Source organism: Cryptomeria japonica, chromosome 5 (assembly GCF_030272615.1).
Source record: "Cryptomeria japonica chromosome 5, Sugi_1.0, whole genome shotgun sequence".
NCBI classification, from domain to species: Eukaryota; Viridiplantae; Streptophyta; class Pinopsida; order Cupressales; family Cupressaceae; genus Cryptomeria; species Cryptomeria japonica.
In genome coordinates, this window is record NC_081409.1 from 910,938,285 (window position 1) to 911,082,463 (window position 144,179).

Genomic DNA, 144,179 nt, shown 5'->3' on the forward strand with positions numbered 1-144,179 from the left:
TGTTGTTACTACTCTCAGGGAGTGGTGGTATGTGTTGGTCAATATTTCATACATCACCCTTTGTCTTTGATGTCAAAGGGGGAGAGAGAGTTGTGAAATTTGGAGAGAAAGTTGTGAGATTTGGAGAGAGAGTTGTGAGATTTATGCAAGTATTGATCAAATGTTATTTCAGGTGTTGCTATCAATGATAAAGGGGGAGATTATTAGAAGTATGAGCTTGTATTGTTGTTGTTGATGTCAAACTTAGATATCAAGATGGATTTTGGTCCAAATATGCTCTTGGTTGTTGCAGCTATGGTTTGTGTTGCAAATTGAGTTTGGCATTTTTGGTGTTGATTGTGGCATTTCAGTTCAAATGGTTATTTTTGTTCTCTGGTAGTAAGTGTGTCTATCATATTGGTCTGGAAAGTCTTCGGTGACCTCTGGATATGTTGCAAATTGTGTTGTCATTTAGTGGATGTGATTTTATGGCTCGTATAATATTCTCGACATACTTTTGTGATGGTTTCTTTGCTTCGCAAGAGAGATTTGTTGTTTCATGTTTGTGACATTCAGTTGTGTTATGTTTCAATGTGTCTGATTGAGTTAGCTTGGTTGGATCATATTCCTTTGGTTTGAATATGCATTGGAGGATGTTTTAAGAAGCTATTATGGGTCTCACCATGGCATGTGGAGATCCGTGTGAGGTATTTTGTATTGAAAGATGCTCTTTGGCCAACTGATTGCTATTTCTACATGTTTCGTTTAGTGGCGTCTTTGGAGAATGTACTAGCATGTCCAGATCATTGGACTCATCTTAGAAGGATATATTGTGATGTGTTTTGGTCCACTCTTTCTCCTAGAATGAACCGCTTTGAGTATTTTTGGTTCTTGTCACTTGTTTTATGTAATAATGCTTATTCTATTTTTGGCTAACCCTCAATTAGGTTTTAAATGAGCTATCTCATATTTAAGGAGTACAAATTTATGAGTTGAATGTGTGTTGTATGGATTGTGTGTGAATTGATGAGAAGAGTATGCGAATGATGTGCAAGTAAAATTGAAAGTGCAAAAGTCAAAGCTTTGAAGGCAATATATTCAATGAGACAGTGTGTTGTGACAATGACGGTTATCAAAGGTGTTTGCCAAGATATTGGTCACTTGATCCAATTGTTCAAGGACAATTTCATGTTCAAGAGATCCTTCTCTATTTCAATTCTACTCTTTCCTTTGTTGTTAATTGATAGTGAGTCCTTCGGCAACAACTTGTATCTTGCCTTGAAGCAATGAGCCTCGGTTGTGCAAGTCCTTGTATCTTGCCCTAAGGTAGTGTGCCTTAGCCCTACAATCATGTGTTGTTTCTCTTTAGCAGTGAGCCTAAAACTTTGTAATCATTCGCATTCATATTGTGAGTTAGATTGTCACCATGGTTTTTTGTTTGTTTGGGTTTTCCATGTAAATCTAGTGTTCATGTGTTGTTGATTTATTTGTTACTGCTATGTTGGTGATGTTTATAAGTATTTTGTTTTAAAGTTCTGGACTAATTCACCCCTCACCCCCCTCTCTCAGTCTTGCCGTATGTTCAACAATATAACCCCTACAAATACAAGAGTATAATATATCCACTTAGAGTAGTATATAACCCCTACAAATACACGTGTATAATATATAATACAATATTACAGTAAACACCCCATTAATGAAAATCCCCAACCTATGTCTCAAGAATATTTAGTATTATAACCCCTACATATACAAGTGTATAATATATCCATCCCAAGCACCCAATATATAGAACAATTCCAAATCCAAAAATTGCAGTTGATTTCCAATACCATAGGCCAAAACTATACGCAAAATTTGAGCACATAAGTGCATAGTCCAAGTTCCTACTCATGAATGTATCTCCCATATAGAATGTAACTCCAAGTCAAGAAATCTACCCACCAAAGTTAGGCACTCAATTTTAAACTAACCAAACATCTTTGAAGATATTCTTAAGCATCATAAATCGGTTAGAGTCTTGCTTGACTAATGGCAAGCTACTTCCCAAAATAATGGCAGACTACTTCTGTCAATGGCGAACTACCTCAACCAAATAGTGTCAAGACTTTTAACAGTGTCAATAACGTTTTAGAATGACAAGAATTTAACAAAGCATCTAACTGCTCGACTATATCATGGACAAAAAATAACTTATGCATCGATAATCAGCAAATCAATAAGAAAGCACTCGAATGATTATCTTATTTTTGCAATATGTAGGAAGATGATTACATTCATTTTATCGCAATCTTTATTCAGATCAATTTGGCTCGATCCTTGTTTGTCTCTTCTGACTTCCTTTCATTCTGCCCAATTCCTCCCTGAATCGATGTCTCTTCTTGCTAAAGTCATTGTCTCCACTTAATCTGGGTTGTGTCTATTTTAACCGATGAAAAAATAACCCCATATAACCCCACACCAATCTGTTCTTCCAGACCCTCAACTCAAATAATCCGTCCTCCTTTCTCCCCGTTCCAAACCATTTTGTTCCACCGTTTCCCGAACACTTGTAACTGATAATTGCACAAACCGGTTCTAGCAAAGGGAAAAATGATTGGAGGTGAGAGATCCTAGATCCTCCTCCATCAAACACGGCCAAGGAGATTCCCCCAAATTTAGAAAACATGTCAAATGAGGAAAAGAGAAGATGTCAACTCCAAACAAGCAGCCAAATTTTAACGAAGAACACAAAACCTAATTAGGGAAAACAAAAAAGAGGGATCGATGCTCTTGCATCAACGACTAAGTCTACTTCATAAGTCCCTCCTACATATTATTATGCATCATAAAATTCTTTTACACATCTTATAAATCCATAGATGTCCTTATACATTGTGCATGGCATAGATACCCTTACACATCGTAATGCAATAGGCAAGTGGGTAATATGTCATTTCCAAGGATGCTTGAGATTTGTCCCAAATAGGGCACCCTTTTTCATGTGGCCTCATGTGTACAACATATTACGATATTAAATAAATAAAATGTCTACCCAAATTTGCATTTTGTATAATGCCTAATCCTCACATGAAAGAAAACCAAAGTAAGACCATAGTTTAGATCACATGAATTAACACAGAAGGACAATCACCTATTTCAAAACCTATAAGCGGGAACAAATTCATATGACATCAACTGTGAGCAAAAATACAACCAAAGGATATTGCATAAGATGAGGGCACCTAAAACTAGAAGTTAATATATAGTTTAAACAATGCATGGACTATGCCAATAAGTTGAACATGTCTATTGAGGATCAAAAGCATTTAAACAAAAAATTTAAGATAATGTACATTTTTTTCTTGTTATTAATGATTGCATGCTTTCACAATCGTAGCATGACATTTGAATTTTAAGTTTGTTTCTTGTTATTAATGATTTCATGTTTTCACAATCGTAACATTACATATGAATTTTAACTAGATAATTTTCTCTAATTTTTTTAATTTATGGTTTCAAATGTATCTAATAAAAAAAAATCTAGAATATTTTGCAATCTTTATTATGTATTAAAATGAACACTTGTGCTGGTTGTTTTCAATTAAAATCACTATATCTTCAATAAAATAGAGTGCTTTGTTTTGCCAATAATGGCATAATGTGATGGTCAAATAGTATGGTGTGCTTCTTGCTACCAAGGTTCAAACCCCTATAGAAGTGTTGATGTTGAGGGTTTATGTTGAGGATGAGATCCCTGTATGTGACCTCACTAGTTCATAGCTTTGGTCAAAAGCATTTAGCCTTATGTGTGTGTCTAGAGAGAGAGAGGCAGTGTGTGTGTGTGTTGCTATGCATTAGAAACTCTTCAAGCTATTTTTTTCTCATGATTTCTTTTTACTTACATATCTGAGATATTTATTTTTAAAAAAATTCAGGCATTTAAAATTTTAATGCAAAATTCTCAAATTGTATCCCTAAACACAATTTCACATACTTGATTTTAAGAATAATTCTCATTACTATAATAACAAAGAAAGTATACCACTTCATGAAAAGGACCACAAATAAACTATATATAATTGAATTGTTCTAATCATTTACTAACTAGAAGAAGTCAGATGACCATCCTCTTTTTGAATTTCCAGTGTTCTTTGTTACCGTTGAAATTGGATTGCATCACCTTTCAAAACCTTCCACTCTACCGCAAAGCATTAAAAAAAACGAATTATGATGGGAACAAATCATTTGTTGGTAAACATCCGGTATCTGAAAACATAGCATGTTCCTTTGGTACAGCAGAATTTTTGAGATGACTCAACATTAGACAATATGCTTTAAATAATCAATAGTTCTCATAATTCCATTTGTATACAAGTCTCATTGCAAAACAAAGAAATTGAGCAAACTTCAGATTTGAAATGTACGAGTGAAAGGTGCTAACAGAATCAACCGTGTGATGTTCGCAGATTATTTAACATTATTTAACACACATCAATTATAATGCCTTATATTACAGCACACAGGTCGTAAGAAAATAAGTGTATTTGTGGCTTTGAGTATGGTAATCATATATGTATGCATTAATTGCACAACATTAAACGACTTTTGTCATGAAATATATTGCTGAACAAATAATCTCATACAATGTAAGACATTTTCTGCCAAAAGTTCTAAAGCACTTTTAGCTGTGCATGTATACTATTTGTAAAAGGTCACACTGCATTCTCTTTCTACCTTCTAATCTGCTTCGTTGCATTGCATTTAGGCATATTGCATCCATCACTGAATAATTAGACTAGATTAGGATAGCTTTTTGTGGCGTGTTACCTTCATTGCAGGCAAGATCGCCCTTATATAGATGGCTTTATTTTCATTGCGTGTTATTGACCCTCGTAAGCAAAGCATCCTAGCTTTCATTATCTTGCCTCTTTTGTTTAACCACTACAGACTTGCTAAGTGTTTGACCTATTAGTCTTGGACTGCACGTCTGATAATCAACTTGTAGGTCTCTCCTTGATCTCTCTCCATAAGATGGTCAGCAGACTCTATTCCCAGCCATACAGGTGTAAAAGCTCTGCTGAATATCCTGCAATTATAGCCTATCATAACAAAATATAGATTTTGAGGGAAGACAAACAGTTACTATCAAATCTCATTTTGAATTTTAAGGATTGCATAGATTGAGGAAATGTACAAACAAGTTTCAGTTGAGAAAAAAAATCAGCAAAATAAAAAGGTAAAAATAAAATCTACAAAAACAATAAATCATGAAGGAAAATCTTGCCAATATCCAATCTGCACAAAGCTATAAGCCATAAATGTCCAGCTCTAATGTCTCAGCAAAAAGTGTTTCTTTTGGTCATGTTTTTAGCAATCCTAACGTAACTTGTAAGTTCCTGCTTGTCATGAAACAAAGTCGAATTCATGGGTATAAAGTAACAAAAGATTCATATCATCATGGCATAATAAAATGCATCCCAATACATGCTAAGAACCCAATATACACGAGCTCTTAGGTACCTACGTGTATAGTAACAAAATACTAACCTTAGATCCATGTTAGAGAGAAAAATCTGTATTAAAAGAAAGAAATTTTATAGACATACCTTCCAATGATTTCCAAAACTGACTATAAAAACAACTTGAGAATTGTCTGTGACAAAATCAATAATATCAGAAAATGCTTGAATATAGATTATAAATTGTGCTTACATGGTTAAATTATTCTCTTCTACATCGTTCAAGGAATTTTCAGTTGCTCCTTTCTTGATGCAATTTACAAAATTGGGAGGAAACAGTTGACTATCCAGCTCATTACAATCTTCAACGGTACATTGAAAACTTGGTTGATTCGGACAAAAATTGACATCCCCATTCTCTTGGTTGGAATTGTCATTCTCCAATAAAGGTAAGATGCAACTAGGAATATGGTTTTCAAGTTCAGTATATGATTGTGAAATACTATCGGAAAATGGCTGAATTAAACATCTCTTCTCATTGGGCATGTTCTGTGCAGGCAGAAACCGAGAAGACTTGTCCAATGTAGAATGACCGACCTTTGGCACCTCCCGCATATGCCTATTTATATTTTCATAACTTTCATTTGAAACATCCGAAAATATGGATGGTAAACTCCATAAATCTGTGACGCAGGAAATCTGATCTCCATTACAATGAAAACTACAATTGGTTTCTGTAGACAATGCTCTTGAAACCGGAGATGGAATATGTACCGGCCTGTGACTTGGAGCAGATATGGGTGAGCAACCTGACGACTGAATTCCAGTTGCTTTGGTATCTGAAGGACTGGATCCAACTGCTGCAGAATAGCTTATGACAGATTCTGTAACAGGTCCAAGCAATGATATGGCATCTTGTTGATATAAGGAATCTTTATAGGTGATACTTCCAACTGTAACCAGCCTAACTGGAGAAACTTGAGAATCTGGTGAAATAACCCCACATGACACTAAATCGCTACATTTTGATGTAGCTGCTGCTAAAGTAGGTGAAGTGTGCTCAAATGAGCCAAAAGAGATGCTGGTAGAAGGTGAAGATGACAGCGGGACCTGCATTGCAAAAGAGTTGCTGCTTATTTCAATTGGCTTCTCCTCTTTGAACTTACTTTCCAATGCTGAATTATGAGACATGCAAGAAGATGTTGAAGGTCTTGTACACAGATTCTCCCATGATTTTGAGTGGGTTGTCACTTGCGATATCATTTGCAGCTCAACTCCCACCTAAACAAATAGCATTTTCTCAATTAAATTTTGTTTTTTGCATGCAAACATGCATCCACAACAATGAGTAAAGAAAACAAGCAGATGCTGATTTGCACAACTGCCACACACGGAAGTTATTAAGGCACCTGCTTGTATTTATAATGGTAACAAGAGGTCCTGAAAGCAAGGAAGGAAAAAATACATAATATAAGTGAGCTGTGCATGATTCACATCTCACTTAATTGGTTAAAAGCCATGAATAGCAACAGGAATCCACATATGAAAAGAATTAAGTCTCCCATCTACCTTCAATCTGTCAATTTCAGATACTAATTTGACTATTTAATTTCCAGGTTGCTAACATTGTGGATATAAAAACGAAAAACTAAAGGCAGATGCAACAAAGTGTAAAAATTTTGGAGATGCAAACTACATTCCAGTATAGATAATGCAAACAAAGAGAAATATGGAATAAAATCATTAAACAACTTACATGTGACTCCAAAGGAGTTATTCTATCCATGCAACCATTTACATGCTTCACTGCCTTGAAATCTCCACATTCCTTGCTCCCAGTAAGAAATGTTTTGTTATTACAAGTGACCTCAGGCCTAAGATGAGTTCCTTTGTTCCATATATTTGAACAGGCTGTCCTGTTCCAAACAGAATTGTTAACCTGCCCACGGTTTAGACTAATTGATCCAGCCGAGCCATTTTCATTAGATGAAGCATCTAGAGAACTATTTATTTTACCTGGCTTCACACCAGATTTTTCACCACATACCCTTGTTACAGGACTTGAATATGAAGCTGACCTTCCATGAGAGATAATATAATATTTCGCAGGAGCAGAATATTGGGAGGTGTCAACCTGTGCTGTACCATTTATTGCTCCTTTCCTGGCCTGCCCATTTGTTTTGAACCCTTTTTGCAAAGTTAAATGAAGAGTTTTGGAGTTCTTCACATTCTTCATGGGCTCTGCAACTGACCATGATGTGCTTTCTAATATCTTTTTTCCCGTTTCCTCATTTTCCTCTAATTTGATCTTCTCCTTTATGCTTTCTTTTTTATTTTTTAACACTTCCCCATCCTCTACAAGATTACCCTTAGCAGACACCTTTGTCTTCCTATTCTTCACTGCCTGTGGCCTCCTACCTATTTCCTTCTCTCTGTCTATTTCCTGCTCCCTCACTGTGACTGCTTCCCTTTCAAACTCTTTCTCAACCTCCAATTTCTGATTCCTTAACTTGCTTCTTTCCTCAACTAATCTAGCAACCTCTTCTCTCTGCTTTCTCTCTTCTTCCTCAACCATTTCCTTCACTAATCTAGCTTGTCTCTTCTCCTCTGCCTTCCTCTTGGCTTTTTCCACCTTCTTCACATGAAAGTCGCACCTATCTTCACTTGTCTGTTTATCTGCCTTTGATCCAGAATTTAAGATTTCATGTTCTCTTAAAAAGTTCTTCTTCTGCATAATCTTCCAAAACCAGCCAACAATGAACATAGAGAATTCTACAGATTTTACTATAAACATAGCTAAGTCAGAACAAGACTCTCCTGATGGACACTTTCCACCCTGAAGTATCCCTCGAAATGTGCCCATGCTACTTCCACAATAATTCTCCATATTTCCTGAACCTGAAATACCAGGATCCAGCTTAGTTATTTCCAATATAGGCCTCCGTGAAATGTGGCCACAGTATCCACACATGAATCTTCCACTCCCAGGATTTTGATCTCTATATGCTGTTAAGCAATTTCTGCACTTGCGTATTGCTTCTCTGCGCCACTTGGCTGCCATTTGTGATTCTACTCTTCCTCTCTCTTTCATTAGAGAATTCCGGTGTGCTCTCCAGGCACAAAGCCACGGAAATATAACTTCATACCATCCAATGCTAATCAAAAGCACCAAAATGCAAGCCAAACGAGAGGATGTTATTTCAAACCTAAGACTTGGGGGCAGAAATTGTGAAAATGCCCACAATGAGATAAGAGGGATAACCAACCATGTCAGCATGATGACAATGCGCCGTGACAGCCTTGATGTAACACACAATATACACATTATCGTCCCTTGTATCCCTTGGCCTGTCCCAACTCCACTATGCCTTGCAAACAAGTATTCAAAGTCTTGCTTGTATCCAAAATTAGATGATAGAAAAACCTTCAGTACTGTTCTTGTTTTTTAACCCAAACTTAACTTCTAAGTACTTAATTTTTCAACTTCATATTTTATACCATACTTTCCACTACCTTATTCCAGGAATTGCAGAGAATTTTGTCATAATCTCACTTTTTTATATAGTCTTTATTGTGATACTTCCAACAATAGCAACTTGGCATTTTGTTGTGCATTTGAAACAATATATCTTTGGCCAATCCTAAAGCTGGTGCAAGAAAGTATCGTCGAATTGAAATGAACACATTTTACAAAGAAATGCTGACGCCAAGCTGAAACAAAAATCTCAACAGACTTCTTGCATAGAATCAAAAATAAAGAATCCTTCAATCTGGCTTCTCCCGCATATTAAGCTTCCATGCTTTTTAAGCTGGCAGAATGCAATCGCAGAATACTACACTCCTTTACCAACCATTATCATCTGTACTGCATATGTGCAAAGAGAATAACTGTCATTGTTAGTATCAAACTCCATGAATAGACTTGAGAAGTAAATTTGAATGCAAATTTAACAACTCAAAAGCTAAATAACAAACCATGAACATTGCAAAAAGCTGTGGCAGTATCAGAAGACGTGGCTGAATTTCTGGTTACACACTTGATTGAAAAATTGAGGAACTACAAGAGACTAAATATACCAAATAACTAGAAATAAGCCAATGATAACTAATTTATTTGTCAATTATGATTTCAAAAATTTGTGAGTCACACAGAGAAGAACAATATTGTCCTTTGTTTGTGATCGTATAAATACAATTATAATACCTGATTTTGGCATAGATAAAACTTTAAATTTATATACTTTAAATTAGATTATTAATGTGTATTAGAATTTTTCTCAAGCTTTAATATAAATTTGTGTTTAAGGAATTATATATAGATGTATACTAGATACCAAACTTACATTTCAGATGGTCCGTCCCATCACTGATCAGAGAAACATAGCATCTTCCAATCCATATCAAAGCTTGCAGAACCTGCTACAGCTTATGAAATTGTCTATATATAAGGCATATCACTTGTCTTGGATATTTTTCACCTAATTAAGGTTAAGATAACAGAAATTAATAATAATAATAATAATAAAAAAGAGAAAAAAAACAGCCATCAGACCACATATAGCCATCGTATGAGAAAGAGAAGTACAAACTCAATTTGTCCACATGATTTGCAACTCCATCAATGTCATGGGAAAAACATAGAATTTCCAGGATTAACAGAGAGATACATAATCTAAGGCTCTCATCAGAATGATTCAGAAACTGAAACTTTCCAGTATAGTTAAACTTTGATGGTATTTAATATATGGAGCAAAGACCAACTGAAAAAACAAAAATGGGTATGGCAGGCCCACCAACTGTGAAGGGGCTGAGGGCCCACTGTGATAGGGCCAAGAGCTGACTGAAGTCTTGCCAAAAGAAAAACAGTGACAGGAAGGAGAAAAACAGCAAAACGCGGGAGATAAACCCTGCATTACAGTAACAGCAAATAGGGTATATAATTGTTTGGGCAAAACCTGTATTTTTAATCTGGAATGCTCACAGCGTTTTGTTAGTTGGAAATATTTATTTTCCAACAAGTCCTAAATTCTGTCAAAAAAAACTGAAAATAATCTGTAAAACTGAGGTCAAATGGCTTATCATACCAAAGACTCAAAATCTATTATCACTGAAGCACAAAAAATAACTGGTCAGAATTTTAATGTTTGGGTTCATAAAATAGTAAAGTACCATTGCTGAGCATTGAGAATATGACAAGATAATCCTTAAAACAAAACAAAAAGACACTTAAAATTTTAATGATTTCAATAAACATCACAAGGGAACACTTTAGTTGTTAAAAGTTAAAACTATATTTCTGATGACTTGATCCTTGAAATCTGGAATGCCAGTTCCACTAGCAACATTGAGAAAGCTTGAATAACAAATAGCAAACCTCAAAAAAGGAAAGAATCCTATATCTAAAAAATCTATTGTTTTCCACAAAATTAAGGGAGGTTGGGTCCCTATTCGAGCACCTTCTTGTTGTGTTGCAATCACGCACGCCCCATTCCAAATGGGGACCTGTTGATGTGTCTTTTGTACACGACCAAACACAGAATAAAATACCCAGAGGTATCCTATCCTCTCTTGAATAAAGTTCCCCGAATGCTGAAGATTTCGCAGAAGGATCAATCGGAGAAACTCCAAGGTTCTGTTATGTAGGTTCTCTACTCGTGGATAAGCACCAGTGGACGTTGTGTTTGCTGTTTTACAAGGGGCCTTACGTACTTTCTGGGAAAGCTTGTTCTTGCAACTACTTTTCAATGAGGAAAGTGAATTCTCCTAATACTAACTAATGTTTCGAAAAATGGCAAAAGATAAGGGCTTTGAGGAGGCGATACTAAACTAATCCTAGGAATGACTAAAAGAGGACTGATCTTAGTAAAACTCTACCAATTTCAGTATTGCCAAAAGATTACAACTCTACTGGAATTGGTGCGATCTTCTAAGGGAATTCAATGATTTTCGAATCATCAATGGGATAGATACTATCACTAAGATACATATCAATATCTCCAATAATGATTGAACTCTTAAACAATCTTAATATCTCCAGTTGACCACACAAGGCGTGCTTACAATCAGTAAGGAGCTAGTGGTTTGGACTATGAGTTTTACCAAAGATCAAACACAACATTTGTCCTTCAATCTAATTCTAAAACTTAAGTACTATCTCTACTAAGAGTGATTCAAGAAGATAAACAACCATGAAGATAGCCACAAGGATTGCAATAAAACACCATAACTTCAATATTTCATTGATCTCATAGCAAAATAAAACAACAATTGTTCAACTTTCTCTCTTCACTACTTCTTTCTCTGTTGCTAACAATCTTAATCTTATTTCTCTTTTCTCTAACTCTCTATCTCTCTAAAATGAATTGAGTGAGGGCTTATATAGCACTCTCAAATACAATGAATGGCCTGGATCTAAAGAAGATCAAAGGCTGAGATTTTGACACCTAAACCCTAGTTAGGATTTGTTACAAAAAGAACCCCATTAAGATAAACATTATCAATTCATAGCCAATAGAAATTGGCACATATAACGAGGAAACGTAGCCCAATGGGGATAGAGTTGCCACATCATCTTACAACAACTTCTCATCTAGAATTTTGTTCCCTTTTCTATGTTCTTTTCTGGCATATTCAATGAATCTGGACGTAATCCCCTCAATCTCAGCAATGGGAATCTCATGCAAGTTCTTCATTCATTCTTCCAAGTGAAGGACTTGATCAAAAGCTGCAAGAAGAGTCATCTCCCATCCAGACTCAAGCTCTTTTGTTTTCTCGATCAGGAACATTGTAGCATACATCTGATCTCGCTGCTTTTTTGTGACCATATTCTCCTCTTTGCAAAAAATAATTTTGATCCTGTCTTCCAATTCTTGGACATCTACATCTGCCTCGATCTCTATCCTTCTCTCAAGAATTGTACACATTACATCTAACACCTTGTCTTGAATAGGGTGGATAGTGCATTCAACTCGGTTGCATCTGGTAATGATGTCTTCGAAAAGAACTTCCTTCATCTGGAGCAAAGTTGACCATTGCAGAAGGTTATGGGTTCCTCCATCCATTATCTTCTCTTGTGCTAAAATCTGCCTTGGCGTCCTTATCACATGCAAGACCGGGATGACAATGTCTCTAGTGTGAGTGAATGCATCCACAGGTTATCAAGAGATTATGAATGATCTGGTATTGATGTCTTCGAAAAGAACTTCCTTCATCTGAAGCAAAGTTGACCATTGCAGAAGGTTATGGGTTCCTCCATCCATTATCTTCTCTTGTGCTAAAATCTGCCTTGGCGTCCTTATCACTTGCAAGACCGGGATGACAATGTCTCTAGTGTGAGTGAATGCATCCACAGGTTATCAATAGATTATGAATGATCTCAAGGACTTGGATAGCCCTGTGGACTGTCTTCATCATTCTCGTTACAAATTCAATGGCTACCTTGTAAGATTCATCAATCCATGAACTCATGAGTTGGGCTAAGTTCTTCATCCTTTCTGCCTCATTTATTGATTCAGGAGGAAGTACATGCAAAGGTGATATTGCTAGATCCTGTCGCCTTAATGGTTGATTAAGGTGGCTAAAATAATTCCTCCAAGCACTAACCTCCCTTTCTAGCTTCTTATTCTTTTCCATTTCTTCCTTGAGTTTATCATTAAGTGCTCTCACTGAATCAGTCACTTCTTCCATGGCCTGCTCGGAGGTAAGTGGACCAAGATCAAATGTCTCTATATCATATTCCTCTGCCATAATCTCATCCTCATATTTGTCCACTACTGGTGTGGCTACCTGTATCTTCCTAGTTCCTGCATCATCTCTAATTACCTTTGACATCTTTGTAGCCTTTTTCTTTTCGATTTCTTCTTGGGAATTTCCTATGAGACTTTCCAAATCAAATATTTGTTCTTCCTCTTCAACTACAACTACCCTTGCCAGTCTTTCTTTTAGCCAATCTGGAATGGAAGACTTTCTTTCCCTTACCTGTATTTCCTTAGGCAAAGGTCTATCGTCTCTAAAAGGAGATGTTGCTTCATCATCATTCTTTTCTTCTTGTTGTTCATTAGCACCAACCTGGAGAGATTGACTTGATGAGTGCTGAGGTGTTCGTCCTTTGCCTTGTTTATCATTCTGCACCATGGATTCCATAGACTCATCAATTTCATACACTATCTCTCTTTGATCCTCTCCTTGACTTATCTCCTTCTCATGTCTAGAAGACGTACTCGTTGGACGATTAGGATTCACCTTTTGTTTCTTCTTGGAGGGTTCTCTCTTCTCAGGTCCTTCTTTTCTCTTCGATCATTTGGAATGAGAAGTATTCTCACTCACACTTGCTTCTCCTTCTTTTGTTCTTGTCTCTAGGGTGAATGTCATGGCTATATTCTGCTCCTTCAATTTTTGATGTTGTACGTCCACCCATCTACGAGTGCAATTCAAAACAGGGTCCATCAATGCTCTTAGGTCTGCAACTTCTTGCTCATTCCAACCTATCTTCACTTCTTTATCTTCCTTCTCATAGGACGATTGGAGATATCTACCACTGTCCTGGGCTTGATCGGCTCCTCTATAAACTTTACATTTCCTGATAAGATCCAAGGGTAATCTAGAATGCATCTTTCTTTTCACCTCTACATCATCCTAGACATTCATCCAGAAGTCCTCCACTTGAAACTCATGTTTGTACTTCTTCCCAACTGTCTCTTCCATATGACCATGAGGATCGAAATTCTCTCTTGAGGCAAAGGATGTGAATGAATACAAAGATAATTCCTTTTTTGCATCTTCTGCGGCTTGAGAATTAGGACACACTTCAATTGAGTTTCCCAATAAAATAGGTACGGGGATACCATTTCCATGCTTATGTCTTGATGCTTTAGCATAAGCTGCCAACTGTCTAGTCACTTCAAGTAATATTATTCTGTCTGTAGGATACCTTGGCAACATATAGGGAGGTGAAGGACATCCATGGACCCTGATGTAGGTAAATTTTGGAAATTGAATGATCCATGCACCATGCTTCTTCATGAGCTCCTGTGCCTCGGTAGACAATCAGTGGTGAATCCCTCCTTGCAATGTCCTAGTGATATACATTGTGAAGGTGTCATTGACTAGCTTGTAGTCATTCCTTGGCAGATGATGCAATTGAACATAAGAATCACATGCTCTTATCTCTCCCGTCCCTCTCCCAACAACTCCTCTATGTGGTAACCCTGCATACTCAAAACTTCTTACTAAGGAATATATAACATATGAACTCATGTGGAATGACTTAGTAGGGACTAGCCTCCTCAACTGCACATCTAGGTTGTTGCTAATAATTCTAGCCCAATTGAGCATTCCTTTTCCTTGGACGATCACTTGAATAAAGAAGAACATCCACTTGTCAAAGAAGAAGGCCTGAGAGGCACCTATAACCCGATTGAGCATGGTTATCAAGTCCCTGAATTCCTCTTGGAAATCAATTCTATGTGGCGTATTCGGTATCTTGTTCAAGCGAGGCCTACTCTCGAGTAACCAATTCTTATTGATGAAGTTTAGACAGGTATCAGGATCATCTTCATAGATAGACCTAGCTCCTTCCAAGCTCTTATAGATCATATCTCTCGGCTCCGGGAGATGAAAAGCTTCACTTATAGCTTCTTCTGAAAGATAGGCTAGGACAATTCCATCCTCGGCTATGATCGTCCTTGAATGTGAATCATAGTGCTTGGCACATTCGATCATTAGCTCATGACATCTAACTACAGGAGGGAAGTCTGCAGCCTTGATATTATGCCACTCTCAATTATCTTCTTGGCTATGGGTGATGGTTTGCCGATGTAGGGCGCTTCTCAGAACTTCCTCACATTGAAGTTCCCCAAGTTGGTATCTCCAATATTGCTCCATTTGGACACGATCCTGGTCTCCAAATCATCGTTCTTTTGATCTCCTTTTATGAGAGCCTTTCGGGTAGCGGATCCACTCGCCTTGGGGGTCGCTATTTGCTACCTACAAAAAGAGGCTTAAGTTAGATTTAAGTGTAGAATCTTAGTTAGGTGACTTGAGATTCCTTAAAAGATGAAACCCTTTTAGAAAAGGTAATTTTTCAAACTAGGCATCACCTAGAAATTAAACTGGATATAGAAGACCTAGCCTTAAGCAAATTTAAAATAGAAACTTGAATTAGATCTTCAATACCTTGTCTAAAAAATCAGATTAAACACCTTACCTTCAATTTTCACTTATTAATTTGAAAAGATGGATAAAAAAATGAAGATTTCTGCTGAATGAAAGGTCTTTGATCTGCACTTCAAGTTCCCCCTTGATGATTTAGCCTTCACTTAGCCTTTAATCAGCCCTCATAAATCAGAAATTCGCCTATACCTGCTACAATTCGCTTCTCCAATTCTGCTCCTTAAATTCGCTTAGGAAGAATGAATGAATGAATGATTAAAGATTTCAAAATACATCTTCCTTTATAGGGCGCTTTCACCCTTTTCCCAAGAGGCCGACTTCTTAAATGCATAAATAAAATAAAATAAAAACACCTCCAAGCTGGCCGACTTAGCAATAAAGCTAAAAAGATATAATTGGGCACCAAGGAATAGATTTTTTATTTTAAGACTTAAAAAATCAATTTACCCATTTGATAAGTGTCTAATTTAGGCGGATTTGCATTACTTACCCAAATGAGGTTTGATTAGCAATTAATGAGAGGGAAATTGTGTCTTGAATATGGTTTATTTGCGAATTTCTCGAGAGGGTATAGGTAAGCCTAGAAGATGTTAGAGTTTCTTCAAAATATGATGAAGGCACACTTAGTCTTCATAATAAATATTATGTTCATGATGTGAGAAAGGCTTAAACCACCCCCAAGGAGGCTTGCTTGAACATCTCACCTAGCAAAACACTTCTCTTCAAGGAAATGTTCACTCTGGACCCTTTGGAAGGGTCAAGAGCGATTTTGCCATTTTAGTCCATTTACTTCATCTTTCCATACCTTCACAATCTTGATTTTTCACTATTCCATGCTCTTGTCATCATGACCTTGCAACTTGCCTTTGCCTAGCTCAAACAAGTTGAAAAATAGGCATTTCAAAGGATTTCACCCTGGACCATTTGGAAGGGTCAGGAGCGAAATTCATCCCTTAGCTCGAAATTCTCACTTCTTGCACCAACAACCTACTCAAATGCATGCTTGTGGCAATCCTCAAGTCCAATCCACCTTGACCACTGTCCTGGCCTAACACAAACTTGAAGGAAAAATGATATTTTGTGAATTTCACTCTGGACCCTTTGGAAGGGTCAGGAATGAAATTCAAGTTTTAGACTTGATTCTTCATCTCCCTCACTTCAATTCATCTTGCAAGGCAAAATAACATCATTCCACCTTCAACCACACCCTAGGAATCAAAGTTTTGGCTTCACTCAAGGAGAAAATAGGTGGTTTGAAAAATTTCGCTCTGGACCCTTTGGAAGGGTCAAGAGCGAAATTCCTGACTTGCTTGTTTTCCTTCTCCTAGGTCTATCCCTTTCACATTCCATACCTAGACTATCATCTTTGGATTCATCTCTCAACATGACTACACTTGCTTGGCCTCAAAATGACTAGAAAGGAGAATTTCGCTAAAAAACCATGGCCAGGGATAGGACCTATTTAGGATTTCGCCCTGGACCCTTTGGAAGGGTCAGGAGCGAAATCCTTATCCTAGCCTAAAATCTACATTTCTGGTGGCCAAAATCCATTCAAGGGCAATCCTAGGGGCTTCTCTCACCTTGGTCTAGGCTTGGCTTGGCACAAATTTTGGAAGATAGGATAGGTTTTAGGATTTTCGCTCTAGACCCTTTGGAAGGGTCAGGAGTGAAATTCTTGTTTTTGAGCTTATTCCTTCATTCTTTAAACCTCAATCCACATCAAAAGGCAAGGACACACCTTCTCACTTCCATCCATGCCATAAAAACCAAGGATTTGACCTTCTCCAAGGGAAAAATAGGTGTTTGCAAGAATTTCGCTCTAGACCCTTTGGAAGGGTCGGGAGCGAAATTTGCATTTTAGGACAAATTCTATCATGCCTCTCACTTCAACTCACCTCAAAGGTCAAGGAAACACTGCTTCATTCTTCCCTAAGCCATAAAAACCAAAAGTTTGACTTGATTTGCAAGGAAAATAGGTGATCTTAGGAATTTCACTCTGGACCCTTTGGAAGGGTCAGGAGCAAAATCCTAGTTTTTGCTCAATTCCTCCAAATTTGTTGATTCCTAGCAACTCAAAGACATGCCTAAGGATATCCCCAATCTCAATTCATCCTGACCCACACTTGTCTTGGCATAAAATTGGGAAAAAAGAGTGGTTTTGTGGAATTTCGCTCTGGACCCTTTGGAAGGGTCAGGAGCGAAATCCACATTCTAGGCTTGACTCTTCATCTTTTCAACTCCAATCTTCTTTGCAAGGCAAAAATACATCACTCTTAGCCCAAGGAACAAGGTTTGTGGCCTAAGCCTGGAAGCAAATGAGGTTAATAAAGAATTTCGCTTTGGACCCTTTGGAAGGGTCAGGAGCGAAATTCATCTTTTAGGCAAAATCTTGATCTTTCAATGCGTCCAACCTCCTTTCAAGGTAAGAACATACCAATCCACCCTCTAACATGCCTTAGAAACCAACGCCTATCCAAAACAAGGAAGGAAATGAGAGTTATTTGGAAGGGTTAGGAGTGAAATCCTCTTTCCAAGTTGATTTTGCACTTTATTCATCCAATCCTTCCTCAAACTTGATCAAAACCATCTCTCCTCACCATAATCAAGTGAATCTACCATCAAATTAGCTCAAGACAAGGTCATTTTCATCATTTTAGGCAAGATAGGGGGTCAAACTGAGGATTTCGCTCTGAACCCTTTGGAAGGGTCAGGAGCGAAATTCTCCTTCTACGTTGATTTCCACCACTTCATCACCTCAAACCTCCTCTCAAAGACAAATATGCATCAAAGCCTTCCCTTCATGCCTTAGAAGTCAACAAACTTGGTCATATCAAAGAGCAAAGTGGAGGAAAAGTGGATTTCGCTCTGGACCCTTATGTCTTAAGTCAAAATCTTCGTCTTTTAATGCTTTCAATCACTTTTCAAGGCACAAACATATCAAAACCTTCACAACATGTCTTGGAAACTAAGACCTTGGTCTAATCCAGGAAGGAAAGGGTGTCTTCTAAGAATTTTGCTCTAGACCCTTTGGAAAGGTCAGGAGCGAAATTCATAATTTAGGTTGATTTCACACTCCATTGCCTCAATTCATCTTCAAACTTGATCAAATTCACCTTTCCTTATCACCATCAAGTCTATTTGCCATCTCCTTGGCTCCAAGATCTTCATTTTTGATAGCCAAGGCTAAAATTGAGGGTCAAGAAGAATTTCGCTCTGGATCCTTTGGAAGTTGGAAGGGTCAAGAGCGAAATTCAAGTTTTAGGCTAGTCTTTCACCTCTTTTCTCCTTTTTATGTCTTGGACACACTTTGTTAGGCTTCCTTCCATCATGATCATGCCAATTTACTCTTTAGGTTGACATATAGCTCAAGGTTTTGTAGAAAGTAGGGTTTTGCATGAATTTCGCTTTGGACCCTTTGGAAGGGTCAGAAGCGAAATTCTTCCTCGAGCTCAAGTCATGGCCTCATTTTCACTTTTATTTACATGTGTTTTTACCTTCATTCAAGCCTAGGAAAGGGTTAGCTCAGAGCCCGAGTCAAGGTGGAGTGTCTTGTGGAGAAATTCGCTCTTGACCCTTTGGAAGGATCAGGAGCGAAATTCCTCTTCTAGGCTTAATTCACCTTGAAAATGTCTTGACTTCGCCTTAGACTCAACCCTTTGATGCATTTCCTTCCATATCCTTGCCAATTCGCTCAACAATTCCTAAAATCGCCTCCTAAATCTTCCCTTTGCCACTGGCTCTGCCTAATTGACTCCGACTTGACGGAAGACAAGACTTTGACATGAAAACCAACAACCCTGACCTACCCTAACTTGAGACTTTTATCTCTTTTGGACAATTTATCCATCTTCAATCTCCTGAAAGGTAAGATCCTTCTAAGATAACCCTAGGGTTCAAGGTAGACAACAAACGACTTCCCCAAGTCCAGGTTACATTTAGCTTTGAAAGAAACCCTGGATGAGCTCTTTGAGAGAAACTCTAATCTACCCAACCCAGGCAACCACTAACTCACTCAAAACACCTAGCAAGCAGAGAAAAACCTAGCTAAGGGAAAGCAAAACCCAAGAAAAAGAGGGGGTCCCCATCCTAATGGGGCGATGTGTGAAATGGTCACAACAGGACCCCCTCCTTTTCGCTTCTTAGTTTAGTAGTTATGATTAGTTTTGTGTAGCTTGGCAGTGAATTTTGTCTCCTTGCTCTAAAAGGGAAAGTGATGTATTGTCAATACAAATGCATAGGTTAATCCATGAGTTAAAGTGCAAAATTCAATCCTTGGATGGGTGAGTCGAGTCAAGAATTTCAAGTCTAGGATAAGGACTGAGTGTGCAATCCACCATCTGGCTTAGGTAAATTCCTTGAGATTAGAAATGTGCAATTGTTCCAAAGAATGAAAATAGAATTTGTCCAAATTCAAGACTAAGGATAATCTCCGATTGGAAATCTAGGTCCGAGATCCTTAGGTAGGTGACCTTTAAAATGTGAGGAAATGTAATTCAAGATAAGGAAATTCACAAGATTCAAAAGTTGTCAAATGCAAGGAAAGTTGTCAGGAAAAGTGAAAAGAGGAAAAATTTCCAAAGAATGTGATATCTCCAACTTACTTAGACTACAGATGCTACACTTTTCCATGACAATCAAAGTAAACTACAGATGCTACACTTTTCCATGACAATCAAAGTATCTTGGAGTTGGTGAAGAATATAGTTTATCATGCTCGCACCAAGCATATTGAGGTTCACCATCATTACATTCAACATGTGGCCAATATTGATGAAATGTATCTCTCCTACTGCACATCTCATTAGCAATCTTCTAATCTAATGACTAAACTAATGAGCACATGATTATTCTAGGGGGATGAATCAATAAAATGCAACTTTCTAATTTTAAACTTTATCAATCATAATAACATCATTAACTCAACATTAATAATCATGCACATGAGAAGAACACAATAACACACGATATTTACATGGAAACCCTTACAAGAGAAAACCATGGCAAAACATTGCTTTATTAATCTTCTTTTTACAAATTTTGTAGGGACCAAACTACTAGAGGCATCAACCCCTCATTCAATTTGTGAACTCCAACCCACTGGAAGCACCAACTCCCACTTTTGGACTTGTAGGTACCAACCCCTCATTCAATTTGTGAGCACCAACCCACTAGAAGCACCAACTCCCACTTCTGAAATTGTAGGCACCAACATACCGATCTCTTAGAATGGAAGGATCCAATCTTCAAAGTACAATATGATAGATGTATGCAAGCTTCCTCTTCAAATTTTCTCCACGAATCTGCTCATACCCATGTTGAAGTCTTCACAATACTCTTTCACAAATCATGCATAAGTTTGTTCCAATGTCTTCATAAAATGAGATCAAAAGAATCTCATAAATCTGCCCTTCATGCACACAAATAATTCTTCATATGCTGCTCATTAATCTGCTGTAGCATATCCTCAAATTATGCCCTTAAATCTGCTGTAGCATGTCCTCAAATTTTGCCCTTAAATCTGCTCTTATAATCTTTCAAAAATCTGTCGCATACTCTCATAGATCTGCTCATATAACTTCAATAAATGTGCTTATAAACTCTCATAAGTCTGCTTCTATAATATTGCACATAAATCCTTCATAAATTCTGCATATAAACTTCTTAAAAATCTGCTCTTCAGATATTTGGATCTGCCGGTGTATAGATGATCACACATTGTTCAATCCACACTTTCTATCTCACACAATGCTCTCTATATATCTTTCCAAGAGTGGCAATTTCATTAAAAGACATCTCCTTTCACCTTTAAAACATAATTCTCCATTCCACGTGCTAATTGCATCTCTCCCTTTAATAAATTTGATTATGTTTGAATGATATATCTTTATTCTGCACAAACTCAATTTATCTTCACAAGTCATACCCACATCTTGTATCTCTATGTCTTCATGAAAAGATGCAACTCTTAGGAAAGCGACAGCTCTTTGAATGGGTGTGTTTTGATAACAAACTTCTAAATACTAATCACTCCTTTGAACACTTTATTTATCTTCAAATATGTATATATATAACACACTTCACATATTTCTTATGCCAATATATATCTTCATATCCTATGAAGAGATGTGATCCTTCTTAAAGGAGATGACCACTTTAATAGTCATGACTTCTCCTTAAAATTCTGCTATAAATGCTTCAAAAATCTGTCATAAATGCTTCACAAATCTGCATGTCTTTCTTCTTGATCTGCAATATTCTTTCATCTAGATCTGCAATATTCTTCATATTTCCTTCATAATTTGCTCTTATTCCTCTTCAAGGGTCTGTTCTTCAAATCTAAATGATGTTCTTTTCTTGCTACTCACTCATTTTCTTCTCCACATTTCACCATCACTTTTTATATCTGCGTACCCTTATGCCTCTTCATGAAAAGAGACATCTCTTTGAATAGAGGTGACCTTTTGAAAAGACATCACCTTTTGTTAACAATTCTTTATGTCGGTTGCTTTTTAAAATGCTTTTATTTATCTTCAAATCACTCTGATCTTATATCCTCTTAAATTCATATTATCTTCATTACAAAAGCACACACTTTATTTGCCATTCATCTTCTATTTATATCATTGCATGGTCTTATGAAGAGAGGCATCCCATTCATGTAGAAAGGCATCTTCAAAGGAAACATCCTTTGTTGAGTAATCACAATAAACTTACCAACAATGTTCAATACATCTTTGACATCAATGACAACCTTCTAACAATCTCGTCCATACATCAATGATAATATGCTTAGAGAACAAAACCCTTCTTGACATGACTTTGACATCAATGACAACATTTCTAACATAAACCTCACTACAGCAATCTGCTAATCTGATGACAACCAGGGTGTCTCGAAATTGGTTAAGAATCCAGTTTATCATGCTCACACTAAGCATATAGAGGTTCATCGTCAAGACATTCAACATGTAGTTTATAAAAGATATTCAAGACATTTAACTCTCCTACTGCACAATCTCAAAAGCAGTCTGCTAATCTAATTACTAAACCTCTTGACTTTGTTTGTTCGTCAAATTTCAAGATGAATTTGGGGTTTTATCAAGTTTAAAGAATCCAAGTTATGATGTTCATAACAAAAAAATTGAGTCACCATGACTACATTCAACAAGTGGTTTATATTGGAGACATTTATCTCTGCTACTATACATCTTAGGTGCGGCTGCTGATCTGGAAGATCTGGAAGATGCTGATGACCTGGAGTTCCTAATATGCCATGGAGATTGATCTAAATATCCGTTATTACTGAATGCAGACTTCATACAGTCTTCTTTTACCAATTGATACTGTTTTTTACTGAATAGCACTGATTTTTACCTACACGCCGGTCCTCATATCCTCTGTCCTCATACATATCACCATGAACAATCTGAGCAAATTATGCTGGGTTGCTGGTCATAATGCCAATCATTCTTCTATTCTATTTGTGATATAGCCCTGATGAGCACACCACAAAGAGAAATATAATAGCTTTTAAGAAACGGAACTAGACTAATGGAACCTTAAAGTACACCACTTACAATGGGACCATACAAATTTAGAAAATAACCTACAAAACAGAAAAAGTGACTGACTAAAGCTAAAAGAGGTTAAATCCAAGGCAGGTGAACTGTAAACATAGAGTCCAAGCACAAAAATATGTAGCCGTGCAGGGGGGTGTCCCCACATGGGAAGCAAGTAAAAATAAGTCAATATGACCAAAGCAATAATTTGACACAATCACAGGTATCAAATACTTGAAGCAAATGCAGAACCCCCAACATCATCATTCCCCACCACCACAGGACTTGTGCAAGTTCTGATAATATGCATAAAAGAATGTCCTAGGCTTAAGAGGATCCACTGGCAAATTCTAGGAGGAAGCATGACACTTCCCACGAGGCTTATCCTAACATCTGAGGCCAACATATCTGCGTAGGTTGAGAGAAAACAGAGAGGCACCTAGCCCCATACCACTTACTACAGACGAGAAGAGCAAGAAGGCCTACGATGATGAGTAGAAATGGATCAACAATGCCTCTTAATTAAGTTAAGAGGACAAGGCTGGTAGAAGAAATCTGCAAAGCTAAGTACCATCTCACTAATCTGTCACCAGCTGTCTGCGGACTGAACAAATCCAAGGGACACTTAATACTGTTGTGACCACTTCACACATCACCCCATCAAGATGGGGATCCCCCCGTTTTTTCAAGTCCTAGCCTCTTAGTCTAGTCTCTCCCCTTTTCACAGGTGAATTGAGTAAGTTTATAGGGTCCAGATGTCATGTGAGTCAATCAGGAGCTCAGCTGAAGAGTCTAAAGAAGTTGCTAGTTAGTGACACTCCAAGAGTTCAAGATAAAACTCCAATTGCTTCTCATAGGAAGAAAAATTCACTTTAAATATCCTTGGCCGAATTTGTTTCCAAGAGGCCCCATCTTGCAAGTTTGACGGGAGAAAATGAATCAAGGTGATGTGCAAATAGGCAATATTCGATTTCAATTCACCTCATTCTCCAAGCCCCCAAAACCTTAACTTCATATTCGAGCCTAAGTGAGCGAACTTCAGGTTTGGCTAGAGGGGAGCAAACTTCAAGAATTAGGCCACATGAGCGAACTTCATGTTGAGAGGTAGATGAGCGAATTTCCCTTGAGTGCCTTGTTAGAATATATGTGTAAATATAAGTTTGAGCGTTTGAATGAGATAGTCCAAGGATTGAAATCATATACAACGAAATGATTGACAAGCTCATTTGTAATCTACTTCATCTCCAAGTCTTCAACAGGTTTTAACTTTGTGACTTGAGGCACAAGAGCGAACTTCATGACTTGAGGCACAAGAGCGAACTTCATGACTTGAGGGAGATGAGCGAGCTTCATGAGTTGAGGCACAAGAGCCAACTTCATGTTTCAACCTACAGGAGCGAACTTCATGAATGAGCACACATGAGCGAACTTCACCTTCAAGCCTACATGAGCGAAATTGGAAGTAGAGGAGGGAAGGAGTTTTGATAGCATTCAACTTGAACTGATTCAATTTGAAATAAACTTCACAAGCTCAATGATATGAGCGAACTTCATGAGTTAGACAAGTGGAGCGAACTTCATGAGTTGGACAAGTGGAGCGAACTTCAAGAGTTAGAGAAGAGGAGCGAACTTCATGTTTGGGCATACATGAGCGAACTTCATGAGTTAGACAAGTGGAGCGAACTTCATGAGTTAAGAGGAGAGGAGCGAACTTCAAGGATCAAGCCATATGAGCGAACTTCAAGAATTAATACACATGAGTGAAGTTCATGATCTCAAGAGGAGCGAACTTCATCACTTGAGACACAGGAGCAAACTTCATGAGTTAGACAAGTGGAGCGAACTTCATGAGTTGGACTAGTGGAGCGAACTTCATGAGTTAGAGAAGAGGAGCGAACTTCATGTTTTGGCATACATGAGCGAATTTCATGTTAAACTTCATGAACTCCACTAAATGAGCGAACTTCATGTTTCAAGGGAGATGAGCGAATTTTCTTAATACACTAACCAAACATCAACAAGTTTCAAAATTCTAATTCAAAAGGATAAGTCGGCCTGCTTAAGATGAAATTTATTGTTTAATTTAATTAGAACAAGTGGGCCTTGCACCTAAAAGGCATGTCCTTTACCCTAAAACGCCTATATAAGAAAGGTCAAAACAATCATTTCAACATCAATTCAAAACATTATTCCTCTCCAACACCAAATTTCATCAGCACATAAGCGAATTTCAGTCAGCATAAAGACAAAATTCAATCATTGAAGATTCAGATCTGATGTTTTAGGGGGACGAATTCATCATAGAACATCAGAATTAAGCAAAAGAGGAGCGAATTTGTCAAAAGGGAAGCGAATTTCACTATTGAGCAGTCCAAATTCATCTAGAAGAGTAAATCAGTCTTATTTAGCAATCGATTTCATATTTAGATGCAAGGTTCATTTCATATTTGAGTAAATAGGCTTCGTTACATCAACATTTCACCACTACTCTAACTTACGTATCTCTCATAGGTGAAAGATGGCGGCTCCTAAACCAAACAAAACCATTTCCCATTAGGCACTCATCAAGGAAGACTCAAAGAGTGGTGCATTCGAAAGCACGATCACTTCGCATTGGAGCAAAATTGGAGATACCAATCTCAAGAAGTTTGACACCAAGAAGTTCCGGCACCCATCATACACAAGTGAACCTACTGCTACAGCCAAAAAGATGATTGAAAGTGGGATCATAAATGCAGCTGCCTTTCCTCCTGCGGTGCAATGCTATGAGCTGATTGTGGAATGTGCTCAACATTATGGGTCTACCTCAAGAAGAATTGTGACGAAGGATGGAACAATGCTCGCATATCTCTCAGAGACAGCAATCAACGAAACATTTCATCTACCCGAGCCTAAAGACATGGCCTACATAAGCATGGAAGGAGCTAAGTCCGCCTATGATGATGATCCAGATGCTTGTGCGAAGATCATTGACAAGTTTTGGTTGAAGAAGAGTAGAGGTGGTAGAAGCATATGGCTCGATAGACTACATAGGATAGACTTCAATGATGAATTCAGAGACTTCATCACCTTACTCCATCGATTGGTTGGTGCACCTGAGGCTTCATATTTTGAGGACTGGATGTTCTACTTCATTGAGACTATTACTCATGGCAAGAATGCAATCAATTGGGTGAGGCTCATCAGCAACAACATTGATCTACAGTTAAGGAGGCTGATGCATACCAGAACATTCTATATGAGCTCCTACATCATATACTCCATTGCAAGAAATTATGAGTATCCAGGACTTATGTACATGGGCGTAGTTGGAAGGAGACCTGGAGAGATTAAGGTATATGATTGTTATCCACAGCTTAAGCATCCACCAAAACAACACTATAGGAGAGTGAATGATGCATTTGTTGGCAATTGATAGTCATCTGATTGGTTTCATATGTTGTCATTGATGGCAACATGTTCCGGCTTCATTCTTTGGTTTGGTACTTCACCGACACCGGTAGGTATCTTCACCGGTAGGAAGGATTCTATGAATACCGGCATTGGAGGCCGACATGATTTACATACAAGGTACCGATATTGGAGGCCGACATCATTGGGAGATCCGGCAATCGGCAATTCATTTTGTTATTTATGTATATATGTAATGAGCTGACATGTATAATCATTTTGTAATATCTATGTAAGCCGACATGAGTCATGAAGGACTATAAGGGTATATAGGTCAGTTATTAGATCACTTTGATGTATGATGTAGAGTATGATGTTTGTAATGCGAAGATCATGTATATGAGGTCTGTAGATGATTTTGGATGCACTCACAGAGCGAAGGTTATTCGGGTAAGGGTTTAGGGTTTCAGAACCGGAACAGTCAAAGCTTGAACCGGAACTCAATCAAACATAGCAGATGCATTAAATGAGTTCAGTTTTACATTTTCTTATTCAAAGTGATTGTAGTCAGTGAGACTCCTTTGTGTTGAGCAATGTGCTCTAGGCGGTAAGCCTTCCTGCATGTGTAGGCCCCCATATTATGTAATATCTTTTCATATGGCCAGTGTATTGATATTGTGGGTCACAAATCCCACCATGGTTTTTCCTCTTTGAGGTTTTCCACATATAAACTCCCTATGTTATGGTATTCTTTTGTGTGATCGGTTCATTGATTGCTTTACTTCTTTCAATTATATATGTACCGGTATACCGGTTTGTGAATGCATGTTATAATAAGGTTAAAATTGAATATTCCGGCAGAACACTGATTCACCCCCCCCCCCCCTCTCAGTGTTCTTGGATTCCAACAACATTCACTATGCATATCACGAGGACACTTCGAGGTGGATTGCAGCGAAGACTCTCTCTAGAAGCACAAGCATTGGTAGAACAACATGGTACATGGTTCATCCAATTTCCGAAATTCACATATATCAAAGTTCAAGGATGTCCTTCTCCTCCTTACACGTTGCCGCGCTACCCAACAAATAGAGTGGTGTTACTCGAGGTGGTGAGACAATTGATAGCATATGTCAAGGCATATAGGCATAAGCATGGAACCGGTGATTCTTTTCCTATCACACTTGGAAATTCCATTGAAGTATGCCCATCCATTCAAGCAGCAGAAGATGCCGAGAGAGAGTTGGCATTCCATTCACTCAAGTTATTCACGCCTAGAGATTGTTTCGACCCATATGATAATATAAAAGCAGTTTTGGGAAAGAAATATGGACACCAGTGGCAGTTAGAAGACTATTGGGTGAACGTTCAAAATGATGTGGAAGTGAAGAGTATTCCAGGCTATCTCTCGATTTCATCAAGAAATGCAAGTTGTTTCATGTTGTCGATCAAGTTCAAGATAGAGGCAAATATCTCCAAGCAGGCTAAGCCAAAGAAGACAAACAGATTAAAATCAAGTGGGTCGACATAAAAGTTGATGAGTTGAAAGAATTGATGAAACCAGTTTTAGAAAACACCCGCATATGGATAGACATACAGCACTAGAAGTTGAAAGAACAGAATATAGCACTAACATTCCACTCAGAAGAAAGAGCAGATGATGAAAATGAGGTAAGCGCAAGTGGGAGTGCACCTCAACCATCTAACTCAAGAGGATCTAAGAGAAAGGAGGATCGTGGAGAAAAGGAGCCCTCAAGAAAGAAGCATAAACCAAATACAAGTCAGCCTTCTTCCAGACATGAAGAAGAACCAAACTTGGATGAAAGACACAATGAACAAAGGATAGAAAAAGAGTTAAGTCAAGGAGCTAATGAATCAACAGAATCTACAGTTCACAACGATAAAGGCAAGGAGAAATCATCTCAAGGACAAGAAGATCTCACCCATCTCATTCAAGAGATCGAAGGAGGCGAAGAAGAGGATAATGATGAGACTACCTCACCACATAGAGATCAGCAAATGTATGAAGAAGCACAAATTCAAGAAGGAAGATCTTCTATTCCGGAATGGCTAAAAGAAAGACTAGCTCAAGAAGTGATAGTAGTTGAGGAAGAGCAAACATATGATATAGCGAGTCTTCTAAGCCAAACTCGAGAAGTTACGAAAAATGTCCAAGGTGATTAGAGATGCTTCGGGATCAAGGAAGTTGCAAATAGCTACTCCAAGGGTTGAGAAGTATGAAGGTGAGATCACAGCAGATAAGTATGATATGGAGACTATTGATTTGGGTCCACTCACTTCCGAGCAAGCTATAAGTGATGCAACTAATTCATTGAAGGCAGTTAATGACATGTTGAGAGCTGAAATAGAAAAGAATAGAAGATTAGAAAAAGAGATAAGTGCGTGGAGGAACTATGTCCAGCAATTTCAGCAGCCATTAAGACATCAGAGTCCAGCAGCCACACCACCACCTTTGCTTCCTCCAAAATAAGTTGATCATAAGGAGAAGATGAGGAATTCGGCAGAATTGATGGATACATGGATAGAGGATGCGTACACCAAAGTTAGCAAGTTCATGAAGGGCACAATGAAGACACTAGATACAGTCATAAAGGTTCTTGGGAGAACTCATGTCCTCATAGAAGCCTTTGAAGCATTTGCTCATGCTAGAGATGTCATTATTCCAGTGCTTCAAGTAATAAGGAAAACATCCCGAGAAGTTTTGTCAAGAGAGAAGATAACAAGAGAGGGATCTACACCTAGCTTTCTACGATGGAATAGTCTACTTCGAACAAAGAGAGTCATTTTTTAGGAGATTGGAAATGGATGCAGTCAAGTTCAAGATGATATGCATCGAATTCATGATAAGATAGTGGAAGTAGCACAGATTGTTTTAGAGAGAAAGATTGATCCAAGAACGATCATAGAAGCTAGAGAGTTGGAGGAAAGGATAAGAGTCATCTTCCATGGGACTGATGGAATGATCACCAAGGAACAGTTGAATGATATGCTTGAGTTCGTGGTTTTAGCAAGCAAAACTCAAGAAATCGAACCTGAATGGGATAATGCCATCGTCAAAGCTTTCGAAGAAGTCATGCACATGGAGGAACAGTTGAAGTCTCTGCCTAAGATCCCGATGACAGAGATAGATGGTATAGTGACCAAATTCTTTGAATATGCCAGAAAGGAACATGAGAAAGGAAACAAGATTCTAGAAGACAGTTTGTTATGATCCTACTTGGCAATTCATTTTCTCATTGGAGGATGCTTCCTCGATTTCCATGTCAGCACATGCTATTTTCTCATTGGTTGTTTCCATGATGATGTCTATCTAGATAGGGTTTCATTTGAATCAAACCCTATTTAGAGTTTAGGTGGCAAAATCTTGGCCCTTGATCTCCATTTGATCCCGGCCCTTCATTGTATTTGAGAGTATTATATGAACTCCACTCATTTCATTTGTAAAGGTTAATAGTGCTAGAATAGTGAATAGAGAAATAGAGATTTTGATTAGAAGTCAAGAGTGATAAGAGGACGTGAAGAATTGTTGTTGTTTGGCCATTGGATTAATAAAACATTGAAGTTATGGTGTTTCTATTCAATCTTTGAAGCTTATTGCATTGTTCTTTATCCTCTAAAGTCGATCTTGGATATTAGTTTAAGTATTTAGATTGAATGATGGAATGTTGCATTTGATGTATTGTGAAACTCATAATCCATACCACTAGCCTCTTGCTGATTGTAAGTGAGCCTTGTGTGTGTTGGTGTTGGAAATAAGCCACACCCAGACTGACGATGGACTGGTCCAAGAGGGGCCAGTAGCTCAGTGGTAGAGCACTCCAGCAGCGTATGGAAGGTCCTAGGTTCGAGTCCTAGCTGGTTCTTGTCTCAATAGTGTGGTCAACTGGAATCATTGATAGTGCTTAAGTTCAATTGTTGCTCAATCATTGATATGCATTCAAGTAATGGTGTCTATGCTTAGCAATGATTTGAAAACCCTTAAAGGTCCTTAGAAGATTGCACTAGTTCTAGTGGAGTTGTTCTTGTATGGCTATGCTAGACTAGTAGAGTTTCACCAATGTTGTCTTCATCCATTCTTTCCTAGGATAGCTTAGAAACTCTCTAAACCCTTATCTTTTGCCATTTTTTGACAAACATTCAATAGTGTTAGGAAGAACTTCATCGCATATCATTCACAAAGTACTTCATGAAATCTTTCGTAACCAAAAATGCTCCTTTGTGATACCAGCAATCACATCAACCAACAGAGCTTATCCACACATCGTGACCTGACATACCAGAACCTTGGAGTTGTTTCAAGTGATGCTTAAGCCAATCTTCAGCACTTTGTTCAAGAGAGGATAAGATACTTATGGGTATTTTATTTTGTGTTTGCATGTGCGTAAAAAACACATCAACAAATACCCTTGGCATCCAATATAAGCTTGAAAAAAAGAGGTAAAGAGCCCGATAACCCTGATGATGCCTTATAATATCCTGTCATATGCTTGAAAGTGACAATCTCCTTAAGGAAAATGGTCAAACAAGTATGGTCAAGATGACGGGATGAGGATAAGGAACCTCCCAAGCACCTATTTAAACAGCAATCAGAGTTGCAGGGGTGTGAGTGATTTAATTCAGTTCCAGTTTTGAGCTAGTGCAGTGTACTTCTTTCCAGATCTAATGAAAAGATGGTTGCAGGTTTTAGAGTTCAACATGCAGACTGTTTACTTTTCAGTGTAAAATGTTTGTAGATTCTTGTATTCAGAATCAACAGTTTCAAAAGATGTTATTTGGCCAGTTTTTATAGTTAAAATTTTGTAAGAACACAATTTGCTTAACATCATCTGAAATTTTATCAAAGAGGCCACAGTAGCCTACTGGAACTCAAATGTACATTCAAATTTTCAATTATAGAACAGTACTAGGTACAAAAGATACCATGAAATTTTCAAAGATCATGGCTAAAGCTAAAAGGGTTCACCTGCCTTGGATTTACTCCTTTTTATTAATTGTTCATGTCATTTTGGAATCTTTTTTTGGGGAGGGTATCAAGTGATATGGGAAATAGCATATAGGAACTAAAATCTCGCAAAAATTTAAAAGAGAAAAGAAGTCCTGAAATAGTCAGATACATTGTTCTGCTAGAATTTATGATATGGACCACATTCAAGGGGTAAGAGAGAAAAATTAAAGGAAAATGCAAGAAGAGAAAAAGATTGAGAAGGGAAAAAACGAATAGAATGTGTTATGGCACCCTCCTCTAGTTGGTCTTATTAAATTAAACTTTGATGGAGCTCCAAACGGTAATCCCAGGAGAAGATGTGGAAGTATACTGAGAGATTATAAAGGCCTCTTCCTGTATGGTGACTCTTTGTTCTTTGGCTCTAAGACCAATAATGAGGTTCTGGAAGGCACTAATTGAAGGTCTGGGGATAGTGATGTCTTTAAATTACAAGTGGGTGATCATTGAAGAAGACTCCCTCGCAGTTATTAATGCTATGAAAAAAGAGTTTAATCCTGATTGGACGCTCAATCACTTTGTGGAAGAAGCCACCTAAAAATCTAAGTTTCCTAAGTTAAGCTACAATCATCTGTAAGAGGCATAAATGTGGCAGCAGACTTTCAGCTAACAACGGTACAAAGCAAGAACTGATAACAGCAGAGTATAGTTCTCAGGCCTCAACACGGCTTGATTTGCAAAATTGTACTCATATCCATCCTCCTTAATTCAGTTTCCTTTTAGGAGGGACATTCCTACCCAATTTCTATTCATTTGGTAGAGTGGATCTTGAAAGATTATCATTTATGGCCATTCAAGTGTTGTTTTTATTGGAGTCTTTGGTGGCTTTGGCACGCACGATGTTATAGGTTGGTGTTATCACAAAAGCTTGCACCCTTGCTGAGCTATCAACTCAGCAAACTTGTGAAACATGGAAACGACCCCGAAGTGTGGGACCTTGCGCAAGGGGTTGAATCTCTGGAGAAGGCCGGCTTCCTTCTCAATCCAGGTGCAGGTGTTGACCAACTCAACACTTCAAAACTTACTTCTAAGCCTATCTTAACAACTTGCAGAGGTAAAGGGAAGAGAGAATTTCTTAAAATAAAAGGAGGTGATGCACCAAGAAGAGATTGTTCCTCTTTGTTGTGACTTATTCACACATCGCCCCATTGCAAATGGGGACCCCTACTTTTTGCTTTCTAGGGTTAGTTTTCTTGGTCTTTTAGGTTCTTGGCTATTAATCTTTGCATTGGAGAGTTGTCAGTGAGCTCATTAGGATAGGATGGTCTTCTTAGGCTCAAGTGAGTCAGTAGGTGGTCCAGGTTAGGGTCTCTGTTGAAAGTTTCCTCTTAGTTAGGCCTAGGTCTTGCTTCTAGGGTTGAGTCTTGATTGAGTTTTAGGAAGTCTTTGTATCATGCTAGGAATCTTGCCTTTTGGGGCCTGTGTCATTGAGTTAAGGAAGTGAATGGAGGTATGTGAGTAGGTGTTCTCAAGGATTCTTCCCTTTGGGGGTTTGAGATTGGTCCAAATGATGAATGATGAAGTTCTTTTACTTCTAGGCATTGATTGATGTGAAACTGACCTATTTATCCTTAGAAAAGGCCTAATGACCAAACTTAGACTTGAAAACTTGAGAGTTGAAAAAGAATTTTGACCAAGAATGCAAAATTCGCTCTTGACCATTCCAAAGGGACAAGAGCGAAATCTTCCTTAGCTCCCTTTTGACTCCTATTTTGGACAAAACCTTCACTTTAAGGCGTGGATTGGGAGGAAATCAGCTTGTATTAACCTTTTGGATGCCTTTGGACAAACTTAGACTTGAAAATTTGGAGAAAAGGTCATGAATTTGAGCACTATTGCAAATTTTGCTCCTGACCCTTCCAAAGGGTCCAGAGCGAATTTTCTTAAAAACCTCTCTTGCTCCCAATTTAGACCTCAAAGCTTGCTCCTACGCCTTGACTGATTGAGGAATGACCTATCTATGCCTTGTGAGCAAGTTGGAATGAGGAAAAGTGAAGAATTTGTGCAAAAAAGCAAATTTCGCTCCTGACCCTTCGAAAGGGTTCAGAGCGAAATTTCTCTTTAGGTCCTGTCCTTCCAAAGGTACCTGGGGGAAATTGTCAGGATGTGCTTTTGATCCAGAATTTTGAACTAGGCACCTCCTTAAGGTGATTTGTTAGCATGCCCTAAGGTGAGAACAATGTGATTGAGGGTGAAGTTTGAGTGTTTGGATGATATATAAGACTAATTCCTCAAATTCGCTCTTGACCCTTGCAAAGGGTCCAGAGCGAATTTCCTTGTATCTCCCTTCTTGGTCCTAATTTGCATCACAAACCTTGCTCCCATGGTGTCTTTGAAGAAGATAAATACACTTGGAACATGAAGAAATGGTGAATTTGGGCAAAAACACCAAATTCACTCCTGACCCTTCCAAAGGGACATGAGCGAATTTTCTTAAAATACCTATTTGCTCCTTGTTTGGGTTGAACTCTTTGTTCTTATGGTGTGATTAAGGGAAGATTGATGACCTTAAGTGATTTAGGACCTAGAAGAATGCCCTTGGATCTTGAAAGAGTTAGGAATTTGAGCATAATTGCAAATTTCGCTCCTGACCCTTCCAAAGGGTCTAGAGCGAAATTTATCTAAGCTCCTAACCCTTCCAAAGGGTCCAAAGCGAAATCCTCCAAAAGACCTAATTCTTCACCAAAGTCATAGAATGGTTGTCATTCTCAACAAAAGTAAGGGCAAATTTGCAAGATCATGGAGAGAAAAGGATCAAAGATCAAGTTTAAAGACAAAGCTAAGTGAAAAAGGATGTGAATTGAGCCAAAAAGAGCAAATTCGCTCCTGACCCTTCCAAAGGGTCCAGAGCGAATTTCTTAAAGAAGCATTGTACCTTGCTCATACCTTTGAACTAATCCATTCCCAAGCATTTTTGAAGACAAAACACTTGTTTTTGATGAGGAAAGGTTGAAAATGAAGTCACTGATGGAAAATTTGAACCTAAAACATCAATTTCACTCCTGACCCTTCCAAAGGGTCCAGAGTGAATTCCTTCTAAGCTCTTGACCCTTCCAAAGGGTCCAAAGCGAATTTCTTTAGGAAGTCTTGTACCTTGCCTAAGCCTTTGAACTAACCCATTCCTAAGCATTTTCGAGAGCAAAAGACTTGTTTTTGATAAGAAAAGGATGAGAAATGGAGTTTTATGAAGGAAAATCAAGCAAAATTTCAATTTCGCTCCTGACCCTTCCAGAGGGTCCAGAGGGTCCAGAGCGAAATTCCTCGGAGGTCTAATGTTTTGCCTAGGCCCTTGAGCGAAACCTATTCCTAAGCAATTTTGGAGGCAAATGATTTGATCTTGGTATGGTAAGGTTGAAAATGAAGTCTATGTGAGGTAAATTGAACAACTATGTCAATTTTTGCTCTTGACCCTTCCAAAGGGTCCAAAGCAAATTTCATTATAGGTCCTGCCCCTGGAGAGGGTCCAGAGCAAATTTCATTATAGGGCTTGTCCTTCCAGAGGGTCTAAAGCGAAATTGATCTTAATGCCTTCTTGTTAATGGTTTGAAGTGAGAAATGCTATGTTAGAATGAATATATTATGTATACTTAATCATCTTTTGTTTGTTTTGCAGATCAACATGAAGTTAGAGGAAGATCACACGAGGACAAGAAGGACTTCTTTAAGCTTCATTCACATTAAAGACGCCTCAAATGCATGGAGGAAGACTCAAAGTGCTTCCAAGTTGGAGGACTTCAAGTGTTCAAAGAGTTGCACGTAATAGACCAAGCTATCCTCAAGGACCTCATTCTACCACATGGAGAAACCACAGGATGTCAAAAGAAGGATCTTACAAACACTTCAAGGCGAAGTGAGCTACTAGAGAAGGTGACTTGACCATGACTTCCTATCACCATAATGCAAAATCAAGGAGGCTTCATCAAACACATGAGAGTCAAGGAGGTACATCATTCATCGAGTACATCAAGGACGAAGGAGGATCAATCAAGGTCAGTGAAAGGGTACATTGAAGAAGCAGATAGTTTCAGAAGAGTTAATCAAAGTTAGCTTCTCATCATCATCACATTGAATATCAAGAAATACAAATTTCCTTGACCAAGCACAAACGCAAGACAAGGTGGCATCCCAGTCACTATTCCTCCAGTCAGATAGGTCCACATCAGCATGTCCAGATTCAATGTACCTGACTCACCAGTGATGACACAAACTTTGAGGCACCTACCCCGGTTTCCTATTGGTCCACATTCATGAAATGTAATTTTCTCATTGGCTAAAGGAGTTTGTTGTAACAAACCCTAACTAGGGTTTTCTATCTTGTAATCCCAGCCATTCATTCTAAATCAATCAGAGCCATTGAAATGTAAAGAGCTCTCTATATAAAGCTTTGGCTCTTCATTTGTAAAGGTTAATAGTTGATGAATAGTTAGTTCATAGAGGTTAGAATAGCTAATGATCAATAGTGAATAGAATAGAAGTTAGAGTAAGTTAGGAAGAGAAAGCAAGAAATTGTTGCCTTGATTGTAAATGAACTCCATTTTCATTGAAGTTATGGTGAAGTGTGTTGTTTCTTTGCAATATGCATTGTTTCTTGTTGAATCTTCATTTTAGATGGTAAATGATTAGATTGAATGAAGGAAGTTACTGAATGCACTCACGTGGAATCCGCCTAGTCCAAACCACTAGCCTCTTACTGATTGTAAGTGCGCCTTGTGTGGTCAACTAGCATTGAATGAGCTTAATCTCGAATTGTTATGCGTCTATTGTTTATGCATTAACTTGATTAGTGATCAGTGTCTGATGGTGTAACGATTTGAACATATTCGAAACATCCCTTAGAAGATTGCACTGTGTTGGTGTCGGATTGTTCAGCCTGATGGTGAGACCCAACCCAGTAGGACTCCACCTAGTCGTTCATCTATCTTCTCACATTCTAGGTCTTAGATTAGACTCTCTAAACCCTGCACCTTTTTCTATTTCTTTATCTCCCAGTGAGTAGTTTGGACTCAAGTTCCAGCAGATTAAACGCTCAGGCATTCGAACGTAAGTCCCCTTGTGAATCCAGCAAAATCACATCACACCAACAGAGTTTATCCACACATAGAGACCCTACATTCTAGAACCTTGGAGTTGCCTCAATTGATCCTTAGGCGAAATCTTCAGCATTCGGGGAAACTTTGTTCAAGAGAGGATAAGATACCTTAGTATTTTATTTTGTGTTCGCATGTGCATAAAAAACACATCAACACTCTCCCTACCCAAAATGACACAAAGAATCAACTAAAACACCCAAAAGATGCACAAACTTCAATTGTATAAGTGACCCCAATGCATGTATGGAGGTTAGAATTCGCTAAATGTCAAGAGGGGAAGGTTTCCCACAAGTCACACTCAGAAATAAGTTAACACAACATATATGAGAGAAGAGCCACAAAACATACACCTATGATGAAGGTAAGGAAAAATGCACAGCATACATAAGTTTGAAGGAAGGCAAGAATGGTGATTTCAATTAATTATAAGGCCAATGGCCAAACTTACAGTTGCATACATGCAAGATAAATACAAGAGAAGTGGGAGAGCATAGAATAGCTCAAGCCAGCAAGAGAGAACCCTTTACAATGAGGCTTAACAACCTTTATATAGAAAATTGGTTACAAAAGTGATCATGACCCCTGTGTGTGCAGGGAAATGTCAGCTTGGGAGTGCAAGGAAGTGCATGCACTTGACTTCTGTACATGCAAGCAACCTAGCCATACCCTGAAAATGCAATCCAAAGAAGGGTGGATTGATTAACCTTCCAAAGTCAAAGCATGCAAACATGACATAAGTCACCACAACAAGCATGGCCCTGTACCTCTCTTGATGGAAATCTTGCCAAAAACATTAAATGCACCCATGTGGCTCCACAAAAGAAGGTGCACAAGTCACAAAAGTTGTCGGAGCATTTAAAGCTTTAAGTGTTGATCACGCCATCCGGAAGTGTTGCCAGCCGGAAAGAAGTCTGAGGACTTCGGAAACTCAGGTTCCCATAGTGAGGAAGACAAGGAAAGAACTTCGGAACCTCGAGGTTCCGGGAAGGAGAAAAGTGAGCAGCAGGGAACTTCGAGACCTCAGGGTTCCGGAGTTCCGAGGAACTGAAAAAAAAGGCTAAGGAAGGAACTTTGGAACCTTGGGGTTCCGAAGTTCCAGGAAAGAAGAAGGGAAGCAAAGGAAGAGAACTTTGGAACCTTGGGGTTCCGGAGTTCCGAGGAACTGAGAAGGAGGCAAGGAAAAGGCGAGACTTAGCAAAGGAGCTTCGGAACCTCGGGGTTCCGAAGTTCCGGAGAAGGGAAGAAGAAGAGAAAGGAACTTCGGAACCTCGGGGTTCCCGAGTTCCGGGGAACAGAAGAGGAGGGGAAAGGAAAGAAGGAACTTCGGAACCTCGGGGTTCCAGAGTTCCGGGGGAGGGAAGAAAAAGAAGAGGGAACTTCGAAACCTCAGGGTTCCAGAGTTCCGGAGAAGAAAAACAAGAGAAGGCAAAGAGAAGGAACTTCGGAACCTCGGAGTTTAGAAATTCCAGGGAAGGAAGAAAAGGCAGCAAAGAGAACTTTGGAACCTCGAGGTTCCGAAGTTCCAGAGAAGAAAAGAAGAGAAGGCAAAGAGAAGGAACTTCCTCCAGGCAAGACAACACTTCTCACCTCATAATTCTTTTGCTTTTCTCCTTGATCAACTAGGGCAGCGCTAGTCGATGGATCGCATCTCTGATCGGTTCTTACTGATGGACCAAGGGTGTCATAAAATGACAACAGTTAGCATGAGACATTATAGAGACTCTGGAATCCATAAATGTGGTATTTATTGAGAGCCATTTCAATTTATGTTGGATAGTTGCAACTGGGCTTACTGTTTGGCATTCTTGTGTGCATGTTTTGCAGGAGGTGGCCACCTGTGGTTTGGAAGGATGACAAGCAAACATAGTGCAAACAAGCTTAAGGGTGTTAAAAATGGTGGTAGTCTGTCAGCTTTTTGTTTCAAAATAATCTTTCACTATGAGAATGTGGTAGCATTAGGGTTTGTGTGGAGAGTGATTGGTTAAAACGGTTTGGAGTTTGGTAATAGGCCAAAATCAGCTCTAAGAGATGACTTTATGACGAATGTGGCCTACTAATCCCTGATATTCCTACCAGATTAGTTCAATGACATGGAGGTAGCAAGGATAGGTGAGGAGCCAAGAGGCACCAAACAGAAAGAGTAAGTAAGACTAGTGTTTGGAGAATCAATAAACTAGGTTAAGGCAATCAATAAACTAGTTTAATCCCAAAATGTAGCAACCATAACAATTAGAAGAGCTCTGACATGGAGTGAGAGTATTGCAGACTTTATACCATGATCCACTCACTCATAGTAATGGCAGCACAGAGCTCAAGGGCAACTTCTCTCTCCTAGTCTTCTATAGGAGTTATTGCACTGTACGGGCACTGTAAACACCTATGTTTCAGGCTGTGTTTCCCACCTTTCTTTAGGACTTACAAAAATGGCATTACCATGGGAAATATCCCAGGTGCCATGACGTGGGTTGAAAAATATGTTGAAAATTTGAGCATGTATCTAATTAAGTTGCTGGTTTTTGTCCTACAATTAAGTTGTAATTGCAGATTATGGCTTTAGAGCCTTTTGTATTTCCCTTAGTACTATTTGATAGTGCCTTTGTACTTTGGTAGTATAGATCTAGCTATAGCATTATGTGCTTTTGGAAATCTATGGATATATTGTAAGCCCTTGGTTTTATTTTTAAGGGCAGGGCAGGGCCCCTATAGAAGCCCCAGCTATTATAACCAAAGAATCAAGACTCACCCAAACTCACACAGACACAATGAGTCACAATTGGGTCACCCTCGGCACGTCCTAGGGACCCGAACTCGGACTTTGTTAAGTCTAGGCAAGACTTGCCAAGTCCGAGTGAGTTCGGTCACTCAGAATCAGCAATCAGAATCAGAGACAAAAGTCAAAAAAAAACATTAAAAAAATAGTTTTAGGGCCAGCAGATAAAGTGTTCCTTGCAGAAGTCGCCTTGTCAAGTTGGTGCAGGCTACATAATACAAGTCAGCATTCTGAGCTACAGTGTCATGAATTCCAAGTAGCTGCTGATATCTTCAGGCAGGAGATGAAGAATTCCGAGATTCTTGAAAATCCTCCGACGACAGGATATGAGATAGTCCCAACACAAAGATATGACCAGGCCTTGATTATAGAGGATTTTAGATTCTACCTAAGTTTGAAGACTACACGACACCACAAGGAACTTAAAAATTCCCGCCAGCATCAGCAAATGGCCTTGTGGAGGCGCCAGTGTATCAGGATCCATCAAAAGTTTCGCCTAACGAACCTCTAGTGAACGACGGATACATATTCCCTCCGCTGAATAATAGTGTTTTAGTAGAAGTTGTTGGCGAGGTTCAGGTATTTCAGCAATCTAATGGAAATGCTGCCCCAAAGGTGTATCGGAGAAATTATCACAACCAAGAACCACTGACTTCGTCTATCCCTCCCAATAATTTCTCAACTCCTCCAAATCCCAATGCCAGCAATGTTCCTAGTCTTCCAAGGGATTCGTCGAAGTACAGGCAAGCAGCTGCTCCTCAAAGTGAAAGAGTCCAACCATGCACTCAACCAGAGGAAAGGAGACAGCAAGACAATCCTCCCAGAGAGGAATTGAAAAGGTTAAGCTCCTATGTGTTAGAGGAGTTCAAGAAAATTAAGGTAAGCTTGCCTCTATTTGAATTAATGAAGATCCCCGAGATCAAGGATACCTTGTTGGAGAGCCTAAGTGATGCTCCAGTTATGAGAAGTGCCCCTCAGGGCACAACAAATGTTCAAAGGAATGCTTCCAACACTTCTGGCCCAGCATCAAACACAAATGTTGTTCAAGATGTGCCGCAAGTCTCTTTCAATGCTTTCTCGCACCGCAGCAACCCCCGAGCTTTATCGGAATGGTGCAGAATTTGCTTATTGCTCCACAAGAACAAAATGTTGCAACGATTGAACCGGCTCCACAAAGTGCTCCTGCAATAAAGAAAGAAGAAACAATTCAGAAAGTTAGTGAGCCTGTGGAGCCAGCTTTTACCAAAGTCGTCCAAGCGTTGGCTACGAGCCAAGATTTGCAGCAACGGGCAAGAAGTCAAGAGGTTAGTAATCATAGTGATCAGAGAGAAAGCCCACAATCTACGACCAGGGAAGGGATGAACCTGCTCCTTTCTTGATTTCTATTAGGATTTTCGGCAAGCTCTTACACAATTGCCTGATAGACTCTGGTGCTTCGAGCAATGTAATGTCGTTGGCCGTATGCCAGAAGTTGAGTTTAATGCCTCACCAAACAAATAAAAAGGTCACCCAGTTAGATAAAACAAAAGTGCCAGTTGTCGGGGAACTCAATAACATTCACATGCAATTGGTTGTTGACCCAAGGGTACAGAGTTGTATTGACATTTCAGTTGTAGAAATTCCAAATGGGTGCCGCATGTTGTTAAGCAGAGATTGGTCAAGGACGCTGAATGGATATATATCCACTGACTTTTGTCACATGTGGCTGTTGTGGAAGGGTGTTCCTAATCAAATCAGGATCGACAACACACCCAAATTACACCTGACGATCACCGAGTATGGAGAAGACAATGAGATCTTGTTCTTGGAGATTGATCTGGGTACTTATAGGCCCGAGGTTGAAGAAGTTTTGATGCTGCATGGCTCAACAAAGGTTGAGCAAAAGGAAGAGATGCTTAACTCCACCGAAATTCTTATTGAAGACGACCCTGAGGAACAGTCAGGTGGAGGCAAGGATATGTTTGATAGTTTTAGAGATTTCGTCTTGAAGAGTGTGGAACAAGAGACTCAGTTGGGTAGAGGCGTTGGCGTTCATGATCTGCTGCTGCCCAATTGGTGCAGAATTCATAACACTTTCCACTCAGAGTTTACCTGTGAAATGTGCAAGCTTGCTATTGAGCAAGTAATGAAGATGGTTCCACAAAGCCCAGCAGTGACAAGTATTGCAGAGACTAGTAATGTTGGAGATTGTTCCAAGGTAGCATCGGAACTTGAAAGTGAAAATTTCTCAAGAAGAAGAAAAGAAGGAGGTTGTTCAGCCACCCAAAACTCAAAATACTAAACAAGTGTGCACTTAAAGGTTTGATGGGTCCAAATCCAAGAACGGGAATGGTGTTCAAATTGAATTGATCAGGCCTACTGGAGAAGCTTAACTGGCTGCATATAGATTGCAGTTTCCCTGCACAAACAATGTTACCAAATGTGAATCAGTAGTCCATGGATTGTTCCTTGTGATCCAGAAAAGTGCGAAGACTCTACATGTGCTCGGAGATTCACAAATTGTTGTGCGGCAAATAAGAAAACTATATGCTTGTCATGATAAAAGGTTGTGTCACTACTACAACAGAGTGTGGGATCTCATCGAGAGTTTTGATGCATTCAATATCAAGACGATACACAGAGGCGACAATGAGACCACGAATGCATTAGCTCAAGCAGCCAATTCATTAGAGCCCCTCACCATAAAAGGCTTGAAGAAATTTACAATGGAATTGACTTCAGCTCCCTTCATGCCAAACAATATTACAAATTTTCAGGTATTCGAGGATGATAAGCATATTCTGGATTTCCTCACAAATTCAAATGTGTTTGTGGCACAAATAATTGATGAAGAGGAACTCGAAGAAGCTGAGTTTGATGTTGATGGGATAATGAACCTAAAGACAAATACTATCCCCCGAGGAATGATTGAATTAGAAAGAATCTTTGATCCTAATAGACTGAGTAGGAATCAGACTACGGAAGGGAGTGAATGTGAAGCAGTGAACCTGGGGAAGGATGGACAAGTGAAGAATGTGTTTATAGAGAAAGTATGTACCCCAGAAGAGAGGGAAGGAATATTGAAGAACTTGAAGGAATTCTCTGATGTTATTGCAAGGGGATACGAGGATTTGAAGACCTATGATACCTCTCTCTTCACACACACAATTCCACTTAAACTAGGAAGCAAGCCCTTTTGGCAAAGGCAGAGGCCTGTGAATCCATTGTTGGAGCCGCTGATTTATCAAGAAGTGAAGAAATTACTCTCAGCAAGGATAATATTTCCCAATTATGCACTCAATGTGGGTCGCCAACTTGGTTCCGGTTACAAAGAAGAATGGATAAATAAGGTTGTGTGTTGATTTCCGAAACTTAAACAGAGCTTCTGAAAAAGATAATTATCCTCTGCCCTCTCTAGACGAAGTGTTGCAAATAGTTAATGGTTCTCAAATGATGTCATTCCTGGATGGGTATTCTAGATATAACCAAGTTTTGGTGGAGGAAGAAGACAGATTGAAGACAGCCTTTACCACCAAGTGGGGCACTTTTGCGTACAGGAGAATGCCATTCAGGCTCATTAATGCAGAAGACACCTTCCAGAGGGCGATGGACATTGCATTTCGTGACTTAGTAGGAAAATGCATAATAATCTATATGGATGATCTCACGGTATTTCCCAAAAGGAGGGAATATCTATTGATGATCTGAAGAAGATCTTCCAACGCTATAGAAGGTACGGGATATCTTTGAATCCCAAGAAATGCATGTTCAGTGTAACTGGGGGGAAGCTTATAGGCCACATTATTTCTGAAAAGGGAATCTCCATTGATCCTGAACACATCGAGACTATTTCAAAGATTGGCCTGCCTGCTAGTCAGAGAATTGAAGTTGTTCTTTGGCAAGATTAACTTCGTCAGGAAATTTATTACTAGATTTGCCGAGATCGTGAAGCCACTAAACAATATGTTAAAGAAGGGAGCTAAGATAGAGTGGGCAGTTCCAACAAAGCGAGCATTTGAGGAAATAAAGCAAACAATTGTGAATGCCCCGATCCTTGTTAGCCCCGATTATACCAAACCCTTCTATTTATACTCCTTTGCTTCAGAGCATACTTGCGCAGCAGTTCTCACTCAAAGAACGGAAGAAAAAGATGAACATCCAATTGCTTTCATGAATGCGTCGTTGAAGGATGCGGAGTTGAGGTACCCGAACATTGAGAAATAGGCTTATGCATTGGTCAAGAGTATTAAGAAATTCAGACGCTATCTCTTGAAAAGCAAGGTGTTCGCTACTGTTCCGGATGCGATTGTGAAGACTTTATTGATGCAAAATGAATTGGGTGAGAGAACAGGCAAGTGGGTCGCCACGATCCAGGAATATGACATTGAAATACAGCCGATGAAAATAGTCTGAGGCCAAGCATTAGCACAAACAATTGCCACAAGAGGACTTGAGTTGGTGCAACAGACATGTCCTTGAGGAAGTATCTCCCGGAGAGTGGTATGATGATGTCGTTTACTACATGTTGAACCATAGATGCCCTTCACACTTGAACCCTATCCAGAAGAGAGCGTTAAGAATGAAAAGCCAAAGATACATGTTATAGGGAGTTGTGCTATACAGAAAGAATCATGAGGGCATCTATCTGAGATGTGTGGGGAAGGAAGAAGCCAAACAAATCATGGAGCATTTCCATAGCAAATTTGGAACGAGTCACGTAGGTGGTTTGGCTACAGCACATCAGATTGCAAGAGCAGGTTATTATTGGCCCACGCTATTTAAAGATGCATATGAACATGTAAAGACATGTCACACATATCAGGTAGCCGCCATTCGAGAGAAGAATACTGCTATGCCACTTCAGCCAATTATTGAAGTGAGGTCATTTGCTCAATGGGGATTGGACTTTATTGGAGCAATTAATCCCCCTTCTTCAGTTCAACACAAGTACATCCTTACTGCCACTGATTATTGCACCTGATGGTCAGAAGAGCGAGCACTAAAACTATGCACGATAGATGTAGTGATCAAATTTCTTGAAGAGAGCATTATCACAAGGTTTGGATGTCCACACGTTCTGGTGTGTGACAATGGCCCTGCATTCTCATCTCTGAAATTCTCTAATTGGGCCTTTGAATACAGAATTACGCTAAAATTCTCTTCCAATTATTACCCCAAGGATAATGGACTAGCTAAGTCAACAAATAAGAATTTGTTGAGCACGATCAAGAAGCAGTTGGACAAGAATCCCAAGGACTGGCATACACAGCTGAGGTTTGCTTCGTGGGCAGACAGGACGAGAACAAAGGAACTCCTTGGGAACATCTCCCTATCATTTGGTTTATGGGTAGGATCCAGTGTTTCCCGTTCAATTGAGGATTCCAACTCTGCAATTTTTACAAGAATATTTGGATGGCGAAGATACAGTTCAAACACGTCTTTCACAGTTGCTACACCTTGAGGAGAAGAGAGATCAAGCTTTGGATAACTTCGCGAAGCATCAAGGAGTTGTCAAACGATGGTTTGACAAACAGGCCAAAGTCAAGTGTTTCAAGATTTCTGACTTGGTTTTGTATTGGGATAAGGCTCACGAAAGAAGAGGTGATCATGACAAGTTCGACAGATTGTGGATGGGTCCTTATCAAATTTCCCAAATCCTTAGAGATAATGCATTCAAATTGAAGCCTCTAACAGGGGAGGATCTTCCATTGCCCGTCAATGGGCAATTCCTCAAGCATTATTTCTAGTCATACGTCTCCCTTTGAGGCCTGCTTTGTACTATATTAGATTAGGTTTCGTCTCCCTTTGGGGTTTGGGTTTTGTTTGTTTGTTGGTTCCCCCCTGTGGGTTTTGGTTTTCCTTTTGGGTTTGTTTTGCTTTGTTTGTTGTGGGTTTTGTTTCAGTTTTGGTTTGCAGCCTTTGGTGATGGTTTGTCTCGAGCTTGTCCGCTTGTGTGGTTTTGCTTAGGTCTAGGGTTTTGAGTGGCCTAAATCATTCGAAGTCTCTGTTTGTGGGTGGGGTGGTGATGTTGTTTCACCTATGTTTTCCACGGCATCTGAACATTTGCTTTGAGTCATTTAGACCTTTTAGAAGAGGTTATGGTTGGTGAAAACTTTACATCTTGCTTCAGCGCCACTGGAATCTCCAAACCCATAGTAAGCTTCACTGCTTACAAGCTAGAGGAATTGACGGAAATGAAATGAAATATCAAAAGGAAAAGAAAAAAAATGAAGAATGAAAAGAATTATCAAAAAATTGGCTTTGGGAGTACGCGGATAACTCCATCGGGGCTATGGATGCTCGGCCGACAGTGGAGCAATGTTCGTGGAGTTCCAAAGACAACCTCATCGGAGCTATGGACGCTTGACTGGCCACGAGGCAATGTCCCGGATGCTTTTGAAATATAGATACTATTAGCCTGCCATAACTGATTTTAAGAGTTTTGGATGATCTCCTGAGATGGAATCGATGTACATACACCCGAGCAATCAAAGATGAAATGTTTTACTCTGGGTTCAAATCCTAAAGTGTTTTTCAACACTTCACCCGTGGAGTCGCCAGATGTTGTGAGCTAATCACACATCACCCCATCCCAAATGGGGACCCCCTACTTTTTAAAACCTCTCGGTCTTTTGATTTGGTTTTTGGGATCTTTTGGTGGCAGTCTCGTCAGTCTCTTTGCTTTGCGAGTGTTTGGGGGTCATTTGGTCAAGTCTACTTTTCATTTGAGCGAATTTGGTGAAGTCTAGGGCTCGTTTTGTCAATTTTAGGGTTTCTGCCTTTAGTCCTAGATTTTAGGGGTTTTTGTTAAGGTTTTGGAAAAACTGAGCATAGAACTGGAATCAGGACCGTTCGAGGAACCTCCTAGTAAAATTTGAACGAAAGCGAAGCAACTTTCTATTTTTAGAAAGTTCCTATTTTTTAGGGATTTTATTGAGTCTCGGAATGTCTTCATTTTGCCAAAAATCAAACTTACTATTTTTATTAAGTCATTCATGTGTCTTGTTTTGGGATCTAACGTTGACATTTTAATAAGTTTCTATTTTTGGAAAGTTTGGTTTTGATAGGACCATTTAGGCAGGCAATGAAGATTGAACATTCACGACTATTTCTAAAACTGGGAAGGTTTGAAAAGCAGACAGAATAAGCAAAATTTGGCTAAGTGTTGGTGTCCAGTCTTGAAATGGAAAGCTCGGAAATTCATCTAAGTTCAAGAAATCACTTCAGATCCACAAATGGCAACTTGATCCAGAAGAAGCTAGAATCGACTAAGTCTGGATGAAAAGGGGTCAAATTTCAAGGCAAGGCGAAATTGGCGCCCTAGGAGTCAGATGGGTGCCAAAGTGGATGCATCATGGAATTCATTCCGTAATCAAGAATTCTTCCCCAAGATAAAAATCCACCCTAGGAGTTGAAAGGGCGCCCAAGGAGAGGTGTTATGGAAAGTGCTAAAGAACTTCAAATTCCTCCTTCATTGCAAAATTCCGCCCTAGTCTTGGCAGGGGCGCCAAATTCACATGGTCTTGGAAAGAGTGCTCAAGGAAGAAATTCCTTCTACATGCCAAAAAAGCGCCCTAAGGTGATGAAGGGCGCCAAACTTAGTGCACCTTGGAATTCATAGAAAATAGTGAATTCCTCCCTCATAAAGAAATTGTGCCCATGCCAAGTGAATGGTGCCAAACAAGGATGTCCATGGAAAGCATTAATAAAAGTAGAAAACCCTTGCCTTAAGGAAAATTGCACTTAGCAATGAAGGAGGGTACTAGAATGAAGTATTCAAGGAAAGTTTGAAAAAGAGTAAGTTCCACGCCTTGTGAAGAATTCCGCCCTAGTCAAGGATGGGGCGCCAAATTGGCCCAAGCATGGAAAATCCAAGAAGGTTCAAAACTCCATCACCAAGTGAGATTTGCGCCTAGGCAGGATGGAAGAGCGCTAGGGAAGAGGAGTCATGGAGAAGCCAAATAAAGATGAATTCCTCCTTCATGAAGAAATAGAGCCTAAAGATGATGAAGGGCACTAAAGTGGGCGTTGCATGGAAAATAAACTCCTCCAATTGAAAAATATGCCCTGGCCAAGGAAAAGATGATGAAATGGCTAAGTCAAAGAAAATCAAAGGATGAAACGATGAATTCCACCATGAACAGTGAATTCCATGCCTAAGTTGTAAAACTAGAAATTTGTCTAAGGCATGAAAATCCAAGGGTCAAGGAGGAATGAAAAGCGAAAATCCCCTTGGGGAATTTTTTGAAATTTCCATTTTTAGACACCAAATCATATCAAAATCCGAAAATTTTTACAGATTTGGGATCGTGAGATATTTCTCTCTCTATTGGACCTGGGTCGTAAATTTTAGGGAGATCCCTATAAATAGAAGATGGTGGAAAAGCATGGAGAATTCCCTCGGGAGCAGGAAAAGTCAAGCTAAGACGATGAATTAGGTCAATCTTGAGGAATAATCCAATTTCCCTCTAAAATTTGAAAGAATGGAAAGTTGGTGAGTTGGCATGGAATATTCTAAGTATGATGCATGACTTAGTGCATTAAGAGAAATTTCCAAATTTGAACTCAACAACAAGGAAGATTCCATGTGCATGGCGAGATAAATGGGAAAGTATGACGCATAATAAATTCAATTGCCAAATTAATGCCTCCCAGCTTAGCAGCACGATTTGAGAAATTCTATATAAGCATGGAGATACATTTTATTTCTCACGTGCGAGTTTCAAGCAAAAAGAGTTGGAGAAGAAGTAAAAGTCACACTTAGTGAATTTTTCATCATTTTCAAGAGGCTTTTTCAAGATGGCGGAATCAAGCAAGGCAGCTACAATCACTAGGCAAGCGTAGATAAAAGCAAAGATGAAGGGCTTTCTTCCGGTTTCCCACATAAATTACAAGTGAAAGGAGATCAGCGAAACAAATTTGGGCACATTCAACCTGGCTGCCTTCAGGATCAGAATGTTTGGAACGGCAGGACATAATCCATCCCCAACAGCTGTCAAGTTTGTCAAAAGCGGAATTGTTGCAACAGCTGGTTTTCCTCCCGCTATTTAGTGTCCAGATTTGATTCTGAAATGTGCAAAGCATTACAATCCGGAGCGGAAGACAATTTCAACATCAGATGGCAGGCTGTTGGCGACATTGACTCTGGAAGCAATCACCGAGGCTTTCGGAATTCTTTCACACTATTCCATGACATACAGGACCATTAGCAGAGCTCAAGCAATGTATGATGCAGGTCTTGCCAGGTGCACAGATATAATCAACAAACAATGGTTACTAAAGCCTAGGCCACATATCTCCAAAATGCCAAAGACTCTCACTATCTTTGAATTTAAACAAGAATATGTGGACCTCATAAAGATGTTGAGCAGGGTAATGGGACGTTCACATACTGTGAATTTTGAAACATGGATGTTCTTCTACATCGGTGAGATCATGAATGCAAGTGGGTTAGTAGATTGGGCTAGATTGATCAGCCATTACTTGCAGGAACAGTTGAGGGACTTAGAAGAAAGGAAGTCCAAATCCTTCTTCATGAGCTCCTATGTAATTTATATGCTTGCAGGAAGGGGAGGATTTGATGGTCTGCCAACAAATGGAATCATGGGTTGCGGACCAGCACAGCTGAAAGTGCATGAGTGTTATCCTCAACTGCATCTTCACAATGTTGGTTCTTACAAGCTAGCGAACGACACCTTCACTATGTGCCTAACAAGACTTATGCAGAAAGAATTAAACACAAGGGTGTCGCCACAAGCTAGGGCCCTAGTTCAGAAGTATGAAGCCACGTTCTTACAATTTCCGAAATTCACCTATATCAGGACGCAGGGATTCTCATTCCAATCATACAAATTGCCAAGGTATCCATCCGACAAATTGGTACTGATTGAACTCATGAGGCAGTTAATAGCCTATAATCAATTACAGAAGAAGAAGAAGCAGTCTATTGAATTCCCAGTTGTCCTAGGTGATATCGTGGAAGTGTGCCCAGGTTTGGAAGCAGCTGAGAAAGCAGCTGAGGAATCAGCATTCTATTGCCTGGCATATTATACATCCAAAGCTCAGTATGATCCTTATCGCCAAATCAAAAAGGTTGCTGGAGTGAAATTCATACATAAATTTCACTTAGAAGATTATTGGGCAAGTGCCAAGGATGATCTTGAAGTCCGGAAGAAAATGTATTCCAGACTACCCCTTGACACCATCTGAATAAGTGAAATTTACCAAGTGTCGAATCAAGTGAAAGAGGATTCGAACTTGACGCAACCTGAATTTGAGAAAGTGAAAGATCAACCCATTTAGCTGCCAAACTGGTCGGAGCCTAAAATTGATGATTTGAATATCCTGGCTATGTGTTGAAATTCACTAAACACTGGGTTGATCGGCAGATAAGGAAGTTGAAGGAAGGAAATGTTCACTTGACCTATCAATTGATGGGAAGTCTAGATTCCCATAATGAAACAACTGAAGGATCTTCGCAAGCCTAGGCAGAAGGAAAAGTCTGGCTTCATAAAGGGAAAAGTGCTCCGAAGAGGTCAAGGACAACAAGGAAGAAGGATGTTCAGCAGATGTCCGGTAGGAAGTTCATCATGAAGCCCAGCAAGAAATCCATCAAGAGGTTCATCAAGAAGTTCAGCAAGAGAGGCAACAGGAAGAACCTTTGCAAAAGAGAGCAAGGGTAGAAAGGGTATAGTCACCAACAAGTTCTTCCAGTGTGCGGGAGGTAGAGATGTTCGCACAGGAAAATCCAGCAAATCCACCTCCAAGCAATACTCCAGCGCCAGATATACTCAGCATCAGTGCTTCACACAGACCCAATCAACCAAGAGGTCAAGGACAGGAAAGTCCTCCACACCAAGAAGAAACTCATCAAGGTAGTTTCGTAGAAGCCATCCTTGGTGAAATGGAGGAAGATCAGGAGCAAGAGCAGATCGAAATCGATAGTCACTCCATTCCCGCTCCTGATTGGCTGATGGATAGACTACAAAGGGAGCCCGAAAAAGAAATTAATCCAGCCCGAGAATTAGAAGAGTTGTTGAAAAGGATGGATCAGCCAACAGAAAAGAAGGTTCCCCGAAAATTTTCCAAGGTCGTGAGGGATGAATCTGGATCCCGGACCTTGCACATAGCTGAACCTGTAGTAGATAAGGACAGGAATGAAATTAGCCCGAAAGATTATGTCATCAGACAGGTTGATCTTGGTCATGCTTCCACGGGACAAGTAATTGGAGACTTTAAAGGATCTTCCTTAGCCATGAAGGAAAAGATGTTGAAAACGAAGGCAAAATGTAAAAGGCTAAGGGAAGAAAATAGAGCCTTATGCGAGTACATTAGAAGTCTTAAACGGCCGCTCAGGGAAGCAAGTCCCTCATTCCTTCTTCCCTCTTCCCTCCCTAAGGAAGTTGTTGATGACACAAAGGTAATCAGAGCAATGGCACAGAATTCCAAGGAATGGGTAGAGGATGTCTACACTGCAGCAGGAAAACTTATTGAAGACTTGGCTCAGCTTCATTCTAGGTTCGTGGCCCTTCTAAACAAATTGGAGGTAGCGAAAGGATTGTGGGAAGATGTTCACATATATCAGGACTTACCATTCCGTGGCTCAGGGCTCTAATGAAAATTCCGAAGCAAACACTAATCGATGGGAAAGTAATTCAGGAGAACAAGGTTTATGACTTTCCCCGGTGGTTCTGTGATGTTTGGTCAAGAAAGAACACCTTTGACAAATTCAACATGGAGTCTTTAACTTTGAAAGACTCAATCAGAAGGGTGCAGGAAGAAGTCATCAATGCAATTGAAGCACTATTTGCAAAGAAGCTCAACGAGGATGGAGTGACAATGAACTCCATGAAATCCCAGTTGCACGAGTTCTTCGTAGGTTCATTCACTAAGGAACATTTTGCAAATGTTTCTTCATTTTCCAATACGATTAAGAAGACACGGAAAATCATGATGGAGTGAGAAAACTTCTTTTCCAGAAGCGAGGAGGAAATTACCTTGATGGAGTTTGACATTGAAAGTGTGCCAAGTGTCTCCATCGAAGAGCTAGAAGTCATCATTAGTAAATTCATTACGTATGCAATTAATGAGCGAGATAATGGTCGTCCATTCCTGGAGGAGAATCTTTTGATTGAGTAGTGGCGGCACATTTACTATTGAAATATTTTGACTTAGTGGCGACCTGGTCAATCAATGTTGAATGCATGAGGAATCTTTTTGCATGCAACCGTTATCTTAATGATTTTATGACATATTCTTTTTGCATGCAGCCATCACATGAAGACTAATGGGCATTTATTTCTTCCATGGGAATATTTGTTATATTTTGGGCAACTTTAATGCAATGGGGTGCATTTAATGCACGAATGGATGCCATTTTTGGGCTTATTTGAATTAATTGTATATGGGCTTAATGGATATTAAATGCTGATTCCCACCTTGTTGCATCTTGAGTGGAGAATCTTTTAGGGAAAACCCTGATTAGGATGTAGCCAAGGCCAAAAGCCTATATAAAGGAGTGACCCCCCTCATTTGTAACAGAGGAGAGATTATTGTCTAAGATTGTTGCTAAGAGTTTTTGAAGCAAACACTTAATACATTGTTCCATTGTTGGCGTGTTCTTGTGTTGTTTTGAAGCTTGCATGGTCTCACTCTCTTCGTATAGATTAGATTTGCTTTCATGTTGTTAGATGAACTAGATTTGATAGGGTTGCTTGTTGTGAAGTCTGTGCTCCTACTTTTGGTGTGCAACTGATTGTTGCATATTGTGCAAAGTTAGCCTGAGCCTCTGTTATATGTGTATGTTTAACTTCGATTATCAGTGGAAATTGTTCAATTTGATGGTTTCTATTGATGATTTGGAAATCCTTAACACACCCTTTGAAGATTGCACCACCTTCGTGTAGTTGTGCTCTGTTGGCGAAGCGAAGCGTGGTTGGATTTTGCATAAGTAATCCCGTCCCCTTGTTCGTAGGATTAGATTAGTCTTAGCCTAGTTTTTTAATCTCTTCACCCATTTACTTTCTGCATATTTCAAACCCAAAATTCAAAAAAAAAAAAAGAGCATTCATTGCAAATCATTCACGTAGAAATCCTTGAATCTGTAAGTTGGTTTAAATCTTTTGTGAGCATACGTAAGGCCCCTTGGGTTAACAGCAAACCCATCAACTAATTGAGTCACGTTCATGCACAAAAGGAACCTTGGAGTTAGCCGTTTGAACTTTCTTGCAATCTTAGCATACAGTATAACTTTGATTAAGAGAGAATAGAGTGGCCGTTGGTAAACTTTATTCTGAGTTCGGCGTAGTCCTAAAAAACACGTCAACAGGATGGAGGCAGCAAATATGAGTACGCCAATTCTCTAGTCACCAAGCACCTGTATTTTAAATTGTACCTAAACACAAGGTGACCTAGACGTTGAGAGGAAGAACAGGTGTCAACTGCACCGACCTTCAGAGGAGCTACTCCTATAGGTCCTATTGTCACATGAAATTGCACCCTGCTAGAGCTAGTCTAGCATTTGAATGACACAATGGGACTGATCTCAAGGTGTGGGATCACCAGAGAAGGCCAGCTTCATCTCTAACCTGGAGACAGCAGTACGACAAATAAACCTATAGCTACTCTTATTCTGCTGATTGCCAAGGAAAAGGGTAAGAAGGAATGCATGAAAGGGAAAGGATAGTTATGCACCTGGATTGAAATGTTTCTTCCTACCTAGAATTGCACCAATATCAACGAAAAAACACCAAATAACTTCGCACAGCTCTCTATTGTACCAGTTCTCAGAGGTAAGTATGTATATTAGGGCCTGAAGGACACTAAAAGGGGCAGAAATAACCCACAACGAACACCTGCACCAAATTAACACAACATACAGACCTTTAAAAGATGAAAAACATTTATACATGCACAGAGGTAACAAGATTTGCACAAAATGCAAGCACAGAGAGGAGGTAAAAATGGTAAATTTTATTAATACTGAGGCATACGCCTGCTACAGTAGCAGAGTTGCAAAAATGCATGTCTCTGTAGAGAACAAAAAGGAAGAACCACCCTTACAAAATGAGCACAAACTACCTTTTATTCTAGAAGAAGCACCCAAAACGTGGTAGACAAGACAGAAACCCTAGCCACTACCAATACCAATGAAATGCAAACATGTGTACATTCCAATCAATTTTTGGTGACCAAGGAAGCGTGTGAATGTCATGCCCCTGCCATGACCTACCTTACAGTAAAACAAATAAGTAATCGATCAAGATGATATATCTATCCCTCCAAAAAATTGTCTTATTAAATAAGACCTCACAATTATCTCTTTCCTCCAGCAATGGTGATGATGGCACTAACCAGTTCATTTTCTACAGCAGACCGTGAATAATGACAAGATCATCCCTCCTCTCCTAATGAGAGTGTTCCTCCAAGCAACAATAAACATTCGATTAAGTATAAAGAATATTGCTAGATGCAATTTGAATTGATGATTAAGAAGCGGCTCAATAAGATTAAGCCAAGCAATCCAAGCCAGTAATTAGTTATGAAGAGCCACAGTCAAATCAGGAGGAGATGCCTTCACTTACAAACAATTGTAAACACATGAAGGGTCAGGAGACTCAGGACTTCTCACCATCGATAGGAAGGTATAAGTATCCATTCCAAAGCATCGAAGAAGAGAGAATAAGCATTCAAACAAGCAAGAGATTTGCAGTCTCACTATTAATAAATTAGACAGCAGTTTACATACTGGTCAAATATTTCGGTATGAAGTATAATGCATGGCATTCTGATTTGATTGAATTGTTATTTGTCTTCCATTTGATAGGAAGTAGGAATCTGACATAGTTACATATTGCTACTGTTATATATATTTATATATGCTGTTATTCTTGCTGCTATGTTGTCTATGCATAATAGAAAAGATATATAATAATTCCTTTAAAACTTTCATCCAATCAGCCGTCCAATTATGGAGAAGAGAAAATGCATATGAGGAATGCAAGTAGCTAGGAAGCCATTCAGCTAGAGACTCCCCAAGTGGGGCTGGGAGGCTGAATGATGGGTGTCATTCCATGCTCCTAGGGTTGACGGAACGGCTCGAAGCGCCTTGTATGATCTCCCAAGGGTGCTCCATAATGATAATGGGTTGTTGGGTAAAGCCTTAAAGGAATCCCCATGCATATAATGTAATTATGTAATTAATGTTATGAAATTATATGTCAATAATCTTTCATGGATAACTAACTTATCTGCAGGATCTACATCAAGGGTTTGAGTGGGCAATTGTGCATTCCTAGACATAATTCATCCTTATCAAATTGTGATTCTAGGGTAAATTAAGAAAGATCCCAAGAGGGGACATTACAGTGAAAAAACTTGGGGGCTCTGCAATATCCTAACATTGATGATTCTTGAGCTTGAGTGCAGAAAGTATGAAGATTGCCCACAAAATCTGCAATCTGGAGATGGAGCTTTGACAAAAGAGGTGCCTACAGGCAGGCAATAAATGAGTATGGCTGTCATTTTCCCTCCTAAAATCTGTGCCAAGAGCATTTGAGACACTTCTGTAGCTCCCATGGATCAAGATCTGGTGGTTGCAGGAGTCATTAAGCACCAATGGTGTCTCTAGGTTGAAAACGCGTGCCTCTTGTGCCTATCATCAGAGCTTCAAGCTCAGGCCTACCGTCGTGCTAGAGAAAACATTAAATCTTTTGTGATCCAAAAGAGTCATTGAGCATGGGACCTCAGGCTGAATGCATACAGCCACAATTGAATCAGGAAAAAGAACATGCCCATCCACAATGCCCCAACAAGATAACCTTAAGAGGAGAACGGGGAAGGCCAAAAGTCAGACCTCCAATGATGTCATCATGGGGAAGATGCAGGGTGATGTCAGCATGAAGGTGAAAGGGTGATTACATCAGCATGACACCAACATGGGAGTGAATCAGGGCCCAAGGATTGAGAAGAACGCTTAACTCATATTGAAATGGGAAAGAAATTAAAGGGAAAGCCCGAAGGCCAAAATCCAATGAGAGACTTAGAGAAAAAAGCAAAGGTAACAGCCGAGCATCGAGTGTGACACTTAACTCGTGTAGAAAATGAAATGAATGTAAGGAGAAGACCAACAACCTAAAAGTCGATGAAAAAGGACTTGAAGAATTTTGCAATTTGAAGGAAATAGTCGAGAGTCAAGGTTCGAAAGGAATGTTGAGTACATGCCAAATTTAGAAAGAAGGTAAAGAGAAAGCTTGAAGGCCAAATTCCAATGAGTTAAACACTTGGATTTTTAGGCTTGGCGAGGTTTCAGGGATCAGAAACAGAGGAAGGCGAAACTAAAAGCGGTAAAGGAATAAGGAGAAGATCGATAAACCAAAGCTCAAGAGCTTCATACTAGCTGATTTTGCAAGGCAAGGTTCAGGGAAGTGGGAAAGCAAAGAGAGTGTGCTAGAAAGATATGTAGGGTTGGAGGAAAGCCCAATGGTCAAAAGCCTGAAAGGGTCAACACTCAAGCATTTTTAGGAGTTGGGACTCAAGCATCGAGAGGGTGATTGGAGATGAACCGAAAGCAATAAAGTAAGTAAAAGAATGGTGACCCAAAGACGGACGAGGGAAGTTAATTTAACCAATTTTGCAAAAGGAAAGGAGTACGCCTCATGGCTAAATAGCAATAGCATGGCAACCAGTGGGTAAGCAAAAGTCCAAAACCCTGACAGGTTCAACACTTAACCAAACTTGAGTTTTTAACTAGGGTTTTTGGCTAAGGCAGAACGAGGAGGGCTAAAGCAAAGAACAAAAGCACAACTTATGCAAGGAGGTCCGTTTAGAATTTCTCAGATCAGTTATTGCTGATGGACCAAAAAAGGGGGAGCAAAATTTTCCAACAGGTCTGAGTGCTGTACCAAAGATTTAACTCATAATTGGCTGGCTGCAAGATGGTCTGGCAGGGTTCTCACCAACATTTATCAAGCTACAGGTGTTGCCAATCTCTCAAAAAAGGGAAGGGTGTGGCCATCGAAAAGAACCATATCATGTCTATGTTACAGAGTTCAATGCCATCAAACAAGCAATTACAAATCAGAAATGCATCGGGCCCATTTCTTGGGATGGAACAAAACATAAACTGTAATTATTAGTTCTCATAGTTTTATGAACTCCGGAGAAACTTAATATCAAAAGTTCACATGGATTGGTAAGGTTAAGATTACTCATAAGTTTGGTCATCAGGTCGAAGCCCACAAATACAAAATGTGAACAATTACAATTATGAAGTTAAGTGAAAATTTTCTCTTGTTCTAGCAATTGGTTTCTAGCGAGGCTGTAAACTGACAAATGACCTTTACCTTTGCCTTTCATTATACATATAAGACTAGCATACAAAATAAATTTTTCAACACATTTATAATCTCACACAAATCATACAGTAATCAATTTACTTGTAAATGTTAATCCACGTCACAACAATCAGCCTGGCTGCTGGGTGAGGCACCCACAATTTTTTTATTTAATCTAGCCCCTCTCAAACAAAGGTTTTAAGCATTGCTTGGTGTATGAATGAATGAAATCAAGAATTTAGTAACATTCACGAGACAAATGAGTCTATGGAACCACCAAACAGTAACCAGGATACAATGTGCGCAACACTACAATAAATTGGGACAAGAGATGCCAAACTAAGCTTCGGACATTGTCATCTCTTTCTTGAGGTTGGAACCTTCTACAATTAATTTGGTTGGAGATTGTAACATTTAGGTTAAACTCACTTCAAAAAACAGGGCAGTCAAAGTGTCAACCTTTAAGCTGTTGTAGAATTGATTCAGATGTTGTTGTGAGGACAAGCACTGCATAATGTAGTGCCACGCTGTCTCCAACATCCCCAACATAAAAATTAAATAAACCAATACTTAATAGTAGAAGGTTGGAACCTTCTACAATTAATTTGGTTGGAGCTTGTAATATTTAGGTTAAACTCACTTCAAAAAACAGGGTAGTCAAAGTGTCAACCTTTAAGCTGTTGTAGAATTGATTCAGATGTTGTTGTGAGACCAAGCACTGCATGATGTAGTGCCACGCTGTCTCCAACATCCCCAACATAAAAATTAAATAAACCAATACTTAATAGTAGAAGGTTGGAACCTTCTACTATTAATCTTGGTTGGAGATTCTGTTAATTAGGTTAAACTTGCTTTGAAAAACAGGGCAGTCAAAGCGTCAACCTTTAAGCTGTTGTAGAATTGGTTCAGTTGATGTTGTAAGGCCAAGCACTACATAATGTATTGCCACACATTCTCTGACATCCCCAAAATACAAATTAAATAAATTCTCTCTCTTCCTTACCAACTGTCCGTATGTTGGTTTCACACCTGAGATACCATCAATTAGTTTCAAAATGAGCTATCCACCTTCCATTTGATTCCTGCCCCTATCCATGTAGGCTTCCTTATCATGCTCATTAGCGGGGTTGACTTCCTTGATGTTAGTCTTTTTGCCCAAGCTGTTTACTCCACATAGTAAAATACCTCAGTGGAGAATTCAAACACGCCAATTTGATTGTAAATATTTACAAATTTATTTATTGGGAGCTTTTCAGCTTGCGTGAAGGAGAACAAATGCTGCTGTAATATTTAGACTTGAATCAATTTATTTGTAACATTGATTATAACTCAACGGGAACCCACAGAACTCATCAGCTAGAAATACCGAGTAACTAACCTGCCAAATACTGAGCAGGTGAATTTCTTGTTAGTAATTGTCCAGTTTCTGAGGAATACTAGCCAGTTCGCAAGTTTTTGTTATAAATTATTTTTCAAATTATATTTATGTTAATTTTTTCCGTGTATTTGAACAGTTTTTCAACGATTCCCTAGCCATATATTCTCAAAATTTATTCATTATGCTTTTTAACAGTGTTTTCGTGTTATTTAGATTAGTTATTTTATAAATTTATGTAGTTTTTTTATCTGCCAAATTTTGCCGAGTATATTGCCATATCGTATCCAAGCCAAAACTTTGGGCTCCCAAATTTTTGCGGATTGCGAGTTTTAAAACTATGATTTGTAAATCCAAATATTTACGGCTAACTTATTCTATACACCTGACCTTCGAATATTATTTTCAAATTGGAGTACCTAAATTCAACTAAGGCGTGCCCTACATAGAAGACTAAAAGTTAACTGAGTATAACATCCATTACCACTTCAAAGCCAAATTAAACTGAAACTCCACAATGCTAAACACAAATAACGCCCTTCTTTTCCGAATCAGTGACTTTGAGTGTTCTCAAAAGAAAAAGATACTATTTCGAGGGTTTTAAGCAGACGTTACATCCTTCTAATTGTTTAAAAAAATTAAATGTTTTTGTCTGTTTCATTCATTTTTTTCACGCTACAAGGTTTGATAGCTTTCTGAACACACTGTAAAGTTGAATGACTACATACATTGCATTGTTAAGTTGATTGGCACAGCTGAAAAAAAGGTCGGTGGAGAGTGGGGGAAAGGAAGAAAAATAAATAAAGATTTATAGAAAAATGTTAATACGTACCAGGCTAAATGTGTATAGTCTGCGCTGTTAACGGTGTATGATGATAATATGTTTCAGCAGAAACCACGCTCGTGTTCATTTCAAACTATAAATCTATACAGTACTTACAAACAAAATGAAAGGGAATTTTGTTACTGGTTCGCAGGTCGGGGGTTCTAATCCCGGAGTGTTTTCATTTCATCTTACTTTTAAATACTGACGGTTTTTCCCCATATCTGAGGTCAAAGAAGCGCGCTCGTAAGGAAAAAAAAGTATAAAAACGAAAAAAGTAAAAGATAATATATAAAGTTTTCTTTAGCGACAAGGAAGAAAGTATTTAAAATAAGGGAATGTTATTCCATATCTAAGAAGGGTGATATGTGATGTTGTGTTTCACAAGGAAAGAAGATTTCCCCTTCCTAGTCAAGACTAATGAAGATCTGCCATGTGGCATGTGAAGTGTAGTAAAGTAAGTTGGTTTATTTTTAAAGATGACCTCATTATTTAAAGTGGGAGTATATATCTATTGGGTGAAGTTTTGTAAATTATTTTGGTGTTTTAAATTGTATCATAATCTAATTATTATAAAATTTCAATTACAAGGGGACGGTCAACTTATTGAGAGCAATTGAACTACATAAAGGGAACCCCCATTCAAGAGAAATGTTCTCTTGATTGAGGAAAATCAGTAAGCTTTCAAAGCAACAAGAAGAGAGAAACAAGAGTGGAACAACATTTCTATGCATCTTAGTAAAGATGAGAAGTTAATGCACACTATCAAGAAGCCTTAAACACTTACAAAAGAGTCAATCCCAAAAACAAGAAAAGAAATAGCTTCCCCAACAAATCCATGGTATAATGAAGAATGCAAGGTTGCATAAAGGAGGCTAAAGAAACCAACCATAGAACAAAGAAAAACCAAAAAATTGTATGAGCAACTAATGAAAACAAAAATAAAGGAATATACAACAGTTGGAACGAAAGTATTGACCTATTAAGGGAAACATGAACCAAAGAGATTTTGGAGAGAGCTCCACAAGTAAAATTTGCATATAGAGAACAACATAATAGTAGGTCACTCGTTAGATATACAAAATATTTATATGAACATGAAAACAAAAAAGATGTACAACATACAAAAAATTAAAAATTTACAATGAGTAAATCTCATGACATAGACAATTTTCAAGTGAAGCATTTAAAGTAGGGAATCAAAATCCTAGCACCTTGGATCTAAAAAAAATGGTGTCATTCAAAATATTATTTTTATAGATGGAAAATTAGCCTAACCATACATGTTCAAAAGTGGAGATGTAAAAAAACCTCAAACTGTCATACTATCATGATCAACTCTCCTTTGTTAAGATTTTTGGGAGTATGATAGAATGTAAATTTAGTAGTTAGACAAAAAAATGAGGAAAGGTAGTAAAGGGGCAAGTAGGTTTTAGACCTACTCAACTATAAACCATTTGTCATGCTTGAAAAATTATTTGAAGAGGTTTGGGACAAAAAATAAGATGTGCATCATTTCTTTATTGATTTTAGGATTGTTTTTGACACAATTAATAAGAGCCATTTATTAATTAGAATGGAGGAAGTATGAGTGTCAATGTAATACAAGGTAGTAGTTCATAAATTATATGAATAATGCTAAAACCAAAACACAAGCAAGGTTTTAAAAAAATATTGGGCATGATATAGGCATAAAGTAAGGTTTCCCTATATCTCCAACTTTACTTGGGCTATATATTGGCAAGCGAGAACATTGGATAAACTAACCTAGCCCAAATATGGTGAGCCAACTATGTAGTGAAACTCTTTATGCTAACATGACCTAATTAACATGGCAAAGACAACCCAAGGTTTGAGAGATTACTTGTAGGATTTGGAGCCCTTTTATAAAGGTATAGGGGTCTAGGTAAACATTATCAAAACCAAAATTAAGTTTTTTTCTTTAAAAAGGAGGAAGAAGCTTTTCAACTACTAGTTTTAAGGAGATTCTCTTGAAGTGATATAAAAATATAAATATCTTGGCCTTGATTTTTGTAATGAACTTAGTTGGGACATATGCAAAATGAAAAGGATGCATGGGGGTGGAGAACTTTTTATGCACTCAAAAATAGATGTAAGAGTGCTAAGTTGTGGGATAAGAAGACAATTTTTGGTGTTTCCAACTTATTACCCGATTATCCCTATAAAGTAGTTATCTTTAGTCCTTGTGACTCTTAGATTGTTGGCCAATGAACAAGAGATAAAACTATGTTCTCCTGTGCTCTTTAGGTTCTATAGACCTAGGGGGTAGTCCTTAATGCAATATATGAAATAACAACCCTTATATATTGAGATATTGAGAAAAGTATAAATGTTCTCATAATTTTTAGTAAGATATGTATGTTTTTTATCAAATTAGCTAGATCTTTAATAAATCTTCACCACAACACCTTGAGAAAATGGAAGAACTTGAACACATTAAAAGAAATAAAATCTTTTTGTATTTCCAGGTCTTAGAACCTAGGTTTTAGACCAAGAATACTCTCAAATTGGTGTCTATCCAAGGCTACAAAGTCATATTCCCACATACAAATCCCTTTTTTTGGTTGAAGTTTCAAAGCTCTGATACCATGTTGAATTTTGCAACACAAGCCTGCAAGATCAAACAACAAACAAGAACATCTTCAACAAACAAGAGCCAACACAAATGAATGCTATATTACTCAAGAGCAAAGAATATAGAATTACAAGGTGATTTATAATTGTACAATGAGGTGCTTATAAAAGAAAGCACAGAGCTAAATTTAGGAGAACTAAAGTATAAGCGTGAGGACCTAAATAAAGCTCAACTCTAGCTAAACTAGATGCATAAAAGAAACTAGGTTAAATAAGCACTCCTAAGTGAACTTAAGCAAAAAGAATAACTAGTTGTAAAAAAACAACTAATAGAAAATATGCTCTGACACCCCCTCTTAAGTGAAACGTATGGTGAGTAGAAAAATTCTAAATGCATGATGGGTCTTGGCAACAAAAGGATTGATTAGGTACCCATATGCAAACCAATGAAATCTCTCTAAGCAAAGAAAAGGAGAAAACCCGCATGAGAAAAATCCCCTCTCCAAAAGCGAGAGATGCAATGCATGAAAAAAAAAATGAACTGCTAAAAAAGGAATGAAAGACTAAGAAGCAAGTTATGAACAAAAAACTAAAGACAACTGTTAATGGCTTGAGAGGTCAAACTAGTCAAAGTTGGTCAAACTGCTAACGTGGCATTGCTGACACGGCAGAAGATTCCCCTTGATCATAGAAAATATTCTATGTCCTAGAAAAAACTCCAATAAAAAAATCCTTTAGAATATTCTCTCCAAAAATTCTCCAGCCAAATTTGGAGAAACAAGTGCTAAAATTAGAACAACACTAAATTTGGAGAAAGCACTTTAAAAAAGGTCAAAGTTACTGATGTCAGCATTGAAGCAAGCCTTTACAACCCTAGTACGCAGGTACAAGCCCCCTTTATGCACTTTTTGACTTTTTCACAAATTTTATTTTCAAATTTCAAAAACTTTCCATTATATGAAAATTTTAGTAAAAATTTTAGCAATTTTTTTTTTTGAAATCTTCAATTTTTTTGTGCATGTGATTTTTTGCTGATGCAGGATGGTACATTAATATTCCTAGAATGTACATTTGTACAGGTGTATGAATATTTGACCTCGAAAAACGTGCTCCTAAAAAAATCATCAAAAAAATTTCCAATCTTTGATTTTGATGATTTGATAGGCGATCTTAAGGTTTTTGGGTCTTTTGAGCACAATGGTGACCTTCGTTTTGTGCCAAAGTGCCCAAGTTTTCAGCTACCCCCAAATTTTTCCTCAATCTGTGTGCCCTCAGCCAATTTTACTTTATTTTTCAACTGCTCCGATTTTGATGAGACAACAATCAATCTTAGGGTTTTTCGACATTGTGGACGCAATGGTGATGCCTGTTGTGCTCCAAATCTGATGAAAAAAACTCACAACTAGATCCACAAAAATAAAATCTAGGACCCTGCAATGCTTCTGGGTAAAAAAAACCCTCAAAATTTCAGAAGGGGCTTGTTGAATCCGCGCTTTGATACCATGTTGAAGTTTCAAAGCTCGGATACCATGTTGAAGTTTTAAATTTTTGATACCATGTTGAATTTTGCAACACGAAATATTGCAACACAAGCCTACAAGATCAAACAACAAACAAGAACACCTTCCACAAACAAGAGCTACACAAATGAATGCTATATTACTCAAAAGCAAAAAATATAGAATTACAAGATGAGTTACAATTGTACAATGAGGTGCTTATAAATAAAGCACAAAGCTAAATTTAGGAGAACTAAAGTGCAATCATGAGGACCTAAATAAAGCTCAACTCTATCTAAACTAGATACATAAAAGCTAAACTAGGTGCACAACTAAAATAAGCTCTCGTAAGTGAACTTAAGCAAAAATGCATAACTAGTTGTAAAAAAGCAACTTATAGCTAATATGCTCTAACATTTTTTACAACCAAATTTTATATCTAGAGGATTTAATATTATCATTTCCTTACACTGATATATCCAAGAAAGGATATTATCTACAACTCTCCTTAATAATCCCTCAATATAACACGCATCCCTTTGTATCTTATTCAAAGTATATTTAATCCATTAGTTGAATATAAGCAACTAATAAGATACACCATATAGCAAATGTATATAGATAAACTCATAAACCCTTGATTTCTTTTCTTAAAAGGGAAAGTGCATACATTCAAGGAGACAATTGCATAGAACACACACATAAAGGTTTTTTCATAGTAGCTTCAATATGTAGAAAATTATCATACAAAGTGTTCCACTTACATGCAAAATATGTTCTATGACTTAGAATAGTAACTTCTCTTATTGAATATATCCAATCTTAGACTCAAAAGTTGATCAATCATGATCCTTTTTACAATTTTATGTGTTCCTTATATAAAAAAGACAACACATGTCAGCCTAAGAACCCAATGATAATTTTGTTGGTTCCAAAATCAACAAATTCCCAAGCCCTAAATATTTAGCCAACTTCTTATCAATGGGCTCAAGATTGGATTTGGCCAACGGATGAGATTTAGTCACAAGACTGAAATCTCCTCCTCATTTGGCTCTGCGAGTCCAAGGTAGGTGCACCTAAGCAATGCCTAAATAATCTATAGCTTCCAACACTCATGGCATTACAAAATACAACAAATATCCCAAAATAAATATGCTAAGGAAAGTGTCTGAACTTTAGATTACGGCTTATGCTCACAAACCTAAGGAGAAAAGACAAAAATTAGATGCTGAATCTTCTCCTTTTATTTTTGTTGGTTATGATGAAAATACTAAAGGTTATAGAGTTTACAATCCTATTACTAACAGGGTAAAATTTGCAAGAGATGTTTGTATTGCAGAAAAAGGCATTCATGATTGTTCTAAAGTGGAGGATGATGAACTTGCTCAAAGCAAAGTTGTGCTTGTGGAGGACCAAACTCCTTCTCTTAACCCTACTCCTAATGCATCTCTTTCTATTCCTTCTAGTGATAGTGATGACGGTAATAATAACTCTACTCCTCATGACTCTTCTTCTAGTGATGAATTCATTACTTCTAAAAGAAGACCTAAATGGTTTAAATCTTTAATTCAAGATAGTGATGAATACTTAGCTAGAATGGATAGACTTCAAGCTCGAAGAGTTAATTATTCTAATTATGCTTTAATGTCTACTATTATGAATTCTAATGATCCTGAAACATTTGATCAAGCTAAAAATCAACCACATTGGCAAAATGCAATGGAGGAAGAATATGATACTTTAATTTCTAACCAAACTTTGGATTTAGTTCCCTTGCCTTATGGTAAAATCTTGTTTCCTGTAAGTGGTTATATAAAACTAAATTGAATGCAAATAATGAAGTTACTAAGTTTAAAGCTAGATTAGTTGCTAGAGGTTTTTCTCCAATTGAAAGCTTAGATTATATTGAAACTTTTGCTCCCATCGCTAAAATGCCTACTATTAAACTTGTTCTTTCTTTAGCTTCTAGAATGAATTGGCCTATTCACCAAATGGATGTTAAAAGTGTTTTTCTTAATGGTGATTTACATGAGGAAATTTATATGTCTCAACCTCCTGGTTTGTTAAGGAAGGTAGTGAACATTTAGTTTGCAAGTTAAAGATATCAATTTATGGTTTGAAGCATTCTCCTGGGGAATGGTATTCTAAGATTAATGCATTCTTTCTTTCTCAAGGTTTCATTAGAAGTAAAAATGATCCAAATTTGTATATTAAACATAGTGAAGATGACATTGTGATTATTATTTTATATGTAGATTATTTAATTCTAACTTCAAGTTCCAATAATTTAATTTTTGAAATTAAGTTTCAACTCAATCACAAATTTCAAATGACTGATTTAGGACTTTTACATTATTTTTTGGGAATGCAAATTTGGCAAACAAGTAATGGTATTTTCCTATCTCAAAGTAAATATGCTCAAGATCTTTTAGACAAGTTTAAAATGAATGATGCTAACCATGTTTCAATTCCTATTGAATTAGGCACTAAGTTAATGCTTGATATGCAAACTCCAATTGTTGATCCTACTTTGTATAGACAATTAGTTGGAAGTTTGAATTATTTAACTCTTACTAGGCCAGATATTGCTTATAGTGTTGGTTTGGTTTCAAGATTCATGTCTAAACCTCAACAAATAGACTTTTAAGTTGTCAAGAGAATTTTAAGATATGTTAAAGGAACTATTAATGTAGGTTTGTTTTATGATGCAAATTTTGATTTTACTTTAAAAGGTTTTATTGATTCCGATCTAGGTGGAGATCCCAATGATGGGAAATCTACTTGTGGTTATTGTTTTTTTGTTGGTCTAGGAGCAATTTCTTGGAATAGTAAAAAGAAACAATCTACCTCTCTTAGATCCACTGAAGTTGAGTACAAAGGATGCACTAATGCTTCCAAAGAATCCTTGTGGCTTAGAAGACTACTTGGAGATTTGGGTCTACCTCAACTCCATTATATTGTGACAACCAAAGTGCCATTGCCTTGGCTAAAAATCTTGTTTTCCATGCAAGGACAAAACACATTGCTCTCCAACACCACTTTATTAGAGAAAAAATTGAAGACAAGCAAGTTTCGCTCCTCTATTGCAAGGGGGAAGACCAAGTTGTAGATATTTTGACCAAGCCACTTTGTAAAGAGAAGTTCCAATTTCATTGTAAAAATCTTGGTTTGCAACCCACTGAAGGGTTTGATGTACTCTCCAAGTAAAACTTAAGGGGGGGGTGTTAGAATATTTAATCTTTATTTGGATTAGGTTTATTTGTATTTAGTTTAGGATATTCTTTTGGAATCCCTACATGTAATTTCTCCTATAGTACATGTGTGAGTGTTGGCTTGATGATTCATCATCATTTGTTGTCATTGATGAAACACTCACACACACATATGATTATATTTGAATACTGATGTAACTTCAATTGTTTACATTGTCAACCGGTGTAACTTCAATTGTCATGCATTTTCTCATTAAAATGACGTTTTTCCACCTTAGGGTAGCGCTTTTACTGCACAGAGCAATGCTTTTATTCAACAAAACAACACAATTGTTACACAGAACAACACATTTGCTGCACAAAATAGCACTTTTAAATAGCAGTACAATGCTTTTAAGCTCTGGAATCATGCATTTTCTCATTGAAACAATGCTTTTCCACATTAGGGTAGCGCTTTTACTGTGCAGAGCAGCGCTTTTATTCAACAAAACAATGCATTTGCACTATTTGACAACACATATATACAATTAGGTCGCACGTTCAAAATAGAGAGCATTTCAACTTTTCACCAGAAAATTTTGAAAATAGATCTAGATACCCAATTTCTAGAAGAACTCATTTCAACTGTCACAGACTTCATAGCTAGTCAAGCAAACAAGGTTTCTTCTAACAAAATTAGAGGAATATCATCTAGTGATCTAAGTTTCACACTTTCAACCAATATCGACATCAGAAAGTTAGTCTAGCTATCCAAGTTAGTCAAATCCATCTAGTTTCCAATATCGGGGAACTTTATCATATCATTTGACGTACTTAGTCACATCAATAGGGGAATATCGAACCCTCTATTCGACTAGTAATATTGGGTGTCAAAACAAGGAATTTGTTATCAAGTCAACCTAATCAAAAACATCAAATTTGATCACTCGTATGACCATACCTTGTCGCTTGAAAAGAAGAAGCTTAGTCAAAGGAAATGAGTCCTATAATAAATCAAGATCAAGATATCATGACTATCCAATCTAATCCCATTTTCAATCAAGATCCCACTTGTCAAGAATCTTATGATGATCCCATAAGCTTTTGGTATTCCATCCATGATGATCCCCTTTCATCTCAAGAGAAGAGTCCCATTCAACATTCATCTCCTAAGCAAGTGCATGATATCCCTTCCATCTCCACCAAGGATCTAATTCAAAATCAAGAAAAAATCTCAAATGATCCTATTCCAAGTCAAGATCAAGGTATCCCTTCATCCTCTGAATCCATTTTAGGTCCTTTAATTACAAATTCAAATGCTTCCTTCCTTCTATCCATCTTAGGACCTTACATCCACCCATCCAAAATACCTCCATATCAATCCTATCCATCCATGATTCCCATTCCTTTTGGAAGAAATTTGGATCTCAAGAATAAAATCCATAACTCTAAATATCCACATACATCTGAAGATCAACATGTTCAATCTAAAAGGCATGTCAAATAAAAAAAAACTGATCCAAAAACAAAAAACAATATCCAAAAGGCTACAAAAACCCTTTAAGAAACAAGAAAAAAACAAAATCAATGGGGAGGCCCATAAAAGCATTACAATCCAAAGAACAATCAAAATTGGCATCTAGACTTGTTATTCCAAAAGCTTCCTTCAACCATCTATCTAAACATCTCCCACTTTCCAAATCCATTCTTCCATCATTTCCTCTATCTATTTTGGGTCCTTAGTCCCAAAATTCAATTTTCCTCCATCACTTCATCACCTCTCAAGTTGTGTACCAATGCTCATCTTGAAGATATTTCCATCTATCCTTGCACAAATCTTCAAACATCATATCTATTATCTAACACTTCTTTTCCATTCTTCCATCTTTCATTCAATCCTTTGCATAAATTCATTATATGTGAAATGGGTGTTTGGGTTATTTTGTCACATGCTCACCCACGCTCAATTTTATGTTCAGTCAATTTCCTAGATATTTATTCATGAAATGCTTCAGAACCTGAGGTTGTTCCTCTTTAACATTATCTTTTGGTTAGGATGCACACTCAATCCAGAATGGAACCACTTATTGTATCTTGGTACTGACATCTTTTGATTAATATGTCTCATACACTTTAATCAATTGCTCTTAATCATTGTGACCTTTTAGTTGAATATACGACTAGTGAAAAATCTAAAATCTTGCTTCAACGCCACTGTAATTATCAGACACATGTAAGTTTCATCACTTACAAACCAATGCAAGCAAAATAAGAAGAGAAAAAGGCATTATCTAAAGATAAAAAACATGAGCATGAAAAGAAATATCAAGAAAAGAAAATAAAATAAAAATGTAATGAAATGCAATATCAAAAAGCTTGGCTATGGGAACATGCAAATAACTCCATCGAGGCTATGGATGCTTGGCTAGAAATGGAGCAATATTTGTGATAGTAGAGTGATAACCTCGTTAGAGCTATGGACGCTTGCTGGCAGTGATTCTCTATCTAGGATGCTTTTGAAGTCAAGGTAACTCATGTAGCTAGCCATGTTGGATTCTAAAGATTATAATGATCATATGAGCTAGAATGAACTCACTTGCACACACATGGGTAATTAAAGACTAAGTACGTTGATCCATTTTGGGATTCTTCTTCCCTTTTGATCCTGCTTCCTAGTCGCTAGATATGTTCGGTTGAGTTTTCTGGAGGTTCTAGGTGTGGGTTGGGTCTCTATCTTTGAAAAGTTCAGGGACACTTATTCGGGTGGTGCTAGATGTTGTGACAATTTTACATATTGCCTTTTTGCAAATAGAGACCTCTATGCTTGGGGGAAAAAGTTCATCCACTCTATTCTTCATACCACATCTCCCCTTATCCTTCCTCCAATATCCATTATCCTATCTAAATTCATCATTATCTATGATTTTGCTTCACCTTATCCATACCCTCTAGTCCATACCATCTATCCTATCTATTCATTTCTTCCATCATCCCTCACTATCTATGATCTTGTTTCACCTATCCATATCCTATCTCTATCCATATCCTCTTTTCCATCCTTGATCGTGACCAAAACTAAGGACAAAACACGATTTCGAAAAGCTCTTGGCATGCCACTTCATGTTCCATAATAAGCTACCTCCATCTTTCACCCATTCATCTTCACCTCAAAGTTCATTCATCCATTCATAATATTCCTTGTCTTGCTAGACATTGGGATAAACAAATACATCTTGCTTCTAATTCAAAAAATTCTATAAAAAATCACAAAATGTCCAAAAACTAAAAATTAAAAAATTGACAAAATCAAATAAAAAATAAAAAATCAAAATAACATCCACAACACATAACACATATATTTGCACATGGAAACCCTGTAAGGGGAAAAACCACAGTGGGAAACCTTACCCACAATCAGATGATACTACTGTAGATAATATGTGTGTACAAATGGGGTCTGCACATGCAGAAAGACCAACTGCCTAAAGCTCACTGCTCAATCACAAAATGAGAGTCACACTAACTATAATTGGATGGTTAAATCCAATGATAATGTACTACTCAAAATAGCATCTTCATATGCTGGATTCAGTACTGGTTAAGCTCTGATTGTCTTCTTCATACCTTCCTTGAATCTTTAAATGATATCTGTGTGTATAGCTTTGCTTATATTCGCTTATACCTTATTACATTCCTTTTTCACTTCCTCTACATAATCTCACACATGAGATCTTACATATATACCAAAACCTAAGACCAAATGTGTAGGTCATCTCACTAAGAATATTATAATTAAATCAATTACAAATGAATCAATATGCAATGCATCATGTCGGCTTAATGCATTTACAATAATCTCCATAACGTGTCGTGCTGATCTGGAATAGATAACGCTTGCTGGTCCATAACCTAGACCAATTTGTCGGTAACAACAAATATGCAAACTCGATTAGACCAATAACCAAATCACCAAAACCAAGTGTCCAAACCATGTCTTCGACGTAACCAAGTGATCTCCAGATGATAACAGATCATCCTCAGTGTCGGTGAACAATATAACCTGCTGGTGAACCAAATATCGGTGACTGTGCATAAGTCACTGAACATGCCGGTGAACATAAACAAAGATCTCCAGTGCTGATAAGTGTTGACAAGTGTTGACATCAATGACAAAACCAATGCAACACATCCATAATACCATCAGTCTCAAGGTCTACAATCAAACTGATCAACATGTCTAGTTAATCAATCCATCTATCAACATCAACATGTCTTATACATGGAAAGGTATGCTCGAAACCAGACAAATCGGTCTTATATGGGGTGTATACACATAAAAATGATTAAATAAATATTTAATATATATTTAATGTTTATTCTTCTATTAAATAGTTAATTTGAAAAGATTAATTTATTTAATTCATTTCGCGTCTTTCTATTAATTAATTTAATTAAAATATTTTATTAATTAATTCATCTATCCTATTCCTCTAATTAATTAAATATCTAATATTTAATTATTCTTTTGATCAATTAATTGAATATCTAAATATTTAATTATTTCCTCCAATCATTTGAATATCTAATATCTAATGATTATTCTTCTATCCTATAGTCTCAAATATTAAATAATTTCTAAATTATTTAATCCCTTATCCAACTCAACTTCCATCTCCACTTCATCTTCCCTTTGCCAACTCATTAATCCTGTGGCTAAAGATATTAATATTTCTTAAATATTAATTCATCATTTATCTTCAACCTCCAAATTTAATGAAATATTGTGTACATACACATATTTCTTAAATTTTCTTCTATATTCTCTACAACATCCCTACATCTTAGGAAGGACTTGAGTCCACTTGTCCTCTCATGCCTAAATCTTCTCCAAACATCCCTACATTCCCTCAATCAGCAACCCAGTCAAGGTGAGATGAGTGACACTTGTCTTCTCCTTCCCCCTTTCTCTCAACCTTCGCCTTTTCTCACAACCATCCAAATCTGCAAATCTGATCATGACCGTTGATCTGGGCCACATCATCTTATCCTCTCAAAGTCTATAAAATCAGGAGTTTGAGTTGAGAAAGAGTTAGTCTTCAAGTTAGTCTTCAAGTGAGTCTTCAAGTGAGTTTTCAAGTCAATCATTTGTGAAAACTTATGCATCCGTGAGTTTTAATCTTGAAGCAATTTAGCATAATCATTTAGCATAAGCAATTTAGCATTTCTCACTTAGCATAATCATTTAGTATTTTATATCATAGTATCGGTTAACTATCAGTTATCAGTCCATTCTTCATATGTCATCTTGGAAGCTATCAATGCTTGTTTAAGAGCACATCATCTGCAACCAGGAATAGTGGAGTTAGGACACAACGAGACTTAAATCATGAAGGTAAAAATAGTATTTTTATTTTGATATCAATTTCATGTAGTTTCATTGGTTGAGTTTGGATTTCCTGTAGCATTTCCTTTGTATTTTGTGAAACTAATATGTTCCAATAGTATTCTAATGATGAAATTCAAGTCGACACATTTTGGCGCCCACCGTGGGGCTCAAGCCTCGAACTTATCTTTCTAATATTTTGTCTTATTCTCACAGAACTAGTTTAACGCTTTTGTAAATCAGTTTCACGCATCTGTGAAATTTGACAATGCTTTTGTTTGATAGGTTAGAGCTTTTGTTGACATTTCCTCTTCTCTTTTCTCTTTCTTATACTTTAAGTTATATTCCATATATATTGTCAGGATGTTTGAGAGGGGTTTCAAACCTCTAGGAGTTATAATGCAAAATCTAGTTTTTGGAAGATCCTCCAAATTTCAGGGCATTTTAGGATTAGGAGTGAAAAATTTGCCACAATTTGAAATTAGGCTTGTGGAAGCCCACCTAAGGTTTTGGATTTTCACTAACTTTTTTTTTATTGCAGGTTTCTAACAGTTTCTTGCAGATTTGGAAGAGTTAAGTTAGGATTTAGTGATTTCTTTTCTAGTTTTTTCAAAGTTGGTTAAAAATAACTCATACTTCCTTTTGGGTAAAAAGAACTTCATTTTTCAATTTGGTGTTCTAAAAAGTACCTCACTTGTTTTTGGGCTCTAAAACTAATCACATTTGCAAGGTAAAAAGAAAAACAAATCAAACATTTACTTTCTTGCAAAGTTGGGATTCACACCTCAAAATTTGGGCTCTAAAAAGAACAACAATCTTTCATTTTCTTGCAAAGGTAAAAAACACAATCATTTTTATTTTTTTTCAAGTTAAAAAGAAAAATCAACGTGCCCATTCTTACAAAGCAAGTTACTTTTTGCAACGATTTTCATTTTGTTGACCAGGATTTCCAATTCCTAGTTTAGAAAATCATTTGCTATGCGGGGCTAAAATAAACACCATGCTTGTTGGAGCAACATCTCCAAACATGACAGCCAACAATTGCTTTGTATTAAGTGGTAGGTATATGCTCTCCCCTTAATTGGGTGACCAAAAAGCCAAACCCACTCTTTTATGCTTTCTTTACTTTCAAGCAATTAAATCCTTTAGAGGGCCTGCCTTCCCGAAGCCTCAAAAGGGCTAGTGTGAAGGGTACGACCCAAGTGGGAAATGACTTTATTGCCAAGTTTACCAACCCACTATAATCAAATGTGGAGGTTGATGAAAATCCCCTCCAACGGAAGTGTGTATTTGATAGCCTTACCCTAGTATCCTTGTGATGCGAAAAGATTTTGTTCTAAAGGCTGGGAAGTCTCTTAATTGAGTTTATCATTTGCCACGCCAAACAGAATCCTTAATACGAACCATAGAAGTAGAAGATTTGAGCTGAGTTAGTTTCCATACATTGACAATATCATAGTGCAAGGGTGGGGAAGAATCTGCCCCCAAGATTACTCACCATATATCTCCCAAGATAACTACCCAACTATGAAGCAATTCACTTTGGGTTAATTTCTGGCAAAAGGCAAAAAAATGGACACCCTCTAGGGAGTGACAAGGCTATTTGATCTGACGGAGTATCGAGACTAGTGGGCTATGATATTGTCAATGACCCTTGAATATAGAGTCTACTTGGTGTGTCTTATTTGTATCCAAACTAGTGAAAACATCAGGGATTTGAACACATCCTCAAAAGAACATACACTAAATGGTTAGTATTAGGATGACCATGGTCTTCATGTGTGCTAAGTATTCTTGTCACAAATGATCAAACATCTTACAAAGTATCAATCAACAAATAAAAAAAAAAGTTAGTTCAAACAAAGGAATCATAAAGTGGAGAAGATTTTCAAATCCAACAAAGAACCCTTTGAGGAGGTTATCAACATTTCAACTATCTCAGGCAAGATTTTCATCCAACCGATTTAGAGGAATATCAAACCAAGTGATCAAGAGTTTATTATCCAACTATCTCAACGACAATAATACCTAGCTAGGTATTCAAGTTAGTCAAATCGAGTTTCCATATCAAGAGACTTTATCCATATCATTTGACATACTTTGTCATAGGGGCCTATTGAACAAACCCTTTATTCGACTTAGTGAGCTTGAGTATCCGAAACAAAGTATCCATCAAGTCAACAACATAAACCTATCTAAACTGAAACTTTGATCACTCATGTGACCATCCCTTGTCGCTTGAAAAAGAAGAAGCTTATTCAAAGGAAATGAGTCCTAGCCTAAATCAAGACGAAGATATCATGGCTCTCCAATCTAATCCCATTTTTTATCAAGATCCTACCTATCAAGAATCTTATGATGATCCCCTCAAATTTTGGTATTCCATCCACGATGATCCCCTTTTATCTCAAGAGAAGAGTCCCATAAAACATCTACCTCCTAAGAAAGAGCATGATATCCCTTCCATCTCCTTCACTAATATAATTCAAAATCAAGATAAAAGCACAAACTCAAATGATCCTACTCCAAGTCAAGATCAAGATCAAGAAAACTCTTCATCATCCAAATCCATTTTAGGTCCTTTCGTTCCAAAGTCAAACTCTTCATCCCTTCCATCCATCTTGGGTCATTACTTACCTCCATCCACCATTCCATCACCTCAAATGATCCATAAAAAAGGTCAACAAAGGCACACATCTTTTAACTTCTTTCAAACATCTATCTAAACATCTTTTCAAAACTATTCTTCCATCATTTCCTTTATCTATTTTGGGTTCTTATGTCCCAAAATTCAATTTTCCTCCACATCTTCATCACTTATCAAGTTGTGTACAAACACTTATCTTGAATACATTTCCATCTTTCCTCACACAAATATTCAACCATTCTATCTATTATCCAACACCTCTTTTCTATCCTTCCATCCTTTTCATTCAATCCTTTGCATAAATTTATCATCTATGAAATAGGCATTTGTGTCATTTTGTCACATGCTTGCCCATGATCGAATCTCATGTTCAGTTCATTTCCTAGACATCTATTCATGATACACTTCAGAATCTGAGGTTATTCCTCTTTAACATTATCTTTTGGTTGGGATACACACTCAATCCAGAAAAGAACCACTTATTGTATCTTGGTACCGACATCTTTTGATTACTATATCTCATACACTTAATCAATTTCTCTAAATCATTGTGATCTCTTAGTTGAAGACATGGCTAGTGAAAAATCTAAAATCTTGCTTCAACGCCACTGTAATTATCAAACCCATGTAATTTTCATTACTTACAAGCCAATGCAACCAAAATAAGAAAAGAAAAAGACAATATCTAAAGATCCAAAGCATGATCAGGGAAAGAAATATCCAGAAAAGAAAAGAAGAAAAAAAGAAATATCAAAAGCTTGGCTATGGGAATATGCGAGTAACTCCATCGGGGATATGGACGCTTGGTTGGCAATGGAGAAATATTTGTGATATTATAGTGATAACCTCGTTGGAGCTATGGATGCTTTATGGCAGTGAGGCTCTATCTAGGATGCTTTTGAAGTCAGAGTAACTCATGTAGCTAGCCACATTGGATTTTGAAGATCACAATGATCATATGAGCTAGAATGAACCCAATTGCACACACATGGGTAATCAAAGACTAAGTACCTGGATCCAATTTGGGATTCTTCTTCCCTTTTGAGTCTATTTCCTAGTTGCTAGATATATTTGGTTTAATTTTTTGGAGGTTCTAAGTGTGGGTTGGGTCTCTATCTTTGAAAAGTTCGGGAACACTTATTCAGGTGGTGCTAAATATTGTGACAATCTTACATATCACCTTTGTACCTGGGGTTAAAGTTTCATCCACTCTATTCTTCATACCACATCTCCCATTATCCTTCCTCTAGTATCCATTACGCTATCTAAATTCATCCAGTTCTATCTACGATCTTGCTTCATGCTAATCTATACCATCTATCCTAACTATTCATTTCTTCCATCATCTATCACTATCTATGATCTCGTTTCTCCTATCCATATCCTATCTCTATCCATATCCCCTTTTCCATCCTTGATCTTGATCAAAACTAAGGACAAAACATGATTTCAAAAAAATCTCTTGACGTGTCTCCTCATAAGCTACCTCCATCTTTCACCCATTCATCTTCAGCTCAACAATTCATCCATTCCTTGTCTTGCTATACATTAGGGCATCCAAATACATCTTTCTTCTAATTTAAAAAACTACAAAAATAAAAAATATCGCAAAAACTAAAAATCAAAAGAACAAAATTGAAAATCAAAGCATATTGAGCGCATGGCCCATCCATCAAATCAACAAACAAGAAAACTCTCGAAGTATGCAATCAAATTGATCACATGTCTTGTTAATCAATTCATCACTTGAAATTTATCAACATCAACATGTCTTATACATGGATAGGTACACTCAAAACCAAACAGATTGGTCTTACATGGGGTACTCACTCTTTGAAACCAGACATTCTTATCAATCATCGAATAAATCAAAACAATGACATAGATCAGTATGAGTCCTAGATTTTGTTCTGGGTAGTCTTATCTTTATCAATTGATGGCACGACATGTTTCATCTCTCAAAAATTATGAAAGACAATTTTAAAAAAAAAAAAATTAAAATGTGCAATAAAAACAAGTGGTGAAAACCTGGTAAACATGCGCTATCTAAAAAAGTGAGTTCTTCCATCTATGAGATCGCTTTGCGCACCTATCCACTCCATCCTATCGCATCTATCACTTTCATCTATCCTAGCTTATCCATTCCATCTTTCACATCTATTGCTTTGAACCATTTAGAAGGAAATATGTAGCTTACCAACAGTTATCAATCTTTGACATACTTGTTATAGTCACTATCTTAGATTTTATCATAATCAATCAATCTGCATTTGTATCCCACCATGGTTTGGATCTTGATCAATTCATACATCCATAATAAAATTTTGTTTCCACCGGAGAAAAAATCCTAATTCCTTTTGCTAAGGTGATCTTTTGAATCTTTGAAAATCCAAAACATTCGGAAAACTTAGAAAAACCAAAAACACCTAGGGTTTTGAAACAGATAACGAGCAACAAATAAACGAAGATCAAGGCATTTCATGACAACTGAATCGTGAAACTCAGAAAACAAAGAATCAACCAACAAGTAATAAAAGATTATCAATGATCATTCATCAAGATGATTATATCAGTTAATGACTATTAGAACATGTGAATGACATGCAAGATTAAGTGTTTATTTCTTGATTTTATTGCTAATCATGTACTCTATGCAACTCAAGGATGTCCATGAATAGAGAAGCTATGATGATGCATGATTATTTTCTTTGATTATTGTCTGTGGTTTATCTCTTACTAAAATATGTACTTGTCTAAGGATATGATCGACAAAAGATCAAGGAGGACGTTCTGAGCCATGCATGAAAGGGGATAATCCTTGTTTGTTCTACAAGCAATACTCAGGTCAACTTGATTCATTATATCAAGTTGCTTGTATTAACTTTCTATATCAAAACCCATGTAAGAAATACTTAGGTCATCTTGGATCATTATGTCAGGTTGCTTGTATTTTCTTACAACATTTTAAAGCTCAATGATGAAATCAAGAACTGTTACATGATAACATATGAAGAATGGTAGTATCATTTTTAGTTAGATCATTTTAGATTAGCTCATTATTCATCTGCATTATAAGCATTCAATGTCAGTTGCATTATGAGCATTTCATTTCATTCATAGATCAACGATCATGAGTAAAGATTAAGTATACTTGGACAAACAAAAACAATTTGCATTTGATCATTGTAGGTGCATTAATTTGTAGAATCATTTTTAAATCATCATCCATTTCATTTAGTTGCATTTTAATCATTGTATTATTTTGCATTCAATTAAGTGCATTTCATTAATCATGTAGTGTATCATCATTATTATTTGCATGATCATTTCATTAAAGATCATTTAGTTACATCTTTGCACTTAGATTCATAATCATTATAAGCATTAAATATAAAAAATCAAAAACATTTGAATAACATATTACATAATCATTCATTTGCATTCCCATATAGATCATTGCATTTGTATCATTTAAGTTAGTAATCATTTTCAGTTGCATCAAAGGTCATCAAAATTAAAATTAAAAAACATTTATCATTGCATCATCATATAAAGCATCATCATAATGAAGAGAAAAGATCATAACATCATCCACATAATCAATGCATATAGATCATCATCATATAGAGTAACATGTATAATAAAGATCATCATCATATAGAGTCCATGTCTACATATAGATCATCATAAAAACAATAAAAGTCCAATTATACAATGATATCATATCAAAAGTACAAGTGCCTCATCAATACAAAGTCAAGTCAAGGTTGTCCTGTACCACTACCACCTGACTCTGTTCGTCTCTATGGCTATGGGCGAGAAGATCCTCCAGATGCCTGTCTCACACAATCACCACTCCTCTAAGGACCATGACTCCACTGCTGCTAGTATCCATCCTCATAGTGGTATGATATCTACCTGCTCTCTGGCTCTCTATGACTAAATCTTCATATAGTTGTCGCCAATGGGAAGTCTCCTTCCCGGCTCGAACTAGTGCTCTAACAGTATTAGCTAAGATTTGCCTGATCTAACTTGTTGAATGTGATCAAGGAGGCCTTGAGTATCCTGTTGTCTCCTAACAACTCTATCTCTCTCTGTCATGAGTGTTTGTACCTATGCTCTAAGATGATCTATCTGTGATCTGAGACTATCCATGGTCTCTTGCTCTGGCACATCCTGCTGTGGCACATGAACCCCAATCCCCTCATCTCCACCTCCCTATCCACCTGCTGGAATCTCAATCCGAGTAGCTCTCAGAACCTGTCATCTAATGAGTGGAACATAATCCTCTAGATCCTCATCCTCTCCACCATGAGCTGCAATAACCCTAGGGTCTAGTTGAATCTGACCAAAATCAATGCCTCTCCCGCAACCCCCATCCAGTCCAATCATCCTGCCTCCTCCTATAGAGGGCAACCCTCTCAGTGATCTCATCCTTACCCTGCCGGTATCCCTCCCAATCCATCCAACCTATCTCCCACCCATAGGAAACGGTCTCCCAATCCTACCAACTGGTCCAAACAGTCCTCCACGAACTCTCAATCAACCTCCTCTCTGTCCGGGTGTCCTACCACCACCACCTCCATCTCCACCCTCATCTCCATCTCCTTCAACCTCCTGAGAAGCTCTAACCTCTCATCTTTGTCTGGGTCTCTTCATAATCAGATCATCTGAATCAACATCCTCATCTCCTGAGTTGGGAGGAGGATCTGTTGGATCGGTAATACGAGGAAACGAGTGTGCCAGTATGTATTGAGCATAATCTGCAGTAACCCCAGGATCTAGAATGTGTAATCTCATATCATAAGCCACCCTAGGAGTAGCCATAAACTATGCACGTGCTATCTCAAATGACAAAGAAGGTCCCCAATCTTGCCTATCTCTATACCGTCATGCATATATTGTGACTCCAATAGGCATAGGCTGAATGATACCAAACTATCTCAAAATGCGACTAATAAACTATCTCTCAACAATGTATGGAGTCCGACCAATGAGATATCTACTCTGCATAATAAATGGTAATGTTTGTGCATCATCCATCCATGACTCACAATCGATATAAGGTCTCTAAATAACACTATCCAGTGAATCAAGAACCCAACGCCAATACCCAATCTTACCCAAGTTATGTTGTGTAAGGATACCTTCATACAGATAAACATATGGGTGCCTCTCACCATGAACTCTATGATGAATAGGCCGAGTAATAGCAATGTGCTTCCAGCACCATATCTAGAAAAGTGTGCATCCTATCGACAGACTAGCACTCTCATCGAAAACAACCTGATGAAGATCATGATACAAATGAGAAAGCATACAAACACCCCACGCATATCGAGTCTGATGTTGCATCATGCTATGAAAAATCTCGCCCTACCCAACAACAAAACCTCAAGATCTCCTATCTGGACTGATGAATCCCCCAATAAAACCTGCAAGAATCATAGGGAGAGTCTCGTAATACATAATCATATCCTCCCATCGGATCTCTCCTCTTGAAATGCTCTCATCACCAAATATGACTCTGCATGCCTCTGTTCCTCCACGATCCTGAAAATCATACTAAACTAACTCACTGGTCACTAGGATGTGGAGAATCCTGTAGACATCCTCAAGTGTCATACTAATGTCACCCATGGGCAGGTGGAAAGTGTTATGCTCGCTATGCCATCTCTTGGCTAACACTATCAAAAATCCCCTATTATGGGTAATATCAAGCATGTATAACAAGTGGCATAATCCATAGGCATCTATATGTCTCACTTCTTCCTGTGTAAGCTATGTCACTAAGTGTCGCATCGCCGAGAATTTCTCCTGGCACTGGAGAACATCAAGTTTCTCCTGTTAACTGAGAGAATTCGATCATCAATCATCTATCTATCAAATCAAAGAGATCACTAATCTCTCACATCAACAATTGGTAAATCTTTTCACATGAAGCAAATCGGGATATTAAATCAATTTAAAGCCATCAATCATGCTTTTCTATCAATCACTGAGTTCAATCAAACTTTGTTATGCTCTTCATCAGAAACTAAATCGGTTTCTTAGAGCTAATTTATCTAATCAAATCAAATCTATCAATCGTTTATCTTATCAATCAACATTATCAACTCAAACAATCAAGTACCTATTCATCACAATTGTGCATCAAAATGCCTAAATCTAATCATCAAAAGTGAATTTTAACTATGAACAACATCAAATACATTCATCTGAAACAAAAATGCTAATCATTTTTAAAAAAGTGCTATTCTATTGAACGCAGGCGCTAAACCACACATATGCGTGAACCTTTTTCACAAAATTGCTAAACCTTTGAGCATATGCGTGAAACAATCAAAAGCGTTGTCTTAACCATCAAATGCGTAAACACTAAAAGCAAAAGCGTTGACCAAGCAAAAGCCCTAATATAAATCACACATGCGCTAAACTTATCAAATGCGCTAACTTTACATGCAAAAACACTAACAAAGAAAATGAAAACGCTAAACATAATTGCCGAAAATCGAAAAAATTCAAAATAACCAAAAATGCGCTAAACCAATATGAAAAATTGTACGACAAGTTGCAAAAAGCTCAGGATAAGATACATACTGGATACCCATACTGAGGAGGTCATTGATATCGTCGAACACGCTCAAATCGATGGTTCTCCAACGGGATCACCATTTTGCCACCTCACCAAGACAATTTCTTCACAAAGCTGACAAGGATGCAAGTGAAATTAAAATTAACTTTGGTTAATTTTATATTTACTATTTGGAAGGGTAAGTAATGTTTTTCAATGGGGCAATTATATTTACTTTTCGTAAATAAATTTAATTGATGGACCTTTTCAATTATCGTGAGATCAATCGCTTATCCAAAAAAATTTCAACAAATTCATGATCAATCTCCTAAGGGGGCACACAATCAGGATTTTTATCTCCATCAGGCACACTATCGAGACTTGATTTAATCTTTGAAACAATGTCATCTCGACATCATTTCAAAGAGGGCAAAATGTATACACATAAAAATGGCCATGAGAGATTAAATAAATATTTTATATTTATTTAATGTTTATTCTTCTATTAAATAGTTAATTTGAAAAGATTAATTTATTTAATTCATTTCGTGTCTTTTTATTAATTAATTTAATTGAAATATTTTATTAATTAATTCATCTATCCTATTCCTCTAATTAATTAAATATCTAATATTTAATTATTCTTTTGATCAATTAATTGAATATCTAAATATTTAATTATTTCCTCCAATCATTTGAATATCTAATATCTACTGATTATTCTTCTATCCTATAGTCTCAAATATTAAATAATTTCTAAAGTATTTAATCCTTTATCCAACTCACCTTCCATCTCCACTTCATATTCCCTTTGCCAACTCATTAATCATGTGGCTAAAGATATTGATATTTCTTAAATATCAATTCACCATTTATCTTCAACCTCCAAATTTAATGAAATATTGTGTACGTACACATATTTCTTAAATTTTCTTCTATATTCTCTCCAACATCCCTACATCTTAGGAAGGACTTGAGTCCACTTGTCCTCTCATGCCTAAATCTTCTCCAATTATCCCTATATTCCCTCAGTCAACAACCCAGTCAAGGTGAGATGAGTGACACTTGTCTTCTCCTTCCCCCTTTCTCTCAACCTTCACCTTTGCTCACAACCATCCAAATTTGCAGATCTGATCAACGTCTGGGCCACATCATCTTATCCTCTCAAAGCCAATAAAATCAGGAGTTTGAGTTGAGAAAGAGTTAGTCTTCAAGTGAGTTTTCAAGTTAATCATTTGTGAAAACTTATGCATCCGTGAGTTTTAATCTTGAAGAAATTTAGCATAATCATTTAGCATTAGCAATTTAGCATAATCATTTAGTATTGCATATCATAGTATTAGTTAACTATCAGTTATCAGTCCATTCTCAACATGTCATCTTGGAAGCTATCAATTCTTGTCTGAGAGCACATCATCTGCAACCAGGAATAGTGGAGTTAGGACACACTGAGACTTAAATCATGAAGGTAAAAAATAGTATTTTTTATTTTAATATTAATTTCATGTAGTTTCATTGGTTGAGTTTGGATTTTCTGTAGCATTTCCTTTGTATTTTGTGAAACTAATATGTTCTAGGTGGTATTTTGATGATGAAATTCAAGTTGACACATGGTGTACTCACTCTTTGGAACCAAACATTCCTATCTATCATCGAACAATCAAAACTGATGCTCTGCAAAATGGGGCAATGTTAGATCAAAGCCTGTGGTCGTAAAACACACAAAAACAACAAGAAACAAGGATCAAAGGTTAGTGTTATTCAACCAAAAACTAATCTAAGCAGGCATATCAAAAGAGACACTAAAAACATGCTAAAGTATTTAACTAGGGAAACAAATGTCACAAGGCATCTCCAAATGACTTCTAACATGCTCTTAGCTCTTTCTCCTTTGTTACTCTCCTCTCCAAATTCCAAATTAGTGTAGCTCTCAGTAGCTTTTTGCACTATGGATGCTTATGGAGGTTCAAGATTGTAGATGATTAACTATGCTATGCAAGTGTAAAACAAACTAATTAGACATATTATGAAATGAACTAAGATTTATTTTAGTCCAAAATGACAATATATGTAATTTATGCTAAATGATCTCTAAAATTCACTATAGATTATATGCATACAAGTTTTCAGGATCTGGATTATGAAGAAATGGGCTCTATTTATAGGAAAAATGGAGCAATGGATGGTTGAGATTGAGTAATTTCAACAAGGGTCAAGATTGAATGATATCAAATCCATGTGAAGGCTTTCAACCCAATCCCAGGATGACAAGTGTCAATATGAGATAGGTTGAGAGGAGAGGGAATAAGCATTAAATGCTTGACATGACCTGAAGGTTAACCTAGGAGTTAAGGTCAAGGTTGGGTTGAGTGAATAAATTCTTTATTCAAAGAACAAAGCTTCTATCCAATGGATAAACTCTTATGCAAAGGTAAATGGGATAACCATGGTCAAAGCAATAAATGTTTGAGGAGACACATGAGTCATATGAGGGTTGAGTTAGGGGTTAACCATAAATGGTCATGTAAGAGCCATAAGTGGTTTAGAAGACTTTAGAGGTTAGCTTGTTGGACACACAAAGCATTAAATGTTTTTCAAAGACTTTGAAGTCTTTGAGAAGTGACTCCAAGTTGCTTAGGAATGTGACAATAATTAGGGGATGGATTAGGCTAATTGATTAGGATTAGATAGGTTCTAGAAGAATTTAGGAAGGGCAAGTGGGAGATGTAGGAAAATGCAAGTGGGGGGGATAAATGATTTAAATAAATATTTTATTTAATTTATTTAAAAGAGAAAAGAGGATTAATTTGAATAAATAGAATTTATTCATTTAACTGAGTGTGAATTTCGTTTAATGAATTAATTAAAATAAATTGAATAATTTATTTAATTAATGGGAGAATGTTTGAAGATGAATTAATTAAATATTAATTTAATTAACTGATGGCTAGTGTATTTTTAATCAAATAAATATGAAATATTTATTTAATTAAAATGGGTAGATTTATGTGACTACATTTGCCCCTCTTTGAGACGGTGCAGTTTATCGCATCGTTTCAAAGAAAGAAAAATAGGTGTGAAGAAACCCCCCATAAAATGTTAATTTAATGGGTGGTATGCCCTCTCGAGAGATGGGCTGATTTTTTTTGAAAAATCGGTGAAAAATAGAAGAAATCAAAGATAAAATGAAGAAATGGGAGGCTCAAGAAGTTCACGGGGACCACGGCGGTGAGCAGGGAAAAATTAAGGTTACGGCGAAGGGTTTATATGGGGAGAAAGGGGTGAAAACAAGCTCATTTGTATTCGTGACCATAGTGAAATATGAACTCTGGTTTTGACTTTTTGGAGGAGCAAGCAGCAATAAGGATGTCGGTTCCCATAGTAGAGCACTGATTAGAGAGAGTCTGTTGATTCCAGCGATCAAATGACTACAGACCAACGGTATGTGAATTTGAATTTTTGAGTTTTGTACATTTTGATATGTTTTTAGCGAGGTCCAAGTTGAGTCAAGACAATAGTGCTAAAACTATGTTTTGGCATTGTTGTTAAATTAATTAGCGCTATTGTGCCGCTATGGCGCTATTGCGTAGTGGTTTTAGTGTTTATCAAGGTTAGCGCTATTGGGTGGTTAATTGAGCGCGATTGTGGTTAGGTAGCACTATTATGTAGTCAATATAGGTCTATTGTTGTTTGAGTACTATTGCCTGGTTGATTGAGTGCTTTTGTCAGGATATTAGCACTGTTGTGTGCAAGATAACGATTTTGTGTAGGAAAATAGATGCCCCAGTTTGTTTGAACAAAAATCTCCCGATGCCAATGATGGATGGATGGAGAGATGAGGTGAGAGTTGTTTTGAACCATAGCAGCCCTGATGAGACTTAGGTCAGTAGGATAAATGTCTGTTGAAGTCTAGGTGTGCCATGATTGCTTACCTGTTGAGACCCGAAGATACTTGATCAAAGTATCTGTTGATAGTCTAGGTTTAAACCTAAGAAAGTTTGAAATAAAACAACTGATGATGATGGTTGATGCACTTGTGTAGGAGGATCTTCACATCTTACAGTTGCATGAGAGGCATCCCCCCACACAAGTGTTGCGCGATCGGTTGACAGAGGCTGAGGTGGATTGCATTGCAGTGACAGGCCTATACGATGTGATGTATATGCCTGTGATTCAAATGAATCATGGTTTGATTACAACATTGACAGAGCGGTGGCATAGTGAGACATGTACGTTTCACTTAGCACAGGGAGAGATGACAGTGACTCTGGAGGATGTATGGCGCATCCTGCACATTCCCATCTGAGGAGAGTTGGTGAGCTATGACCAAGCATGGGGGACCCTAATAGTGTAGAGATTTTTTGAGGAGGATGTCTATATTGATGATGGATCAATAGCCTGGGAGGACATAGCTGCGTTGTATGAGCCGTTACCAGCAATTTTATCAGGTATTGTTGGGGGACTGTTGTCTCCAGATAGACGATCGCATGGACTTGCCATTGGTTGGGGTCAGGTGATTGAGCAGAGATCATAGAGGGGATCCAGTTTGCATGGGGACCGTGCGTGCTATCGCACTTATATTGGGATCTTCATGAGGTCGCATATCGAGGGAGGGGCTCATTGGGAGTTGGTATCACGTTACTGCATATTTAGGCATGGGAGCATCTACCTGTGACTTGACCATTTAGTCTGTGATTCTGAGCAGTGGATCAGCCATATGTATATATGTATGGAGGGATGATGAGTCAATCCCACTTGGGGAAGTTAGAGTGGTGGCGACGGGCACTAGATGACCTGGATATAGTGATCTGGACGTCGTACATTGAGTGTGAGCCATGGGAGGATGATGCAGAGGCATTGCCATATGTTTTCATGACTCGATTCCTCATTGGTAGGACAACCTACAATGTGGAGAGACAGCTTCCGGGCCGGGTGTTGAGACAGTTTGGGCGGAGGCAGGGATTGCCTAGTGGTTTAAGAGAGTATGCCAGGGTGGTCCAAGAGAGGTACTTATGGGGGACAATATTACCATATGATCAGGAATTAGTAGAGTTTTGCACACTACAGGTGAGACCATGACATATGAGGCTGGGGATGGTGGATGCAGGGGTGTCAGAGGAGTATACGCAGTATATTGTGGCTCATCCAATTCCTCGGATATCAGATCCGGCAGACCCGATTCCAGATTTTGAGGAGGAGAGGGGATGGAGATGGAGGAGGAGAGGAGATCATGGAGTAGTAGGTGGATGGGGGAGAGGGGATGGTGGTGATGGAGATGGTGGTGGTGGGTGATGGGTTGGTGCTTGGGATAGACTAGCCTAGTCTATGCTTTTGGATCCTTTCCTTGGATCACCTGGTGTTCTCCTCACACCCTAGGGTCTCTAGGACTTCCTTTCCTTGAGGAATCCCCTGACCTTGCCCAATCCACCCACCAATGAGTTGCTTTGCTGCTCCTAAGGTCTCACCTACTCATGAGACTCAAAACCCCTTACTATGGCTAATAAGGGCTATGTTTTTTCTACACCTTCTAGGGTCTTAGCAAGGTTAAATCAAGTCTTAAACCATGTTTTATGTCTCTCAATGTGCTCCCAATAAGTTTCTACCTTCATCCTTTCTACTGATTTCACTGTTTTGTGTTTTTGCTTACAAAACAGGGCTACAAGGATTAGGACCAATTAGGCCTCCTACCTAGTCCTTTAGGGATTTCTCTCACAAATGATGCATACACAAACCAAAATCCCAAAATAGACTACCATTCAATTGGAAAGGGCTCAAGGATTTTCTAGGTTTTGGGCCTCCAAGTGGCCGTACAGTGCCTTGGGCGAATTTTGAGGTTTTTAAGGGTTTTGTGAGGGTTTTGTGGTCTGCCTGGGTCACAATGAGTGTTTTGTGTTTTAGCCACTTTTTCTGGATTGGTGGAGGCTCCTCCTTCACACCAATGATGCTTCAAACACTCCTCTACAACTCCTCCAAAGAGTTCTCTCTTCTCTATCCAACCTTGCTCTCCAAGACCTCTGCAACTTAACCTCTCCTAGTCGGACACTGTTCAGTCTTGCCTAGGATTGGGTCTCTTGATGGCCTCCCTGCATTTTCAAGGGCCCTACTTGTTTTGCAGTATGTTACAAGGTCTACACTCTCATTCCCCATGGTTTCATGGTGGTTCCACAATGGGGAATGGAGTTATGCAGCCATTTACACAATCCTGTCCAAAACTGGACAGTAAGAAGACAATTTACAAACTATTTACAAACACACTCAATCTGCAAATAAACACCTAAACTAATTACTTGAAATGAAATTATTTACACCATGAAAGACATTCCACACAGTTTTGGATGTATCTCAATCTATTAACTTGCTTGGTTGCTTCATTCAAACTGACTGGTAACAGTTTTGCAGTCTCAATCTGGTCTTTTTGCTAGGGTCGTACAATGTCTGACATCCAACCCATTAATTTAGGGCTTGCAAATACTTATACTACCCATACCTCAGTTGGTGTGCCAAAATTAGGGCTCTCCACGCACAACAAGGGTCTATGACCATTTTGGGTGGAAAAGTTGCTTGACAACTTTTAAAAGTTGTCATGCAACTTTTGCATCTTTTGAGCAACTTTGCCTTTGTTTATTTTCATGACTCCTAAGCCCATTTTGTGCTATCCTAAGGACATTAAAATGCCAATAAGGCCTACCACACACATTCCAGACACACTCAACCTCTCTTGCACAAGAAATCACAACAAAAACACTAAGGACCTAAAACTAGGACCTAGTCTAGCACACATGAGCTCATGGCTCTTATTCATGTACAATGGCTTCTAAAGAAAAATGACACCAAAAAAACAAAGAAAGAGAAAGAGTTTGGAAGGTTTCTCCTACACCATACTCCCCCTCTGCACATAACTAAGAAAAATAAGAAGAAATGAGAGCTGAGTCTATTCCAAGTGTCTTGAACCTGCTCTCCTCCACCCATGTAGCTTCAGATACTGGTTGATCTGCCCATTTTACTAAGTGCTCCATGTAGACCTGGTGTCTAGTAGACTTCTTCACCCTTGATTCCAAGATCTCCTCTGCTTTAGGCTTCTTCACTTGAGGTAAGGTATTTACATCCAAGTCTTGTAATACCTTAGCTTGGTTCTCAGTCTATCTTGCTATCTCTCCCTTGTACATTACCAAATCAACAACATTAAAGACTAGTGAAAAGGCTAAGTCTGAAGGTAAATCAACCTTATAGGCATTCTCACCATATTTTTCTAGAGTTTGACAAGGTCCTACTCTCTTCATCTGCAGTTTGGTAGGCTTACCACTTTGCATCCTGGCTTTGCTCAAATGTACCATCACATAGTCACCCACCTTGAACTAAACTTCTCTCCTTCTCTCATCCACTTTGGCCTTCAATTTTTGAGTGGATTCAAGGATGGCCTTCTTAACTTGCTCTTGAACTTCCTTGATGGTTTGAATGAAGTCCTCTGCATGCCCGCTCTTCATCTCCAAAGTACGAAGGTCTCTCAACTCACATACTCCCCTTGGATGTCTGCCATACACAACCTCAAAAGGGCTTCTACCAGTGGTTCTATTCACACTGTCATTATATGCATACTCTGCTTGAGGAATGATTAGGTCCCATGTCTGACCATATTCCTTAGTGAGACACCTCAACAAATTGCCTAACACCCTGTTGATGACTTCAGTTTGACCATCTGTTTGTGGATGGTAAGTTGAGCTAAATGACAAGTTAGTTCCTAGTCTCTTCCATAATGTTTGCCAAAAATGACCCATGAACTTGTTGTCCTTGTCTGAAACAATGCTTAAAGGGAGTCCATGAATCCTAACAATCTCTTTGAAGAAGAGATGTGCAACATAGCTAGCATCATGTGTAGTCTTACATGGAATGAAATGACTCATCTTGGAAAGTCTATCTACTACTACATAGATGTTGTCCATACCTGTTTTAGTCTTGGGAAGTCCTACTACAAAGTCCATGTTTATACATTCCCAAGGTCTGTTAAGGACCAGTAATGGTTGATAAAGACCAACATTGCTTGATCCTCCTTTGGCTCTTTGACACACTCCACATTTCTCTACATACCTCTTTACATCTCTTGGCAACTTTGGCCAATAGTAGTACCTCTGTACTAAATCCAAGGTTTTTTTGACTCCAAAGTGTCCACTTAAACTGCCATTATGTTTTTCTTGGATGAGGTTCTCTCTCATGGATCCTTTAGGTACACACAAGTGGTTACCCTTGGACAAGAGACCATTTTGGAGAGTGTAATTTCCATACTCACCATGGAAATGGTTCTCAAACTCTTTGCAAACCTTGTAAGCTGATGAGAAGTCTTCATCTCCTTCATAGAGGTCTTTGAAACCTTCTATGCCCATGCTCTGCAACTGTAGTTCTTGAACTATCAACAACTTCCTGCTTAATGCATCTGCCACCTTATTAAGTTGCCCCTTCTTATGCTTGATGGAGAAGGTGAAGGATTGGAGGTATTCCATCCATTTCAGATGTCTATTGCTTAGCTTCTCTTGAGTGTTAATGTAACTCAATGCCTAGTTGTCTATGAACACTACAAATTCCTTTGGGAGTAGGTAATGCCTCCATTTCTTTAGTGACTGCACTAATGCATACAACTCTAGGTCATAGGCTGAGTACTTCTTCTTTGCTTCATTAAGCTTCTCACTGAAAAATGCCACAGGTCTTCCATCTTGACTCAACACACCACCTACTGTAATTCCACTTGCATCACACTCTAAAGTGAATAGCTTATCAAACGTAGGTAGGAGAAGGATAGGTTTTGTGGCTACTTCCTATTTCAACAATTGAAATGCTTTGTCAGCCTGCTCAGTCCATTTAAACTTAGTTTTAAGGCCTCCTTTGATGGTGTCAAGAACTGGTGCACATATGCCACTGAAGTTCCTCACAAACTTCCTATAGAATTTAGCTAATCCATGGAAACTTCTAACCTCAGTCCCTGTTTTAGGTGCAGGCCAATTCAAGATTGCCTCCACTTTGCTTGGATCCATCTTCAAGGTTCCTTTAGACACCACAAATCCTAAGTAGACCAGCTCTTGCTTCAAAAAGTCACACTTCTCTAGGTTGATGGATAGCTTCTCCTCATGCAACCTCTCTAAGACTAACCTCAAATGCTCAAGGTGCTCCTCTTTGGTTCTGCTATAGATGAGAATGTCATCTAGGTACACCACCACAAATCTGCCTGTGAAATCCTTCAACACTTCATTCATCAACCTCATGAAGGTGCTTGGAGCATTGGTGAGTCCAAATGGCATCACAAGCCATTCATACAATCCTTCTATGGTTTTAAAAGTAGTCTTCCACTCATCACCCTCCTTAATTCTTATCTAGTGATAACCACTTTTAAGGTCTAGCTTGGTGAAATACATAGCCCCTCCTAAACAGTCCATTAGATCCTCTATTCTAGGAATAGGAAACCTATACCTTATGGTAATCCTATTGATTGCTCTTGAGTCAGTGCAAAGTATCCACTTACCTCCTTTTTTTGATGCTAGCACTACTGGGACTACACATGGGCTGATGCTCCTCTTAATCAGTCCTTGTTCCAATAACTCCTACACTTGCCTTGCTACCTCCTTATTTTGATAAGGTGTGAGCTTATATGCAGCCTTGTTAGGTAAGGATGGACCGGGAACAAAGTCTATTTGATGACTTATAGACCTTCTTGGTGGGAGTTTTGCAAGTGTTCCATCACTCACTATGTCCTTATACTCTTGCAACATGTGCTTCACCTCCTTGGGTATCTCTGCCTGCAACTTTTCTTCTCCCTTCTTTGGCTTCACAAAGATGGCACACTTCACTATCTCCTCCTCATGTAGCAATTTTAAAAACTCTTTACTGGTAGCCAATAAAACACTAGGTGTTCTTGAAGTTCCTTCTTCATTCTCTGTCAAAGACTGAATCTTGAAGGTTTTGCTGTCCTTCTTAAAGGAAATGGAGTTCTCCTCTCCATCATAGATCACCTTCCTATCAAATTGCCAGGGTCTTCCTAGCAATAAGTGACATGCATCCATAGGTAACACATCACAAAGGATCTTATCCTTGTATCCTCCAATAGAAAACTCTACCCAAGTCTGCTCATTGACTAGCACACTTTTCTCATGATTCAACCATGTCACCTTGTATGGGTTAGTGTGGGGTATCCTTGTGAGTTTCAACTTCTTGACTGCCTCTTCTGATATGATATTGTCAGTTGAGCCTGAATCAACTATCACCTTGTAAACTTTACCAAGAATCTTGCACCTCACCCTAAACAATGCTCTCCTATGCTTAGGTTCACTCTTCTCTGGCTGTCTTATCAAGACCCTATTGAACATCAGATTTTCTCCTATCTCTGATTCAATATGGTCCACCTTAGGTGTCTTGCTGCTTGAAGAGTCTTCATGTGCATATGCAACCCTCTTTCCACTATTTGATGATGTAGGCTTGTCAGGGCATCTATATGCCGGGTGTCCCACTTGTCCACAATTGTAACACTTCATTGTTGCAAAATAGGAGTTACCTCTGCTGGTACCTCTACCCCTATTTGGACCACCTTGTGCACCTCTTCCTCTAGAATGTCCTCCTCTGAGATTGGCTTCACTGTCATGCTCAGTCAACTTGGCTTCTCCTTGGTTTCTTGGCTCATTTGCCTTGCTTTGGTAACCACCTCGGTGATTCACTTGATCTCTATCTCTGCCTCTACCCCTGTTATTGGAGTCTCCTTTCCTTTTGTTCCTCTCTTCTACCTTGGTAGCAAGCTGATGACATTTTTGCATAGTAGTAGGAGTCCATAGGCTTATCTCCTCTTGAATGTTCCACTTTAGGCCGCTTAGATACCTAGCCACCTTAATAGATTCATCTTCTTGGACTATGGATCTAAGACATAGCTTTTGAAACTCCTCTATGTAGGAGGTCACATCAAGATCCTTCTGCTTCAATCCTTGTCTCTTCTTATGAAGTTGGACTTCATAATCCTCTGGTAAGTAGTTCTCCTTAATCTTACTCACCATAGCTTTCCAATTTGCAATAGGTAGCTTTCCCATACTAACTTTTTCTTCTTGCAGGTACTTCCACCATGTCAAAGCTACTCCCCTTAATCTTGATTTGGCAACTTTAACCTTTTGAGCCTTTGTCACTCCCTCACACTCAAAGTGGTTTTCCATGCCCTCAATCCATTCCATAATAGCGTCTATGTCCATTCTTCCACTGAAATGTGGCAATCCTTCAAAGGCTTTGGTGTTCAAGGCCTTAATAGCCTTCACAAAAGGTTCTTCATTGAACAAGGGATCTGGTTCAGGGATAATGTCATCTATGTCTATAGTCTTCTTGCCTTTACCCTTGGTGTCTTCATCCCAAGGTCCTTGTGTCCTCTGATCCACCACTTCCTGCAGTTTATCCCTTATCTCACTCATAGCTTCTTCAAGGAGTCTATTCTTCTCCTTCTATTCTTCCACCTCTCTAGCCAGCTCTGCATTAGTAACCATTCTACTCTCCCCTACTGATTCACCAGTATATAGAGACATACACAATCCAACAAGTCTTTTACTTGCTCTAATACCAATCTGATGGGTTGGTGCTTGGGATAGACTAGCCTAGTCTATGCTCTTGGATCCTTTCCTTGGATCACCTAGTGTTCTCCTCACACCCTAGGGTCTCTAGGAATTCCTTTTCTTGAGGAATCCCCTGACCTTGCCCAATCCACCCACCAATGAGTTGCTTTGTTGCTCCTAAGGTCTCACCTACTCATGAGACTCAAAACCCCTTACTATGGCTAATAAGGGCTATGCTTGTTCTACACCTTCCAGGGTCTTAGCAAGGTTAAATCAGGTCTTAAACCATGTTTTATGCCCCTCCATGTGCCCCTAAGAAGTTGCTACCTTCATCCTTTCTACCAATTTCACTGTTTTGTGTTTTTGCTTACAAAACAGGGCTACAAGGACTAGGACCAATTAGGCCTCCTACCCGGTCCTTTAGGGATTTCTCTCACAAAGGATGCATACACAACCCAAACTCCCAAAATAGACTACCATTCAATTGGAAAGGGCTCAAGGATTTTCTAGGTTTTGGGCCTCCAAGTGGCCGTACAGTGCCTTGGGAAAATTTTGGGGTTTTTAAGGGTTTTGTGAGGGTTTTGTGGTCTGCCTAGGTCACAGTGAGTGTTTTGTGTTTTAGACACTTTTCCTAGATTTGTGGAGGCTCCTCCTTCACACCAATGATGCTTCAAACACTCCTCTACACCTCCTCCAAAGAGTGCTCTCTTCTCTATCCAACCTTGCTCTCAAAGACCTCTGCAACTTAACCTCTCCTAGCCGAGCACTGTTCAGTCTCGCCTAGGATTGGGTCTCTTGATGGCCTCCCTACATTTTCAAGGGCCCTTATTGTTTTTTAGTATGGTTCAAGGTCTTCACTCTCATTCCCCATGGTTTCATGGTAGTTCCACAATGGGGAATGGAGTTATGCAGCCATTTACACAATCCTGTCCAAAACTGGACAGTAAGAAGACAATTTACAAACTATTTACAAACACACTCAATCTGCAAATAAAAACCTAAACTAATTACTTGAAATGAAATTATTTACACCATGAAAGACATTCCACATAGTTTTGGACGTATCTCAATCGATTAACTTGCTTGGTTGCTTCATTCAAACTAACTGGTAACAGTTTTGCAGTCTCAGTCTGGTCTTTTTGCTAGGGCCATACAATGTCTGACATCCAACCCATTAATTTAGGGTTTGTAAATACTTATACTACCCATACCTTGATTGGTGTGCCAAAATTAGGGCTCTCCATGCACAACAAGGGTCTATGAACATTTTGGGTGGAAAAGTTGCTTGACAACTTTTAAAAGTTATCATGCAACTTTTGCATCTTTTGAGCAACTTTGCCTTTGTTGCTTTTCATGACTCCTAAGCCTATTTTGGGCTATCCTAAGGACATCAACATGCCAATAAGGCCTACCACACACATTCCAGGCACACTCAACCTCTCCTGCACAAGAAATCACAACAAAAACACTAAGGACCTAAAACTAGGACCTAGTCTAGCACACATGAGCTCATGGCTCTTGTTCATGTACAATGGCTTCTAAAGAAGCATAACACCAACAAAACAAAGAAATAGAAAGAGTTTGGAAGGGTTCTCTTGCACCAGTGGGGATGGAGGAGGAGGGGGAGGGGTTGGTGGGTTTGGAGGAGGTGGCCGATTCGGAGGTGGAGGTGGGGGTGGTGGTCGATTACAGCGGAGAGGGAGAGGTGGGAAGCCATTGCGGCTATCTCAGGGACCGTTGATATAGGGAGGTATGTGATTAGGTGGTAGGGATGCAAGTGAGGGATAGACACCTATGGAGATAGAGGAGGGAGATATGGGAGAGGGAGCCACTGGGGAGGCACCTATGGATATGGGGGAGGGAGCTACGGGAGGAGATCTGCGGGATCATATGATAGGATATTTACAAACTCGCGTAGAGGATTTGGAGGTAGAGGTAGTAGCTAGAGATGTGTAGTTATTTGCACGAGAGTCAGAGCTGACTGTGGTGCTGTGGGAGAGGGATGATGTAGTGGAGAGATTAGCAGAGCTATAGGAGAGAGTCCAGGTTGGAGTAGGAGCACAGGGTCCTACTGGGGAGGTGATGAGGGAGATTCGACGGGCATAGGCAGAGATAGAGTATTGGCGGGGGTTATACGAGCAGGTAGTGCCAGCTAGTCAATGAGCATTGAGCTATTCCCAGATGCGGCAGGTGAGATTAGAGTGGTCACAGAGGATGCAGAGGAGTGGTGGTGTGATGGGTCCTTCCCAAAGAGATAGATCAGGTGGTGCAAGGGCTAGTGGGGGAGCAGGTAGAGATGGGGGTGCAACATCTAGTCAGAGTGGCATCTGAGAGAGCATTTTGTATGCATTTATTTTATCATTTGGACTGTACCTTGGATGGATCTTGGTAGCTGATGTTTTGGACTTCATTGTACTCTTGGTACATGAATATTTTTGGCAATATGATATGATATATGAGGAGATCCCATTTTTGTGAGGATATGCATTTTGATGACATGTATGGATGTTTATGCAGGATGATGATTTTATGATTTTATGCTCAGATGGATACTTTATACTTGCTACATGTATGTGTTTTTATGAGATGATTCCTATATGCATGTTTTTATGATGATTTATGCCTACATGATGTCTATATTCATATTGTATGACGTGATGCTAACATGTATATGCAGGTTTATATATGTGTGCATGATGTGTTGGTGATGTAATGCCTTATGTATGTAATGCCATGATGATTATGTATGCATAATAAAATGATGGTTATGATGGTTGTTTGGATTTTGATGAGACAATGAGATAATGATATGCAATGTTTTTAGGATTTAATGCGGTAAATGAATGATTTATATATGTAAATGCATCTAGATGTTGGTTAGACGAATGTAACAAATGTAAAGTACAAAATGTTGAAATGATGATTTCTAAATGAACCCATATGGATAATGTATATGAACCCACATGGAAACAAATGGTTTTGTTTACGAGTCTAAATGGTGAAAAATATGATGATGTTAAATGATAATGCAACTCATGAATAACTGCACCTTAATGCAATTTAAAAAATAGAATGAATGCATGTTTGTTATGAATCCTAAATGAAAAGCATTGAATGAGTATACAAATATACTAAATGGATAAATGAATTCACTTTAACTAATGGATAGATAAATAGATGTAAGCAACGATAAATGATGATAAATGATGATTGGTAACTTGATACTAAATGAATGCATAGTAACGGCTAATACAATCAAGGACATTTGTATCATATGAATGAATCTTAATGTCATGATTATGCAATGATGAAATGATATAATAAGACTAATGTCAATAAATGATAATAAACTATATGTAACTTTATACATCTAAATGATATGAAATGCACTTGATGTAAATGCAACTAAATGTAATGATGATGATATGATCATGATAGATGAATGCAAGGTTGTTTAGACTTTGCATGATGCACTGATGATGTATCAGAGTACTCTATTGCGATTGTATCCAAGACCAGCTCAATTTTCACATAACTGCTTATATTAACTTTGTTCACACTTGCATACAAAACCATGTACATGAATAATGAATGAGTAAATGGATGGGTGAGATGGAACAGAATGCAATATAAATAGAGGAGATGGAATGACAATCCATAGTGCTTTATTTTCATCATTGAGCTTAAAAATGTTGTAAGAAAAATACAAGCAACTTGACATAATGATTCAAGATGACCTGAGTAGTTCTTACATGAATTTTGATATAGCAAGTTAATACAAGCAACTTGATATAATGGATCAAGTTGACCTGAGTATTGCTTGTGGAATAGTCAAGGATTATCTCCTTTCATGCATGACTTGGAACGTCCTCCTTGATCTTTTGCCGATCATATCCTGAGACAAGTTCATACCGTAATCAGAGATAAGCCATTTTGGATGAGGCAGTAGTAACCAAGGATAGAGCATCGTATTTGTAGGCAAAAAACATATATAAAGAATAAAGAATATGGACCTTCGATAATGGTTCATGATCATATGGTCGAGGTATATGCTATATTCAACAAGCCATAGTGATTTATGACTGTATTTTTCCTATGATCACATAGCTTAGTGAACTTCCCACGTAGACACCATTAGTACATGCCCCAGAACTTCATCGGAATAATTCACAGAAGATACACAAACAATGTTGTAGGACCCTGATATATATATAAACAAATGACTAACCTACAAATCAACCAAGTATTTGATAGCTTAAACAAAATTTTCTTGTCAAAGAAAATGTCATTTTGTCTTTGTTTTGGTAAGGAAGGATGCATCCTTGTTTAAGACAATTTGCGTGTTTGATGTTGATTGTTTGGTCGATATGATAAGTGGTCATCATTTGGAGATTTTCACAATGTTTTATTTGGTATCTGCTTTGAAAAACATATGTACAGGGTGTTGCCATGTTTTTGTTTGTTTGATGTTTTCTGATGTTTTTGGATTTTGTGAGATAGTTTCTTCAATGTTTTTGGTATTTTCTGAGATAATTTTTCAATGTTTTTGGTATTGTGATGATTGTTTCAATGAAGAACTCAGTGAATCATAGAAAAATGTAGTATCCACTTCCATGAGACTAGAATAAGGGTATTGCCCCCAGTTTAGATATGACTATGAAAAAGCGGGATGCCAGATGCATGAAGTACTATCCTTGATTGCAGATCAATAACAAGCCATGGTTTTGGACTGATGGATGAGTGAATGTGATCACAACAAGTCTGAAAGACAATGGAGCCATAGCCTTTACGAGTGGCACTTGTTTGCCAGGTTTTTACCATCGCACTTACCCAAGGTGCCACCAAAGTGGTTGTTCACCGTTTGGATGCATGATTTTTCTTTACTATTTTGATGTTTTTGTATTTTCTTCAGGTCATTTATCTGAATGTTTTTGGTGTTTTTCCGGTATGTATGGGAGCTTGTTGCTCTATGTAGCTTATGTATAAAACCATTTGAGGTACATGTTGTTGATCAGATCTGCTAGTGGCTCTCCTTCTGAAGTAGCCAACTGATATGCCCCGGACCCAAATACAACAGTATAACATATGGACCCAGCCAGTTTGATTCAAACTTTCCCTGATGTTCTCAGTTGGGTTGGTTGCGAGGATTTTCTCAAAGAACAAGATCACCTACCTCGAATGTATGAGGTCTAACCCGATGATTATAGCTTTTTCTCATGTGCTGCTGATAGGCCTTGAGGTGATTGTATGTAACTTGTCGCTTCTCATCAAGTAGGTCTAAATCTTGAAGACATGATACTCTGTATGCTTCATCATCGATGAGATTGTGCAAGGAAACCCGTAGAGATGGTATCTCGACCTCAATAGGTAAGATAGCTTTTGCACCATAGACTAGTGAGTAGGGAGTTGTGCCTGTAGGGGTTCGAATGCTAGTTCAATATGCCCATAGTATTGGATTCAATTGAACATGCCAATCATGATCGACATCATTGACTATCTTCTTGAATATTCTTAATATATTTTCATTTGATGCTTCGTCCTGACCATTGCCTCGTGGGTAATAGGGAGTGGAAAAGCGGTGTTGGATGTGAAATTTCTCATAGAGCTCACAAAATTCCTGATTTTTGAAAGGAAGTCCGTTATCTGTGATGATGGACATGGGTACACCATACCAACAGATGATGTAATTGAGGATGAATGAGGCGATCTGCTTGCCGGTGACTTGGGTAAGTGGAACAGCCTCGATCCACTTTGTGAAGTACTTGGTGGCGGTAATAATGAATTTGTGGCCGTTGGATGAAGATGGATGGATATTACCCAGAAGGTCAAGTCCCCATTGACAAAAAGGCCATGGTGTTGTGATGGGTTGCAATTCCTGTGCTGGTGCATGTATCAGGTCTCCATGAACTTGGCATTTCTTGCATTTTCTGTCAAAATAGTATGTCTTTTTCTATTGATGGCCAATAGTATCCAGTGCGCAGGAGTTTCTTGGCTAGTGACAGATCGCTTGCATTAGTTCCACAAATTCCTTCATGTACCTCTTCCAAGGCCTTTGTTATCTCATCCTATTCCAGACATCAAAGGAGAGCACCATCAAGACTGCGTCGGTATAGGGTTTTAGCAATAATGGTATATCGATCGGTTTGGCGAATGAAGGTTTTACATTGGTTATTTGATTGGTTAGGAGGAAGTGTGTGATCGCAGAGGTAGGTGTAGAACTCACCGTACCATGGGGATTCAGAATCGATAAAGTGACATATCATCTCTGATTTGGGGATATCATAAGCGGGGATCCAAAGCTGTTCTACCAAGAACTCGTAGTGTGTTGAATTTTGTGGAAGATCTAGGAGAGATGCAATGGTAGCCATAGCGTCAGCAGCTCGATTCTAATCTCTGGGTATCAGCTCAAAGGTGATAGTAATGAATGATGCCTTTAGACTATCCACCATTTGTTTGTACGACATGAGTTTGTCATCCTTGGTCTAATATTCATCTGTTGCTTGTCGAATGACCAGCTGGGAGTCGCCATATACTTGTAGTTCTTGTAACTTCCATTGTATGGCTAGCCTGAGTCCTGTGATCAAGGCCTCATACTTTGCTATGTTGTTTGTGCATGGACATGTGAGCCTGTAAGACTTTGGGATGCTGTCACCTTGAGGTGTGATAAACAGAATGCCTGCCCCCAAGCCATGCTTAGTGTATGAACCATCAAAGTATAGTTTCCATGGTTGTGCTATTGTGATCATGAATCTCTTCATCTGGAAAATTGGAAATGAGAGGATGATCACCTATGAGTGGTGCATCGGCCAACCGATCTGCAATGACTTGACCTTTAATAGCTTTACGGTCCACATACTCGATGTCAAATTCACTTAGAATCATCACCCATTTGGCCAAGCGGCCTGTCAATGTTGCTTTGCTGAGTAAGTATTTGAGTGGATCGATCTTTGCAATTAACTGTACTTTATGTGTCAACAAATAGTGCCTTAGTTTAGTGGCTGCCAAGATTACTACTAGGCAAGCTCACTCAATACGTGTGTAATTGAATTCATAGCCAACTAGTGTGCGAGAGATGTAGTAAACAACACACTCTTTCCCTTCTGCATTGTGTTGTACCAATAGTACACCCAATGCTGTACTTGTTGCTGATATATAGAGTAATAAAGGCCTACTTGGATTTGGTGGGATTAGTAATGGCGTATTCATGAGACAATCTTTAAGCATTTGGAATGCTTGCTGACATCTAGCATCCCATTGAAAGTGGATGTTTTTGTGTAACAGGTGTGTAAATGGGTGACACTTATTTGCCAGTTGTGCAATGAATCTTCAGATAGATTGAAGCTGCCCTTGTAGTGTTCTTAGTTGGCTAATGTTCTTTGGTGGTGGCATGTCCATGATTACCTTGACTTTTGCTGGGTCGACCTCAATACCTTTGCTTGAGACAATGTATCCTAGAAGCTTCCCTGAGGTTACTCCAAAGACACATTTCTTTGGGTTGAGTCGCACATGATATTGTTCCAGTCTGTCAAAGATTTTCTCTAATATTTCCAGATGAACTTCTCTTGTGAGTGATTTCGCCAGTAAGTCATCAACATAATCTTCCATTATGGTATGCATCATGTCATGGAAGATGGTGGTCATTGCTCGTTGATAGGTCGCTCCTGTATTCTTTAGACCAAAAGGCATTACATTCCAACAGTATGTTCCCCATGGACATGTGAAGGCCGTCTTATGTTGATCCTCTGGTGTGATCTTTATCTGATTGTATCTTGAAAAGCCATCCATGAGTGAAAGCATGACATGTCCTGCTGTTATGTCCACTATTATGTCGATGTTTGGTAGGGGGAAGTCATCTTTAGGACATGCCTTGTTCAGATCTCTGAAGTCAATACAGATACGGATGCCCCCATTTGGTTTGCCGACAGGCACAATATTGGATATCCAATCCGCATAATCAATTGGTCTAATAAAATCAACATCTAGGAGTTTCTTGAGTTCTGCTTTGACTAATGCCGCAATTTGAGGATGCATCTTGCAAAGTTTCTGCTTGACAGGTTTGGCAGAAACTTTAGGACATGCCTTGTTCAGATCTCTGAAGTCAATACAGATATGGATGCCCCCATTTGGTTTGCCGATAGGCACAATATTGGATATCCAATATGCATAATCAATTGGTCTAATAAAATCAACATCTAGGAGTTTCTTGAATTCTGCTTTGACTAATGCTGCAATTTGAGGATGCATCTTGCAAAGTTTTTGCTTGACAGGTTTGGCTCCTTCTGCTATGGTGAGGTGATGCATGACTAAATCCAGATCAAGACCAGGCATGTCTGCATATGACCATGCAAAGTTGATCTGATGCTTCTGGAAGAACTCTACAAACTTAGGTTGTTCCTCTGGAGTTAAAAGAGATGCCAGATGTTTGTGGTGAGGAATTTCAGGAGTCCCCACGTTGTATTCTTTTGTTTCTTCAATGAGAATTGTTGATCGTTCCTGCTATGTACTAGAAGGGAGGATGTCAAACCTTTCATCCTCAGGCACCTTAGAGAGGTTTTCATTGTTGGATATGCTCTTTCTTTTTACTTTTGCGGGATCAAACAGTGCCACAGTGTGGTTTTCACTGGAAGATCCATGTTTTATTGTTATATTTTTGCAGCTGAAAGGTTTGGCATATGCTCCGAAGTATGCTGCACTGTTCAGTTCTATGGCGAATCCAGCTTTATGATCCCCGCTTGGTATCTTATTTCGTAGTTCCAAAAAGTCAATGACTGCCTCATCGTTTTGGAAGAGGTCAAGACATGGGGGATTAGGTTGGTTCCATTCGATGAGTTCAGGATGAATAATGGGCATTACCTCATCAATTAGGTTAAGTTCGTTAGATGCGTCAGTGAGGGTTAAGATGTTATGGTGAAGGTCATTGATGGTACTCTCCCTATCAAAATCAGGCATAGGATGTGATGTAGGGTCTGTGGAAGAAGTTTCCAGCTTAGAAACCCAAGAGGTCTTTATCTGTGCTTCTCCGTAAACAAGGATGTCTTTGTGAGGTGGAGGTGGTGACGTGTCTTCCTCATCTAAAGTGTTAAGCTGTATGGAATCAAATTCCCATTCATGTGAGTCAGTACCCGAGTCACTTTCCAGTAGCCGGTTACTATACCATACTGGGATATCTTTTGTGTTAAACACTGTAGGTGTGATTGGCTGATGTACCATTATAGATGAAATGATCAGTGCTGCAGGAAGGATTATGGGGATCAACGAATCCGATACAGGGAGTATCGGTAGTGTTGATTCTGCTGGAATTGTTGGTGTTGTCGATACTGCTGGGGGTTCTGATATAGTTGTTGCTGCTAATGACGCTTTTAATGTTATTGTTGTTGTTGATGGGGTTACTAGTTTGTTTGGTGGGATGATTGGTGTTGTGGATGGTTTTGCTGTCATTTTTAGCCTCGATGGGGTAGTTGCCATGGTGTTTGATGCTACTTTTATAATCAAAGGTGACCTTTTTGTAATAGGCTGATATAGAGGTTGGCTGGGTTTTCCTTTGAATATGAGCTTAGGAAAGATCTCCTTTTGAAAGCCTAGGCCAGTGTTATCTTTGGGCTTTAATTCTAGTTGCAGTGGTTCATGTTGTCCTTGCCTGCAAGGTCCTAGAGCACTCTGACCATCATAACCCATTCTTTGCATAATGAGAAGGCCTTTGCAATACTGATCTGTGGGAAGCTTAGCTTGCGGAATATCAGTGGTGATGGGATCTTTATAGATCCACTCCGCTAAGTTCTCATCTCTGGTCTCTTCTTCTTAACTCTTTCCAAGGATGAACGACATCAAAGTACATGCTGGCTTCATCAGTGGTTATTGAAGTAACTGTTGAGGTTTACCATGTGTTCTAAGAGAAGTGGGCATTTGTCCAACACAAAAGAGTTGGCTGAGATTGTATTCCCTAGGACCTTCCTCTGCTATTTTCATCTTGAGCTTCTCTTGCTTGGGTATAGTGGTGTTTGAACTAGAAAGAGAGGCTGAACTTACGTATGATGTGGATGAGATGGCTTCTCTATTGTTGGGAATGGCAATCTCTGGTTGATGAATTATATTATGACAATATGCAAAGGGGTTTGCATTGCCCAGGATTGTGATTTCTACACCATTATGCGGGAACTTGATACACTAATGGTAGGTGGATGGAACAGCTTGCATGGCGTGTATCCAAGGTCTTCCTAACAATGAATTGTATGGAAGAGGAAGGTCTCGAACTTGACAGCTGATGTGTTTCACCACAGGGCCCACTCGGATTGGTAACACAACTTCTCCTTTGGATGAACACTCTGCATCATCATAGGCTTTGATTGTGATCTTCTTGCAGGGATCCACTGATTCAATTGCATATTCCAAAGCTGTGACTAATTGCAGAGTACAGATATTCAGGCCTGCTCCATTATTGATCAAGACTCACTTGATCCTATGTTGGTTGATAAACCCTTCAATGTGGAGTGAGGCATTATGAGGTTGCTAGAAGGATGAGTTATCACTTTCAGAAAAAGTGAGACAAGGTGATGACCTTAGATTTCCAACCATAGCTTGGAACTGATCTATATTTAGGTTTGCAGGGACTGACGCCTCTTGGAGAGTTTGATCCAAGATTGTTTTATGGGATGGGGATAGGCGCAATAGCTCTAAGATAGATATTAGTATGGGCATTTTGTCTAATTGTTCCACAAGGTTATACTACTTTGGGATAGATGGGGTGCCTTGTGGAGCTTCTTTTATGGTAATCTTGCCGCGACATGTAACAACATTGCAGTTGGAACTGAGATTTTTGATGGTTATAGTTGCAATTTGTTCACTGGCATCATATAGGTGATTCACAGTGTAATTATATGCGGCTTGCATATAATTGGTGGTATATGTGTTTCGCCCTGAAGTGGAAGGATCCCTTTGATCTTGTGATGGAAGTGGATTTTTAAACATGAGATCATCATTGTTTGTTGTCTTTGGGTCATGTCCTTTGATTTCGATTTCACCTCCGTCAATAAGATCCTGAATAAGATCTTTCAATCTGTGACAATTGCTTGTCTTATGTCCTTTTCCTTGATGGAAGTCGCAATGTTCAGTATCCCTCCACCATGAAGGTTTGACTTGAGGTTCATAATTTGATGTTTTGGGTAAGGTCACCAGATTTTGAGAAACCAACTGACGTAACATTGTTTCGATGGGTTCCCCTAAGGGAGTATATGTTCGTTTTGGTTTAAAATTTTGTTGATGTTGTCTGGGTTCCTCTTGAGATGTGTTGCATCCTTGATTTGGAGGAGCAACTATGTTAGTCTTGGGTGGGGGGTTCTGTCCTACAAATTAAACCATAGGTTGTGCACTTTTGATAGTTCTTGCATCCACAACCCCATCGTTGATGACGTTTTTGTTTTTGTTCCATAAGTTAGGCTTGTCACTATTGAAGGGTGGGCGAGGGCCATCCTTTGGCTCATTATATATCTTGATAAACCCTTTTTTGATGAGAGCCCACTCACATTTTAAGCCTTTGGTGATCATGTCATTGAAAGAGTCTGTCTTTTACATCTAGGTGAAATTCCATTTTGTCATTTAAGTTGGAAATAAATATTTCCACTAGCTCTTGTTCAGGTAACTAAAGAGAACGTCTGCTAGACATTTGACACCATCATTGCAGAAAGACTGAAAATAGCTCAACTGGTTTTTGTTTAGTGTTACATAGATCAGCCATTGTGATATCACGTTCAATGTTGTGTGAGTAATGTGCCAGAAACTTCTGGACTAACTCTTCAAAGGTCCTAATGCCACCTGGTAATCAGGAAAACCATGATGTGGTTGTTCCTCCCAAGCTTTGGGGAAAAAGTCGCATTAGGTATGTGTCCTCGTACGCCACTTCGAGGCAAGCTGAATGGAATTCTCTAACATGATAATGAGGATCTCCTTTTCCTCTATACTTTTCAAACTTGGGTGTTTCAAACCCTCACGGAAAAGGTGGCATATGAAGATTCCTATCAAAAGGATAGGGACAAATGTCATTAAGTGAAAACTGATTAGTTTTCACACCACTATGAAGTTGTTGGGCGAGATTTTCAATTTGTTGCCGCAACATTTCTATTTCATTTAGAGAAGGAGGAGGTGGGGGATTACCTTGATGAAGGTTGTATCTGATGTGTGCTCTTGAGTATTTCGTCAAAAAGTCTATTAAAGAGAGGGTTGTGTTGTGCCCTTTCTATTGCTGCAGGAGTAGGAGTGCCTGGATTTTCATCATTTATATTTCCTCCTAGGGCTTCTTGGAACTCATTAAGATTTTCCTCCTCTTCCTCTTCAATTTCTTGTTGTCTAGACCTGGATCTGGTATGAGCCATTTTGTTTACAAGTTTTTGTTGAAGTTTAATGAAAATGATGATGAGTTGGTGATGAAAAGAAAGATTGATGTTTGGTGAAGTGTTTCACATATGAATCTCTAGCACTAAAGGTAGATGGTACCAAAGTTCTTTCTTGAATTGTTTGTTGTGTTTGATTGACAAAGTTTGATATGATAAGGTTTAGAGAAATCTGAGATGTGTTACAGACTCAACTACCTAGTAATGAGAGGATTCACTCATAGACTAGTTTTAACCTGAGTAGAAATGTCTCTTAGGATGAGTTTATCCTAGATGTAGAGACACTCTAAAAGTGATGTGTTTGTGTTTGATTCAAGCAATATTGAAAATAGAACTTAGGACAAAAATCTCTTGATGCTTTGAGAGTTGGAATGGATTGATGATTTTTGAATATGATAATGGATGAAAAGTGAACTTCAATAAAAGCTTTGTGTCACATATGGGATGAATTCTTCTTCTTCTCTCTCAGGGGTTGGTGGTTCTTCCCGAGCTATGTTAGATGTGATGCAAATGTCTGGAAAGAAGGTATGATTGATTTTGCCTCCCTTGTTTTGATGATAACTTAAAGCTCTATATTTCATAAAAGCTCTGCAGTTCAATGACTCTTGATCAAATTCATTTGATTTCCCTTGAAGATAAAGACACATGTGACGTAAGAAGGCTCTATGAGAGACAAATATTTATCTATTAAGATAGAAGAATTTCCTCCTTTTGATTAAAGCCTTTGAGCTCAATGGTCTTTTCTTCAAGTTGATGTGTTGATGAAGATTCTTCCTTCGCAAGATGTGAAGAATGGTCATATAGTTTGATTCTTTTGTTGTTGCTCTTTGTTTATGATCTTTTGTTTTTGAAAATGTTTGTGTTGGATGAATACTTGTTTTGATTTGGGTTTTTATGATATTTCTTTGACAAGAAAACAAAGCAAGCATACAAACACAAGAATGTTGCCTCAAAACGCACAAGTAAGTGTGGGTCTAGATCAACCCAATCTTTTGAAATTTTTATGACCTTTTCCTTCAAATGTATTTTAGGCGTTTCTTCCAAAGTCTGAAGTTGGCTCAATTTGCACTGGTCTTGAATAAACGAAAAACACTTCAAACACTTTTTATCCCTAAGGTCAAATGGCCAGTTGTGATAATTTCAGCCCACATCTTGATATTTCTTCGACTTTGGTACTACATACCTTATGAATTCCGTCGTGGCAAGTAAGGATGTGATATACTAAGTCTTGCACGAGCATAACAAATAGATGATCCCTATGATAGGGGAGTCACCACTTTCATCAAGCCACAAGTGACTTTTTAAAAAGCTATGTTTCTACTCAAGGAAATATATATGGTGAGTATCTTGGGAGCAAAACCATCTATGCTCTTGCATTGAATTTATCACAAATATTCTCAATCAATAGAACGGGCGGGCTTCTACTTAAAGGTGTTTAGTAATTTTCGATGTCTTTGGACATAAGTTCATTCTGCAGTGAGTCACTTAAGAGCCTTGCAACTTGTGGTGGGGCCCATTTGTCCTTTTGGTAAGTTACAATGTAGGAACAACTATACCCAAGGCTACAACTTTCACACTCACTTGATTTCTATAGCGACTCGAAGGATTTACCGCACGAGGACGTTCCCAAGTGTGATGTGTCTCTTGGCAGACCTCTCTTAAAAAGATAAAACTTGAGTGTTACTAACACTTTTCTCTTGCACCTAGGACCACAAAAGCTAAGGGAGAGGATAGTGTGTGTTAGAAGTAGTACCACTTGACCAACTCTTTTGCACAAGTATGCCAAACAAAAATATACTTGTTCTTTTTAACTTGTCATTACAATGATTTTCTATCTAATTGGAGATGTTGCTCCAACAACCATGTTCTTTTTAACTTCAAAGGCAATATGTTTGAGTAAACTAGAATTTGAAATCTTGATCAACTTAATGAAAAACACGTTTGTGTGAAGTAAAATCATTTTGTAAAATTGAAACAAATTGATTGTTCTTTTTACTTGCACAAAAATTGAAGTGTGGATTGTGATCTTTAAGTTTGATGCAAGAAAGAAAATTTGTCTTGTTTTGTTTTAAGCACCAAAATAAAATGTATCCCTAACTTGCAATGAAAGAAAATTTGTGTTTTGTTGAGTTTTAGAGCACCAAAACAAAATTGATCCTAACTTGAAAGAAATGAAATTTGTGTTTTTGTTGAGTTTTAGAGCACTAAATGAAAGTTTTTGATTTTAAGTAACAAACAGGGTTAGTTTAAAACCTGCACATGAAGCAAAAAGTTATTAAAATCTGACCATAAGGTGGGCTTCCACAAGCCTAAGAAAATTTATTTTTTTGATTACATGACCTTTTTTTTACAACGTTTTGTTACAATAGTGCTACTCTATGTGAAAACAGAAGCGCTACTTAACACAAACACGCTAAAACGTGGACAGACGTGCTAAACTAAAAGAATTTAACTGCTAGAACAAGTGCGCTAAAACAATGACAAAAGCGCTACTTAATACTCAAACGAGCTGAATCACGGACAATAGCACTAAATTTGAGACAATAGCACTAGAATATCAAATTTGAATAGTGCTAAAACATGACCAAGAGCGCCAAAGCACGACTTGTGTGTCAAGCGAAACAGTAAAAAAAGTTAGTTTTTGTAACAAAAAATGTTGTTGGGTGTTGGATTCACGTCGGGTTCACCAAATGATGCTTTTCAAAATGGGAAATGTTAGATTAAATCCCGTGGTCGTATAACACACAAAAACAACAAGAAACAAGGATCAAAGGTTAGTGTTATTCAACCAAAAACTAATCTAAGCAGACATATCAAAAGAGACACTAAAAACATGCTAAAGTATTTAACTAGGGAAACAAATATCACAAGGCATCTCCAAATGCCTTCTAACATGCTCTTAGCTCTTTCTCCTTTGTTCCTCTCCTCTCCAAGTTCCAAATTAGTGTAGCTCTCAGCAACTTTTTGCACTATGGATGCTTATGGAGGTTCAAGATTGTAGATGATTAACTATGCTATGCAAGTGTAAAACAAACTAATTAGACATATTATGAAATGAACTAAGATTTATTTTAGTCCAAAATGATAATATATGTGATTTATACTAAATGCTCTCTCTAAAATTCACTATAGATTAAATGCATACAATTTTTCAGGATCTGGATTATGAAGAAATGGACTCTATTTATAGGAAAAATGGAGAAATGGATGGTTGAGATTGAGTAATCTCAACAAGGGTCAGGATTGAATGATATCAAATCCATGTGAAGGCTTTCAACCCAATCCCAGGATGACAAATTTCAATATGAGATAGGTTGAGAGGAGAGGGAATAAGCATTAAATGCTTGACATGACTTGAAGGTTAACTTGGGAGTTAAGGTCAAGGTTGGGTTGAGTGAATAAATTCTTTATTCAAAGAACAAAGCTTTTATCCAATGGATAAACTCTTGTGAAAAGGTAAAAGAGATAACTATGGTCAAAGCAATAAATGCTTGATGAGACACATGAGTCATATGAGGGTTGAGTTAGGGGTTAACCATATATGGTCATGTAAGAGCCATAAGTGGTTTAGAAGACTTTAGAGGTTAACTTGTTGGACACACAAAGCATTAAATGTTTTTCAAAGACTTTGAAGTCTTTGAGAAGTGACTCCAAGTTGCTTAGGAATGTGACAATAATTAGGGGATGGATTAGGCTAATTGATTAGGATTAGATAGGTTCTAGAAGAATTTAGGAAGGGCAAGTGGGAGATGTAGGAAAATGCAAGGTGGGGGGGGGGGGGGATAAATGATTTAAATAAATGTTTTATTTAATTTATTTAAAAGAGGAAAGAGGATTAAATTGAATAAATAGAATTTATTCATTTAATTGAGTGTGAATTTGGTTTAATGAATTAATTAAAATAAGTTGAATAATTTATTTAATTAATAGGAGAATGTTTGAAGGTGAATTAATTAAATATTAATTTAATTAACTGATGGCTAGTGTTTTTTTAATCAAATAAATATGAAATATTCATTTAATTAAAGTGGCCAGATTTATGTGACTACAAAAACAATGACATAGATCAGTGTGACTGCGTGATTTTGTCCTAGTTAGTCTTGTCTTTATTAATTGATTGTAGGACATGTTTCATCTCTCTAAAAATAAAAAATAAAAAATCAAATATGGAAAAAATGTAATAAATTTAGATAGTGAAAACTTGGTAAACATGCGCTATCTAAAAGTGAGTTCTTCCATCTATGAGATCACTTTGTGTACCTATCCTTTTCATCCTATTTGCATCTATCATTTCCATCTATCATAGCTTATCCATTTCATCTTTCACATTCATTTCTCTGAACCCTTTAGCAGGAAATATGCAACTTACCAACAATTATCAATCTTTGATATACTTAGTGTAGTCACTATCTCAGATTTTATCAATCACATCTGCATTACATCTCATCATGGTTTGGATTTTGATCATTTTTCATACATCTTTAATAAAGTTTGTTTCCATTGGGGGCAAAATCCTAAAATCCTTTTGCTAAAGTGATCTTTTAAAGCTTTGAAAATCCAAAACATTCAGAAAACTTAGAAAAACCAAAACACCTAGGGTTTTGAAATAGATAACAAGCAACGAGGCAATGAAGATCAAGGAATTTGTAATGAACTAAATTGTGAAACTCAAAATACGAGGAATCAACCAGCAAGTAATGAAGGATTATCGATGATTATTTATCAAATTGATTATATCAGTTAATGACCATGAGAACATGTGTATGACATACAAAATTCAGTGTTTATATCTTGATTTTTTTCTAATCATGTACTTTATGTGACTCAAGGATGTCCATGACTAGAGTATCTATGATGGGGCATGATTATTTTCTTTGTTTTTTGTCTGTGTTTTATCTCTTATTAACATATGTACTTGTCTAAGGATATGATCAACAAAAGATCAAGGAGGACGTTCCGAGTCATGCATAAAAAGGGACAATCTTTGTCTATTCTGCAAGAAATACTTAGGTCAGTTGGATTCATCATATCAAGTTGCTTGTATTAACTTTCTATATCAAAATCCATGTAAGAAATACCCAGGTCAACTTGAATTATTATGTCAAGTTGTTTGTATTTTCTTACAACATTTAAAAATCTCAATGATGAAATCAAGCACTGTTATAAGAGAACATATGAAGAATATAATTATCACTTTAGTTAGATCATTTTAGATTAGCTCATTATTCATCTGCATTATAAGCATTCATTGTTAGTTGCATTATAAACATTTCATTCCATTCAGAAATCAACAATCATAAATAAAGGTTGAGTATACGTGGACAAACAATTTTTTTTTGCATTTCATCATTGTATATTCATTTATCTTTAGAATCACTTAAATTATTATCTTTCATTTCATTTAGTTGCATTCAATCATTTGCATTAGTTTGCATTTCATTAAGTGCATTTCATTGATCATGTGTAGTATATCATTTTTATTTGCTATTAGATTCATTTATCATATCATTTTAAGCATTTCATAATATCATCTCATTTACATATTCATATACATCATACTAGGCATCCATCACATGAGTCTCATCAAGCATATCCTTTAAGTTATCTTTATAAACATTTGCATCCACGATTATCAAATAAAAAATTAAATGCATTTCATTTCATCATCATATCATTACATGCATATTCATAATAACATCCATTTGCATATATAAGTATGATCTATGTAATCAATGCATATAGATCATCATCATCAAAATAGCATGCATAATAAATCATGAATCATCAGCATCATATAGGGTCCATGTCTGCATATCATCATAAAACAATAAACAGTCCAAGTATACAATGATATCAAAGAAATAATCAATAAAATACAATGTCCCATGATACAAATCAATGTCTCATATCAATATGTCAACTAGGATGAAGAGCACCAGTCTTTTCAGATGTTATAGACCTCATTGATCCTCCTACTCCCCCTGGATGAATCAATACATCTAGATCCTCCTGCAACATGATATCAACAAACTGTTAGTTCTTGATCTAATCAATTGCTTTGATCAATCAATCAGCTATCCTATCCACTCACTTGAGATTTCTATCAATCTCTTTGACCACATATTAGTGATGCTCATTCATCATGAGGTTATGCATCTAGTCTATCCAATATTGAGTTTACATCATTGACGTTCATCAATCACAAAGTCAATCAAAATATATCGTATCAGATCATCAAAGCTTTGAGTTTATATCATTGACCCTCATCGATCATGAGGTCAATCAAAATCTATCAATCATCAAATCAAGAAGAATATCAAAGTAATCAAAGAGAGAACATTTTCATCAACCAAATTTGCAGAAATTTAAATCACTTATCGTGAGATTAATCGCTCATCCAAATTTTTCAATAATTTCACGATCAATCTCCCAAGGGTGCACACAATCAGGGTTTTTATCTCCATCAGGCGTATTATCGAGACTTGATTTAATATTTGAAACAATGTTATCTCAACATCATTTCAAAGAGGGGCAAAATGTATACACATAAAAATGACTATGAGCAATTAAATAAATATTTTATATTTATTTAGTAATTATTCTTCTATTAAATAGTTAATTTGAAAAGATTATATAATTTATTTCATTTCCTTCTATTAATTAATTTAATTGAAACATTTAATTAATTAATTAATTATATCCTTTTCTTCTAATCACCCTGCCTCCTCCTATCAATGGCAACCCTCTCGGTGATCTCATGCCTACCCTGCCATGCTCCCTCCCAATCTGTCCACCATCCCTCCCACCCATAGGACGTACTCTCTCAATCCCGCCAGCCGGTCCAAACGGTCCTCCATGGACTCTCAATTGACCTCCCCTCCGTCCAGGTCTCCTCCCATCACCACCTCCATCCCCACCCTCATCTCCACCTCCCCCAGCCTCATGAGCATCTCTAAGCTCTCGTCTATGTCTACGTCTCCTAGAAACTAGATCATCTAAGTCATCATCATCATCTCTTGAGCTAGGAGGAGGATCTACTCAATCAGTAATACAAGGAAATGGATAAGCTAATATGTACTGCGCATAATCTGCAGTAACCCCAAGATCAAGAATGGGTAATCTCATATCATAAGCCATTCTCAGAGTAGCAACAAACTCTACACAAGAAATCTCAAATGACAACGAAGGTCCCCAATCTCGTCTATCTCTGTACCGTCGAGTATATATTGTCACGCCAGTAGGTATAGGCTGAATGATCCCAAACTGTCTCAAAATGCGACCAATCAACTGTCCCTCAACAATGTAAGGAGTCCGACCAATGAGATATCTACTTTGCATGATAAATGGTAATGTCTGTGCATCATCCATCCATGGCTCACACTCAATATATGGTCTCCAAGTAATGCTATCCAATGAATCCAACACCCAACGTCAATACTCCATCTTACCCAGCTTATGCTAAGTAAGGATACCTGTATAGAAATACACATATGGTTGCCTCTCTCCACTAACTCTGTGATGAATAGGCCAAGTAATAGCAATGTGCTTCCAGCACTAGATCTGCAATAAAGTGCATCCTGTAGATAAACTCGCACTCTCATCATACACTACCTGGTGAAGATCATGATATAAATGTGCCAGCATGCAAACACCCCAAGCATATCGAGTATGATGCTGCATCATACTCAAGAGAATCTCACCCCATCCAACCGAAAAACCTCGTGATCTCCTATTAGGACATATAAATCCTCCAATCAGACCAGCAAGAATAACAGGAAGAGCCTCATAATACATCCCCATATCTACCCATCGGATCTCTCCTCTACCAATGCTATCATCAGCAAACATGACTCTGCAAGCCTTTGTACCAACATGATCCTGAAAACCATACTGCACTAGTTCGCCAGTCACTGGGATATGCATAATCCTGTACACATCCTCAAGAGTCACACTAATCTCACCCGTCGGCAGGTGGAAAGTGCTATGCTAGCTGTGCCATCTCTTGGCCAACACCATCAATAATCCTCTATTATACGTAATCTCAGGCATATACAACAAATGATATAAACCACAGGCATCTATACATCTAATCTTAGCCTGTGTCAACTCTAGAACTAAATGACGCACTGCCGATAATTTCTCTCGACACTGGAGAACATCAAGTTTCTCCTATTTTGTCAAGAGAAATCAATCAATCATCAAAACTGAATCATCATCTATCTATCTATCAAATCAAATCGAAGCAATCTATGCTATCTATCTATCAAATCAAAACTGAATCATCATCTATCTATCTATATATCAAATCAAATTGAAACAACTTATGCTATCAAAACATTTTAAAACCTCAAAATCATTGTTTTTTTATCAATCACTAAGTTCACTCAAAACTTTGCTAAGCTCTTACATTAGAAACTAAATCGGTTTCTTAGAGCTACTCTATCAATCACGCTAATCAAAACAATCTACTCTATCAATCACGCTAATCAAAGCAATCCACTCTATCAATCATGCTAATCAAAGCAATCCAATCTATCAATCAAGCTAATCAAAGAAATCCTATCAATCAATCCAACAATCAAAACTATCAATCGATCTATCAATCACGTAATCGCTTAATCAAGACCCTATTACATCATCAATGCGTATTAAACATGTTAAATCTAATCATCAAAGTTATTTTTAACCTTTTCACTTATCAAAAACATCAAATTTGAGCAAAAGCACTATCCTATTGAGAAAAAGCGCTAAATCTAAAGACATTTACGTTAAACTAGAGCATATGCGCTCTTTTTAGACAAATGCACTAAATCTATAAGCATATGTGCTAACCCATGCAAAAGTGCTACTTTTTTTAGCAAAAGCGCTAACAAACAATGCATTTGTGCTATCCTATGCATAAGCGCTAACAACTTTAACATATGCGCTAACAAAACAAACATTTGCGCTAAAACATGCATTTGTGCTAAACCTAATTGCATATGTGCTAAAACAAATTGCAAAAGCGCTAACCTAACGTCGAAAAAATTCAAAAAAAATTGAAAATTAAAAAACACGCGGAAAACATGAAAATTTGAACGCAAACTTGAAAACACAGTTCGGGATAAGATACATACCGGATACCCATGCTTGACAGGTTGCTGATAACGTCGAACACGCTCAAATCGATGATTCTCCACGGGAATCACCATTTCGCCACCTCAACAAGAACATTTTCTCCACAAGCTAACAAGGATAACAATGAAATTAAAATTAGCCTTGGTTAATTTTATATTTACTATTTGAAGAGTAATTAATTTCAAATGGGGCAATTTAATTTGTTTTTTCCAAATGAATTTAATTGACTAATTTTTTTATTATCAAATATCATGAGATCAATCGTTCAAACCAGAGTTTTCAACAAATTCATGATTAATCTCCTGAGGGGGCACACAATCAGGATTTTCATCTTCATCAGGCGGATTATCGAGACTTGATTTAATCTTTGAAACAATGTTGTCTCGACATCATTTCAAAGAGGGGCAAAATGTATACACATAAAAATGGCTATGAGCGATTAAATAAATATTTTATATTTATTTAATGATTATTCTTCTATTAAATAGTTAATTTGAAAAGATTAATTTATTTAATTCATTTTCGTATCTTTCTATTAATTTAATATTTTATTAATTAATTCATTTATCCTATTCCTCTAGTTAATTAAACATCTAATATTTAATTATCTCCTCCAAACAATTAAATATCTAATATTTAATAGTTATTCTCCTATCCTATAGTCTCAAATATTAAATAATTCTAAATAATTCTCAAAATTATTTAATCCCTTTTCCAATTCACCCTCCATCTCCACTTCATCTTCCCTTTGCCAGCTCATCCAACATGTGGCTAAGGAAATTAATTTTTCTTAAATATTAATTCATCATTTATCTCCAACTTCCAAAATTAATGAATATTGTGTACGTACACATATTTCATAACCATTTCTTATATTCTCTCCAACATCCCTACATCTTAGGAAGGACTTGAGTCCACTTGTCCTCTCATGCCTAAATTTCCTTCAACCATCCCTAGATTCCCTCAGTCAGCAACCCAGTCAAGGTGAGATGAGTGACACTTGTCTTCTCCTTCCCCATTTCTCTCAACCTTCACCTTTGTTCACAACCATTCAAATCTGTAGATCTGATCAGGACCATTGATCTGAGCTACATCATCTAATCCTATCAAGGTCTATAAAATCAAGAGCTTCAATTGAGAGAGAGTTAGTCTTCAAGTTAGTCTTCAAGTTAGTCTTCAAATTAGTCTTCAAATTAATCATATGCATCTATGAGTTTCAATCTTGAAGCAAATAGCAAATAGTAATAGCAAATAACAATGATCATATAGCATAATCATTTTAGCATAATCGTGTAGTATTGCATATCATAGTATTAGTTAACTACAAGTTATCAGTCCATTCTTCATATGCCATCTTGGAAGCCATCAGTGCATTGTCTGAGAGCACACCATCTGCAACAAAGAACAGTGGAGTTAGGACACAATGAGACATAAATCATGAAGGTAATATTAATGTTTTTATTTCATATATATTTCATGTGGTTTCATTGGTTGAGTTTGGATTTTTTGTAGTATTTCCATTTGTATTTTGTGAAACTAACTTATTGCAGGTAGCACTCTGAGGATGAAATTCAAGTTGACACACAATTAATTAAATATCTAAATATTTAATTATTCCTCTATCTATTATCCTATAGTATTATTATTTAAATATTTTCTTAATTATTTAATCCCTTTGCCAACTCATCCATCACATGGCTAAATTAATTCAACAAAATAAAATAAAATAAAATAATTTATTAGCCACTTATCTCCAACTTCCAAAATAAATGAAATATTGTGTACATACACATATTTCCTAACCTTCTTCTATATTCTTTCCAACATCCCTATATCTTAAGAGGACTTGATTCCACTTGTCCTCTCATTCCTACATCTTCTCCAACTATCCTATATCCTCTCAAGTCTTCAACTCAATCAAGGTGAGATGAGTGACACTTGTCTTCTCATTCCCCCTTTCTCTCAACCTTCAACCTCTTGCTCATAGCCATCCAATTTCCAAGATTTAATCATGACCGTTGATCTCCGCCACCTAAGCTCATGCACTCAAAATCTATAAAAAGAGGTCTCCTAAGCCAATTTTGAAACAAATAGCTAATCTTATAGTCATTCTAGGATTTTTTATCTTGCATCCGTGAGTTTGAGTTTGAAGCAATTAGCAATTTTAAAATAACTTAATATCATGTTAGCTTAAATCATTTGCATATTCATCTCATAGTATCAGTTAACTATCAATCCATTCTTCATATGCCATCTTGGAAGTTTCCAGTGCTTGTCTGAGAGAAAAATCATCTACAACCATGAACAGTGGAGTTAAGACTCAATGAGATATAAATCATGAAGGTATAATCTCTTTTATTTACTTTTATTTCATGTTGTTTCATTGGTTGAAGCTAAATATTTCCTGTAGCTTTCTTTTATATTATATGATGGATTAACAAGTTTCAGGAAATTTCTTTGGAGTTCAAATTTAGCATCAACAATAGATATTTTATGTTACTTATTGATGACTATTCTAGAATGATGTGGGTGACATTTTTGAAAGAGAAATCCAGAGCTTTTGAGAAATTCAAAATCTTTAAGGCTATGGCTGAGACTGAGACATGACTGAAGATAAAGTGCTCAAGATCAGATCATGGTGATGATTTTACATCCAGCGAGTTCAACAACTTTTGTGAAAGGAATGGTATTAGGAGATAATTTTCCGTACCTTGGCTCCACAACAGAATGGATTGGTGGAAAGAAAGAACAAAACAATTTTGGATGCAACAAAGACTATGATGAATGAAGCTAAATTACTTGATATCTATTGGAGAGAGGCTGTCAATACCACTGTATACACTTTCAATAGAGTACACATAAAAGGTGATACCGGTGAGAATCCTTATGAATTATGGTTTGGTCATACTCCTACTGTCAGATATTTCAAAATTTTTGGAAGCAAATGTTACATTAAAAGAGATGATGCATTAGAAAGTTTGATCCTAGAAGTGATGAAAGAATATTTTTGGGTTATTCTACTAAGAGCAAAGCATATAGATGTTATAACAAAAGATTGAATAAGATATTGGAAAGCATACATGTCAAGGTGGATGAGCATGGCAGTAATTAGATCAGAGCATATGATTATGGAATGGAAGATGAATTTATCAGACCTGAACTAGTAATGCAAGAATCAGTTTAGAACACTGAACCAGCGACACCAGTAGCAGCAAAAAATTAAACAGTGATAACGGAACAACAAAATGAGGTAGAAAATCAAGAAAAGTCAAAGACTCCCAGGTATGTAAAGCTAAATCATTCTGAAGATCAGATTATTGGAGATAAAAGGAAAGGTGTGATGACTAGGAGAAGGTTAGTTGCTGAAGAGGTATGTTTAATTTCTTAAATTGAATCATAATCATTTATTGAAGCAAGTAAGGATGAAAATTGGATAAAAGCAATGGAAGAGGAATTAGATCGGATTGAAAAGAATAAGATGCACAGGAACTAGTACATAGACCTAAAGACAAGAACATTATTGGAACTAAATGGGTTTTCAGGAACAAATTGAATGAGGAAGATCAAGTGGTGAGGAACAAGGATAGATTGGTTTCTAAAAGGTATTCATAGGAAGAAGGAATTTATTATGGGGAAACTTATGCCCCGATTGCTAGAATTGAAGCAGTAAGACTTTTTCTTGCTTATGCTGCACACAAGAACTACAAAGTATATCGGATGGATGTTAAATATGATTTTATGAATGGAGATCTTGAAGAGGAAGTTTACATTGAACAACCTGATGGATTTTATTTATCAAAAGACAAGGACATGGTTTGCAGATTGAAGAAACCTTTATATGGACTAAAACAAGCCCCTAGAGCATGGTATGCTAGATTGGACAAGTATCTTTCAAAGCTTGGTTTTAGTATGATATTAACTTATATTACAAAATTGAGCATGATGACATATTGATTATTGAAGTCTTTGTGGATGATATCATTTTTGGAGGAGAAGAAGGTTTATGCATGAAATTTTCTAATGATATGAAAAATGAATTTGAAATGTCTATGATTGGTGAGATGGAATGTTTCTTAGGTTTGCAGATTACTCATACTGATAAAGGTATTTTAATTTGTCAAACTAAGTATGTGAAGGAGTTACTTAAGAAATTTGGACTTTTGAATTCTAAATCGGTCGATACTCCTATGATAACCGGTTGTAAATTGTCAAAGGATGATGAATCACCTAAAGTGAATCCGAGAATATACAAATCAATGATTGGTGGTTTGTTGTACCTAACTCAAACAAGACCTGATATAATGAATTTTGTTTGTATTTCTTCTAGATTTCAGGTAGATCCTAGAGAAACTCATGATATTGCTGTCAAGAGGATATTTAGATATTTGGTAGGTACAACAGACTTTGGGTTATGGTATCTAAAGAAAGATGACTTCACATTATGTGCATATACAAATTCTGATTAGGAAGGAGGTGTGGATGGCTGGAAGAGCACTATTGGCAGTGCATTCTTTCTTGGGAAGAAGTTGGTTTCATGGCTTAGTAAGAAACAATCATGCACTTCATTGTCTACAACTGAAGCAGAATATGTTGCAGCTGCTACTAATTGTACTCAGATTTTATGGATGAAGCAAATGTTAAAGGATATAAGGGTAAGTTATGATGATCCTATTGTTATTCACTATGATAATACTTCTACTATTGATATGTCAAAGAATCTGATATTTCATTCTAAATCAAAACACATTTCTATAAGGTATAATTTCTTAAAGGAAAAGGTTGAAGCAAAGGAAGTCAGATTGGTTTATGTGCCTACTAAGGAACAAATTGTAGATATTATAACAAAACCATTGCCTAAAGACACTTTTGAATATCTCAGAGATTAGTTGGGGGTTACCAACTCTCCGAAAGAGATTTAGAGATGCAGGGATGCATCAATCTGGTGAGCTTATTAGACATAATTTTCTAATACGGGTTAATGAAGATGGTGCTACTACTCAGGGGGAGTAGTCAACTATTTTGTTGAGTAATATTGGTTTAGTATCCATCCTTTGTCATTGATGTCAAAGGGGGAGAAGGTATTCATGTGAAAACTGCTAGATCGATTGATGGTTTTGGAGTTTGTTGGCATTCCTTGGCACTTGGATGTTTTTCACATTCAGTGTTGTCATCAATGAAAAAGGGGGAAATTGTTGGCAATATACTAGATTTGGTTAAGTGTTGTCATTGATGTCAACACTGTATCCCAATTGGAGACTATCCCAGTTGGATCTATCCCAATTAGTCTTGGTGGTCATTTTTAGTTTTGGCTACGATTCTAATCCAGTATGATCAAATCTCTGGAATCAGTTTTGGATGCTTATTCTAATGGTTACATGCTTTCTATATTTTGATGGTTTCATGATTTGGTCATCGCTTTTGGTATTTCCAGTTACCGGTTGGTTTGTTCTTTTACCAGCTAGCTTTTGTCTTTACCAACTTCTGGCATTCCCGGTTAGCTTTACCAGTACGCTGTTTTGGTGACTTGGTCAGTGGATTTTGGGTCCAACTTATGGAATCAATTTCTTTCATGCTGAAGGTGTTTCTTGATCATATCTCGAGTGTTTGTTGACCTTGCTTTGGATGGTATGTTGTTATGGTGGTCCTATTTGGATGCGGTTAAACTTTCACTGAGGGTTTCTACTAACAGGTGAAGTGTATTGGATTTTGGTCTTAGCGGAATCCCCAATGGATACAATTGTTTGGTTACTTGATTCAGGTTCATGCTATGTAATGTAAATCATAATTTTGGTCCAGTGGTATCACGTGATGTAATTTTAATAATTATGGGTTTAGGGTTTAGCCAACCTTGTCAATAAGGTTGATGATCTGTATTTATAGGTGACTTATTCATGTAATTTGTTATGCAATGGTTATGGTTGGTTAAGTCTGCATTATTAGAAAAAGGATTATGTGTGAATAGAGTTATATCATTCTAGAGAAGGTTGGAAAGGTTTTGTACTGCAGAGCAGACATCAGTGCTTAACCGAAACTGTATTAGGCATTAGTAGATGCTACTTTCATAGTTCATTGTTTTCTGGATTGTAGTATGATGTTTTTGTAAGTCGGTGAGACTTTCCTTTGTGATGAGCAGTGCACTCTAGGTTGTTGGCCTTTCTACATGTGCAGACCCCTTTGTAATTATTCACAATACTACTGCTGAGTATTCATCTAATTGTGGGTAGGGTTTCCCACTGTGGTTTTTCCCTTTCCGGGTTTTCCATATCAAAATATTGGTGTTATGTGTGTTGTGCTGTCATGTTATATTCTTCATTGAGTTGTGCTCTAATATAAGGTTTATAATTGAATTAATTGTTGTTATTATTAGTAAACTGATTCACCCCCCCTCTCAATTTATTGCCGATATTAGTGCATTCCAACACGTCTGGCGGGTTAAGGTCTACAACAGTGAGGGTCATGATGGATACATTTTCAAAATTGGAAATAGTGAGGCCAAAGTCTATGATGATACCCTCTTCAAAATCTATTTTGCTTGGAACCTGATCGTTCTCACAAGAATCATTGATATGTTGTAATCCAACTTCAATTGGCCTAGCCCCCAAACCTTGTCCATCATAGGGTATGGGTGTATATGTGTGGATTGTATCTACTTCAATGTCTTCAGTGACATCAGAGCAATTATCCAATTCATATTCATTTGAGTCTGTCTCAAACTTACTTTCTAAGACTACTCCATTGTATCTGATAAGAGTATTATATGGCGAGAAGAGTTCGCTGATAATTGATACAAGTTTTGTTGCTTGTTTTGATTCTAGTCCTGTGCTTGCTTGTATTTTTTAGGTTTGTTCATAAACAAACTCCTCTCTTTGAATGGCAAGTTCTTCTTATTGTTGCTCATATTCACCATCTCTTTGTGCTCTAACTGGTCCTTCTATTACTGATTCTATATTGGCTTGATCAAGTTCTGTTATTGCTTGCACATGATGTATCTGTTTATAGGAAACCTCCTCTCTTTGAATAGAGATTTCCTCTTGTTGTTTCTCATAGTATTCATCTTTTTGTTCTTTGTTTTCCTTTTCAGCTTCTTGATGTATCACTTCTTGTCATGATCCCTCTTTATGTGTTACACTTCTTCTCCATCGGGGGCTTTGATGATGATCTCATTTTTGACAGGTTGAATATGTTGGTCATACCCAAGTCCATATTTATCTTTGGTAAGTTGTGAATGAGGTTGAATTGATTCTGTGAGTCCTTCTTGATGCTTGCCAATAGGTCCTTTTATGTTATATCCCATTCTTTGCATGATTTTGAATCCATTACCATATTGCTATGTGGGGATGGTAACTTCTAGAGAAGTGTCTCTTGTTTCTTCCTCATCTTTGTATAGCTAGTTGAGGATATCTTTGTCTTCAGATTCTTCTACGAGTGTTCTTACTTGGATAAATTTTCCATCAAAATTTTTGATGGGTTTTGTTTCTCTGTGCCTTGATGTTGAAGGTTGTCCATGAGACCTTGGCGAAGTCGGCAACTTTGATAGACATAGTGATTCAAAAGAGTATTCTCCCATGCCTTGGTCTTTTATCTTCATCTTCTTTTCAAAGTCTATGGACAAAGAATAGAGTTTTTCTTGATTATTGGATGATGAGGAAGATTGGGCTTCCCTATTATGTGGTACTAGGACATTTTGAGTTGCCCTCATAGTGTTGCAACACTAAAAGGGGTTGGTGTCCGCTGATATTGAGATCTCCTGTCCATTGTAAGGGAACGTGAGACATTGATGATATGTAGAAGGTACCACTTGCATTTCATGAATCCAAGGATGACCCAAGAGTATGTTATATGTCAAGTCTATGTCTAAGACTTGGCAAATTGTGTCCTTTTGCACAGGTCCTACCTGAATGGGTAGCACCACTATTCCTTCTGACAACCTCTCTAAATCATCATATGCCTTGATAGTGATTTTATGTTTGGGATCAATAGCTTTCTCTGAGAAGCCCAATGTACATATAAGTTTTAAGGTACATATATTTAGGATAGCTCCTCCATCTATTAGCACATGTTTTACTCGGTGTTTGTAGATGAGAACTTTGATATGGAGTGGGGTTTTGTGTGGATGACTCAAAGAGACATCATCATGCTCTGAAAAAGATAGGTTATGAGGTACTATCATATGTGTCACCATGGCTTGGAATTGATTGATGTTCAGGTTGTTTGAAACTGTAGTATCTGCAAGAACTTGTTCAAAAATGTCCTTATGTGTTGGTGAGATTTTGAGCAACTCTAATATTGATATTTGGGCAGGTGTCTTTTGCAATTGGTCTACCAAGCTGTGTTGAGTCTTAGGAAGAGTTGTTGTCTTTTTCTTTAGATGTGCTCCCCTTCAAGACATATTTTGTGCCCTTGTTGTCACATTTACCGGCACATGTTCTCGTTTATCCTTGATTTTTATGACATTCACTAGGTTGTCATATGTTGATATGTGATTAATAACATTGTTGTAGATGTGGTTTATGCAGGCTCCTTTGTTGTTGTTGGATGTTGTTGCTCCTCCCTTGTCATAATTAGGAAGGGGATCTTTGAATGCCTCATGATCACCATTGTTCTTATGACCATCAATCGTTATATCACCCTTGTCTATCATGTCTTGAACTAGGTATTTCAACCTCATGCAATCATTTGTTCGATGCCCCTTGTTTTGATGATAGTCACAATAGTGTGAGTCATTCCACCATGGTGGTTTGACTTGGGGTTCAAAATTGCTTATGTCTAGCAATGTGACGAGTTTGTTTGCCAAGAGCTCTTGAAATGTAGATTCTAGGGTTTGTCCAAATGGTGTAAACATTCTTAGATATTGGGGAGGTGGAGTGTTGGTGTTACTCCCTTGATTATTGATCCCTTGATTGTTGTTGTTCCCTCGATTGTTGTTGTTTCCTTGATAGGAAGTGCACTAATAATTGTTAGTGCCTTGATTGATATTTCTTTGATTATTGTTGGGTGGCGTACTACCTGATAAATTTAGCACTGGTTTCTTGGATTTTATGTTGTTGGCATCACCCACACCATCATTAACAACATTCTTATTCCTAGTCCAAAAATTTGACTTGTCTGAGTTATTGTTGTATTGATTGTTATAGGTGTTGTTGTTTGATGAACTAGCACCATCCCTAGAGAATTTCAAGGCTCCCTTTTTGATTGAGGCTTCTTCTACTTGAATTCCATTCTCGATTAACTTTTGAATACTAGGTAGACATTGTAATTTGAGTTGATAACTCATTTTGTCATTTAAATTATCTATAAAAATTTCCATTTTCTCCTTTTCAGGCACATCATGTGGGTACCTTGAGACCATGTGCCTCCATCTTTGTAAGAACACCATGAAAGTTTTATTGTTCTTTTGTTTTGTATTGCATAGGTCAAGCATTATGACCTCATGTTGGATATCATAAGAGTATTGTGAAATAAATTTGTTCACTAACTCATCAAATGACCTGATAGGAGGTGTGAGTTTTGAAAGCCACTCCATTGTTTGTCCTCCCAAACTTCTTGGGAATAGCCTCATCATGTAAGTGTCATTATGGACAAACTCTAAGTCATAGTGCAAAATTCCCTAACATGATCATGGGGATCACTCTTACCATTGTATTTGTCATACTTTGGTATATCCGAGTTTGGTGGAAAGGGCACCATGTTTAATCTTCTATCAAAAGGATAAGGACAAATGTCCTCCAAAGAGTACCCTATCGCGGACCCTTTTTGCATATCATACATTTGTCGTTGGAGTTCTTGGAGTTCTTGTGTGATGTTGGCTAAGGGAAAATTTTCATCGTTGAACCTTTAATGATTGGCATCCCCTTGTTCACTAATATTCTTGTGATTATGGGTATCGTCTCGGTCACAAGTGTTGTCTTGGTCATGGGTGTTGTCTCCTCCCAAGCGCTCTTTATTCTGATATTGAATGTGTAGGTCCTTTCCCTTGTTCTTGGGATTATTTCATTGGTATTCCTTAAATTATCCATGTCAAAATCCTTGGGAATCTTGACTCCTTTACTATTTAGCATGAGGAGGTATTTTTGTTTGTCTGATTCTATAAGCATTTCCATGAGTTTTTGGAAGGTGGCACTTTGTTGGCATTGTTGGATGAGATCCTCGGTGATCTCCTCTTCCCCCATATACATGTATTCATAAAAAGGGTTGGGCTCCCTTCGACTCATGATTGATTCTGGTGGCGAGTCTTCTTTTTTTCGAGATCGAGTGAAAATGGGCATTGTAAGTGATGCAAAAGGCAGGATTGATTTTTCCCCCTTTGTTCAGACTTTGGTTGAATGCTGAATTTTGAGTATAAGCCCTACTTCTCAAAGGCTCTTCATCAAACTCGTTGGTTTTTCCTTGAAGATATAATTGCATGTGATGTAAGAAGATACAATGTGATACAAAGAGTTGATGGTTAATGTAGAGAAACTTTCTCCTCTTGATAAACTCCCTAGGACTAGGTTGTCTCTTCTTCAACTTAGTCTTTTGACGAAGACTTCTTCTTCTCAAAATACAGGGAGTGGTCATACAAATGATCAAAATGTTGATGTTTATGGTTGATAGGGATACTTCATTTTGATACTTAAGCTTACTAGTCCTAATAGATGGTTTGTTTGATATGCCCCTATGACAAAGTATGTCAAATGATATGGATCAAGTTTCCCGATATGGAAACCAAATTTGACAAACATGAATACCTAGCTAGGTGTTGTTGTTGAGATAGTTTGGATGATATCTTGTGATCACTTGGTTTGATACTCCTCTAATCTTGTTGGATGAAAGTCCCACCTAAAGATAGTTGAAAAGTTGATAACCACCTCAAAAGGTGCTTTGTTGAATTTGAAAATTTCCTCCACTTATGATTTCTCTTTGTTTGAACTGATTGATTGATATTTTTGCAATATTTTTAGCAATTATGACAAGAATACATAGCACACATGAAGAAAATGGTCATCTTAATGCAAAACATTTAGTGTATGTTCCTTGAGGATGTGTTCAAATCCATGATGTTTTCATTGGTTTGGATACAAATAAGAAACACCAAGTAGAATCTTTTTTCAAGGGTCATTGACAATACCATAGCCCACAACTTGATACTCCTTTAGCTCAAACAACCGTGTCACCCCGTAGAGGATGCCCATTTTTTTGCCTTTTTTTCCATAAATTAACCCAAAGAGGATTGCTTCTCAATTGAGTAGTTATCTTGGGAGATGTATGGTGAGTGATCTTGGGGATGAATTCTTTCCCACCCTTGCACTATGATATTGCTAATGTATGGAAACTAACTCGACTCAAGGTTTCTATTGTTCACCAAAACTGGTTAACCCAAGTACACCTACAATTGATCTATGAAATAGCCAATTTCAATCTATGAAAAATTTAGGGCTTGGACAACATAACAAGGATATGAATCCTTCTACTCTTCAGGCTCTACAAAACCTAGGTGGGTATACCTTTGATGCATTTATTCAGACTCATTACACACATATGACATCAACAAAAGTAGATGGATCTCAAAAGGTTCAAAAACAAGGAGGGTATTATAGATGGGCTAGATCTACACTTACAAATCAACAATATTTTGAATCATGAGATGGACGGACACTACCATAGAACATAAAACAAAAGATATTCTGATTTTGGATTTTTAAATGATGTTCTGACAACCCTTCAATGTTACAAAAGACCAGTGCCCTATCCAGGCCACAAAGTCATGTATAAAACTGGAAGAGAAATCTTAGATGCAAGTTCCTTTCCACATTAAATTTTCATGTATCAATGCCTTACATTAATACAATTTTCCGCTCTATCATAAAATCATGCTTACACATCCAATATACATATTCAACATCATTAATGTTGGGTTTCAGGATTTAAATTCTTCCTTGAAGAATACCCAAAAGACAAACATTACACTCTTAGAGAAAGCTAAAAGAGACAAATCCAAATTATCCTTAACAATATGAAATTGTATGAATCTGAATACATTTTGGAGACAATTTCATGGAAAATCACACATGCCTTGCATATGTGTGAACCTGCAAACTGAAACAAGACCTACAACAAAGACAACACTAAAAACCTTGAAGAACACATTGTCATTTGCAAAAATAAAAAGATGCCATCACTAGAACCTGCAATTTCAAATTTCTCTCTTGGAGAAAATCTCTAAAAAACTAGAACCCTTACAATTGAGAAGAAATGGGAATAAGAAGGAGAGGGAAAAAGATTAGAATCCATCAGAACATGCCATGTGTCTTCTTTCCCTAATTGAATTTCATTTCCTTTCTCCTTCCCGTGGAAACTGCTATCTAAATATCTAATTTTTGTTGAAATAAACTTCATAAATGGATTCCTTGTTCCGAGAGCTTTCCGATGATATATGATACTTGCTGTTTCGGCCAAAAAGCAACCCCTAGGCGAATTAATCTTTTGTGCACCTCTGTCATTTAAATTTTTAGAATTTTCACTATAGTCTCAACTATGCATTTAACTTTAATTTTTCAGTCCATTTTTGGCCCTGCGTCCTGCCACGTGGCAACATGCGATTTTTTGACCGGGTCCACTAGGATGACACCTTACTGATTCGCCACTTGGACTGTCACATCACCACCACCTACACGCCACTAGACTGCTCCGTCATCACCACCTGTCTGCCACTGGACTGCTCCATCATCACCACCTGTCCGCCACATCATCACCACATCATCACCACGTAAGTGAGACCCATGAGCTCACTTGCCATTGGACCTGCCACCTCATCTTTCACCATTTCGTGATGGTTAATGGGCGAGCAACTTCGGCTTGTGAAACAACGATGACCGTCCGATCTTGATGAACTTGCACGATCTTTAACATCCCCTTTTTGCACGTGCTTTTTGCCATTTCACGATAGTTAATCTTCAAGCAACTTTGGCTTGCGAAACTGCGTGCACCATTGATCTGCATCAAACTTGCTCACTAGTTAATCCGCTCTTTCTCTGCAAAACCCACTGCCTTGGGAACCGTGCACATGGTGGGGTCCACCTAGTCGCTAGCTGTCTCTTTGGTTGCCTCAAGATTTGTGCCCATGCGTGTGGGGTCCACTGGGTGCCCATCAGCACCTTGCATCAAAAGCCTTAAAGGCTTTGACACTATAGTTGGATGGAGCCTTATATTTAAATACCACAATATTCCTTTGCCAAACGAATGTGGGATACATACTTTTTGCCTAGGAATGCATTTTGAAGGGTTTTCTAAGACTTTTAATGTGCCTCCCAATAGCCATGTTGCCTGGTAATTATGTTTTACTGAACATTAACACCTCCTCCATCCATGTCATGTGTTGTCACTCCATAGATTTACCACGCAAGGAGAGGTTAGTAGTTTTTAGCATATTTTTAATGATATTTGCTAGAAAATTTCAAAATGTTTCTAGCCACTATGCAGAGGAGTTTTGGCTGTTTGAACATGCCAATGTGCATTTGATGGAATCTCTGTTGTTGCCCCTTTCTAGCCATGTGAAGGAGGGAAACATACTTACTAATTGCATTTGCTGGTAACTTTCAATGTTATTGAACTTCCACTGCAGGCCCTTTAACGATTTGAAACCTCCCAAACTCCACTCCATCACTGCAAAGAGAAGGAACTGGCTTTATGCTAGTTAATTGCATTTATTTGGAAGTTTAAAATGGCCTTTGACATGCCATGATAGAGGAGATTTGATGCTGGCAACAACCAATTGCATTTGATTGAAGTTTTAAAAATGCTCCTCCTCCATGCTCTGAGTTGCCACTCCAGCAACATGCTACTTCATTTGCTTTAAAGATTTTAAACCCCCTTCATTGCCACACTGTTGCTGGAGGATTTGACTTGGCTGCCAAATTGAAAATTTAATTGCCTCTCTCTAAAATGGAGAGGAGAACTGGTTGTTTACACTAATAACTTCTCAATAATTGTTCTATTGATAGCACAATCTAGACATAGTTCTATAGCTGCATCTACAAATTCTTTACCATACTTCATTCCAAAGAGATCATAAATTTCTAGGAGTTTTGGATTGTTGGCACATCTTGGAGCTACAAATATTAGACTTGAAAGAGCCTCCCGTAAATCAAGAGGGCATTTGCTCTGGAATTCAATGATGGACAGACGTGCCACAATTAACTCACAAAAGAGTTCAATGATATCATAAGCCATTCCTTCATAGTTAAATCATATAAACATATGATTGCAAAAATAACAATTTAAATTTTGCCTGAAAAGATGCCCGAAGCTACAAGTCAGGTTGGGCCCCAAAGTGGGTCCGGCTAATTTTTTTTTTTTTCATGTAACTAACCTTCAAAATGCCTCATGAACCTAAACATACCTCTGGAATCGATAGATGCCATTTTCAGATCATTAAACTGAGTTTTGCAACTTTTAGGCACTTGCGCCACATTTTCGCATTTAATCGCAAAGACGTAATTTTCAAACTGGTCAAAACACCTTTTTGGACTTTGTTGTTCACCAAATTGATTAACCCAAGATCACCTGCAAATCAATCTATGAGAAAGACAATCTCAATCAATGAAACACTTTAGGGCTTGGACAACATAACATAGGATCCTAATGATCCTCCTACACTTCAGGTTCTGCTAGACCTAGGGGGAGCACCCTTTGATGCATTGAATCAGACTCATTTACCCACATATGACAGCATCAATAAAAGCAGAGAGATCTCATAAAAGGTTCAAAAAACAGGGAGGGTATTATAGATGGGCTAGATCTACACTTACAACTCAACAATATTTTGAATCATGAGATGGATGGAACACAACCATAGAATAGAAAAACAAAAAATATTTTGATTTGATTTTAAATTTCTTGTGCAAATAACTTCTAATTATAACAGATCAATGCCTTCATCTGGGCATAGAGTCAACATAAATGACCACAAATGAAATCCAAGCTGCAGATCAGATTCACTAAAAGATATCCTTGTATTAATGCCTGGCATTAATACATTCTGAACTTCAAATCAAAAGATCATACAAATCCAAACACTAATTCAGAATTCACAATTTTTGCTCATCGAATTTAAATCCTTTATGTAAAGGATGCCTAAGAATAGGAATTACACTCTCCCTTGGAGAAGATAAATTCCAAATCCATTGAAGACTGAATTTATTGAAATTGAAAAAATGCCTGAAGACAATCCAATGGAAATGTATATATGCCTTACATATATATGGCCTGCAACTAAAAATTTACAACTAAATGTATCTATTCCATGACAGAAAGAATGAGAAGATCAACAATTACAACCCAGAAAATTAAAATGCACCAGACTAGAACCCCTCTTGGAAATCTTCCATAGAGAATTTCTCAAAAATTGGAACCCTTACAATTGAGAAGAATCGAGAATAAGAAGGAGAGGGAAAAAGATCAAAATCCATCAAAATTTGCCAAGTGTCTTTTTTCCATAACTGCAAGAATATCTCCTTTTCTTCCTATGGAAACTGCTCTGAAAATATCTGAGATCTATTGAAACTAATTCCATATCTGTATTCCTCATTCCGAGAGCTTTCCGGTGATATATAATACTTTCATATTTGGCCAAAAAACACCCCTCAGGCGAATTAATCTCTCAATGCACCTCTGTCATTTAAATTTTTGAATTTCTTATATAGTTGGAACTATATATTTAATTTTAATTTTTCGCTTGATTTTTGGCCTCACGCCCTACCACGTGGCAGCCTGCGATTTTCTAGGAGGGTCCACTAGGCACCACCTGGGATGACACCTCATCTTTCGCCATTTGTCCACCACCTAGATCGCCACTGGACTGCTTGCTTGTCGCCACCTCAACTGCCACATCATCACCATGTCATCGAGACCTCTGCGGGGTTGCCACTTGGACTTGCCATGTCACCTTTCACCATTTTGCGAAGGGTAACGAGCGTGCATCTTCGGCTTTCAAAACCATGCTAGCCATAGATCACCACCGAACTTGCACGATCTTTAACCCTTTCGTTGTTTCGCAATGGTTAACGAGCGAGCACCTTCACTTCACGAAACAACGTGCATTGTCGAGCTGCGTCAAACTTTCTCACCAGTTAAGTCGCCCTTTCACTGCAAAATTTACCTACCTTGGGATCCATGCCCGCATGGGGTCCACCTGGTCGCCTTGAGAAACGTGCCCGCACGTGTGGGGTCCATTGGGCGCCCAACCGGCACCATCCGTCAAAAGCCTTTAAGCTTTGACATTATAAATGTGTGGAGCCTTATTTTTAAATATCAAAATTTCGCTCTGCCCAACCAATGTGGGATAATGCATTATGCCTGGGACTGCAATTTTTGAAGGTTTTCTAAGAGTTTTAATGGTGTTTTACTGAAAGTTTTCTTCAAACCTTCACACCACACACAAGAGGACATTGGTAAAGGATTAAAAATTTCTTACACCTTCCAATGTGCATTTGTTGGAAGTTATTTGGCATTCAAACCTGCCAAATGGATTTGCTTTTGAAATTCTTTGATGCCCATGGCCACGCAGGAAAGGGAAAATGGTTTGTAGCTGCCAGTTTGCATTGGGTGAAAGTTTCATGGGCTTTACCCATGCCACACCATTCATACACAACAGTAGGAAGCAAGGTTGTAGGAATTTGGGCTTTAAGCTTGCTAATTGTATTTTGTTGGAAATTTTAATGCCTCCCAACTCCACGTTGCAGATCTGGAAAATGACTTTTTATATTTGCCACTTATCAGGAAGAGGAGCTGGCATCTTCACCAGCCATGTACATTTGCTATTGATTTCATTTGCTGAAATTTATTAATGCCCTCCTCTGTCTGTTGTATTTTATTAAAAGCTTCTTTGTCTTCTCTCAAACTCCATGCCATCTGCCAGGAAGAGGATTTAATTTGGCATTTCACATGCCCATTTGCATTTGCTAGAAAGACTTTTTTAAAACCCCCTTCAACACCATGATAGGGAGGATGTGGGCATTGGTTGTGAAATCAAACTTTATAACTGTTGATCTTCATTTTTCCTAAAGCGTTTAACATCCACGCTGAAGGAGGGGGTTTGGTCTTGAGCCTGCCCAAATGAATTTGCTGAATTAGATGAAAATGTTCTCCATCTCACATTACACTTGTTGAAAGCTTTCGTTGCTTTGGTAGTTTCTAATGCCCTTCCAAAAAACTAAAACAAGGAGGAGATTTGGGTAAAGTTGATTGGCATTGGTTGCCAATTGCATTTTGAAAGTTTTAAAACCCTCTTTCGAAAACTCCACTTGCCAGGTGCATTTTTTAATGTCTTTTCTCTGTCGTTGAAGGAGGATTTAGCATTAAACTTGCCAATTTGAAATTGCCTAGAGTTCTATTAGCATCTTGAACTCTATTGACATGTCTCGTGATCACAATCCACATTTAAATATTCTGAAATTCTCCCAGTGAACTAAGTTGCCAATAAAATCAATGCACGAGCATGAGCTAGGTCGGGCCCCAAAGTGGGTCCGACTTAAAAAAAATTCATTTTCATGCAACTGACTTTTGAAATGCTTCAAGAACCTTAAACATACCTCTGGAATCGATCGACACCATTTTCGGATCATCAAATTGAGTTTTGCAACTTTTAGGCGCCTGCGCCACATTTTCACATTTAATTGCAAAGACGTAATTTTCAAACTGGTCAAAACACCTTTTTGGACCTTGCAAACTGACAAGCATGTACTCTGATATACAAACATGAATTCTACCAAATGGTTTCTCAAGATGAATCTTGAGTGAAGAAATATTAATGGTTAAAGATGACCAACTAGCTTTGTCGGCATTGCGAACCTGATGAAGTCAATGCGCAGGCAACTCATGATGCCTTTCTTAAAAATATCAAACAATCTCTATAGACCCTCAAATCTGAGGCATAGGTACCTTGAAGTACATATCAAAACTTAGAATGCTTAGTTCGACTGAAAGGCTGACTGGGTGCAAATGGTGCGCTCATGAAAATAGCTACTTTAACTGATGCGGCAATGAAAGTACGAAACACTGAATAAGGTGGCTCAAGAAACCCTTTTTAAAACTGATCAAACGGATTGGCAGGAGATTGAAATTTGAAACATAGCTTGTCTTTTACATCAACAATAGCCCGGAATGACAACTTTTACACTTATGCAAAACAGGGCTCCGACTAGACATGAAATTTGGCATGCTGACTCACATTTATGCATAGAATTCAATCCACTTTGAATTTCATCATGACAATCAACTGGGAAAAATTTATAGGCACTCAAAGTAGGCTAATTAATAAAATTTTCATTTGCACCTATGATGGACCTTCAGCTCACCCCTTGAAATGGGTACTTGATAAACTGATCCAAACTAAAAACTGAGAGTTGCAAAACACTTCATAGGCCAAATGAAAGGTATATGACACCAAGCCTTACCCTTTGAAAATCAACTGGCTCCATTTTACCCTCTTTCTAACTAGGCCACTTGAATGAGATTAGGTGCCTTTCTGAAAATGAAATAGCAAAATTTTGAAATGGGCCTCTCAAATTCACCAAATTTTAATGAGTCCCAACAGACTTCACAAACTAACAGGCATGTACTCTGATATACAAACATGAACTCTGCCAGGCGGTTTCTCAAGATGAATCCCGAGTGAAGAAATACTAATGGTCAAAGATGACTAGCTGGCCTTGTCGACATTGTGGACCTGATGAAGTCATTGCCCAGGGAACTTATGATGCCTTTCTTAAAAATATCAAATGATCTCTGTAGACCCTCAAATCTGAGGCATAGGTACCTTGAAGTACATATCAAAACTTAGAATACTCAGTTCGACCAAAAGGCTGACTGGGTGCAAACGGTGCGCTCATGAAAATAGCTACTTTAACTGATGCAACAATGAAAGTACGAAACACTGAATAAGGTGGCTTAAGAAACCCTTTTGAAAACCGATCAAATAGATTGGCAGGAGCTTGAAATTTGAAACATAGCTTGTCTTGTATACTAATAATATCCCAGAAAAAGCATTCTGATGTGACATTCACTAGGGAAACTTTTACAAATGTGCAAAGCGAGGCTCTAACTAGCTGCTGAAACAGGGACTTGTGCAAACCATAAACTGCAAATGGATTGAACTTACCAAACTGAGCAAATGGATTCACAAAGACTTGAAACTTGGCATGTTGACTCACATTTATGCATAGAATTTAGTCCACTTTTAATTTCAACATGACGATCAATAGGGCAAAATATATAGGAGCTCAAAGTAGGCTACTTAATAAAATCTGTATTTGCACCTAAAATGCACTTTTAGCTCACCCCTTGAAATGGGTACTTAATAAACTTATCCAAACTAAATTCAGAAAGTTGAAGAACACTTCATAGGCCAAATGAAAGGTATAGGACACATTTCCCAAGCCTTACCCTTTGAAAATCAATGGGCTCCATTTTACCCTCTCTCTAACTAGGTTAGCTGAATGAGATTAGGTGCCTTCCTGAAAATGAAATAGAATTTTTTTTGAAATGGGCCTCTCAAATTACTCAAATTTAATGAGTCCCAATAGTTTCTACTTCTGTAGTTCGTAATAAAGATTTTGTTTGGCATGACAAATGATAAACTCAATTAAGAGGCTTCCCGACCTTTAGAACAAAGGCTTTTTGCATCACAAGGATACTAGGGGAAGCCTATCAAATACACACATCCGTTGGAGGGGATTTTCATCTGCCTCCACATTTGATTATAGTGGATTGGTAAACTTGGCTTTAGCCATTGCCCACTTGGGTTGTACCCTTCTCACTAGCCCCCTCAAGGCGTTCGGGAAGGCAGACCCTTCAAAGGTTTTAATTGCTTGAAGGTAAATAAAGCATGAAAATAATGGGTTTGACTTTTTGGTCACCCAATTAAGGGGAGAACATATACCTACCACTCAAGACAAAGCATACAATGTTCTTTTTACCTTTCAAAGCAATGATTATCTAAGTCCTAATTGGAGATGTTGCTCCAATCAAACATGGTGTTTATTTTAGTCCCACATAGTAATTGTATTCTAACTAGGAAAGTGAAATCCTGGTCAACAAAATGAAAGCACGTTGTTATAAAGTAAATTGATTTTGCAAAAAAGGACAAGTTGATTGTTCTTTTTAAGCCCAAATTTGAAGTGTTTTTGCTCCTAACTTGTAAGAAAACAAAGTTTGATTTGTGATTCCTTTTACCTTTGCAAGTGATGTTCTTTTTAGAGCCCAAAAACAAATGTGATTCCTTTTAAAGCACCAAATTGAAAATGTGAAGTTCTTTTTACCAAAGGAAATGTGAATTCTTTTTAACCAGCTTTGAAAAAGATAGCAAAGAAAATAAAAAATCCCAACTTAACTCCTCCAATCTGCATATTTAATTAATAAGTTGATTTACCATTAAATCATTAAAAATGAATTAATTTGAAAAAAGGAATTAATTTGCAAAAATAATTAAATTTGGAAAAAATGAGTAAATTGAGATATCTTAAAAATCTAATAAATTGAAAAATCTCATAAAAGCAATTAAATCAAATAAATATAAAAAATGAATAAAAATATGGAATAAATCAGTTTTTCTGATTTTATCTTAATTTTAGCTCAATTTCCTTTAAACCGAGAAAAGTAGGCAATCACATCAATTCACTTGGATTGTGCTTCCTCTTGGAGAATCATGATCGTCATCATTAATCGAACTTGATCATTGGTCTCTCTCTGTATTTTCTATAAATTCAGGCTCTCATCTCTCAATCAAAAAACCCTTGAGATTTATTATTATTATGTTGTTTTCGTTCTAGGTTCATTGAGATTTTGTGCATTGAGATTATTGTATCTTAGCTTTTTGCATATTTAGTTTAATCATTCATAGCTTAATTTTGCATATCTAGCTTAATCTTGCATCCATTTAGCTCAATTTTGTGCTCATATAGATTAAATCCTTTGTCTTGGTGTAGTCTAGTCACTGGTATTGCTTAGAAAAATCTTATAGCAAGTCTATACTCGCATCTTTTAGAAGGCAATAGATCAATTTGTTATGGTTTTAATATTCATGATTATATCTATCTAACCATGCATGCAATGACTTATTGAAGTGTTTGTGCCTTACAGCTTGCAAATTACCACTTTTAACAGACATATTTTTGGTGCCCATCATGGGGCTCGAGAATTCAATTTTTCAGCCTTGCAATCATTTCTTTTTTATTTTCCAGATTTTGTCTGTATAGTCTCTGCAAACCGTCGTAGGAGTTTATGTAGCATATAGTACGATTTATGAGTTTTGTCATTTGGTTCGTTGGGAATCCTCATACGATATTCTACTTCTATCATTTCATTATGTGATTACTCGTCTGGTTAGTTGAGAATAATGGTACGGCTATGTGAGAAAACTCATACGAATCATTGTTTTATCATACGATAAGATGAGAAAACTCATACAAATTTATGTAAGCTGCCATCTTTTATCGTATCATCTGTTGATAATTATCGTATGGCTTTGTAGAGTTACTCATACGAGTTACTGTTCTGTCGTATAAAAAACAGAGAGGTTAATTTTAGGGTTTTCTGATTGAATTTTGTTGATACTAATGCTAACCCTGATCTGTTTTTTGTCCGCTTGAGAGATATTTCACAGCCTAAATGGTTTTTTGCAGAACGCTTGTCAAAGAATCTATCAATCAAACTTACGCTGTCAAAGAATCCATTTCTCAAAAACAATATGACTACAGATTCATTGTTTTTGCAGGTTGCCTAAGGAGAATCAAATAAACATTGTGTATTCTTTAATTCATTTTTAAGCACTTAAATTGCAACATGGTTAATGAATAAGTCTATTTTTTGTTTTTGAGAAGAGTCTAAAAGGTAGGAGAGTATGCTCTTGTTTGCACAGACAATCAGAAATCCAGACCCTTGAATCTTTTCTAGTTTGAGATTTTTGCACCTTTTAGCGGGTCTGTCATAGTGGGGAAAAGTAATCACCCTGTGAGAATGACCCAAGTGAGTACAACTAGACCCAAGGATTCTGACTCACTATAATAAATAGGCCTTTTGGGATTAAAGTCTCGGAGGATGGGATTATTTGAGTTTTCTCTTTGAAATCTCTCATATCAGGCATTTTGTAGGGCATCACGGTCTCAATCATGCTTGCATGACTACATCTTGTTTTGGGTACCTTGTTGGGCTATAGGCCTCAATCGCGCTTGCGTGAATTCAAGGGGTAATTTCAAATGGAAATCCTTACTAAGAACTTTAAAATAGCAGCTACCTGGTTTACCTTCGAAAGGGGGATAATCTTTGTGCAAGAGAGATAGTAACTCTCCCAAGATACTTGCCATATTGTGCCCCCATTAGCATTTGGAGTTGGCTAATACGACGTTGAGAATCCATTGTGTGAGACTCAATGGCCATATTTTGATTAGCTTTTGGGTGTGTACCCGAGTCTGCAAGCAAATGTTTTCTCTCTCAGCCAACTTCCTTAGGATTAGCATGTTGTGGTTTGAAGTTACTTTGGATCTTGCATGTTTACTGTGTTTTTTTTCCTGAAAACTGAAACTGAAACCCCGAAACTGGAAAATAATAAAAAGCATCAAAAACTCGGTGGTCAAAACTATGTCCTTGTCAGAAACTCATCCCTTTCTGGTCCTGTGTCGTACAAATCTTCTACTTTGTCGTCTTGGTTTGTGAGAATTATCATCTAATTAACATTAAACTGTCATACAAGTCTTAACTTCTGAGGTTCATCTTTGCCAGTTTGTCATACTACCTAGTGGGAATTATCATCTGGTTCACAATCAACTATTGTATGAGTCATAATCATCTTTAACAGTTTGTCATCTGATAAGCTCTAAATTGTCATGCGAGTATAAGCAACAACTCATATGAGGATCCCAATGTATCATCTAGAGGTCAATAAACTATCGTCTAGGTCATAGTATACTATCGTACAAGCCTCTGATTCTGTTAGTCCATAAGCTTGTCTTTTTGTGTGCATTTCCAAATCTATCATACTTGCCTAATTAGTCTACAGTAAGTGTATACCTGGTCTTTTTCATCCTAGGATAAACAATCTTCATAGTGTACCCCTGCTGTTGTGTTACATAATTTTGTCAATTATATCTCAGCTAGTTCAATCAATCCTACATCAATATGATCAACCTAATCTACTTAGATCACATCTTATACATGATAGATCATTCCTGAAACCATAATTAGTCTCAATCACTTTACTCAACCATTACCTCAAATGTACAACTAGCTCTGATTTGATCTTGACATTTGTATCACTCCTATCTCTCGGTCACGTCGATTGTAAATGCCTATTCAAACCAGAAGTTCTCATAAGAAAGATGACACAAGTAAGGACAATCTTACTCATTACAAACTAATCCATTATTGCAAATCAAAACTTGTTGGCATTACATGAAGATTCCATTGATGAAGTATAGTGTTGTCATTGATGTCAATAGTAACTAGTAATGAAGTTGTATTGCAATCGATAATGATGCAACAAAGCAACTGGTATTGGTATTATTATTAAAGCAAAGAGATCAACTGGTAACCCTAACCAGTTGATAAGCAAAACCCTAACCAATGGAGCTTGGTGAATCGATTGTGATGATCTATGACCGAATGATGATCGAAGATGAAGATGCCACATAAGCATGATGCATGTGATGAGTTTCAAAGTGGTTTTGGTGCGTGAAGATAATTTTTTGTCTTGGGAATGATCAAATGCATAGCATGAAGTGAAAAATGCATGATGAGTTATAGGATCCAATGTGCGGTGATCCAGAAGTGGTTCAAGTTGTCTAGAACAATGTGTAGTTGATTGCTATGTAATCTAATGGTCATGATTGAACTAATATGTTTATAATCTCTATGAGATTTGTAGGTTTTGTATTGTGTTACCGACCTATTGTATTTTCTTATAAGGTCGATGAGTTGTTTTGTAATTATATTGGCAAATTTGGTTAAGTGTGGTAGTGATTATTGTCAAACCAGAAGAAGTGTCTGCAGAATGTTGTGAAGGCAGATAGGAGCATAAAAGGATCTAATTAAGCAAGGAAGTGCTATTTCTAGATCAACAAAGAACCTGTTGTTCTCTAACCATTACAATAGTTAAATCCCTTAACTGGGTAAATGTTAACAAGCTTGGTGTTGTTTAAATCCTCTAACAAAGTGATCCATTAGCTTGCATTTGAAATCCTCTACTGAGGTTACCTCTAATAGGGTATTGCCTTTAACATGGTATTGTAGTCAATCCCTTAACCGGGTGGTCCTTAACCAGATCTGTTCTTAACAAGACATTATTGTATAAGCTTCTAACAAGTCTTGGCTCCTAATAGGGAAAACTTCAGAAGAGTTCAAGATACTTGTGGGTATTCATCCCAACCGTGGTTTTTCCCATTTGGGTTTCCACATGAAAAATCATTGTGTCAAGTGGTGAATGATTTTGTGGATGTGTTTTTGATATGGTTGATTTGATTGACTCGTAAATCCACTTAGATATGTTTAGATGACTGGAAGTGATCTGAAATGAGCTATTACTGATATTAGTGAAGTGGTTTAATGATTTGGTTAAATGGTATGTGAGTTTCAGATCGGTTGCATTGTATCATTGATGTTTTGGTCAACCGGTAAAGTTTGACAGTGCAGTTGCAATTTATGATACAGTGTCTATACTGATTAGGTTAGCAAGTTGTTTCTGAGTTGGAATTAAGTTTGGTGAAAGTTTAGTTTATTTTCTATCTACTGATTCACCCCCCCTCTCAGTAGTTGATCGGATCCTTATAGTTTCATCATATTATAAATTGGTATCAGAGCATTTTAGGTCCTCTTATGTTTAAGCCTAATAGCTTGAGGAAAAGATCTAGGAGAACATGATGAAGAAAGAAGGTCCGAAGTTCAATAGGGAAAACTACAAAATATGGAGTGATAGGATGAAGATCTATATCAAAAGCTTAGGAAGTCAATATTGGGAACATGTTGTTACTAAATATAACTTGCCTAGTGGGATTCTGTTAGATGATCAAAATAATGAGAAACAGGAGAACAATCAAGTATTGGAGGCCATCATCAGTTCCTTGTCCGATTTAGAATATGTTGATGTTCATGGATTGGAGACTGCATATGAAGTATGGAAGAAACTGGAAGATATCTATAGCGGTGACGAGCATGTTAATATTGCCAAAGAAGAGAGTCTAAGAGATTAAATTGATGATATGTGGATGGCTGAAGGAGAAAACATTCAACAGTATGGTCAGAGGATCAAGGAGATAGTCGGTGAGATCAAAATTATTGGAGGTACAGTGGAGGATACCACAATGGTTAGCAAGGTGTTGAGAACCCTTCTATCGGTCTATGCTATCTGAGTTGCAACCATTTATGAACTCAAGTCTATTGATAAAACAAAGGTAACTCTTGACTCTATCATTGGTAAATTAGCTGCATTTGAATTAAATGGTTTTGATGGAAGTGTTCAGAGATTGGAATCTACATTTAGAGCCTCAGTTTCAAACCCACCAGTAAGGAAAAGTAGAGAAGTGAGGTATAGTCATGAATCTACATCCAACAAAGAGGTAGATGATGAAGATAGTCTGATTGAGCTTGAAGAATTGTTGGCCAAGAGGTTACCTAGAGGTAAATTACCTTTAAAGTGTTTTGCATGTAACCGGATTGGACATATGGCAGCTAACTGTCCAAATGGAGATAATGAGAAAAAAAATGTGAGAACTATAGGAAGTATAAAGGCAATAAAAGAGATTGTCTCATTGGAATGGATGGAAGAATTACAGATGTAGAATCTGAGGAAGATGCAAATGAGATCATTGTCTTTTTTACTATTAAAGAAGACCCATTAGATCAGAAGGCATTGGTCTCTTGCATGGATAGACTGGATTATAGATAGTGGTTGCTCACACCACATGATCGGTGACTAGAGTAAGTTTCTTACTTGGAAATAATTTGATGGAGGTGTTGTGAGATTTGGAAATGACTCACCTTGCATGGTGAAAGGAAAGGGATCCATCTCTTTGAATGGTAATAGTGTAGATGATGTCTATTGGGTTGAAGGATTGAAACACAATGTTTTGAGTATTTCTCAACTCAATGACAAAGGTTACCCACTGGAACTCAAGAATGGAGTCTACAAGATTTATGGAAGCAAAGGTGAACTGATTGCTACTAGAAAATAGACTAGAGGTAACTTGTTTCATTTAAGCTCTAAAGTCAACAATTGTTTAATTGCAAAAGTAGAAGATAGTTGGCTTTGGCATCGAAGATTCTGTCATGTAAATTTTGATAACATTGTAAAAGTCAGCAAGTCCAAATCAGTAAGAGGTTTGCCATAGTTGGACAAACTGGTGAATGCTTTGTGCAAGGAATGTTAGTTAGGGAAAATGACATCCTCAACCTTCAAGAGCAAATCTTTCTCAGCAAAATATTTGCTAGATTTGGTTCATACCAACCTATGTGAACCAATGAGGACTAGGAGTATTCAAGGTGATCGGTATTTCATGATATTTACTGATGACTGTTCAAGGATGATGTGGGTCACATTCTTGAAAGACATGGCATAAGATTTTAGAAAGTTTAAGGCATTCAGACCCTTAGTTGAAAATGAAAGTGGAAAGAAGATTAAGTTCTTAAGAACTGATCAAGGCGGTGAATTTACTTCAGAGGAATTCACTAGATACTGTGAAGACAATGGAATTAAGAGGCAACTTTATGCACCTAAGACACCACGACAGAATGGTATTGCAAAAAAGAACAACAGGTTAGTAGTTGAAGCTTCTAGGACTGCTAATTAAAGGAGGTATAGCTAAGACATTCTGGAGAGAAGTTGTCAGCACAGTTGTTTACATAATGAACTAGATACTGGTTAAAAGAGGTAAGGATAAAACACCCTATGAGTATTGGTATGGTAAATCACCTAATGTCAGTTACTTTAAATTTTTTGGTAGTAGATATTTTATCAAAAGAGGTGATTATGTTGGTAAGTTTGATACCAAGAGTGATGAAGGCATATTTCTTGGTTACTCCACCAAGAGCAAAGCTTACAAGTGTTACAACAACCAGACTAATAAAATCATTGAAAGTGTAAATGTTCGAGTTGATGAATTTCCTTAAGGTTTAGTTGAAACCAACAAGGAGAAGGAAGAAGAAGAACCTTACACACTATTTTTGGAATTGGAACCGGTGAAGCCAAAAGTTGGTGAATAGAACAAAGAAGCCTCAGCTCAATCGGAACTAGAAGGTCCAGTAGAAGATGAAGAAAGTGAAGAAGAAGAAGAAGAACCTGTAAACCAAGATCATGTTATTCCAAGGTATGTTAGACTCAATCATAGCCCCGATCAGATTATTGGAGATGAGAATGTAGGTGTGCTAACTAGAACAAGGCTTAGAGAGAAATCTTGTATGATTTCCACCATTGAGCCTAGAACAACAAAAGAAGCATTTGGAGATGAAAACTAGATCAAAGCAATGGAAGAAGAACTTGATTAGATAGAGAAGAAAAATACATGATCATTGGTACCCAAACCGGAGAACAAGAATGTAATAGGTATAAAATGGGTATTCAGAAATAAACTGAATGAAGATGGAGTAGTGGTCGGAAATAAAGCTAGACTGGTATGCAAAGTATATGCACAAGAAGAAGGTGAAGACTATGGTGAGACATTTGCACCAGTTGAAAGATTGGAAGGAGTAAGGACTCTACTTGCATTTGCAACATACCGAGGATTCAAAGTATATCAGATGGATGTGAAATCAACATTCCTAAAAGAATATTGGAAGAGGAAGTGTACATTGAACAGCCAGATGGTTATGCTTTGGCTATAGAAAAGGACATGGTGTGCAAATTACATAAGGCATTATATGGACTGAAGCAAGCACCAAGAGCATGGTACAAAATATTTCACTCTCACTTGGTGAAGATAGGTTTTTAAAGAACCAATGAAGACGATAACATATATCTCAAGATAGAAGGAGATAAGATACTAGTAAGTGAGGTATTTGTGGATGATATCATTTTTGGAGGAAATGATGATATGTGTCATGACAGGAAGAGTACAACCGGAGGAGCATTTTTTCTTGGAGGTAGACTAGTGTCTTGGAGTAGCAAGAAACAAAATTGTATCTCTCAATCTACAACAAAAGCTAAATATGTTACAACTTATATGAATTGTACCCAGTCATTCTAGATGAAACACATTTTGGAAGGTTTCAAGTTGAAGATATCAGAATCGATAAGGATTTTATGTGATAATACCAGTGCGATTAACATTTCTAAGAACCTGGTGTTGCATGCTAGGACAAAGCATATTGAGCTGAAGTATCATTTCCTGAGAGAGAAAGTGCAACGTAAAGATGTGTCACTGGAGCATGTATCTACTAAAGAATAGCTTGTAGATATCTTACTAAACCTCTACCTAAGGCTACTTTTGAGTATCTTAGAGGTAAGTTAGGGGTTGTACCCCTACATGAGGTCAATTAAGCAGATGTGGAAGACATCAATCCCAGAGCTTATTGTAAATCTTGAAGAAGGATTGGTGTAGAGTGGAGCTACTCCACAGGGGGAGCAACTAGTTGCAGATCAGTGAAGCATGGAATGATTTACCTTCACTTTGGCATTATTGTCAAAGGGGGAGAAGAACTGTATATGATTGATAGCCAATTACTAGCTGAAGACGTGGAGATATAGTTGAAGGAGAGTATATGGGAAAAATATAAACCAGGATTCGTATACCTCTGTATATGCTTTACTCTCAATCATCATAATCAATGGGTATTGATATTTGTATTGCCATCAATGCCAAAGGGGGATATTGTTGGCATTATATGAATATTTCATTGATGAAGTATAGTGTTGTCATTGATGTCAATAGTAATGTGTAATGATGCAGCAACGCAACTAGTAGTAAAGTAGTGAAGGCAACTGGTATTGGTATTATTATTGAAGAAAAGAGATCAACCGGTAACTCTAACTGATGGAGATTGGTGAATCATTTGTGATGATCTATGACCGAATGATGATCAAAGATGAAGATGCCACATAAGCATGATGCATGTGATGAGTTTCAAAGTGGTTTTGGTACGTGAAGATAATTGTTTATCTTGGGAATGATCAAATGCATAGCATGAAGTGAAAAACGCATGATGAGTTACATGATCCAATGTGCGGTGATCCAGGAGCAGTTCAAGTTGTCTAGAACAATGTGTAGTTGATTTATATGTAATTTAACAATCATTATTGAGCCGATACGTTTGTAATCTCTATGAGATTTGTAGGTTTTGTGTTATGTTATAAACCTATTGTATTTTCTTATAAGGTTGATGAGTTGTTTTGTAATTATGTTGGAAAATTTGGTTAAGTGTGGTAGTGATTGTTGCCAAACCAGAAGGAGTGTCTGCAGAATGTTGTGAAGGCAAATAGGAGCAGAAAATGATCTGATTAAGCAAGGAAGTGCTATTTCTAGATCAGCAAACAACCTGTTGTTCTCTAACCATTACAACAGTTAAATCCCTTAATCGGGTAAGCTTTAAAAAGCTTGGTGTTGTTTAAATCCTCTAACAAGGTGATCCATTAGCTTGGATTTAAAATCCTCTACCGAGGTTACCTCTAACAGGGTATTGCCTTTAATAGGGTATTGTAGTCAATCCCTTAACCGGGTGGTCCTTAACCAGATATGTTCTTAACAAGACATTATTGTATAAGCTTCTAACAAGGCTTGGATCCTAACAGGGTGAACTTCAGAAGAGTTCAAAATACTTGTGGGTATTCATCCCCACTGTGGTTTTTCCCATTTGGGTTTCCACATGAAAAAATATTGTGTCAAGTGGTGAATGATTTTGTGGATGTGTTTTTAATATGGTCAATTTGATTGACTACTAAATCCACTTAGATATATTTAGATGACCGTAAGTGATCGGAAATGAGCCATTACTGATATTAGTGAAGTGGTTTAATGATTTGGTTAAATGGTATGTAAGTTTCAGATCTATTGCATTGTATCATTGATGTTTTGGTCAACCGGTAAAGTTTGATAGTGCAGTTGCAGTTGTAGTTTTTGATACAGTGTTAAAAACGGATAGGTTAGCAAGTTGTTTTCGAGTTGGAATTAAGTTTGGTGAAAGTTTAGTTTATTTTCTATCTATTGATTCACCCCCCCTCTTAGTAGTTGACTGTATCCTTATAGTTTCATCATATTATCAAAACTATCATAAATCTTCATGGCTACCTTGGCTCAACAAATTCAAGATCTCAAGTGAGAAATATATGGCATTCAAGCC

The 144,179-nt window shown here is 37.6% G+C and overlaps 1 protein-coding gene across 8 annotated transcripts; it reads right to left on the reverse strand.

Moving 5' to 3' along the window:
• Positions 1-4,516: 4,516 nt before the first annotated feature.
• Positions 4,517-59,167, reverse strand: LOC131044751 (uncharacterized). 8 transcript variants are annotated; one of them, XM_059221845.1, is made up of 6 exons: positions 58,945-59,167; positions 53,097-53,257; positions 9,767-9,901; positions 7,180-9,288; positions 5,677-6,704; positions 4,517-5,050 (listed from the first exon to the last, which is right to left on the reverse strand). In XM_059221845.1, the coding sequence occupies exons 4-6, from the start codon at positions 8,746-8,748 to the stop codon at positions 4,933-4,935; spliced, it is 2,715 nt and encodes a 904-aa protein (XP_059077828.1). In that variant the 5' UTR covers positions 8,749-9,288; positions 9,767-9,901; positions 53,097-53,257; positions 58,945-59,167; the 3' UTR covers positions 4,517-4,932. The 8 variants fall into 8 exon arrangements, with proteins under 8 accessions (XP_059077828.1, XP_057834152.2, XP_057834151.2 ...); XM_057978169.2 differs by lacking the exon at positions 53,097-53,257 and having other exon boundaries at positions 9,767-9,839; XM_057978168.2 differs by lacking the exon at positions 53,097-53,257 and having other exon boundaries at positions 7,180-9,283.
• Positions 59,168-144,179: the final 85,012 nt, after the last annotated feature.

Bases quoted from the DNA above. Each gene is read 5' to 3' on its own strand.
- LOC131044751 (XM_057978166.2), bottom strand. From the start codon at position 8,748: ATGTGTATATTGTGTGTTACATCAAGGCTGTCACGGCGCATTGTCATC. The intron at 6,705-7,179 runs GTAAGTTGTTTA...CTATTTGTTTAG, and splicing joins TAACTCCTTTGGAGTCACAT to GTGGGAGTTGAGCTGCAAAT. The intron at 5,051-5,676 runs GTAAGCACAATT...CTATAATTGCAG, and splicing joins GAAGAGAATAATTTAACCAT to GATATTCAGCAGAGCTTTTA.